Source organism: Dryobates pubescens, chromosome Z, assembly GCF_014839835.1.
Source record: "Dryobates pubescens isolate bDryPub1 chromosome Z, bDryPub1.pri, whole genome shotgun sequence".
NCBI lineage: Eukaryota > Metazoa > Chordata > Aves > Piciformes > Picidae > Dryobates > Dryobates pubescens.
Genome location: NC_071657.1, coordinates 46,897,552 through 47,041,730, shown reverse-complemented (window position 1 = coordinate 47,041,730; position 144,179 = coordinate 46,897,552). Strand labels below are relative to the sequence as shown.

General features: G+C 42.6%; 3 protein-coding genes and 1 non-coding gene across 5 annotated transcripts; all 4 read right to left on the bottom strand.

Moving 5' to 3' along the window:
• Window positions 1–67,968: 67,968 nt before the first annotated feature.
• Window positions 67,969–110,834, bottom strand: SAXO1 (stabilizer of axonemal microtubules 1). The gene is made up of 4 exons (XM_054178795.1): window positions 110,758–110,834; window positions 75,506–75,685; window positions 74,333–74,538; window positions 67,969–68,921 (listed from the first exon to the last, which is right to left on the bottom strand). The coding sequence occupies exons 1-4, from the start codon at window positions 110,832–110,834 to the stop codon at window positions 67,969–67,971; spliced, it is 1,416 nt and encodes a 471-aa protein (XP_054034770.1).
• A 1,309-nt stretch (window positions 110,835–112,143) lies between these two features.
• HAUS6 (HAUS augmin like complex subunit 6) lies at window positions 112,144–130,547 on the bottom strand. The gene is made up of 17 exons (XM_054177771.1): window positions 130,116–130,547; window positions 129,474–129,505; window positions 128,712–128,805; window positions 127,667–127,796; window positions 126,953–127,097; window positions 124,289–124,354; window positions 124,101–124,152; window positions 123,730–123,909; window positions 121,701–121,882; window positions 121,005–121,134; window positions 120,393–120,489; window positions 117,587–117,714; window positions 116,192–116,311; window positions 115,432–115,605; window positions 114,513–114,645; window positions 113,148–114,140; window positions 112,144–112,305 (listed from the first exon to the last, which is right to left on the bottom strand). Exons 1-17 carry the CDS (start codon window positions 130,545–130,547, stop codon window positions 112,253–112,255), a joined length of 3,141 nt encoding a protein of 1,046 aa, XP_054033746.1. The 3' UTR covers window positions 112,144–112,252.
• LOC128899549 (small Cajal body-specific RNA 8) lies at window positions 116,340–116,469 on the bottom strand. Its single transcript, XR_008463141.1, has one exon. It is a non-coding gene; the product is annotated as a small Cajal body-specific RNA 8 (non-coding RNA).
• A 1,066-nt stretch (window positions 130,548–131,613) lies between the features above and the next one.
• Window positions 131,614–143,966, bottom strand: PLIN2 (perilipin 2). Of its 2 annotated transcripts, XM_054178384.1 has the most exons (9): window positions 143,904–143,966; window positions 141,776–141,832; window positions 141,500–141,695; window positions 140,641–140,723; window positions 139,862–140,147; window positions 139,366–139,550; window positions 138,523–138,657; window positions 137,635–137,925; window positions 131,614–131,895 (listed from the first exon to the last, which is right to left on the bottom strand). In XM_054178384.1, exons 2-9 carry the CDS (start codon window positions 141,803–141,805, stop codon window positions 131,761–131,763), a joined length of 1,341 nt encoding a protein of 446 aa, XP_054034359.1. In that variant the 5' UTR covers window positions 141,806–141,832; window positions 143,904–143,966; the 3' UTR covers window positions 131,614–131,760. The 2 variants fall into 2 exon arrangements, with proteins under 2 accessions (XP_054034359.1, XP_054034360.1); XM_054178385.1 differs by lacking the exon at window positions 131,614–131,895 and having other exon boundaries at window positions 137,090–137,925.
• Between the last annotated feature and the right edge of the window lie 213 nt (window positions 143,967–144,179).

Below are 144,179 nucleotides of genomic sequence, written 5' to 3'. Positions count from 1 at the left end.
CAGATGCAGGACCCTGCACTTGGTCTTGTTGAAGCTCATGAGTTTGGCTTGTGCCCACTTCTCCAGCCTGTCAAGGTCCCTCCGGATGGCATCCCTTCCCTCCAGTGTGTCTGCTGCACCACACAGCTTGGTGTCATCAGCAAATAATGATTGTTCTAAACAATCCCATTGGAAGAGATAACAGACTTCAGATAGTAATGTAAATAATTTCTCTTTTCTTCTCACTTCTTTGCTTTGGGAGACACTAACTGGCTTCTGCTTGACCCTGGCTGCATTGTTTTAGCTAAGTCTAACATCTCTCTACTCCTTTCTCTTGTCCTTTTTATGTACAGGGGGGGAGGGAGGGAGAAGCTATTAGCTTCCCCTGGTCTAAGACCAGGGGTTCCTTGTGCTGTTCATTAATTGTAAATACCTGTAAATATTATAGATATTGTATATTTTGTACATATTCATTGCATTTCATTGTAGATTGTAGTATTGCTTATAAATACAGCTTCCATTTACTTCCAGCTGAGCTGGTCTGGCAAATTTAATATTGGGGGGGAATTTTCAGCCCATAACAATGTGTATTTTGCATTATAAGAGTACTGTTGACTGTCAGTTCATAGCCCCACTTCTTAAAAAAGGGAAAATAACACATGTGAAAAAAAAAATTCATTTTGGTCTTGAGAAATAACTAAACAATGTAGAATTAACAGCCAAAGGAATATTCATATGAACACTTCATATGGGTGAATGAGTTTTGAGCATGCAGACCCAGATGCATTTCACTGTTTTCAAGAAGGTGAGAGAACTGCAGTTGCAGATATCTGTGAGTTCCTGAACAGATTTTTAATGATTTGACGCATTCCTTTCATCTACCATTTGGTTTCTGTGGGATATTTGCTTTACTTTTTCAAGTTAATTTCTGAAGATAGGTAATGGTGTGATATGAGAGCCTAGTGAAATCAGTTTGCTTCATGATTGAGGTTCCATAGGTTTTGCCAAGTGAGACACAGTATGATGTAAATTAGACTCAACTGAAAATACATCAGGTATGTGTAAACTGATTACTTATAAAGCAATTTGTCCTGTAAATTATCCCGTTGCAGGTTTATTCTCTAGCTACATGTATAGATGTATAGCTGTATAGGATGTATAGAAGTGCATTTGATGATATGATACTTCTTTCCATCTACTACAATTATATTTATTGTAGGTAATTCTTTCCATCTACTACAACTGTATTTATTGTAGGTATAGATGTTTGTCTTCATTGCAGTCAAGACTCATTGGATGCGATGATATTGAAGCTCTCTTCCAACCTGGTTTATTCTATTCTATTCTATTCTATTCTATTCTGTTCTGTTCTGTTCTGTTCTGTTCTGTTCTGTTCTATTAAGACAGATTATTCTTCAAAATAAATAATCCACTGTAGGTTGTCACTTTCCCAGGAGGTCTGTGTAGCAAAGTGATTGTGCCCCTGTACTTGGCACTGGTGAGGCTGCACCTCAAATACTGTGTTCAGTTTTGGGCCCCTCATTGAGTTGCTGGAGTGTGTCCAGAGAAGGGCAGGACAGCTAGTGAAGGACCCTTCAGAGAGAACAAGTCTTATGAGGAACGACTGAGGAAAGTGGGATTGTTTAGTCGGGACAAGAGGAGGCTGAGGTGTTACCTCATTGTTCTCCACAATGACCTGAAAGGAAGTTGTAGTGAGGTAGGGCCTGGTCTCTTCTCCCCAGAATCAGGTGATGGATGAGAGGAAACAGCCTGAAATTGTAGCAAGAGAACTGTAGATTGCATATTAGGGAAAATTTCTTTACGGAGAGTGGTCAGGCATTGGAACAGATTGCCCAGGGAGGTGGTAGAGTCATTGTCCCTGAAAGTGTTCAAGAAATGTGTGGACATGGCAGCTCAGGACGTGGCTTTAATGACCATGGTGGCATTACATTGATGGCTGGGCTCAATGTTCTTAGAGGTCTTTTCCAACTGAAACAATTCCATGAATCTCTGATTCTGTATACCCTCTTCTTTAAGTTAATTTACTGGTACAGATTTCCATGTCTCTGACTGGTTCAGGAATACTCTATTAAATAAATAAAGAATTTTATAAAAACAAAAATCAATATGTGATTTGAGAAGAAAGGAATTACACTTATACACAATTAAAACGCTGAATTCAATCTGTAGACTACTGTAGAGAGGACTAGATAGATTCTTGGTTGTTTTCCCATTAAAGGATGGGTAATAGAGGCTTGAATTAATTTCCAAGTTCAGCATAAAGCTTCCATGACCTTTGGCTAGGCTGTTTTAAGGACTGTGCTTGTCTTATGGTGATTATACCTCACCTACCTGAGGAGAAAGTGGGTTAGGAGAAGAAACAATTTTGTAAAGCATGTTGAAAATTAAATGTGCTTTCCTTTTAAATTATTTTATTGTTAGAAATCAAACATTTTTGAAGGGTACACTGGCATTTGAAAAATTATGTTATTACAGAAGTATTGGATTGAATAGTGTTGAGGAGGTGAAGAACTGGAGAGACCTGAAAGGATGATGCTGCCAGTCATTTTAACCAAAGCTGCTTTTTTTCAGGTGATGTTCAGTTTCTGGTTCATTATTTCTCCTTTACTGAAAAAGATATAATGAAAAAATGCTTGTGAAGGAAATTACCTGAGAAGGCAGGAATCCCAAACTGTTGATGTAATTTGGGTAGTTTTCCCTCTAATCTGTTGTGAGAGAGCAGTTGCAATTAATCTCTTATTTTATTTCTTAGAAACAAACTTGTCCTGGAGAGGAGAGATTCCTAGTTATCTTAAATTGACATTAAAGAGAACTCCTGGAGAGAGTCCACGGGAGGACCACAAAGATGACTGGACTGGAGAATCTCTCTTACAAGGAGAGGCTGAAACCTAGCACTCTTTAGCCTGCAAAAGAGAAGGTTGAGATATGTAAATGATAGAAGTAATGAAGATGGGGCTGGGCTATTTTCAATAGTGCCCATGATAGGAAGGGAGCAACAAGTATGAACTAGAACACATGAGGTTTCACTTGGACTCACTTTATAGTGAGGGTGATGGAGCACTGGAACAGACTTCCCAGAGAGGTTGTGGAATCTCTTCGGGAGACTTTCAAAACCTGCCTGGATGCATTCCTAAACAATGTGCTGCAGATGTACCTCCATTAGCAGGGATATTGGACTAGATGATCTCCAAACTCTACCATTTTGTGATTCCCTTAATATGCCTGTAATCAATGGATTAGGAGTAATTGATGACCCCTCCAACCTCCCCATACTTAGGATTAGCTAAGAATTTTCTAGCAGCTGTTACAAATGACTTCTCAAATGCAGTTAGCCATGTTAAAGAGCAACACTTCTCACAAACAGAAGCACTAGCTGTCTATTTATGAATCTGTTTAGACTGGAGAAGACTGAGATCAGAGTATTTTATTCATGCTTCTAAATATCTAAAGGGCAAGTGTGTCCATACTCTTTTCAGTGGTGCCCCATGACAGGCCAAGTGGCAACAGGCAGAAACTTGAACACTGGAAGTTCCATCTAAACATGAGGAAAAAATTCATTCTGCTCCCCACCCCTATTTCCCAGCTCAGGGCTGGGTATCCAGTGAACAACTTACTTAACTACTAAACACTGAGGCAAAGAAGTTGTTGAGTACCTCAGTCTTTTCCTTGTCTTTGACTGCTGTTCCCCCTGGAATCCAACAAAGGACAGAGATTCTCCTCAGTCCTTCTTTTGTTGCTAATACATTTGCAGGAGGATTTCCTGTTCTCTTTAACAGCTGAAGCCAAATTAACTTCCAGTCATGCTTTGGCACTTCTAATTTTCACCTTGTATAGTCTAACAATCTTGTAGTCCTCATGAGTGCCCTGCCCCTTCTTCCGGTGACTGTAGACTCTCCTTTTCTCCCTGAGCAGCAACCAAATCACTCTATTCAGCCAGCTTACATGGCTTTTCTTTATATCTGCATTGTGTAAGGAATCGATTGTGAGCACATATCCTTTAAACTCCACCTCAGTCCTCTCTGCATCACTATTGCTACTCCAATCATGATGGACAACTTTTTCCAGGATTACAGCTGCTGATAAATTTGTTTGTGATGCTGGGTAATATCATGGTCTGGAAAGCAATTCTCAAAGTGGAGTTAGGAAGATACTTTCTCTCTTTTAATATTATGCTTTAATGCTTTTGTCAATGCTTTGTAGCATAGTTAAAATACAGGAGACAAAAGATAAATAAATTGCAGTACATCCTTCCCTCTGCAGACATCACCTTCATGAAAAATTTCATGCGCAATTCTGGATATTGGTGTGTCTAGCTAATTGCCTTCATTATACAGTGTCTCAGTCTGGAGAGGGAAGGAGACTCAGTTCTTTTGAATATTCCTGTGTCGTGAAATTAGAGGCACAAACGAGGCCAAAATATCAACAGCTAGACTATTTATTACATAAATAAAATGGAAATAAGAAGGGGAGAGGGAGAGATAGAAGAGAGGGAGAAGAGGAAAGGAATTATATTACCACACCCCTCACCCCGCCCAAGACAGTTTGAGTCTGTGCAGGAAAGGTGCTGCAGGAGATGCTGGGTTTGTAGAGAAACGGTGCTGAAGCTTTGGTTGGAGAAGAGATGTGGTCCCTCTGGGCAGCCTGGGTCTGTAGAGAAAGGGTGCTGAGGCTTTGGGTGGAGAAGAGATGTGGTCCCTCTGGGCCGCTTCTTCAGCTCCAGGAGTGGCAGCAAGTGGGACTCAGGACACGGAGAAAGGGTTCAGTCTGCTTCTCCCAGGCTCCATGGCCTCTTTTCTCCAGAGCAGCATTGTCCTGGGCTTTTCCTTCCTCCTCAGCGGCATGGTCCTTCTTCTGCGTTTTTCTTCTCCTGCGTTTTTCTTCCTCCTGAGCCAGTAGTGGTCAAGTCTTTTATACAGTTTTTAGTCCTTAGGTATGTGTCCAAGCATTGTCCCTCAGGAATTCAGGAGCCAGGAAATCCTCCTTAGGTAAATATCCAGGTATCATTCACCAGGAAATCTTTCTGTGCATTTCTGTGTGTTTAGGCAGGGGTCTAGATGGAGGTGGGGAGGGCCTCCACCTTCCCCTTCTCCATCTAACCTGCCCACACACCCATTACACCCATTGTCTTGCCATCCTCCCTTCCTGGGGTATCTGATAGCTGGAAATGATCTTGTCCTGAAGGCGTGATGGCTGGGTCCTTGGGCCATTGTTGTAGGCCAGCTGCAGTCAGTGTTATCACGATGCAATCGCAAGGTGATTTGCATCCAGGATTTGTCTTTGCACCTTCTTTCTAGTGGCTCTGCCCAACAACATATTGTCTGGGCAAGCAGCAAGTGATTTTATCTTTGTTGAGTCACACAAGGAGTTTAGACTCTCACATACAGAAACCTTATAGTAAGCAAAACCAGTGATGAGGATATTGAACTTGACAGCTGTACTCCATATGGCGATTGGGATATACCTCCCATGTCATAGTAAGGTCTGGTTTCATGTGCTGTTAACCTGAAAGGGTAGATTCTAAAATTGTCAGATTCTGAATGGTTTTGGTTTAGTTTGGTTTGGCTCATGTCTAACAGAAGCTTCTTCACTTTTTTTTTTCAATTTTCAAAGCTGTGAAAATGTTGGCAAGAGGCACCTGAAGAACTCTTTTGATGCTAGAAACTTAACCAGATCTTTTTTTTCAGTGTGTCAGGTGAGCCTTGCCCTTATATTCTCAGTATGACATTTTTGTTGTTGTTTTATTTTCTCAGGCATCACATCATTGAATTGAGATTCTCCCCTGTAGAAATGGGGAGAGAATGAAAGTACTAGAATTAGAGCTGAAAGTCACCTCAGCTGGTTTCATGTCACTGAGGAGTGCAGCAAGTTGCGTGTTCATGTCAATGTTGTGGGTTTTTTAATAAAGGATAGCAAACCATCTATGGAGCCTCAAACAGGAAGTGTTCAGAACTGTTGCTTTCCAGTTTTCTCTGACTCGTTTAGATGAGAATGACACTAATCTTACTGACATAAATAACAGGTAGAAAAACTCCTTTAATTTTCTTGTAGTTGAACTGAAGGAATATGTCTTTCATCTTTTTAACACAATCTGGAAAGTAGGAAATTGATGCAGGTTATGGAAAATTGAGGGCTTACAGTACATTCATTTCAGGTCATTGGATGCACAAATAAAGGTGGTTCAGTTTCAGAAGGCAGAAATATGAATAGTCAGAATTAATTTGAAAGTAATTTTAGTTAATTAAGTGCAATGTAATCAAACAGTATGAAATTTATGATTGTGTTTGTGTTTAGTAGCACTAAGTAGTTTGACTTCTTGAGTTATAATGCTTAACCATACAATTACAGTTTTCAAGTAGTTTGTCAGAAAGAATAGATTTGCCCTTAGAAATCTTGTTTACACAATTCACAGGATTAAATGAGCATAAGATAGTCTATGTTTATGATTCTAAGCTCTATGTAAACTACTTAACAAAACTGAAACAGTGGTGTTCTTTAGGTGTTTGAGCACTGTGAGTACCAAGAAAGCACAGAAAATAAAATAAAAGTGCTCTGTGTCATTTTCTGGTGAGAGTATGTAGATAATACTTTGAAACAATTTCCTTAAATATGCTGTTTTCTTCATATTAGGCCATAATTTTTTTGCCATATCACTACCAATTATAAATGCTTGTAAAACCAGGCATCTAGCAAGTTTATCTTCAGAGTACTTTGGAAAATACTTTGTCATTTCCAACAAAGAGAAAATTCTAAAAATGAGTAAAGAGATGGTTCAAAAGAAGTTATGAAAACAGAACAGAGGATGACCCTGGATTTTCACTTAATAAATTCCTGTAGCAACCTTCACAAGCAGGAACAGGAATCTCATCGGAAATTTTGTTAACAGCTATTCACAATAGTACAAAGCACGTGGAAAAGGATTTAGAGAAAAGTATGGATTGAAACCATTAACTAAGAAGGTAACCAGAACTGTAAAATAACTCCTTCTGTTGTTCTGTAATCTTTTGGGCTAAGTATTTAATATTTTTTTAAAAGCTTTTAACTAAACATCTATTTGTTCTGATGTAGCCTTTACACTTGGACTTCTCTTGGCCTGCAGTTTGTCCATTAAATGAGAGAGTGAAAGAAATGAAAGACAGTAAGAAAGAAAGAGAGAAAGAAAGCAAGAAAAAGAGATAAAGGAAACAAGCAAGCAAGGAAGGAGGGAAGGAGGGGAAGAAGGGAGGTAGGAAGGGACGTAGGAAGGGAGGGAGGAAGGGAGGTAGGAAGGGAGGAAGGAAGAGAGAAAGGAAGGAAGGAGGGGAAGAAGGAAGAAAGGAGGGGAGAAAAGGAGGAAGAAGGGAGGGGAGGAAGGGAGGAAGGAAAGGAGGGAGGAAGGCAGGGAGGAATGAAGGATGGATGGAAAGGAAGGGAGGGTGGAAGAAAGGAAGGGAGGAAGGAATCGTGGAAGAATTATTTACGCACTTTTCTTATACAGATTGTTTATTCCTCCCTCCTCTTCTTCCCCCACCCACCTTCTTCTGAAGATCTGGATGTTGGCCATGGCTGGAAGGATGTTGACCTGCATGTGCAAGTGTTGCTGTTTGCTTGGGAAACTTTCCTGGTGCTTGGTTGTGTCATTTTGCTTACTCTCAAACCACTTGCCAGATTTTTAGGTTAGCATCCCTGTACTTTTCTAAATTTTACTAATTTCTTGTTGTAGGGGTGCCAATGATGCAGTCATTTTTCCCCTTTCTCATAAAGTGCACTGATTTGTGACCTTACATACATTATACAAAAGAGATCGTCTGCGATTTCCAGAGACATTTGGATGTATTTGTGTGGTAAGCAATCTATGGAGATTTCTGAAATGGGCCTCTTATGTGTGTGCTATACCAAATTAGTGACCCGTGTAATTAATTCCAGCCCTGTCCTTATAGCTCTACAGAAAATTACCTCCATGTGGGTCCCCTGGTGTCAGATAATTGTTTTTTGTTAATAATTCATTATCAGCTTTTGCATTATCCATTGTCATGGGCTCTCCAAACTGCCTGTCTTGATTAGTATAGTAATAAAATTTCACATGGTGATTAATCCTGTCAATATTTTTTATTTTATTTGGAATGGTTTGGATAATCAGATCTGTGTTCTTTATAACTCTATTTTGTTCAATATAAGGAAATGCAACAAAAAAGGGGTTAATAAAAATTAATCTTTTTAAAATATTTCGTTAAATTTTTGTCTTCTAATCAAAACAAATTTCTAGCATATGCATTTATATACGAAAAAATATTATTTAGTTTATTCTTCAGGAGCTTTCAGAGTGATTTTTGAGGATGTCAGTGTTTTCTTACTATGTTAGAATCTAGAAAATATAAAATATATAAAGACACCTGTATTAGTAATCATAACCTGGAATAGATGAATTAACATTGAAGAGTTAAGACCTGCAGTTATCCAGTTACAAATTCAGATACTTTTTAATGAAATAATGCATATGTACTGCTGAATTAACAACTCAAACTCTGTAATTCTGACATTATTTTCTCTGCTGACATTTTTTTCCCTTTTATGCTATCCCCACCCTCACCCCAAATCCTGCACAAGAACTGGCACAATTTCACAGAAATGTTTAGAGAAGGTGTTTTGGTTTTTATTATTACAGTGTCCTGCTCTGGAGACCTAAAAAATTAGAAGGTGGCAAACTATCTCTCCTAGTCAGAAGGTGGCCAACTATCTGTCCTTTGACTAGGAGAGAGGAAAAAGAAGCATATTGTGGATCATGGTCACCAGTATGAAAGCAATAGCAAGGGAAACTGAGATAATATGCCTGTGTATGAAAGGAGCAGTGATGAACAGATGTGATTGTACATCAGAGTAGATGCACTAAAATAGCATTTATTGAGCCATAAACAGAACATTTAGAGGGATGGAAACCAAAAGAGGCAAAAAATTGTAAGTAAAATAATACTGTTACTAGTGGGTTTTTTTCTGGTTTTGGGTTGGTGGGGGTTTTTTGTTTGTGGTTTGGGTTTTTTACAAGTCTGAGGCAAAATAAATGAAAATTATATTAATACTAGTCAGAACTTATCATGCTTTTATTGCCAATTTCTACAGCTAAGGAAAGTAGGGCTCTGTAATTAGGAATGAAAATGGGGTTTATTATTATTTTAATCTCACCTTCAGTTTTTATCTACGACACAGAATTTTACCCAAAGATTCTGTAGTTAGAAAATTATTATGTTAAAATTTCAAAGAAAGCTATGCAAGATACCAATATACTGACTCAAAATTATTTATTACTAATCACATAGTATTACACTGTTGCTCAAAACCCAGTACTCTCTACCACTTATGCACAGCACATCACTTTGACATTGTACAAGATATGTCTTTTTTGTGCAGTAAGTTTATTTGAACTGTGAGATAGAGTTAGCAGCCTCATTAACTCAATGTTGTATAGTAAAATCTTATAGCTGTGAGTCACAGAGACATCTCAATGAGCAAAACTCAGAAGCAAGAGAGGGTCTCAAGGACCTTATCCTAGGGCAGTTCTGAGACAAGGACCTTGCTGGATCCTGGGGTTTCTTTGTAGATCCTCCTATTCTTTATATCATTTGAATTATATCATAGTCCCCATGTTAGCAGAGGTCTTCTGCTACTCATGTGAATTAACTGATAACACTCAGCAGCCACATTTGGCTAAAAATGCTGAAGAGCCACATGTGGCTAAAAACCACATGTTGATTGCCCATGCATTAAGTACGTGAGCATATAATGAATTCTGTAGTGCTATTTGTCTGATGGTCTGTATCAGCAGGAGATAAATTTAACCACAAAGGGACAAATTTGCTAGCACTAATGAAGCACACATTCCATAATGTAGACAATTAGACAAAGATACATATTTTGACTCTGTGAGGTATGTGATGCTATTTTACATAGGTGGGAAAGCAAAAATGCAGATTTGCACATGTTACCTCTTGAGAACTGTCTTGTGTTGCATGGGAACACTGTTTAGATCAGGTAGTCTGGGAGATAACAGTCTTTAGTAGATAATCATATACTTCAAGGACATTGAGGATTTTGATTCCAGTGTTGCAGAATTACCATTCTGGCTTCAGTTGATGTTGTTCTGGGTGAAATTGAAAAGCATGGAGTAATTAGAACAGTAGTAGGCTGGATTAGACCAGAAGTGAATATAACCACTATAAGAATTTTTTATTTGCATTTCATAGTTTTTCTTTAATGAACATGACATGCTTAAATTTTTGTTAATTTTTTTCTATTAACAGAACACAGAATTAACCTACCTTCAAGTAGCTGTAAATGGCAATAAGATCTCCTCTGAGCCTCCTCTTCTCCAGGCTAAGCAACCCCAGCTCCCTCAGCCTCTCCTCATAGGGCTTGTGCTCCAAACCCCTCACCAGCTTTGTTGCCCTGCTCTGGACACGTTCCAGCAACTCCACATCTTTTCTAAACTGAGGGGGGCAGAACTGGAATCAGAACTCAAGGTGTGGCCTAACCAGTGCTGAGTCCAGGGACACAATGACCTCCCTGCTCATGCAGTCCACACTATTCCTGATACAGGCCAGGATGCCATTGGCTGCTGCCTCATTTTCAGCCTACTATCGCCCAGTACTCCCAGGTTCTTTTCTGCCTGGCTGCTCTCCAGCCACTCTGACCCCAGCCTGTAGCACTGCATGGGGTTCTTGTGGCCAATACGTAGAACCTGCCACTTAGATGTGTTGAATCTCATGCCGTTGGACACTGCCCATCTGTCCAGCCTGTCAAGGTCCCTCTGCAGGGATGGACTTACTGGTGATGGACTCAATCCCTTCATCCAGATCATCAGTAAAGATACTGAACAGGATGGGGTCCAGCACGGATCCCTGGGGCACACCACTAGTGACTGGCTGCCAGCTGGATGTGGATGTGGCACCATTCACCATCACTCTCTGGGCTTGGCCCTCCAGCCAGTTCCTAACTCAGTGCAGAGTGCTGCTGTCCAAGCCACAGGCTGACAGCTTGGCCAGCCATTTCCTGTGGGGAATGATGTCAAAGGCCTTGCTGAAGTCCAGGTAGACTACATCCACAGCCTTCCCCACATCCACCAGGTGGGTCACCTGATTCTAGAAGGAGATCAGGTTGGTCAGGCAGGACCTGCCCTTCCTAAATCCATGCTGGCTGGGCCTAATCCCTTGGCCATCCCGTAAGTGCTGTGTGATTGCACTCAAGATGACCTCTTCCATAATCTTGCCTGGCACTGAGGTCAGGCTGACAGGCCTGGAATTCCCTGGCTCTTCCTTCCATCCCTTCTTGTGGATGGGCATCACACTGGCCAGCATTCAGTCATCTGGGACCTCTCCAGTGAGCCAGGACTGTTGAAAGATGATGGAGAGCGGCTTGGCCAGCTCATCTGCCAGCTCTCTCAGCACCCTAGGATGGATCCCATCTGATGCCATGGAATTGTGGGGATCCAAGTGGCTGAGCAGGTCTCTAACTGCCTCCTCCTGGATCACAGGGGAACTATATGGCTCACTGACTCCATCTGCCAGTTCAGGAGGCCAGTTGTCTGGATGACAACCTATCTTGCTATTCAAAATTGAGGCAAAGAAGTTGTTAAGTATCTCTGCCTTTTCTTCATCTTTTGTTATAATATTCTCCTCCATGTCTGTCATAGTTTGGGCTGGGTGCCCTCTGCTACAGGGGTGTTTCCTGTGTCCAGAAGTCCAGCCCAGTGGGTGGACACAGGAAATTAGGTATTTCTACCATAATCCCTTGCACCACTATAAATTTTACCGCAGGGTCTGGCACTTCCTCTTTCCTTTCCTCTCCGAGACCTGGTAACTGGGGGAGAGATCTCCCGGCCATGGACCTGATTAGGCCCAAGGCCACGGGGGGATGGGCAGTCTCAGATCTGGCCAGCTGAGACTAGCCTAGCAGTAGCAGGAGGAAGGAGGAGCCCTGGGGGTTTTGGGTGCACCCTCAGGTGGGGTTGGGACCTTTCTGGGTCTATTTTGGTCTCTTTCTTGTCACTATGTTTCTTTTTTCATACACACTCACTGTTCTTTATTTAAACTTTCCACCACTTTTGCAATCTGTTTGTCTGAGTCGTTATTTCTGCTCGTGGTGGGGAGGGGGTCTGCCCCAACCCATTACAATGTCCACTAAGGAGTGGAGGTTGTCCTTGCCCCTCCTTTTGCCATTAATATATTTATAAAAGCATTTTTTGTTGTCCTTCACAGCAGCAGCCAGTCTAAGCTCTAAATGGGCTTTTGCCTCTCTAATTGTTTTCCTACATGACCTAGCAATATCCTTAAACATTTCATAGGTAACCTCTCCTTCCTTCCAAAGATGATACACCCTTTTTCCCCTTAATTCACCCAGAAGTTCATTGCCCTTCCAGGCTGGCCGTCTGCCCCGGTGGCTCATCTTCTGGCACATTGGCACGGCCTGTTCCTGCACCTTCCAGATTTCTTCCTTGAAGTAGGTCCAGCCCGCCTGGACCCCTTTGTTTTTAAGGGCTGTTTCCCAAAGAACCCTCTGAGTTAGTTCCTTAAGTAACCTGAAGTCCACCCTCCAGGAGTCCAGAGTGGAGGTTTTGTTGCTGCCCCTCTTAGCCTGACTGCATATTGAAAACTCAATTATCTCATGGTCACTGGACCTCAGACAGCCTCCAACCACCACATCTCCCACCAGCCCCTCTCTGTTTGTAAAAAGAAGCTCAAGCAAAGCCTTACCCCTGGGAGGCACACACAGCAGCTGTGATAAGAAGCTATCCTCCATACACTCTAAGAACCTTCTAGACTGCCTCTTCTCTGCTGTGTTGAGTTCCCAGTAAATATCTTGTAGGTTAAAATCACTCATAAGAACAAGGTCTGGTGATCCTGTGATAGCCTCTAGCTGCCTATAAAACAATTCAACCACCTTGCTGTCTCGCTCCAGCGTGGCCACAAGGGTGGCATGGACGGCCGACAGCCAGGCAGCCGCCTCCTCCGCCTTGAAGCCTAGCGACACCTGCGCCTCCAGGTCACCAAAAGATGCCCTACTTTACTGGAGAGAAGCCAGCAGCGGAGACCTGACGGCACTGAACCGCTCCGGGCTGCCCTGCCCCATTCCTCCCGGTCCGCCACTGACACCGCCAGCAGCACCAGAAAAGCTCTGTGCCCGCCACCACCAGGCTCTCCCCATTCCTCCAGGGAGCGGCTCCAGACCCCACCTAAGCCCCCAGCAAGCACAGCTCCAGCTCCAGCAGCGCTGCCGTTTCCCACCACAGCAGCAGCATCCAGACCCCCAGCAGGGCCCCCAGCAGCAGCAGCCCTAGCACAGGCAGGGGGCCCTGGGCAGCCTGCCTCATCCTCCCGAGGCCTGCTCTGCACATGTGGAGAGGACACTGCCTTAATCCCACTAAAGCCCTGGACAGGCACCCGCAGCTCCACAAGCGGCAGCACAGCATCTGCACACACACTTGGCACGCTGAACAGCTCAGCCAGCCTCAAAGAAATGAATTCTACATCTGACTGCACCTTGCTCTACTGCTCCAAGACAGCACAACATGGGCTGCAGCTTCTCAGGACCCTGTGTTAACCTGCTCACTTAGCTGCTGGCTCTTAACAGAAACCCAGAGCCACAGCCTCAGGAGCAAGTCCCCACTCCTGAGTGGACACATCAGATGCAGCGTCATCTGGAGCCAGCACAGCAGGAGCTCTTTGCAAACCAGAATTTAACATGAAAACATCCACCATTAGTGCTGTGACTGCCACTGCTTGAATACACACCGGCCAGCCTCAGATGCTACTGGCTTACATGACCGTCTCCATTCTTGAGTCAGCACTCTGTCCTCCCTCCATATACTCAGGGAAGAGAGGCTCAAAACTGGAACAGTAATCCCTTGTCTTCCCCTGTCCAAATGAAGTCACCATCCCCCACTGTTATGAATAACTATTCTTCCACTTACAGCAATTGTTTAAACATTTCACAATACAACTGCTTAAGCTTAACCACCAACTCTATACTTCTAGCCTTGTAGCTCCTTTTTCTCATTTTTTTTTCCTTTGGTTCCTTCCCATCTCAGAGCTTATACCAATCATCTGTTTGGCACAAATTATTATTCCATACATCACCGCCACCAATTCTTCAGATGAGAAGCCAACTGACTATCCCTCCATCCACAATCCACAATATCCCAACAATCCTTGCCTTGGGGCTTGAAGAGACACAATCCCTGCTCCTTCCAACCCCAATTGCCCCTTCTCCTGAGATCAATAGGTTATCTACACCTATACCCCCTCTATTTTCTTCACTGACCCAGACTTCTGGGTTAATCTCTGCCTCATCCTTAATGTTTAACTGTAACATTCTGACCGCCATCTGCCCCTCTTCTGGAACTACCCTTATATCCAACTGAACTATGTCTCCCTCATAAATTACGTCTTGCACTTGGTACTACTAAGATATACCCTAGCCCAATTCTAGCATCAGTCTCCAATTTAACATCCTTAACTACCAGGACTTTAAACCTTTCCCCCTTTGCCCCTAAAACTTGCTCTGCACACCCCCTCCAGGAACTTGGTAACACAAGTAACCCTCCTTCTCCGACCTGAGCCTGGCCACCTCCTGGGCCTGATCCTTCGCCAGTCCCTGGCAGACACAGTTCAGCCACTGCAGCTCCTCCCCACAGCAGCTCCTGCTCCTCCCATATCTGTGTCAGCGCCTCGCCTGCCACACCCTAATCCTGCACCGCCTACCACAGATGCTGGTGCAAACATTGATACTAGCCTTGCAGCTCTGGCTGCTCTGCACGCAGCCCCTGCCTGCCCTCCTTGGCCACCCTGCAAACCCTCTCCACAGCACCGCAACCGTGGCCCAGCTCCAGGCACACCCAGAACCGATTCAGCTCCTGTAGCAACTGCTGGGTGCGGCTGCGGTTGCGGCCACACTCCCGTTCCTCCTCCAGCCGTGCTAGGCTGTGGCTCAGCTCTGCCTTGTCCCAGGCCAGCCCTGCTGCCAGCTGCTGGCCAGGGCATCCCACAGCTGACCCTACCTTCAGCTCCTGGCTCTACTGAACGTTTTAACATTTCTTCTTGAGGACCCACTTTTATAAAGTGGTTTCACTCTCTTTCCTTCCTTATATAAGCTTAATATTATAAACCTTAAGAACTCTCTTCTCCTTGGGCAATCTCGTTTCAAATGCCCAACCTTCCCACAATCTAATTTTCTCTTTAGGCCCTTCCTCCATTATCTTTTTTGGCATATTGTGCCTCCAATACACTAATTGCAACCCCAGAGGAATGTCCAGGTGTATATCCCTGGGTACCCTTGTTACTCCCAGGTTTCCCAGGGCTGGTCTATACCTGACCCTTGCCCCATTTCCCAAGGTCCACGCTTTCCGTCACCAACTGCTTCATCCCTTCACTGGCCAAGTCCCTCACGAGATATTGGAAATGCAGTTAGAAGGACTCCTCACTTGCTTCAGGGATCTGGACTGTCCAGCCCACGTCTCATGCACACACTCACTGACCTCAATTCCCGCCCAACCAGACAATACTTACAGGCCTTTTCTTGCCTGGGACATTGTGCACAAGAATTACAGGCAGCCACAGCAACCGGAAGTTCCTTCCCTATGCCTTTATCTTACAATGTTGGCTGGATTGTCTACCCATGTTCCGAGAGGCTTCCAGGATCCTCCTTCCAGGCCACTGAAATCGGTGGGGGCACCCCCCCTTCTGAAAGGTCCCGAAAGCCGTTGCAGACAGGGTAATCACGTCGGGGTCACCAAATTGTGAGGAATGAGCTCACTGCTAAATTTTAAATATAACCAGTTTATCATAAAATAAAGGCAAAACAGCGCTGGGCGCATAGCAGGTTTGCTAGAGGCACACCATAACAACACACGTTGAACTTATATAGATGTCAAACATACATATTCATACATATTCATACCTTTCCCCGGTATGTTCCCACTCTTCTCCATCAGGGCTGGGACAAAACCTGCACTTTTGGCCTGGCCAGTCTTCAGACATGTTGGCGCCTCACCTTTCTCTCCCAAAACCACACACAATAAAGACCATGACCAACCGATCAGCCCAAAGATAGAACCTCACAGTCCCCAGCAATTCCCCTTGTGAAAGCCAAATAGTAAAAACAATTTCTCACACCAGGAAATCTTCCTGTGTATTCCTTTGTGTTTGGGGTCTGGAGGAAGTGGGGGAGGGGGGCTCTGCCTCCTCCTCCATTTGCCTGCCCACACACCCAATACACATGAGGGGGCAGGTGGTGAATCCATTGTCTGGGCCAGAAGCAAAGGTGGTTTTACCTATGTTGAGTCACATCAGAAGAGACAAGTTTTAGTCTCTCACATTCAGCCACTAGATTAAGCAGATAAATGAGCTGCTCACACATAATGCAGGTGTTATCTCCATTGTCCTCCATTTCAGGTGCCAGGCTCCAGCACACTCTGCAGCCAGTTGCCTGGACACCTGCCTGCTTAAGTTTGGCCTCAGTCTAGGTCCACACAGATCTTTTGAAAACAGCTTTGCGGTGAGCTACCACCATCCCTATCCCTGGCCATGTGATCTAACTGGAGAACAATTCAGGACAAGCACGCATGACTTAGCACCTCCCTCCCTCTGGTGAAAACGTGCCTCAGCACATGCCGCTAGCTGCAATTGAGTAAAAAGACTAGCTCTGTTGCCAAAGTGGTGGTCACATGGCTCAGCTCTCCCGTGTTTAAAGTTGCCGCAGCTGACGTTGCCCTCTCGAGTAGGCATGCAAGAAGACGACCCTGCCAGTCCTTGCTGTCTGCCGAGGTCCTTCCACCCCAAAAAGCCCCAAAAAGAAACCAAAATGGAGTGCCTCTTAACTCGAGCACACTGGTTCTGGTGCCGGTCCCAAGCAGCTCTCTTGCCAAAATAGCCAACCATATCCTGGGCTGCATCAAAAGAAGTGTAGCCAGCAGGTTGAGTTGACTCTACTCCACTCACGTGAGACTCCACCTGGAGTCTGCCATTCAGCTCTGGACCTTATTGTAGCCTTCCAGTATTTAAAAGGGACTTATAAGAAAGACTTTTTAATAGGGCCTGTAGTAGTAGTATTATGGATAACGGTTTTAAACTAAAAGAGGATCGATTCAGACATATATGTAAGAAATTCTTTACACTGAAACTCTGGAGCAGATGAGATGGTAGATGCTCTATCCATGGCAACATTCAAAGCCAGGCTGGACAGGGGTCTGAGCAAGCTGATCTAGTTGAAGATGGCCCTGCTTATTGGAAGAGGATGGAAATTTTTGATCTTTTATGGTCCCTTTCAAACTGAACAATTCTGTGATTTCAGATACAAAATAAAGAGAATTTAGAATTAAACGTTCAATAAAAATATATAGTGGATGTGTTACTGGAGTTGGCAGAATGAGGGAATAATAGTTAAGAACTACCAGACATCAGTTGAAAATCTTTATGCAACTGAACATAAGGAGAAGTGAGAGAGGGCTGGTGATGTCAGTTGACCACATGTAAATTCTTTCTATGTATTTGTGGAGAGCTCAGTGAACCATAGAACAACTTGATGAGCAATGACTTTGGTTTAGATAAAATGGTGAAGAAGACCTGTTTTAATATCTTCACAGTTGTGTTCAAGTCTGTGTCTTGACAAAGATGAATAGAAGGCTTTTTAGTGAGATTTCCTCAATTGCTTCTCCAATGCAGGAAAATGGTAATTCATTTGTAGATTGTCATGAAATATGGTACAGTGGGTTTGTTCAAGGACCAGGTGTGGAAGCAGCACCAAAACCTGACTCTTTCCTTTGACAGATGACTGCAATTGAAAACTTGTCTTGGGCAAACATTACCTTATGACATATTTTGCACTAACAAAACTAGAAAGATTACAAAACAAAGTAGCAACATGCTAAATTATTAAAATAAAAAGTATAGTTTCTTTCATAAAAATACAAAATTTGTTACTTCAGCAAAGGTCTGTCTGGGAGTGCCTCATTTAACTAGTTTGTGTATGGGAACTGGTGATGCTTGGTGGGTAAGGTATGTCTGGACATCTCTAAACATTTGAACAGTTTTTTCTTATGTGGTGATAGGCAGTCTTATACATCATGCTTGAAGAAAGGCTAACAAGGTGTACATGCTATCATTTCGTGTATTAGCTTACCAAGCTGTCACTATCTTCCTGTTTTTTTCAGGCATAATTACCTGTGAACTGTTAGTGAACTAGTACCAAACTACATTTAGGGTAATTTCTCATAAGACAGGGTCCACCAGCTCCAAGTTACACAGCAGTTGAGTCTGTGCAGCAATCTGCTTTCAGTTTTCTCACAAGCATTCCTGATTTGGTGTTGCAGCCTTTGAAAACTTTATGAACCAGTTTTCCTTTTGCTCTCTGAAACAGGTGTCTGCAGAGCTAAGATCCATAAACTCACTGCTTAATAGTGAAAACAAAGTGCTAACTCAGCTGCAGAGAGTTGGAACCAGGTTACTCTCATAACAGATTCACTAGAAATAGCTGTTTTGATAACTGGGAGGGTCATACATGTTTGGGGGGGTTTATTGATACTTTCACATGGGCATCTGGCATAGTGCTTTTAAATCATTGCTTGAATTACATGGGATGTAGAAACTGGTTTTGGGATACTGCAATAGTAACTCTCACTGCAACCATTCACTTGCATGTGTGTTTTCAAATCAGTATTGTCTGGTGTTAATCACTGTGTCCCTCTACTCTGAAATGTGGCAATGTACTCTTCTGGGAACTCTACTGATATAACTATGAACTGGCAGGTACATGCAAAGTGTGAGCGATTTCTGTCATCTATTAATTTCTCCTGATTAGGTTCTGAAGGTGAAATAAAAACCTATTCTTTGCTTTCAGAGAGTTGCATCTCTGAACTAAGTAGGATTGATTCACGCCTTTGAAGATATGTTATATGATGCTATCCATTTACATAATCTCATCAGTGAGAAATACTTGTAGCAAACAAACCCATTTTCATTAGCCTTAACTTTATAAATTTTCCACACTGGGCAGTTATCTAGGTAACATATGGGTTGTACAATAGATGATCCCAATGTGACTATGCTATAAGAGACCTGAAGGATTCTGCTGCTGTAATCAATCACGAGAGCATTTGCTCCAGGGCTGTGTGCATTTATTTATAGTATGTACTGTTTATACTCAATAAAATTCCCTTATCACTCCTTACTTTATAAAATTAATTTACTGAAAGAAAAAACCCAAAAGATTCTTCATTTTTATAATAAAATACATGACTTCACCTGCAAGAAGCAGCCAAAATGAATTTAATGTCTGTTAATCATTTAATTTTCCCCTTTCACTGATGTTAGTGAAAGGGTGTTACCACTCCCAGTCCTCAGTAAAAGGGTATTTCAGTTTACAAGAAAATATACTGCTATTCTCTGCAGTTATATAGGTTGTAATGTACACTATAATTGCTCACCTGTGAAATGTTGAAAGTTTAGCTAGAGCTTGGATAATAGGAAAACTAGAGACTATGAGTGTGTTGCTGGGCAAGAAGGCATGAAGAGGAATTTATTAATCACAGAATTAACCAGGTTGGAAGAGATCTTTGAGATCATCGAGTCTAACCTATCACCCAACACCATCTAATCAACTAAACCATGGCCTCATCCAGTCTTATTTTAAACATTTCCAGGGATGGTGACTCCACCACCTCCCTGAGCAGCCCATTCCAGTGGCAAATCACTCCTTCTCTGAAGAACTTTCTCATGCCATTAGACTCTGCCCATCTGTCCAGTCTGTCAAAGTGCTTCTGCAGAGCTCTCCCACCCTCTAACAGATCAACACCTGCCCCCAGCTTGGTGTCATCTGCAAATTTACTGATGATGGACTCAATGCCCTTGTCCAAATCATCAATAAAGATATTAAAGACCATGGAGCCCAGTACTGATCCCTGAGGGACACAACTAGTGTCTGGCCGCCAGCTGGATGTGGATGTGGCACCATTCACCACCACCCTCTGGGCTCAGCCCTCCAGCCATTTCCTAACCCAGGACAGTGTGCTGCTGTCCAAGCCACGGGCTGAGAGCTTGGCCAGGAGTTTGCTATGGGGGATGGTATCAAAGGCCTTGCTGAAGTCCAGATAGACTACATCCACAGCCTTCCCCACATCCACCAGGCGGGTCACCTGATCTTAGAAGATCAGGTTGATCAGGAAGCTTCTGCCCTTCCTAAATCCATGCTGGCTAGCCTGATCCGTTGGCCATCCTGTAGGTGCTGTGTGATTGCACTCAAAGATGACCTGTTCCATAATGTTGCCTGGCACTGAGGTCTGGCTGACGGGTCTGTAATTCCCTGGCTCCTCCTTCTGGCCCTTCTTGTGGATAAGCATCATGTTGGCCATAATATGGTTCATATCTTACATTTACTCTTCTATTAATTATAAATACATAAAGTAAGGTATCATTTTAATTCACTGTTTTTATCAATACTCTTGGTTACCATTGAAAGATCTTCAAGGTAAGCCCACAGGAATGTGTGCAAGTGTATTTTAGAAAGCAAATCCATTTCAAAATTAATTAAAGAAATTAATTTTTCAAGGTAGTCTTATGCCTCATGGTATATAACTTAAACAGAGATATTGTTTTCCTCATTTCACAGAAAAAAAAAGTCATAGGGCTGTCATTACCATCATGTTCTATGTAAGGTTAGGGTGTAGTTCAGTCTTACTTTTGCTTGTGTGATAAATTTTCTTTGTTCATGTGGATTTTCGACTCAAACTAAAAAGTCAATAACAAGAGCCTAACCTTGATTACAAATGAATTTAATTGCTTTGTTTGTAGGATTTTACCACTTCAACAAAATACATGTCTCTTTACATGTTCTTTAGTCAGAAGTTCCTATCTAACATATTTATAATTGCTGCATAATATTTATTTGTCAAAATGTTAACTAAATGTTTTAACAATTTCAGTTTAGGAAGGATTTTATTCTGAGCATTTTCCACATCCAGGATGGTTTTCTAGTTTCACAGTATGAAAAAAAAATGCACCCATTACACAGTAGCCAGATGCACAGCCAAAGATGCCTGTGCAGTGAGAAGCCTGACTCTCTTTTTCCTGCGCTTCATTTGTAAGCTGTTGCTGATAATTACTATCATAAAGTCTTATGGTATGGTTCTTTGTTGTTGAAGAAGGAAGCTGGGATGGAAAGATCATTCACTCTGCTTAATTCTAAAATGGGTGGAAAAAAATAAGCTCCCTGTTCTGCAAAAGCATGCAGGAAGTTGTGAATTCTTTCCTAGAAGTGTCTGGTTTTCTCTCTTCAATATATGGCAAGGTTAGGAATACTGGCATCCTAATTGAGCACAAATAGGTTAACTTCTGGCATCTTGGTGATTAACTACAGTAAATCTGTGGCCCCGCGACAGCCTGGGAGGCCACAGCCTGATAAAGAGAGGACTGATATACTTTGTAAGTCACAGGAATTTGAATCTGAGTACTCGTTCCCACGTGCTTTGTCTCAACTTGCTATGTTTAAACTTCAAATGATCCTGTTTTGTCATGTTTTTATCCTGATAGGAAAAAAAAAATAAATAAAAAAAGGTTTCCGATAACTATTGGAATAAACTCTAATTATGGGTACAGTTCACCTGCAGAAGTGAAATGTTCTGAACTGTTGTTCCTTTTGATGTCTCAAATCAGATCCAGACATTAAAAAAAACCATAATGATCAATTCTCACTAATGCTTTCAAATGCTTTAAAAATTATTTTCTTTTTTACAATTATATAAAAATTAAATATGGAACTCTTCCTTTTCTTCCTTTACTCCCTCCTTGCCACCCTTTGAGATCATTCTTCAGGCAGAAGAAATCGATTTTGAGATTATCATCAGGAGACTGGCTATTTCAGTGGTCCCTTCATGCAGATGGCTATCTGTGTGAATGTCTATACTCTTTTTTCATCCTCAGGAGGAGAAGACTATTCTTATTTTCTCAAGGTCTTCCTTACATTACAGTTAGCAATAGCTCTCTAACAAGAGAGCATGGCTAGTTATAGCTATATAATTGTATTTTACTCTGATAAATTCTGTGGTCTGAGGTGTTTCAGACATGACTGAGCTTGTGTGTGCTGAGATTACTGACCATAGTAGGAGCTTAATAACACCAGAGGGAAGAAATTCTGGGGACTGTAGCAGTTCATAAAAATGAGATGTGTAGACCATATCTAAGAGATTTGAAACTTGGTAGAAAGCATCAAAAGACAATTGAGAGCCTTTAAATGTGGAAGTATGACACATGTATGAATATATTTTTCTCATCACTAACAAGTCAGCTAACTTTGGCAGGAATTAGAGGACAAGGGAAGCTTGGCAAAGACAGGTTGGAGGCAGCTAAAATAATTGTCAGGCTTTTCCCATGCTTTGCAGGATGCAATAAATTGAAGCACATTCAGCTACAAGTGTCACCAGCTGAAAAAAAAAAAAAAAAACATTTCTTCAGTGAAACACCCAGGAGCCAGTTAACTGTTACGTGATATGAATGAAAGTTCTGTTCCCTGAGTTTTGTTACTGTTTTCTCAAGAGTAGGGTAGGTCTGTTAAGTCTGTTCTCTAAAAAGCCTGGCTATAACCAGGGACTCTGTTTTGGCTTCTTGTGGATAAACAACTTCAAACTAGCGGAACAAATTTCTCTTACAGTGATGAATGTATGGTTCAGTTAAATCAGATACTGAAGTTTCCATATCCTTTGGGATCCATACAGCTATTTTTTAATTACATAGATAACATACGCCATTTTTTAGCAAGGCGCATGATTGCCATATGGTGAGAAAATCCATGTAATGTAACTGTATTGCCTGAAAATGACTTGAAATTAACCTTGGGGGTCTCTCTGAACTATTATTGTGAGTCTTATATAGCAGTGTAACATCTTCTCCATTTGCTTCCCTAACTGGATAAATTATTCTTTCAAGGAGGTGACAAATAACAACAGGAAGCTTAGCATCGTAGAAAAACTGAAGAGAAAAAAGAAGAGAAAGCTCTTGGTTTAATCATTATCACAGGATTAAGATTACATGGTTCACATTATGCCCCAGTACAAAGCATGCCCTGCAACAAGTTTTCTGTGAAATAGTTGTATTCCACTTAGAGAAAATTCTGTATATCAAATAACTGTCTGTGGTGGTTTTAGGCTATGCCTTTAAAATTCAGCTGCAGATTTCATGCAGAAAAGTAGAAAAATATAAATAAATCACTATTGGGTGTCAAAAGGAAAACAAAATATTTTTCTAAAGAAATTCATTGGATAATTGTCTGGGATAAGAGGTGCTGTACCATAACAATTCTTTCCATTCCTTTTCTCTTCTGATCTCCAGCTTCAGTGGTGCCCAGTGACAGGAAAAGGGGCGGTGAGTCCAGATGGAGAGCAGGGACAAGTGATGTCCCTCAGGGGTTTGTACTGGGACCTGAGAACAAGCCCTGTGAGGAGAGGCTGAGGGAGCTGGGATTGTTTAGCCTGGAAAAGAGGAGGCTCAGGGGAGACCTCATTGCTCTCTACAAGTACCTGAAAGGTGGTTGTAGCCAGGAAGGGGTCAGTCTCTTCTCTCTAGCAACCAGCACCAGAACAAGAGGACACAGCCTCAAGCTGTGCCAGGGGAAGTTTAGGCTCGAGGTGAGGAGAAAGTTCTTCACTGAGAGAGTCATTTGTCATTGGAATGGGCTGCCCAGGGAGGTGGTGGAGTCACCGTCCCTGGAGGTGTTCAAGAGGGGATTGGACATGGCACTTGGTGCCATGGTCTAGTCATGAGGTCTGTGGTGACAGGTTGGACTCAATGATCTTTGAGGTCTCTTCCAACCTTGGAGATACTGTGATACTGTGATACTGTGATATTATTATCAATGACATAACAGTGGGATAGAGTGTACCATTAGCAAGTTTGCAGATGACACCCAGCTGAGTGGTGGTGTTGATACACCAGAGGGATGGGATGTCTTCCAGAGAGACCTGGACAAGCTGGAGAGGTGGACCCAGGCGAACCTCATGAGGTTCAACATGACCAAGTGCAGGGTTCTGCACCTGGGTCAGAAGAATCTTCACTGTCATAGTATCATAGTATCATAGTATCAGTCAGGGTTGGAAGGGACCACAAGGATCATCTAGTTCCAACCCCCCTGCCATTGGCAGGGACACCCCACACTAGATCAGGATGGCCACAGCCTCATCCAGCCTGGTCTTAAACACCTCCAGGGATGGCATCCCAACCACCTCCCTGGACAACCCACTCCAGGGCTTCACCACTCTCAAGGTGAAGAACTTCCTCCTCACATCCAGCCTGAACCTCCCCACCTCCAGCTTCATTCCATTCCCCCTAGTCCTATCACTACCTGATATCCTGAGAAGTCCCTCCCCAGCCTTCTTGTAGGCCCCCTTCAGATACTGGGAGGCCACAATTAGGTCTCTTCTCCAGACTCAACAGCCCAAACTCTTTCAGTCTGTCCTCATAGGAGAGGTGCTCCAGCCCTCTGATCATCCTCGTGGCCCTTCTCTGGACACGTTCCAGCACATCCATATCCCTCTTGTAATAGGGGCTCCAGAACTGGACACAGAAGTCCATGTGGGGTCTCACCAGAGGTGAGGAGAGGGGGAGAATCACCTCCCTTGACCTGCTGGCCACACTTCTCTTGATGCAGCCCAGGATCTGATTGGCTTTCCGGGCTGCAAGTACACATTGAGAGCTCATGTTGAGCTTCTCGTGCACCAGCACCCACAAGTCTCTCTCCTCCGGGCTGCTTTCCAGCCAGTCACTGCCCAGCCTGTATTTGTGCCTGGGATTGCCTCAACCCAGGTGCAGGACCCTGCCCTTGGCCTTGTTGAACCTCATTAGGTTGGCTTGTGCCCACCTCTCCAGCCTCTCAAGGTCCCTCTGGATGGCATCCCTGCCCTCCAGCATGTCTGCTGCACTACACAGCTTGGTGTCATCTGCAAACTTGCTGAGGGTGCACTCAATGCCACTGCCCATATCACCAACAAAGATGCTGAACAAGACTGGTCCCAGGACTGATCCCTGAGGGACTCCACTTGTCACTGGCCTCCACTGGGACATGGACCCATTGACAGCCACTCTTTGGGTGTGGCCATCAAGCCAGTTCTTTATCCATCTAGTAGTTCAGCCAGCAAACCCATGTGTCACCAGTTTGGAGACCAGGATATGGTGCGGGACAGTGTCAAAGGCTTTGCTCAGGTCCAGGTAAATGACATCAGTTGCTCACCCCTCATCTATTAATGTTGTCACCTGTTCATAGAAGGCCACCAGGTTGGTCAGGCAGGATTTGCCCTTGGCGAAGCTATGCTGACTGTTCCAAATCACCTCTTCACTATTCTTCTGAGTCAGTAGTGCCTCCAGGAAGATCTGCTCCACGATCTTTCCGGGCACAGAGGTGAGACTGACTGGCCTGTAGTTCCCTGGTTCCTCCTTCTTACCCTTTTTGAAAATGGCAGTAATGTTTCCCCTTTTCCATTCTGTGGGGACTTCCCCAGACTGCCATGACTTTTGGAATATAATAGAGAGGGGTTTAGCAACCTCATCTGCCAGTTCTCTCAGCACCCATGGGTGTATCCCGTCAGGTCCCATGGACTTGAACACTTTCAGGTTCTTCAGGTGATCACGAACCTGATCTTCACTTACGATGGGCAGTTCTTCCTCCCCGTCCCTGACATTGTCTTCCATAACATCAGGAGTGTGGCTGGAGGCCCTTGTAGTGAAGCCTGGGGTAAAGAAGATATTGAGTACCTCAGCCTCTTCCACATCACTTGTGACCATTTCACCAGTTTCCTTTCTGAGGGGGCCCACACCTTCCCTAGTCTTCTTCTTGCCATTAATATACCTGTAGAGGTTCTTAGTGTTCCCTTTAACCTCCCTGGCGAGATTCAATTCAAACTCTGCTTTGGCTTTCCTAACCAGATCTCTTGCTGCTCGGGCAGCTTCCTTATATACCCCCTGTTCTAGCTGTCCTTCCCTCCACTTCCTGTAGAGTTTCTTTTTAAGTAATAGTGTGTCCAATACAGACTGGGGGATGAGGTGGTAGAAAGTAGCCCTGTGGAAAAAGCCCTGGGGATTCTGATGGATGAGAAGCTGGACATGAGCAGACAGTGTGAGCTTGGAGCCCAGGAGGCAAATAGCATTCTGGGCTGCATCAAAAGAAGCATTACCAGCAGATCCAGAGAGGTGATTTTGCCACTTTACTTTGCTCTGGTGAGACCTCTCCTGGAATACTGCATCCAGTTCTAGAAGCCTCAATAAAGGGCGGACATGGACCTGAAGTAGTGGTTCAGAGGAGGGCCAGGAAAGTGATCAGGGAGTTGGAGTACCTCTGCTACAAGCACATTCTGAGGGAGTTGGGGTTGTTCATCCCATAGAAGAGGAGGCTCCAGAGAGATCTATTAGCAGCCTTCCAGTACCTGAAGGGGGCCTACCACAAGGATGGAGAGAGATTATTTACAAGGGCCTGTAGTGATAGAACAAGGGACAATGGTATCAAAGTAGAGAAGAGTACATTTAGATTGGATGTCAGGAACAAGTTGTTTACTATGAGGGTAGTGGAACACTGGAACAGGTTGTCCAAGGAGGTGATTAGGGCTCCATCCCTGGAGATATTCAAAGTGAGGCTTGACAGGCCTCTCGGCAACTTGATCTAGTTGAGGATGCCCCTGCTAACTGCAGAGGGGATTGGAGTAGATGACCTTTGGAGGTCCCTCCAACCTGGACCATTCTATGATCTGTGCCTATAAAATAGACCAACTTCTTGTGTTACCCTTTCATTTTTTAATTTGGTGTCTGAATGAAAGTTCTTACTATATGAAGCACAAATAATACTTATTGTTGATAGCAGAAAAACAATTCATATACCTTAGCTTTCTGTGGTGTATAAGGTGGAGCCACACCAGCACAAGCAGGAGTCAGAAAGTTAAGAACTCAGTGATCTTTTAACACAGAATAATATTAATGCATAACATAGTTTCTTACCTGAGGTAATTAACTGTTTGTTACAATATTTTGATAGAACTTCCATTTGGCCTTTGTTCCCTGCATATATTTTGTTGAAAATTGAAGCAAAAGCTTCCATTGAGCAAAGATGTATCCAGGCTCTGAAGTTTTTTTTCAGAGGTGAAAATTTTTTGCTAAGAATCAGTGAGATCTAGGAGCCCAGGTTTATGTGATCATCTGACAAAACATCTTTCTTGTTATGTTAAGGATTTTAAAGCTAAATGGATAGGACTGTGAATCATTTATATAGTGTGGAAATTTTTTTTCAAGATAATCCCACTTTTTAACATTTGTTTTAGAAATTCATGGTTTTTCCACTGACGCCAAAGTATTTCTCAGTCCATTAGACCGTATAATTATTTCTTAGTTTTTAAAGAATGCAATGTGTACAGATGAACATCTGTATGCAAATTTGAAGAAAGGCCAACCCAGATAAACCTGAAAAAAAGTTTGCATGTACATCTATGGTATTTATGGTGCTTTGTTTTTATGAACAAGTGGGGGAAGAATGTTTGTATCTTAATTTTTTTTTTTCCCAAGAAAACCTCCAGCAGGAAAATTCACAGATGCAGCTGTTGGTCTTAAGATTCTAACAAATTACACTGCCAGTCCCATGTGAACTTTGTAAATTAAAATCTCTGTTGTGCTGAAATGTAAAGGTAGTGCCTGTGTTTTCATTGCTTGTATTGTTTGTCTTTTAAGCAAAAGCTTTTTCTTTTTTATTTTGTATTTAACTTCTTCCTTTCAGTTGAATAGAATAGAATAGAATAGAATAGAATAGAATAGAATAGAATAGAATAGACCAGGTTGGAAGAGACGTTCAAGATTGGATAGGTTGATGGGTTGGACGCGATGATCTTGAAGGTCTCTTCCAACCTGGTTTATTCTATGTATTCTATCTGTACCACAGCTCGACAAGCTCGACAAGATCATCACGTCTAACCCATCATCCAACACCACCTAATCAACTAAATCATGAAACCAAGCAACCCTTTAAGTCTCCTCCTAAACACCTCCAGTGATGGTGACTCCACCACTTCCCCAGGCAGCCCATTCCAATGGGCAATCACTCTCTCTATAAAGAATTTCTTCCTAACATCCAGTCTAAACCTCCCCTGGCACAGCTTGAGACTGCAGTTTGAGGATCACAATTTAAAAAATCTACTCCAAATGTATTTTGTCCATGTCCTGATCTTCTGTAAATCCAAATATAAATAACTGCATTTCTATATTACTATCAAGTATAATTAAATATATCAATAAACTGCCTGAAATTATTTGTCTTGCAAGCTTTACAATACATTAACCTGAAGGAAATAGTAGTCTAAATGCAATAATCCCAATGTTAGCAAAGCTTATGCACTTTTGCCACATAGTAAGAGGGGAAAGGAAGATATCTCACTCCTTTATGGAATAATCTCAGTACTGTCTGAATCTCTTGATATTCTAAATCTCTTTCCTATCCTGCCTGCACATTCTATCACAGCAATCTCCTTTAGTAGCTAAATACTTAGATTATGGTTTTGTCCAGGGGCTGCAGCCCTGCTCATAAAACACTGACATTCGAGCCCACTTACCCTGCACTTTGTGTCGACTATTCATTTGCACATTTATTCACCGCTCTTAAAAAGGATAGCCTGTGTCTGCTGCTGTATCTGGAATCCACAGAGACTGAGCAGAAACACTGATTTCTTTGGGTTGTGCAGGCCTCCAGACTGCTCTGCATACATGAGAGAATGCCTCTACCTTTTTGTCGTAAGTTCCATGATCCCAATGTGGATCCTGAGTTGATGTTAAAGAAATTATTAAAAGTGTAACTGCAAAATATTAATATGGATGTAAACTTTAGAGGAGCACCTAAAGGGGATACTTCAAGTGTGCATAACTGAAGGATAGAGAGATGTGCCACTTGATTTCAGTTGCTCTCTCATCTTTCCTCATAGCTGAAAATAGTTAATATTAGAAGTTCTGGTCTGAATATGGTTTTTTTGTGTGCGTGTGCCTTTGTATAGCAAATTGGTCAAGTACCTCTGTACTTGAGCATACGTGACTGTCATTCGGAGAGGAAGTGTCACTGGCACCAGGACCAGCTTAAGGTCCCACAAAGCAGCACTTTTTTGGGGGACGTTTCTTTGCTTTTCAGGTGTTCAGGAGCTCCTTTGACCAGGTATACCTCAGCAGGGAGGGGCACCAGAGTTGGGTCATCTACATGCCAAGCGGAGAAGTGATGTAGCAAGGGGGTGCCGCAGTAACCGTGCAAGATGCAGTCAGATCCCAGTGCATGACCACCATTCAGAGAAGCAGCTAGCCTTCCAGCTGCAGTGTGTGCGGGGCCTGCTGGCAAATAAAAAATAAATAATTTAAAAAAGAAAACAAAACAAAACAAAATCAACCAACCAATCAAGCCCCAACAAACAAACCCAAAAACCCAACCGCAAACTTACTTTCATTTGCCCAAAGAGATCCAGCTATGGGTACAACTACTAGGGCACCCAGACAGAGCCTGAATGTGTGGTGAAGAGATTATTAATTTATGAATTATGAAATATTAATATTATAAAATTAATAACCAATGAATCACCAACTTATATACATGTTCTAGTGCACATTCGTGAAATAGATTCCATAAATGGCTTAGTATTATGATTAAAGCTTAATTGAACTAATTACAAATTATTTCTGTATTTATATACAAGAAGGGTACAGTTCCGTCGCTTGGCCACTAGATGGCGACTCGGCAGAATGAAGGCGGCTCCTCTCTCCGTGGCAGTGGAGAGGGAATGGAACCTGGGCTTAGCTAACAGGCAAGGTTCTCTTCACAGGACTCGGCAAGTTCTCTCCAGACGATAGGCCGTGGTCCTGGTGTAGATCGGCCTGTGGGGCTGGTAGGGCTGGTCCTGGGACGGGCCAGCCCTCAGTGTCAGCTCCCACGACAGGGTGGGACGACGGTTGCCGGCAGGTGGGCTCAGGGGCTTCTGATTGAGCAAGGGCTGCAGGCGGGGCGGGCCCGACAGGAGTCGGCCCTGCTACAGCAGGTTCCCGGGACTGAGGGATAGAGCCTCGGAGACAGGAATGCAGCTGCGACAAGTGGCGGCTCCTCTCGTTTACTGAGCTTAAAGGGACAGCAGGATATTCGGAGCGGTCCCGGGTTCGGTGCAGTATAAGCATGAACGATGTTTAAGTAGTCCCTGGACTTTAACAGGGCTCAGAGCGGCAAACGTGGCACTCTTCTCTCCCACTACGGTGGGGTTAAGCAACTGCACAGACTACCAGACTTGGTCAAATCCTTTCTCCCCGGCAACTGGGCAGATCTTACCCTTGGGGGTTGGTCCAGTCCATACGATGGCGACGGGGGTCTCTCCCGGTCGATACGACTGGTTATGGCAATGCTGGCTCCTTAGCTCAGCGTGGCGTCCTTCCTCTGTGGAAATGATCTTTCAATCGCTTCTCACATGCAGAGGCTTTAATATGCATGCATGTATATAACAGAAGCTAGACAACAATAAACTCAATTGCAGAGGCTGCGGCTCTCGAGCAAGCACAGAGACAGAGTGGAGGAGGAGGCAACTTGTTTACTAATTGGGGTAATACTTATAGAATCCCTCGAGGCTGGGTTTGACCAATGGGCACTCTCATAAACAACTAGCTTCAGCCTATGGAAAAGCATGAAGCTAGAATTCTCCCATATTTGGTATTAGCATGAGCACAGCATGCATTAGGTGCGTGCTAGCCTGGCTAATGCCTTGGCTTTTGTCTCCCTCCTGAAGGAGGGGGAGCTTGCCCACAGGCTGGGACAAGATTCAGTATCTGGGCATAATGTGCCTTCACCACAGCATGCAAGCATGAAGGTGTCCAGGCTTCTAGCTGCAGAGAGTGCCGGAGACTGGCACTTGAAATGCAGGGTGATGGAGACAACTATAGCCAGATATGGCGACGACGGAGGTTCTTGGAATCAATACGGCTGACCAATATGATCGGGTATTGATCCTTTATTGTTCCAGTATTGCAGGCCTATGGCTCAGGCCTATGGTGAAAGCATGGAAGGAGAGGAGACAGGACAGGCAGGAAAAGAAGGAAGAAGTGCGTAGCAAGGAAACTGCTACAATTTATATAACCTTGGTGTGCCTTGTTGGCATGGACTCATTGGTCCTCTATGAGTGACCACACATCAACATTATTGTAGATTATTGGTCCAACTACGGATGACACGCGAGGTTTGTTGATGCAGGTGCATGTCCTGTTGTCCCGAGATAACTCACTATGTTTCTAGCTACCAGCGTCTTTTTTGAGTTACAGTGCTGCAGGCACAGCACTGTTTTGGCGTACTGGTAGCTGGCTCTGCACTTCTGCTGAGCATGGCCTACCACCATGTCAGGCTCTTAGGCCTGAACTGCCAGATTGCTCACACCACTCATAACTGGTGTTCCCACAAATCCCCCTTTTGTTTTTGTGAGCAATCTGGTCAAGGGAGTTATTCTCATCCCATACAGGACATTACTTGCATACACAAAAGCAAGCAAGGTAAAGCTAAGCGGTAGAGCAAAAGCAAGAGTTCTGCAGTGCAGCATGTCTAACAGACTGATGTAACCTGTACAAGGCACAAAGCTTAAGTTGAGCTAGTTACATCGTTCTAACAGAGCTGGCATAATCCATGGTCAAAGATAACAGACATTGTAAAGAAGAACTTACATCTTGATAGTTCCAATCTTTACATTTCACTCCTCTTGTAGACAGAGAAGACTTGATTATGCCTGAACACATTGCATACAGAGATTGAGGCACAAATGTAATCCTTAGCACTGTCTTTTACAATCTGCCTTAGGGTTATGTTGCATCTTTATTTTCTCTAGGATGGTCAAAAATCATGAATTGTTTAATGGTAGCAAGATTTGTTTGATCTGTAAAGGTACATCTGGCCAGGCTCTAGCTTCACAGACAGAAAACTTGCAGGCAAACAGCAAGAGCAAAAAGAGCTTCATTGCATTGCCTAATACAAAGTTACACAAAGTAATGTGTTTTTGCTCATCCTAGTAATTCTGATCTCTTAATGTTCACACAACAGTGAAGCAGTCACGACACTCGGTTAGAAGTTAGATGCTTTCTGTTGACGTCTTGGATCATCGTGACAGTCATTGAGGTCAGTGCTAAGCAGGTTTGCTGGTTGTCATTTCATGACAGTTGTGCTGTGTGTCTTGTGGTGAGAGGGTTACAGCACTTCTAGGGTTGATGTTTCTAGGGTTACAGCATCTCTAGGGTTATCATGAGCTAATTTTTTCTGCTATGGGGTATTCTCTCTATTCCCCCCCTTTTTTTTTTTTTGGGTTGGTTGGTTGGTTGGTTGGTTGGTTGGTTGGTTGGTTGGTTGGTTGGTTTGGTTTGATTTGATTTTGTTTTGGTTTGGTTTTTGTTTGGAGAAATGTAAAGATGAAACTTTATCCCCTAGGATGTCTGCATTCAGAGGCACACTTAGTTAACAAGAGAGAAGACAAAGTTATCAAACAACCATAATATTCAGTCCTAATTCACATGGTGCCATGGTACATTCTTCTGAGTGATGTTTGTGATCCCAGATGATCAATGTTCAGCTTCATGGGCAATGCTGTTTCCTCATGGTCTTGATTCTTCTGCCATTGTTCATTGTGATGATCGCAAGTAGTAGGAAAGAAGGCTCGAGGTGACCTAATTGTGGCCTTCCAGTATCTGAAGAGAGCCTACAAGAACGCTGGGGAGGGACATCCTAGCATGTCAGGAAATGACAGGACTAGGGAGAATGGAACAAGGCTGGGGATGGGAAGAGTCAGGCTGGATGTGAGGAAGAAATTCTTCACCGTGAGCATGGTGAAGCCCTGGAATGGGTTGTCCAGGGAGGTGGCCGAGGCCCCATGCCTGGAAGTATTCGAGACCAGGCTGGACGAGGCTCTAGCCTGCCTGACCCAGTGTGAGGAGTCCCTGCCCATGGCAGTGTGGTTGGAACTAAATGATCCTTGTGGTCTCTTCCAACCCTGACTCATTCTACGAGTCTACGATTCTACATATTTTGTAGCTAATTATTTGTTTGTTTTTAATGTGAGCTATTGTAAAATTTTTTAATTAATTGTTTTTGGTTTTTTTTATATATTTTTAAATCTATTTTTAATAAACCTGATTAATTTTGTTTTGATTTCATTATGTATAGTATTTTTGTTTTCTAAGTTTAATTTGAATATGTCTTTTCCACTATTTTTACATAGTTTTCATTATTTTGCTCAATTTTCAGCTTCTTTTTATTCCAATTTATTTTTTGTAAATTATTTTTATGTGTTGTCTGTTTAATTCTAATTTGGTTAATTTTATTTTCTATTGTATTTTTAATGTATTTCTTTTATCATGTATTATTTTTTCTTGTTATTTGTCATTTTTAGTTACCATTTTGTTTTTTGCTTTTCATTATTTTTATAGCTAATTTTGTATTTATTTTTTATTATTTGTATAGCTAATTTTGTAATTTTTAAGTTTGTTTTTTATTAATTTTGTATTTTGCTTGTTTTATTATTTTTATACCATTTTGATGTATTTTTGTTTTTTCCATTGTATTTCATTTTTCATCTATACTGTTTAATTATTCTTTGTTAATTTGTGATGTTAATTGTAACCTAATTTTGACATATTCATTTTTTATTCTATTTTTTTTCTAACTCTAATCCAACTTTTATACAGTTTTTCTAATTTTTGTTATTTTATATTTTACTCTAATTGTTGTTGTTGTTGTTGTTATTCTTTAAATATTTATTATTTCTAATTATTTTTTGTTGTTTTGTATTTTAGGCTAAATTTTTGTTGTTCTTTAAATTTTATTTCTTGTTTACTTTATTATTGTTTGTATTTTGTTGTTGTAATTTTAAATCTGTATTCTAATTTGTTATTCTAATCAATTTTTATTTTTAAATTTTTTTAATGTATTTTTTATCTAGTATTTAATCTTTTATTTTGCTTGATCTTATATTCTTTATTGTAATTATTTTTTATTTTGCATGTTTAGTTCATTTAACCTATTTTCTATTTTAATTTGTATTGTTGCCTTTTATTATATTTTGTAACCTTCTGCTTTTCTATTAATACTTTTTATTATTATTGTGCATTTTAACTGCCTTGATGTCTTCTTTGTATAGAGTTTTTGTTTTAATCTAATAGTCTTGCTAATCTTATTTTATTTATTTATTGCTAACAATTCTTATGTTTTTGTTAACAGCTATTTTTGTCAGTAATCCTTATGATTTTTTCATTTGTCATATTTTGTTTTTAATATTTTTTACTTTTATTGTTGCTCTTCTTGTTTATTATTCTGTTATTTAGTACTCTGTTCTTTTTTGGTATTTAGTACTCCATTCTGTTTTCAGTACTCTATTTTTTATATCCAGAGTTTTTGGACTTCTGTTATATTTTGGTTTGTTTAAACTTTTCCTTTGCACTTGTAACCTTTTTGTTTACCATTTTAAAATTTCTTGTTCTTTGCACTTGTTACCTTTTTTGTTCACCCTTTTTTTGTATTTTTTGTATTTTTTATAGCCTATGTCTAAGAAGGAAATCTAAAGACGTTACATTAGCTAAAGAATACCTTAGAAAATGAATACCTATTCACTACAAACCTTAACATTATTACAATATTACATGGAGCTCCTTTGAAATGCCTAGGCACACAACTAAGAAGGTTCAAACCAAAAGAAAATCTTACAAGGTGAACTCATCACTAAGTCCTTACACCTTAGTACAATTACTATATATTAACTACCTTTAAGTACCAAATGCATACCATTCATTATGCTTACCAGGAAAACTTGGTAAAACTCTAAATAACAAATCTCTTGAGGACATTGCAATCAGAAATGAAGAAATGAAGAAATTAGTACTGGAACTTTAAATCAGAGCAGAGCTGTTGTCGACAAGAGTCGTACCAGAAAATTGTCCTTTGTCCAGGGGTGGAGGTAGGGGTGGGGGTGGCTAGCAAGGTGTACCCTAGTTACTATTGTTTTTCTCTATTAGGGTCTTAACGACTTGCAGCCTATTTTGTCTGAGCAAACATTGTCCCACCCAAACTGAATTATCTGTTTTCCATTTTAATTTGCTGACCAGTAGCTGCTCCAGAAAAGGAAGAAAAATAAATTTGTACTCTGATTTAAGTCAGAGGCTGACTTAAGGCATGTCAGCCCATTAGAGCAACTGGAAGGGTTAACACAGATGGTCTTACAGTGACTGATTTGCAGTTGTTAAAGCTAATTGCTCTAGATCTTTGCTAACCCAGGTCGTGTGGATACCTTTTAATCCTATAACTTCAGCATTTGCCATGAGCAATAGCTAGTGACCATTCCATTTATGACAGGACATAATGATAATATTGTTTCCAGTACCCACAATCATTGAAATTTGTATAATTTGTCCACAAGGGTGTCTGACAGATACAATCTGTTCCGGTTTTCCCTTCTGGATTTTTAGGGCCAATGAGACATCAGGCACATCGGTGGAACCCGAGCCTTCTTTGCTCTAGGAATCTTGTTAGAAGTTTAGGCACTCGGGACTCAAATGATATTAGCTGAACAATTTCTGTCCCAGCAAGAGTGCTACCAGGAGAGGTAATGGTATAGAGCATAATTTTCATAGCCCAGTCATAATCAGAATGTATTGAACCGGGAATTGTAAGGATGCCCTGTCTAGAGGTAGACAACCTGCCAGGTAACAGAGCACAGGGTCTGTGACCCAAAGGACCGTATGAATTGAACTTGACAACGCTTTGTGGAATCAAAAGTGGTATGCGGGTGTTGGTAGTTCCGCTAGACGCTGTCAGAGGATAGCTGCGAGGGGGAGGCGCGGTCCAAGCATCCTGGTTTGGGGTCGTCGAGGGGTATCTTCGCGCTGCGGGAGCAATCTCCCTATCTATGACAATCTAGAGTAAAATGATTAGATCTGTGACAGTGGACACTTTCGAAACTGTCCAGCAGTCAGACAATTTTGATTTAAAGTACCTAAGTTTCCAGAAACACGTTGATTTCCACTCAGGTTGTTTCCCTTGTGCAGTGGTCGTGCTGGTGGTTTCAGGGCTGCTTCTATGGCCGTGGTGAGATACATTGCTGTTTGTCGGTGTTTCCTTCGTTGCTGCATCCTTCGTTGTTATCCAGCAATCACGAGACAGTAGCACCTGTTGATACAATGCTGAAAACCTGTTCAGTTTTTTCATTGGCATTGTCAAATGCCGAAATATCCAGCATTTTTGCCTTCAATATCATGAGTCAGATCTGAGTGACTTATGTAAGGTATCAACAAAGGAACCAAATGTCCCTGTTAGACCCTGCTGAGCAGTGAAAAGCACAAGGGTCAGAGTTATTGTCCTGAATTCTTGACCACTCTTTTTGATCGCTAAGTCCTGACTTTATTACAAAGCCTTATCAGGAAGCTGCAGTTGCTGATATGGTCTAACAAAAGGGCTTGCCCCATCGAGGTAGGTAGCAGTGACACCTTGTAAAAGGTCTGCTGGCTGCCGGGGCGTGGCTTCCCAGGCATTTGCAAGTGAATTGCCACTTAATTGAGAAGTTGCAAGGCATAGTGGTGTTTGTGACCCACCTGCATGCTGACATGAGTTGGAAGTCAGAGGGCACTGTCTTAGGATGTAGCTTTTGTGCAATCAGGGTATCATCCATAGACTTACAGGTGAGAAAGTCACAATAAGGCTATATGAATGAGAGCAAAGCCCAAACCAGAGAATTCTGGCATGCCTGGGGCCATGCACTGATACTGGTGGGTGGAGTCTGCCTTAATCGATGACTCAGTAGGCGTAGGCTCTGTCGAGACCTCCGGATGTAAGTGAATTGTAAAGAAAACAATCTTTCAGATGAATAATAATCAGGTCCCAATTCGAGGGGACTGGGAGTTGTGGGGCCAGGTTGCAAGGCACCCATCTCCTCTATGATCGAGTCGATCGGTCTCAGAGCATGTAATAAACACCATTCGCTAACAGAAGTGACAAAAGGGGTTGACAAATGTGTTGAAAACAACTGATTGATTACAGCAGTTGTGTACCCTGACTGTAACCCATAGGGAGCTATGGCTTGTCTAGCTTCCATTAGCATTTGTCAGTTCAGAGATTGTTAGATTCGTTGTTGACCACAGGAAAGGCATATACAGACTGTGACTACGTTTCCCATAATACCTTTCCACCAATGCAATGGGACAGTTCCCGTCCCTCCCCCCTCCCACCCGATGGTCCCATCGGGAGTCGATTGGAACCGCCGTCGAAGTGCGATACTTTGTTGAGAATGCCTGGAATGTAGGAGGCGGGGGGGTGTAGCGCAGCTGAAACCGCTGGGGGGAAGGGACCGCTGGCACAGGCCGTTCCTGCCAGGGCCACCAGAGCAGGCGCTGGTGTCGGTGGGAACCAGTCTGGGTCGCGTCGGTCGGTGCTGCCTTGTTCGGAGGGTCCGGTGGTGGCGGGGGCCGCGGGGGCTTGCAGGAGTCATCGCCAGGAGGACTGCCGGGACGGGGGGAGGGTAGGCCCTGCCGGGCCGGGCCCCGCCGGGCCAGGGGCCGCAAGGCTGGGCGCCGCTGGAATGGGTGCCGCCGGAATGGGCGCCGCCGCTGCTGGTAGGAGCCACCGCAGGGGTGGCCGGGGCGGCCAGGGCGCGGTGGTGAGAACGGTGCAGTCGCGAGCCTGCAAGCGCTGCTTTTTTTTTTTTTTCCTTTTAAGAGGAGTTGTAAACTCAACAGTATCCGGCCTCCCAGTACTGGTCCTCCCATCTTCCAAGCCGTCGGTAGTGGCATCAGAGGAAGATGCTGATGAAGGGGATCGAAAATGCTGAATCACAAGCTTCGCTGCCTTTTCACGGCTTTCTCTGTGCTTGGGGCGGGTGGCAGCGGTGGCGTCTAATAAAGACGGTGTGGTCGCCAAGATGGCGGGCGTGGCGTCTCCTTTCTCTAATTCCTCCTGCGCAGTGACCTCCATTTTGACTTCGCGCGCCTTATCAGCTTGATCAGGATTCGCTTCTGCCGCTATTGACGTGGCAGGAGCAGATTTCTCCGCGCAAAAGAAACGGTAATAGGAGAGCCGCGATTCGTGTAGAGGAAGGAGCGGGCGATTGAAATTGTGCGGATGCTGGCAGACAGTATGCAGGGAGAGAGGAGGGGGCGGAGGGCAGGGGATGCCTTCCGAATCTCCCGTGTCCGTCTCGGTTAGAAATAAATGCCACAGCCGAGTCAAGAGTAAACTGCTCTGCTGTTTTCGATTGCAGTGTACGTGACAGTCCGTCACACGGTGCTAGTGCGAAGAGCTTCTGTTTAAGTATTTAAGCACCTCATCCCACAGCTGGGCTGCAATCTCGTCCCGCGCTTCGGAAGTAAAAGCGCAATTGCCGCGGGGTTGATTCCGGGCGCAGGCTAATAGCCCGTTTAAGATCCCAGAATTGCCAGTAATGTCTCTCACAGAATAAGTTGGAGGGCGTTTTTGCACAGCCTCTTCTGCTTCGCGGCGTGCTTCCCCTCGCCCCCCCCCGGCCGCTCGCCGGATCCAAGGCGAGATTCACTTCCTTTGTGAGCGCGCGCTGCTATGTTTAGCACCGGGGCAGTGCTGTGTGCGGCCGGCTCTCCGTAATCACTCGGACGTACCTCTTTATGCTGAGTCGTGCAGCATCGTCAGGGCCGAGGACCCCAATCCACGTTGGGCGCCAGACATGGCGACGACGGAGGTTCTTGGAATCAATACGGCTGACCAATATGATCGGGTATTGATCCTTTATTGTTCCAGTATTGCAGGCCTATGGCTCAGGCCTATGGTGAAAGCATGGAAGGAGAGGAGACAGGACAAGCAGGAAAAGAAAGAAGAAGTGCGTAGCAAGGAAACTGCTACAATTTATATAACCTTGGTGTGCCTTGTTGGCATGGACTCATTGGTCCTCTATGAGTGACCACACACCAACATTATTGTAGATTATTGGTCCAACTACGGATGACACGCGAGGTTTGTTGATGCAGGTGCATGTCCTGTTGTCCCGAGATAACTCACTATGTTTCTCGGTACCAGCGTCTTGTTTTAGTTACAGTGCTGCAGGCACAGCACTGTTTTGGCATACTGGTAGCTGGCTCTGCACTTCTGCTGAGCATGGCCTACCACCATGTCAGGCTCTTAGGCCTGAACTGCCAGATTGCTCACACCACTCATAACTGGTGTTCCCACAGATAACACCTGTGTTAGGTGTGACCAGGTGAATTGTCTGCTTAACCTGGTGGCCAAGCTGAAGGAAGAAGTGGTAAGACTTAGGATTATAAGGGAATGTGAAAGGGAGTTAGGCATGTGGGAGTAGGCTTTACATACCTCCCTAGTCAAGGGAGGTGACCCAGGAAGCAGGGGAGGTACAGGTCCCTGTTCGAGAGGCATGCAGAATCCATCCCGACCCTCTTTGCCTCGCCTGTTGCCCTTGCACAATAAGTATGTGGCACTGCAAGTTGAGGGCAATGTGAATGAGAAGGCAGAAGAGGTGCCATCTGAGGTGATGCCTAAAGCAAATCAGTCCCCACTTTGCATCAGGGCTAGTAACATTAAAAAAAAAAAAAAGCAGGATAATTGTTATTGGTGACTTTCTCCTGAGGGGAACAGAGGGACCCATATGTCATCCTGACCCATCCCACAGGGAAGTCTGCTGCCTACCTGGGGTCCAGGTATGGGACATCACAAGGAGACTACCCAAGTTAATCCATCCCTCTGACTGTTACCCATTGCTGGAAATCCAAGCTGGCAGTGATGAGATTGATAAGAAGGCCACCAGGACAATCAAAAAGGAATTCAAGGCTCCTGGTCAGCTGATTGATGGGGCAGAAGCATGAGTTTCCTCAGTGGCAGGGGTCTACACTGAAAGGAGCAGGAGAACCCATGTCATTAACAAATGGCTCAAGGGATGGTGCCAGCAGCAGAATTTTGGCTTCTTTGATCAAGGGGCAACTTTTACTGCCCCTGACCTTCTGGACCTCAATGGGGTGAAACTATCTAGAAAGGGTAAGAGGGCTCTAGCGCTAGAGTTGGCAGGGCTCATTGGGAGGGCTTTAAATTAGGTCTGAAGGAGGTGGGTGATGAAACCAGAGAGTCCAGAGAGGCGACAGAGGGATATAAACTAGAGTTAGATGAAAAATCAGCAGCCCAGCTGAAGTGCATGTACACCAACACATGCAGAATGGGTAAGAAACAAGAAGAGCTGGAGGTCTTGGTTCACCAGGAAAAGTATGATGTATTTGCCATTACAGAAACATGGTGGGACAATTCACGCAGTTGGAATACTGCACTGGATGGTTGCAAGCTATTTAGGTAATACAGGCAAGGGAGAATAGAAGGAGGGGTGGCCCTGTATATTAGGGAATCTCTCAATGCCATGGAACTTGAGGTAGAGGATGAAAGGATTGAGTGCCTGTGGGTTAAAATCAGAGGGAAGGCTAACAAAACTGACATCCTGATTGGAGTCTGTTATAGACCAAATTCTCCCACCACAGGCAGAAATAACGACTCAGACAAACGGATTGCAAAAAAATGGTGGAAAGTTTAAATGGAAGAACAAAAAACCACAATGAAAGTGTTACAGAGAACCACAAGCACCATGACAAAGAGAGAGAGATATTTCAAAACATACCCAAGAACATCCCATTCCCACCTGGGGGTACACCCAAAACCCCCCAGGGCTCCTTCCCCCACCCAACCCAGCCTTGGGCCTGGGCAGGCCCAAGGGAGGCAACTCATGCCATTTTACCTAGGCAGCAGCAGGGGCAAAAGAGGAAGTGACGACCCCCCGTGGATGTTTTATAGAGGAGCAGAGGATTGTGGGTGAAATACCTGGTTTGCTGTGACCACGCAGTGGGCTGGACCCTTTTGGGAACTCCCAGGTGTGGTCTGTTCAGTGGCATCCAGGCCAGCACCCTGCCTAAACCACCACACGCCTGCTTTGGTTTTTTGTTTTCAGAAAGAGCGTTAACCCACCACAGTGTATCACCTTTGGAAAGTGGGGGAGGCAACTCAAGATATGTTTAAGGATGTTGTTAGATCATGTAGGAGAAAAATTAGAGAGGCAAAAGTCCAGTTAGAACTTAAGCTGGCCACTTCTGTGAAAGATAATAAAAAGCATTTTTATAAGTATGTAAATAATAATAAGAGAAGCAAGAAGAACCTCCACTCTTCATTGGACTTAGAGTGGAATATTGTAACCAAAGGTGAGAAAGAAGCAGAGGTGCTAAATACCTTCTTTGCCTCCATTTTCAACAGTAAGGCAGGGGGGCTTCATGACAACTTGCCTCCTGAACCGGTAGATGGGGTCAGGGAGCAGTGTAGTGTCCCTGAAATCCAAGAGGAAGTAGTTAGGGACTTGCTGAGCCGCTTGGATCCCCACAAGTCCATGGGACCAGATGGGATCCATCCTAGGGTGCTGAGAGAGCTGGCAGATGAGCTGGCCAAGCCACTCTCCATCATTTATGACCAGTCCTGGCTCACAGGAGAGGTCCCAGATGACTGAAAGCTGGCCAATGTGATGCCCATCCACAAGAAGGGCTGCAAGGAGGAAGCTGAAAACCACAGGCCTGTCAGCCTGACCAACCTAATTTCGTTCTGTGATCAGGTAACCCACCTGGTGGATGTGGGGAAGGCTGTGGATGTAGTCTACCTGGACTTCAGCAAGGCCTTTGATACCGTCCCCCATAGCAAACTCATGTCAAAGCTGGCAGCTTGTGTCTTGGACAGGTGCACTCTCCACTGGGTTAGGAACTGGCTGGGGGGGCTGAGTCCAGAGATTGTGGTGAATGGTGCCACATCCAGCAGGAGGCCAGTCACTAGTGGTGTCCCCCAGGGATCAGCATTGGGCCCCATCCTGTTCAATATATATATTGACGATCTGGACAAGGGGATTGAGTCCATCATCAGCAAGTTTGTAGATGGCCCTAAGTCGGGAGCAGGAGTTGATCTGTTAGAGGACAGGAGGGCTCTGCAGAGGGACCTTGACAGGCTGGACAGATAGGCAGAGTCCAACAGGATGTCATTTAACAAGTCCAAGTGCCGGGTGCTGCACTTTGGCCACAGCAACCCCATGCAGTGCTACAGGCTGGGGACAGAGTGGCTGAAAAGCAGCCAGGCAGAAAGGGACCTGGGGGTACCAGATGGCTGAACATGAGCTAGCAATGTGCCCAGGTGGCCAAGAAGGCCAATAGCGTCCTGGCCTGCATCAAAAATGGTGTGGCCAGCATGACTAGGGAAGTCATTCTTCCCCTATACTCAGTACTGGTTAGGCCACACCTCAAATACTATGTGCAGTTCTGGCCTCCTCAATTTAAGAAGGACATTGAGACACTTGAACATGTCCAGAGAAGTGCAGTGAGGGTGGTGAGAGGCCTCGAGCACAAGCCCTATGAGGAGAGGTTGAGGGAGCTGGGATCTTTTAGCCTGGAGTAGAGGAGGCTCAGGGAAGACCTTACTGCTGTCTACAACTACCTCAAAGGAGGTTGTGGCCATATGGGAGTTGGTCTCTTCTCCCAAGCAATCAGCACCAGAACAGGAGGACACGACTAGTCTCAAGCAGCACCAGGGGAAGCTTAGGCTCAAGGTGAGGAGAAAGTCCTTCACAGAAAGAGTAATTTGCCATTGGAATGCACTGCCCAGGGAGGTGGTGGAGTCATGGTCCCTGGAGGTGGTTAAAAAAAAAAAGATTGGATGGGGCTCTTGGAGCCATGGTTTAGTTGTCAGGTGGTGTTAGGTGTTACGTACTTGATGATCTCTGAGGTCTTTTCCAACATGATTGATTCTGTGATTCTGTGACCTTCAATGGTTAGATGTCTAGCATAAAATGTAAAAAGTGCAGTTTCTTATTACCATCTCTACAAAGTACTGAGTTTCAAAGGTAATCTCAGTCACTATAAACAAAGGTTTTTATGCCTGGTTGTTGCCCTAAATAAAATCTGTGAAATTATGTTTTCTAGCATGTCATTATTTATAATTTAAGGGAAAATTGGCAAACTGTTTTCTTTCAGGATATGCAAGAAGCAGCAGCCTGTTTTCTTTCACCTTTTCAAGGCTAATGGAAGTAAAAAGTAGTAACAAGCATGTGCATGCTAGCTCCTGAGAACTGACAACGTGAGGAGGTAATCGAGTACATGTTGATGTAGTGCTTGACCAGAAAGGAGAAATATCATGCTTCTTTGCTGTAATGTACTTAACTACAGGGTTAATGTCTGATGTGTGGTAGAGAGTATTTTCATAGGAAGCTTTTCAATGGAGGTACTACTGTAGAACTGTTGGGACAAATCCGCAAAGACTATTTGTTTCCACATTTTTTATACCACTGGAGAGGTTGGCAGGATGTCATGTCAGCTCTAAGAACTTCTTTTATCATAAGTTGTATTTGAGTACTGCTTTACAATTAATTTTGTGTTGTAATTTACTCATAAAAAGAGGAAACTCTCTCTGCAATGTGTGCTGCTATCTTCAGTGCGTTTTGACATCCATACTTGTCTGTATATTTGTCTTGCTATTTTTCATATATGTTATGTGCTTTAAAGCCAAAATAAACAAATTTAGGAAAGTGAGTTTTTAAATTTGTTAAATCTTTTATATACCTAAATTGAGATACATTTTATTTTGGAAAATGCATTACATTATTTTAATTAAAACTCTTTTAGTAGCTTGTTTAACACCATAGAGAAAAAAAAAAAAAAAACACTTTGGAATCTGTCCAGCATATGCCCTTATTTAAAAGCTGTTTTTCTGAGAAGCTTGGCTGTCACAAAATACAAACTCCTCTATTACAACATGCCTTTTTCTGTTAGGTGGGTTTTTTGGCTGTTCTAAACCTCATTTGTTGAGTGGGTGCTCTGGATATGAGCCAGGCTCTACTCTAATTTCTGTCCCAGTTCTGAGAGGCAAAACCAAACTTCCCACATAGAGTTCTGTTACAGTATCTCCAGGGTTTTGGCTTTTGCTTTTTTGGAGTTCTTGGTTTGGAGGGTTTGGAAGCTTATAATTTGTTTGTTTCTTGTTGGGGGCTTTTGTTTGTTTATTTGTTTGTTTTATGGGGGGTTTGTTTGGTTCTGTTTGGGGGTTTTGTTGATTTTTTAAAAAAATATATATTTTCATAGGATTTTTTTTGTTTTTTAAAATAAAATGAGATAGGTAGTGTGTACAAGCACCATACTCATGGTCAGTGCCTGGAAAAAAAACTTTTTCTGTTATATTGTCGGCAACTGTAGAAAAAATGACAGTAAGTATGTTGATCTCCATGTTTTTGAGACTGTGATACCAAACTTTGGTTTATCAGAAGCAAAGAGAAATTAGGAGAAAAATGAACTGGCTGGCACATTCTTTTCGGGAGGCAGATGTGTGAATCTTCGTCTCATTGCAGAAAACCTCTCTCATCACAAGCCCTTTGTGAATTTGCTACTTTTAAGAAATTTCAGATGAGGTTTTGAATGATAACTGAGTCTGATGTGTTTAGTGGTGCTGTTAATCTGCCATGTAATATATATATATATATATATATATATATATATGTAAAAAAAAGCATACCGCCTTCTTGGGGACTAATTATTTTGTGATTCTAAAAATCTGTTCTTTGTCCATCTCTGGTGTAAACTTGCTCATGAATGTTCTTACTTGGCAGAAGAAATCAGATAAATTAACTTAGTGATTCCTGATCAATATCAATACAGTAATATTTGTACTGCAAGGACAATTTGCCATATATACCGTTCTTCTATCTGACCTTCATGTCCACATGAGTGGTCATACCACCTTCCTATATTATTTCCTCTACTTTTAGCCCTACTGGCCCTAGCAGTTAGAATAGCCTGTGTGTTTCTTTAGGGAAACTTTCATTAAAGACTCTTGGCCTTTGCTGAAATGATCCTCTGTAAGGTGTAAGGGTTACTACCAGTTGAAAGGGGAATCTTGTGGCTGTGCTGAGCTTACTTTGATTTTCACACCTGGCTTCATAGGTGAATTATAAACAATTTCCACAGCAAGGAAGAAAAAAAAGAAATGTTATTAAATGTACTTTGAGTGGCTACATGCTTCGGTGTTGGAAGGAGGAATGTTTGAAAATAGTGATTTTCAACAGCTGGGAAAGCATCTATATGTAAACCAATTTAACCCCTCAAAGATATGAAACACACAGAGTCATTGAATGGTGGGGTTGGAGGGAACCTCTGAAGATCATTGTGTCCAACCCCCCTCCCAGAGAAGGATCACCTGAAACAGATCTCATAGGAACATGTCCAAGCTGGCCTTGGAAGTCTCCAGAGATGGAAACTACACCACCTCTCTGGGCAGCCTGTTCCAGTGCTCTGCCACCCTCAAAGTAAAGAATTTCCTTCTCATGTTTAGGTTGAGCTTCCTATGTTCGAGGTTTGTGTCCTTTAGCTTTTGTCCTGTTACTGGGGATCACTGAGAATAGTCTGGGCTCATCTTCCTCATACCTACCCCTTAGATATTTGTAAGTGTTAATAAGATCCTTTGTCAGCCTTGTCTTCTGCAAGCTAAACAGACCCAGATCTCTCAGCCTTTCCTCACATGTAAGACCACAGAATCACAGAATGTTAGGGGCTGGAAGGGACATCAAGAGATCATCTCATCCAACCCCCCTGACAGAGCAGGATCACTTACACCAGATCACACAGGAACTCACACAGGTACGTTTCGAGAATCTCCAGAGAGGGAGACTCCACAACCCCCCTGTGCAGCCTGTTCCAGTGTTCCATCACTATCACAGTGAAAAAAATTTTCCTCATGTTTACATGGAACTTCCTATGCCTCAACTTCCACTCATTGCCCCTTGTCCTGTCATTGGGCATCACCAACAAGAGCCTGGCTCCATCCTCTTGACGCTCACCCTTTACATATTTATAAACATTAATGAGGTCTCCTCCAAGCAGAAGAGTCCCAGCTCCCTCAGTCTCTCCTTGTGAGGAAGATGTTCCACTCCCTTAATCATTTGTGTGGCTCTGTGCTGGACTCTTTCAAGCAGTTCCCTGTCCTTCTTGATGCAGTTTCACCAGGACAGAGTAAAGGGAGAAGAAAACCTCTCTTGAACTACTGAGCCCACCCCTTCTAATACACCACAGAATGGCATTGACCTTCTTGGTCAAGTTACGGGCTCATGGTCAACCTTCCATCCACTAGGACCCCCAGATATTTTTCCCCTTTACTTCTCTCCAGCAGGTCAGTCCCCAACCTATACTGATTCCTGGAGTTGTTCTTCCCCAGGTGCAAGATTCTACACTTGCCCTTGTGGAATTTCATTCAATTTCTCCCTGCCCAACCCTCCAGCTTAAGCCTTACTCAATGGCAGCACAACCCTCTGGTGCATCAGCCCCTCCACTCAGTTTTGTGTGATCAACAAACTTGCTGGCAGTGCATTTGTTGCCCTCATCCAGGTCATTGATGAGTATATTGAACAGCACTGGCCCCAGTACTGACCCCTGAGGGACTCCACTAGACACAGGCCTCCAACTAGACTTTGTCCCATTGACCACAACTCTTTGACCTCTTTCCTTCAACAAGTTCACAATCCACCTCACTACCCAGTCATCCAGACCACACTTCCTCAGTTTAGCTGCAAGGATGCTGTGGGAGACAGTGTCAAATGCTCTACTGAAATCAAGATAAATTACATCCACTGCTGTACCATCATGTATCCACCTGGTTATGCCCTCATAAAGTGCTGTCAGGTTGGTCAAACTCGAATTCCCCTTGGTAAAACCATGTTGACTGCTCCCAAATACTCTCTCAGAGGACACAGTCTCTTAGAGGACACAGTCTCAGGCTGCGCCAGGGGAGGTTCAGATGTTAGGAAAAAGTTCTATACAGAAAGAGTGATTGCACATTGGAATGGGCTGCCTGGGGAGGTGGTGGAGTCGCCATCACTGGAGGTTTTCAGGAGGAGACTTGATGGGGTGCTTGGTGCCATGGGTTATTTGTTTGGGTGGTGTTTGATGGGTTGATGGGTTGGACGTGATGATCTTGAAGGTCTCTTCCAACCTGGTTTATTCTATGTATTCTATGTATTCTCAGCCTCCCCTTCTGCAAGCTAAACAGATCCAGCTCTTTCAGCCTTTCCTCATATGATAGGTGTTCCTTTCCCCTAATCATCTTAGTGGCCCTGTGCTGGACTCTCTCTAGAAGTATTTTGTCCTTCTTCAGATGTGCTGCCCAGAACTCAAGGTGATGCATCAGCAGTGCAGAGTAGAGGAGAGGACCTCCCTCAATCTTTAGGCCACAGACCTCTTGATGCATCCCAGTATGCCATTGTCCTTCTTGGCTGTGAGGGCATATGTCTGGCTTGTGGTCATCCTATCACCTAGCAAGTGTTTATCTGTGAACCTGATTTAATCTGAAAGCACCTAAAGCCAGATTCCTTGCTGATTTGAATGTGTATGCAATCATATTCCTGTAGCCAGTGCTTTTGTTTCTGGAGGCCAGCATCCTTTTTACCCTCATTTCAAAGAAAGACAGTTGAAGGAAAGGTTTGCCTTGTCTGCTTGTTGCTAGCTGCTTTAGCCAAGTAAGTCTTTAAAGATGGCAGTCAGAGATGTATTTTCCTCTTCTCTGGTTCTCTAAACAATCTGGAGAGAGAAGCAGCCCCTTCAGTGCTTATTTTGATCTGTGAAATGGGAGCATCAATGGAAGAGGAGTTTGCTGTAGCCAAGTAATTTTTTAGATTGTCAAAATAACACACTTGAGCATAGTAATAGTTCCTCTGTGTTTTTTTATAAGACAGGGGTTTTTTTGTTTGTTTGGTTGTGGTTTTTTTTTTTTAGGGTAAGTACCATTGCAACAACCAAGGATGGGCTAATTTACTGTGACACAGTTTTAGTGTTTTCTGTATCACCAGAATGACAAGGGGGAAGAGTGCCGAAGCACTCCAGAGGCTGGCTGGTGCCACGTTTTGTGTTCAGTGATTCAAGACTGTAAATTTATTCCAGTTAGCTGAAATAACTCTTTATATGCCTTACCATTCTTGGACATAAGTGATGATGTTCAAGTAGCTAAATGCCCATAAGCCCACAGTTTAGGAAAAAAAAAGCTGCATGGATTGCTGAAACTTTGTATTTGTTTGGAACAGCAGGAAGAATGGAGTCTTGCCTTAGTCTATTCTAGTTTCCTAGAATTTTTTGTTCCTTGACTGGTAAGCACATGTAAATCACATGTCTGGGATAAAAAATGAGTTTTAGGTATCCAACACAGATGTGGAGGTAGCACAACTCCCTGTTTATTGTTCATTAAACATTGCCTGCTTTTGTAATAACTTCAAATCTTTCTGCTTTGAAGCTCCTTTTGGAGCTGAAGGTTATGCTCAGCTGAGTAACAATTCTGCTGACACTTGGGAAGGCAGTTTTGCTCTGAACCTGTTTTTCTGTGACATTTATTCATGTTCAGTTCTACTTGAATGCAATTTTTAAAAAAATTTTGGTTGTTTTTTTTTTTTTCATGAGCTCAAATGTTACATTAAAACTATTTCCTAATTTCAATATTGTTGCAGTGGTTGCCACAAAAAAAAAAAAATCATCTTCACTCACAATTAACATTTACTGGTTTTGAAACCGTATTGGCCCGATATATTAGTTCAGTTTCATAAAATAAATGCTCTAATATAAAACCAATACAAAAGGAATTTCATCTGCAAGAAAGGACTTGCATATCTCAGAGAAACAGGAATAGAGAGGTAGATATCAATACTTCTGAGTAAAGCAGAAGTTGTAAGACTGTGGCATAAAAAATAAGAGATTAGGTGATGTTTGGAAGTGTATTATCTAGGACACTATGCTGCAAACAGCTATACTGAATTACCTGTCTAATGATATAAGACACAATAATAGGAAGGGTTCACAAGGGTAAGGAACAAGGATGGATGGGGAAAAATATGTATACAAAACCAGTCCTTTGAAGTCCTTTGAAGAGGCTTGGATGTAGCAGGGAGGAGCACCAGGCCTGCCCACGTGCCAGAGAAGCAGGAAGCCAGCAGCAGTCCTCTCATCCAGGCAAGGCAGAGGCCAAAAGAGACCCAAATGGCTGCAGTGTCTTCCTTTTTATAGGCTTCCTGGACAGGGAGGGGGAGTGGAACAGACTAACTCAGTTCCCCAGGGGGAAAATGCCCTCCAGGGAGAGCAAGTCTCTCACAAGCCCTACCCCACCCCACCCCCCACTTTCAGGATAGGCATAACCCATCTCAATTTTCTATTGTTACAGGGTTTTTATTAGTTACACTGGATTTGTTAAACCCCATTGCAAGAACATCAGCTTCAACTGGCATATGTATGATCTGAGCTCAAGAAGAAAGGTGTCCTTTTTTTCTGGGCTGATTATGCACTGCCCCCATGCCTGAGAAATCTTCAGGCTTTTCTGGATTATCCCAGCAGTCACAGAGCATAATAGAGCAAGCAGACACCAGCAAGACTCACCAGGGTTTTGGCTGTTCTGCCAGTAAAAAGTCCAAGGTCATCTGTGAGCTACTCTAGGGACTTCAGAGATAATCTTCCTTACAGGCTCATCATTGCAGGCATTGTGACTACAGTCTGCAGCTGAGGTCTCCATGGCACAGCCATGCCCAACCCATGTGCCTGGGCTAGAAATATTTTCTGTCTTTAAAGACAGCCTGAAGTGTTAGAAAATTACATCTGAGACTAAAGGGCCTTGAGAAATATATTAATGAAAAATATACACTTTTCTCAGCTTTCACCCTCTCAGCGGATTTCAGTGACTACTATGGGACACTGATGCACTTGGCACCTTCCAGGATCACACCCTAAATTAATCAAGTTATTGTTGCCTTTCTTTGGTCCAACACATAGAGACCCGTCCACACCAGTGGTCCTATGGATGAAGGCACATATCTGCTTCCTGACCCCTTTGCCATTTTCTCACAGATGGATGGTAACATCGTGGTCTTCTTATACACAGAGCTTTGGTGAGGAATCCAGATACAGTGGGTGACATGTCAGTGCCTGACAGCAAAAGGCAGCTTTGTCCCAGTGTCAAATGAGGCTTGTGTGCAGGTATCTAAGCATCCTGTAGACACACAGAACTGTCACAGGCAGCCTTGTGTGGAGTGGGTGGCCTCCTCCTGGGGCCAGGTAAGGAACAAGCCAGGAGTCCAAGGACTGCCACAATGTGGGCTAGAAAAAAAATTGACAGAATGTGGAAAGAATTATTTTTTCACCCTTGTATCTTCAGATTATGGTCTGCTGGCTTTTGAGGAGGCAACTAATTTGCTCAGCACTTTCAGCTCCTTATTTGACAAATTGCATGCTTGGACTTCTGTCAATTCCTGCAAAACCTAGAAATGCTGCTTGTGAACAGGACTTTTACTGCAGACCCCTGTATTGTCCCCAGAGAAAGGTCTGAAGCTCCTTTCTATAGTGTCAGGTGACACTTCTGGGAAAAAGCCTTCTTTTCATTCCTTTTCAGTTTTGGGTGCAGCAGTCAGAACTGATGATTGTGATAAGTTTGGAGCAGGGGATTTGTACAGTAAGCCAATTTTAGCAGTTTGATGATCTTGCCTGAGAACACCAGAAAGCATCCTCAGGCAAGAGGACTTTCCTTGACTTGCTTCATGATGAAAAACAGAATGGAGAGCTAAATGCAGTTTCAGACTACTTCATGCTGCTTTGGAAATGTTCAAATTCTTCATACAATGACCAAATGTTAAAAACCTTAACTCCACAAGTACCAGATGTTACAAGTATTTAGAGTTAAAGCATCTTACTGTGGGAATCTGCAGAAGAGTTTCCTCACTGTCTCTTTGTGAGCTATGAGATTTCCTGAAAAGATACTTCTCATGTAGCCAGTTATAACCTGGGACCAGTCCTTACTGTGAGTCTTCCTCTCTTTTCTCTCCTCTCCATCTTGAAGGTTGACAATTCCAGACTTAGGCTTAGAAACTCATAGCTTTTGGCTCAAAGATCTCCACAGTAGTGATTCATACAGCATTTCAGAAGCTAATTTTGCTAGAGGTTAAAGCCAGATGCTAATAATACTTTAACATCACCTTTGGTGAAATTAATATTTTCAAAGGAAAAAAGGAAGAACAACTTGAAAAAAAACCAAAGTAGTCATACATCTAATCGAAGCTATGAGTCAAGTAAAGATATGGAAGCATTGCTTCTTACCAATCCTAAGAAAATAATTACCCAAAGTAATAACTACCAGTACTGCATCATGTTTTTTCACAATGCTAGTATTTAAAAGTGTCTTTACCTACTAGAACTTGTTCACTACTTAACTCTTGCCTCTGTATTGTGGAAACTTCTCTCATTAAAAGTGATTGAGTTACTGTATTATATTTGTAAGAAAGGCTTGAAATTATTCTTCTATATGAAAGAAGCAAATTTTCACTCCATGTGGAATTCAAGTCCCACATGATTCCATACAACTCAGTCTCCAATCCAGACAACTGTTAGCAGATATTTCTCCAATTAATTTGTTTAGAATTATCTTTTGTTTTCCTTTTTACACCCAATAGTGATTTATTTATATTTTTCTACTTTTCTGCTCAAAATCTGTAATGAAATTTTAAAGGCATGGCCTAAAACCACCACATACAGTTAAGAATCTATCTCTGGCTCAGTGGCTCAATGACTTTCTTGATAGCATCATGAGGCATCAGATCTCTACTGCCCAGGCACAGTGACTTTCCCAGCTCACAGAGAAAATGAATAGATTACCTACATTACTTTCACCTCTAGAAAGAATTAATTTCCTTCATTTAGTATTAGTAGCATTTTGTCTCAACTACATCAATGCAGGGCTTTAAAGCCAGTGACTCAGGCTTGCTGGTGATGAGGACTACTAGCCCCTCCAGATTGTCGGGAAGAGAAATCCATCGGCGAGGAGGGTGAGGGAAAGACTCACAGCAATCAATATGATTGATAAGCAAGCTTCAACTTTATTGTTCCACACTTCCTTATTTATAGTCTTATCTTATACATAGTTAATTCTATTCTAATTTAACACACACTATTGGTTACTTTCTAAAAGGTTACATCATTATTTTCACTACTCTGTGGAATTTCCTAATTGCCCTTTTTCCCAGATCTTCACCTACTTCTTATCTTGTTTGCCTTCCTTCTCAAGGGCAGCTTGACTTCATCATACCAAGCATCAGAACTTTTCCACAACTCCTACTCCATTGCTATATTAATAACAGAAAATCCTTCAAGGCCTAATTTGCACAGATGTTCAAACCATTTCCCAACACCAGATATCACATACTCCCACAAAGTATATTCCATCCACATTGCTCAAAGGAGGGGTTGGCTGGGAGCAACAAGAAACCTGCAGTCACTGTTTCTCACAGCAGCAGGAAGTGAATATTATGTGAAGAATGCATGATAGTGTGAAATAGAGCTGCTAGTAATAGGGCAGTAGAGAGTTCAGTCCATAGCCCTTCCATAGCAAAAATTCCTCCCTCACACTAAGTTCCTCAGTATGAGTGTAATTTCCAGCTACTTAGGAAAATGAACTGTTCCCGAACAGTGGATATAATTTTAAAATAACATGAACACAGGCCTCACACCTATAGCTATTTATGATTTAATCAAAGTAGGGGATTAGAACAGCTAAAAAGTATAAGCTCAAATAGGATAGGATAACCTCAGTATTGGAGCAGGTTTGAAGATATGTTGTATTCATTATGCTTGCTGCTTTTTTATTGTCCTGTAATGCTTTTAAATAATTAAATGGAGTGGAATATATTCTTATTTCAATGCATTCTTGGTTATTAACTATTTGTCCATAAATTTTTGACAGTACAAGCTAGAAAATGCACAGTGAAAGGAATGTACTGAAATTTACTGTATGTATCGAAATTTACTGTATGTATCATAGACTTTTGGCTAATTACACGAGAGCATTTTATTTACACTAGCAGATGTATTTAAGATCAAATTATAGAAGAGGAGGAGAGGTAATGAATCTACGAAGCAGATACAGTAATGCAGTTTTAATGCTGCTGCAGGAGAGTAAGATAAAGCAGAAGATAATAGCACATTCGTCCTTCAAAGCCTGCAAGCTCAAAAGATCAACAGTACCTACACAGCAGTATACACTTTATTTCACTGGCAGTCTTACAAAAAGGAAACATGTCCTGCCTTTTATCTCACTTAAGTGGCTTTTCTGTTTTCACAGTGCAATAGGCCTTGCATTGGACCATGCTGGCTGTACAGCACAGACGCATATTTTGCCAGACCAAAGACGGGGCTTCTGTGTCATCTGGCCAATGCAGTGCCTTACCAAGGTAGCACAGGAATCTCTTAAGTCTGAAACCACTACCCTTTGCAGAGATGTTGTATGGACTGGTAACTTAACTGTTGACTTTTCGGTTTCCACTATGTAACATAGAGCTCATGCTGCAAGCCATACAGTAGCAGTGCAAATTCCACCAGGGTTATGACCAGGCTTTATGATGAGCCTCACATAAAAACTCACTAGTTTGCAAAATTCTCCTAGGCATGCCGAATTCTGACTGAAAGCCTGTGTTGTATCTCCTTAAACTAACAAAAGGTCTAACTGGGGAGGGGGAAAAAAGAGACTGAGTAGCTTGTTTCCCTGCAGATAAGCATCTGTCAACATTGTAAAGACGTGTTTACTTTACAAGAGACTTAGGTATGCAAATCATGTCTGATCATGACTGAAAATCAAAATAATTAGCTCTTTGGCTCCCACTCATGTTTTCCTCATCTGTGACAAATAGGTGGGAACTAAGTGTGCCTGTGCTGTAAAGCCATTAAAAAATCTGCAAAGTGCTGCTGGGTCTTACTGGTCACTGCTTCAGTCATATTGTTTCAGTGGACCCCTAGTCTGACCCTCCATGGAAAGGACAGTTCAGCAAAACTCTCAAATAATTCAAATGATCATTTAGTTCCAGTAGTAATATAACAGTGTACCTCCACTGACAGCCTGGTCCTTGAATGCAGCTACAAACTGCTTTTCAGTACACTGGAGTTACACCTCCTTGTACCCCCTGAAGACCTGCCCTATGCAGTGCTCTGAGTGAATAATGCTTGTGATACATAAATCTTACTGTCCCTAGAACTTGTGTGGGTGCAGACACCCCGAGTAGCATGCACTTTCTCCCTGGGCAATGCAATGAAGCATCACATCTCCTTCTTTCCCTCCAGCCCACAGGCCATTGAGCACCCAGAACTGCTGGACGGACACCTGTGATGTGCATTGGAGGGTCAATCTGTGGACCGTTTGCACAGCTACATGTGGAAACTATGGCTTCCAGTCCCTGCATGTGGATTGCATGCACATTCACATTAACAAGCCTGTGCTGGAGCATCACTGCTCCTGGAGGCCACAGCCGGTGACCTGGCAGCACTGCAACACCACGCCTTGTGAAAACTGTGTCCAGTTTTGGGCCCCTCAATTTAGGAAGGATGTTGACTTGCTGGAGCATGTCCAGAGAAGGGCAACAAGGTTGGTGAGGGGCTTGGAACACAAGCCCTATGAGGAGAGACTGAGGGAGCTGGGGTTGCTTAGCCTGGAGAGGAGGAGACTCAGGGGTGACCTTACTGCTCTCTACAACTACCTGAAGGGGGGTTGTAGTGAGGCAGAGGTTGGTCTCTTCTCCCAGGCAACCAGTACCAGAACAAGAGGACACAGTCTCAGGCTGCGTCAGGGGAGGTTTAGGCTGGAGGTTAGGAGGAAGTTTTACACGGAGAGAGTGATTGCCCACTGGAATGGGCTGCCCAAGGAGGTGGTGGGGTCGCCGTTGCTGGGGGTGTTCAGGGCAAGGCTTGACAGGGTGCTTGGTTGCATGGTTTAGTTGATTAGGTGGTGTTGGATGATAGGTTGGACATGATGATCTCGAAGGTCTCTTCCAACCTGGTTTATTCTATTCTATTCTATTCTATTCTATTCTATTCTAAAACAGTACTTTTCTGAGTGGGGCAGAGGAGGGGTAGGAAAGAAGTCAGAGCCATCTCTCAGAAATGCAGCACTGGAAATCCTGGGGAATGTCCCCTGCAAAACCCTGTGCCGTAGAAGGAAATTATGCCCTTTGTAGTTTGTTAGCAATGATGTTAACATCAGGATTCCCTTGCAGTCTTAATTTTCTGTCAATGGTACAGACAGAAAGAGAAACAGAAATCTCAGCCTGCTGGCTTCAGTTGAAATACAAATGGGTAAGCTGATGATGAGAATTCCTGGAATGGATGGAGCCTGCTTGCTTTCAGTTCAGAAGCAATAAACTTGGCCTGACAAAAGACTGAAAAGTTTACGAATATTTTAAGAAACAAAAATACCCAGATGACAGGCCTCTTTGGAAATTATGCCCCACTGTGGCAATGCCCACTTTTCACTTACCCAGTGTTATGAATAAAGAAGGATAAGGTGGGGAATTAATAAAAACATAAATTATTCATAATTTTGGCTCCACCTCCCACATAACTATATACAAAAGTCAATAAAGGTTATAAAGGTTCTGTATTCTGTTGAGAATATCTTCACAATATAATAATGGTTACAAATAGTTTGAGAAACAGTATTTGGAAAAGAGAAATCCACAAGCATTATGCCCCAGTAACAAAAGGCAGGAATTTCCTGGAGACTCTAGCAATACATCAATTACAGTATCACAGTATCACTCAGGTTGGAAGACACCCCAAGGATCATCAAGTCCAACCTGTCCCAACAGACCTCACAACTAGACCATGGCACCAAGTGCCACGTCCAATCTCCTCTTGAACACCTCCAGGGACGGTGACTCCACCACCTCCCTGGGCAGCCCATTCCAATGATGAATGACTCGCTTAGTGAAGAACTTCCTCCTCACTTCAAGTCTAAACCTCCCCTGGCACAGCTTGAGACTATGTCCCCTTGTTCTGGTGCTGGTTGCCTGGGAGAAGAGACCAACCCCTTCCTGTCTACAACCACCTTTCAGGTAGTTGTAGAGGGCAATGAGGTCACCCCTGAGCCTTCTCTTCTCCAGGCTAAACAATCCCAGCTCCCTCAGCCTCTCCTCATAGGGCTCACAACGCTGCTGGCTAATTATAAGAATTCCTCGAAAATCCTTCTGACACTGCTGCTGCTGGTTATAATGCACGTGTGTCATGGGCAAAAACCCAAAGAGAAGAGTGTCATGCTCTCTGCAGCTCATCTGTTTTATACAGCCCAGTTAATGTTTGTCAAAATTGTCACCAAAGTCTAGAACTGATAACCATCAGCTCTCTGCTTAAACATCACCAAATGTGCCCAGACTTGACCCTGCATGGGGTGTGTGCCTGGCAGGACATCTGGCTTGGGGCAAGGGCCCATGTGAAATCCACCATTCCACAGGCCTGAGAGGGGGAGGTATCTTTCCTCTGGCTCCCTTCATCCCAGCCTCACTGTTTCTAACCCCTATCCCATCTTCGGGGGGGTGGAGGGGGTGGAGGGGTGGGAGGGTGCAGGTTTGGTTGCACTGCCACACCCAGCTCCAGCTTCATGTGCTGATTTTGATGGACAGATCCTACCTTGTATCATGCAAACCAGTTGCTGTGCAATTGTCACAGAATGAGCAGCAGAACCCACCTGCACTTGCTTATGACTGTGCCAGCTCTGATGCTCTCTTTCAATAGAGGTAAAGTGGACTCACAGTATCACACAGTATCACAGTATCACCAAGGTTGGAAGAGACCTCCATAGGTCTAAACCCATAAGCCAGGTCTGGAGTTCCCCAATGGAAGTGAAAGGGCTGAGGGAACCTGCAAGTACCAAGCAAGATTTTGTTGTCACTCTAGCCTTTTCCTGCTATATATAACTGTCTCACGTCTAGACAATGGTGGAAGGTTTTGCCATAGAGATTACTAGAGACAGCTGCACAACTGCCCTGTCATGATCCCCCTTTCCAGCCTTAGCATGGGACGTGGGACTTTCTCAGATAAAAAGTGCCTCACAGGGATGCTGAACAGTTTTTCAATCTGGAGCTGAAAAATCTGAAGGCCATGGGCCTCAGAAACTGTCCAAGAATATCAGGACCTAACTTCTCAGTGAGTTCAAAAAATGTCTTCACCTGGGCTGTATTGTGAAAAACACAACCAATCAGCTGGGGTGACACTCCCACACACCACACTGCCTCCCTAAATTGCTGATAGACAACAAACTGGCAGTGTTGGAGTAGCTTCAGAAGCTTTTTCTCCATGCTGTGGAAAAAAAGGCAGCCCATCATGTTCTTTAAGCCTTTAGCTGCTCACAGTCTCCATTCATTCTTTGCATTAACTCAAGCTTATGCTCATAGTGAGATACCCCAAGACAAAGCTGACTTGATCCCTATCTCAGCCATCCCAGGAAATGTTCTTAGGTAAGAAACCCTATCATGGCCTCATAACCATTTCTCCTTTTTGTTTCCCCATCCATAGTGGAATGCAGAGACACTACAAGGTATTGTGAGAAAGTGAAGCAGCTCAGGCTCTGCCAGCTCACTCAATTTAAGACACACTGCTGTGGGACTTCTGGAAAAGCTTGAAGACAAAAACAGTGAAAATGGAGGAATAAGGGGATCACAGACTTTGCTTCACTGAGGTGCAAGGACTTTTACAGAAAATATAAATGGAACGGAGCTGATTTATTTTCATTTTATTTATTTATTTCCCTTTTTTTAAAGAAAGAAAAGAAAAACAAAAATTAAAACTTTTAACTAAAATTATTATTGTATAATTGTCACTTGACAAATTTTCCCTTCTGTGAATCTGGGAGACAGAATTCAGTAAAATATCATAATGAAGGTAGACCACAAAGAGTCAATGAGACCCACACCACCAGCAATGGGCCTGAGAGGAGTGGATCTGCCCCATAATGACCATATTCATATGCCCAGGGTTATAGCAACAGACACATGGGGAAGCAGATCAGAGCGAATATCTAGCACCATGTTGGACCACCACAATATGAAGCAAATGGCTTGACAGGTCATGGGGTCCCGGAGGGGAAAAAACAAACCACTAAATTAAACATTCCACTATGCAATATACAAGTACTTCGTCTATCTTAGACTACTTTGAGAATATGATTTTTCTTTATAAACCTTTGTTACATCCAAGATTGGAATCTTTCTTTTCTTTCTAAACTTCTCTCTCCTTCTCACACCCGACCTTCAAATTATTTCAGTGGGAGAGCCTTCTGATCTTTGAGGATCTGGTGTCTGGGAAAGTTCAACAATGGTGTGTAATGTCAGCTAGTCTAAAACACACCTGAAAATGTTCCCAGGTTGTGCTCATGAGGAATAGGCGGGTAGCCCCCAGCACAGGTGATGATGTGAATCCATTATCCAGAAGACAGAAAGAACGATCTGCTACTGACAGATTGTAGTAAAAACCTGCAAATGCTGTCCTGTATTGAGCATACACAAGAAAAATAGAAATTGTTTGTGGTTAGAGGAGCTACTTTGTATACTGCATCCTGTTAACATTTGAAAAGGAGAGGAATACCAGTTCCAGAGTTCAGGTGCTTTCAGACCTAGAGTTTTGGAAATGAGCTTAAGGAAATGGCTTTTCCTCTTCTGCTTATGTGAAGCCCCTCTCTCTTCTGGCAGCCAAATCTTTTGCACAAGCAATAGAAAAGAGCTGTATACTGAGTCCTTGTGGTTATTCCTACTCCATAGTAACAGAATGGATTCAGCATCAGACCAAGGGCACTAACACCAATAATTTTTAAGAATCTTGCTCCTCTGCAGTTTCCACAGCAGAACAGCTGCTAAAAAGCAGCATATTTTGAAGCCCCTATATAGCACCCTGAAGATAGTCTATAAAGGGAGGCTCAAACGTCACACCCATAGGATGATTTTGGGTGCTCCCTGTGAGTTAGTAGTTATACAGATAGTGAAGTGTTTCATCTATTTAGTTCCTGGGTACTCTCTACTCTGCTCAGAACAGACCTAAAAATTAGAGGAAATCTGCAAAGTAGGGGATTTGAGCATCGTCAAACTTTAAAGGAGAGCTATCTGGATACAAAGCTTTGGTTGAATACCATGTCTAAATTAAAGGCTTATCTGTGCCTCTCCTGTCACTCCCATGGTGCTCATACCTTGTTGAATGTTCGTGTTACTACTGTTAAAGTACTGCTGCATTAGAGTTTCCATAATACATGGAATCCTCAGCAAAATGGGGAGACCACCTTTGAGGTCAGTGCCAGGCTTGAGACACTAAAATCTCTCAAGCAGGGTCATTTCAAAAGATACCTGCCAGTGAATACTTTTACTACAAATGGATCTTCAAGAAATAGTGTTGCTATACATGTGTAACTTTTTATTTAAAAAAAAAAAGGCTTTCTGTGTATGTAAATTTATATCTTTTCTGTATATTTATTAGGAATTCTTGTGTAAAAAGTGCAATATTATTAATTGTACATTATTTTGTCCAGATACAACTATTTTTTGGGGTTCTTTTTACGTCTCCACAGAATTTTGTTCCTCTAAAATCAGGTGTAGTATTTCTTTTAAGAGCACTTGCATTTAACAGGAGATTACTGCACACAGAGTGCTTTATAAACTACAACATGAGAGAAATTATAGCTATTCATGGGATGAAGGACAATTTCTTAGTAACAATAACAATGATGATGACAATGTCATGGATATTTATAGTACAGTATTTAACAAAAACCAGCACAGAGAAGCATTTTCATTTGTTCAATAGCAAAACATGCTACTACTATTCAATAATCATATACTGAAAAGTAGTCGTGTAACTGTGCAGAGGATAAACACAAAGCATCACATCTGAAGGGGTCACTGGGTGGTTTCTCCACAGCGTGCATTTCACATGTTGGTCCACTGAATTGTGCCTTGCCATCATTTCTGTAAGGACTGATAGATATTTTAAGGAAGGATGATTTCCTTCTGTAGAAAGAAAACAAAACAGCAGACTTGCTATGCTTTTTAGGCACCCACACTGCAGGTGAATAACACCTCACACATACAGACATGCACACACATAGATGCAAGCAAAAGACCAGACCTGAGATTTCTGAGTGACAGAACTGAAGGCAATGGGAATCTGGACATTCATTATGAGTAAAAGAAGTGGAGAAGCTTAGTAAAATGAACAGCAGGGCACCCTAGGTTCTCAGGAGAATTCTTCTCTTTTTTGCATGAGGCTCTAGTTACAAGTCAAGCCAAAAAGCCTTCAAAACCTCCAAAGTAAGCTTCCTGTTTTGTTCTGCCTAATAACTTCCCTCAAGGAAGAAAAAGTTCTGCAACAAACAGAAAAATGCAGTGCTGAAAAGTTCCCCACAAGAGGCCCACTCCCACACCCTGTCATGTGCAAGGCAAGCACAGCTGAAGTACCACAGGCATGTACATCTGCATACATAGTCTTAAAGCCATAGAAGCCACAGGCAGAGTTTTCCAAAGTAATCTCTAACTGGAATCTTTTTTCTTACTATCTGGATGCAGTCACATAGACTGCAACTGAAGCTTTTTTCACAAGTTACAATCCTTTTTGCACGTTATCCTACCAACCAGTGAGTGGTCCATCCCTCAAGTCCACGCTTTTCCAATTTAGTGACCAGGATGTCATGCAGGACAGTGTCAAACACTTTACACAAGTCCAGGCAGATGACATCAGTTGCTCTTCCTTATCCACTGATGCTGTAACTCCATCATAAAATGCCAGCAGATTCATCAGGGGTGATTTGTTCTTTATGAAGCCATGATGGTTCCCACCAATTACCTCTTCTTCATTTTCCATATGCCATAGCAAAGCGTTCAGGGGGATTGTAGTGAAGGATGCTTATGGTCAGGATTGTGCCCCAAACATTTCTGGAACATACTTCTCTGAGATTCCCCCTCCTTTCTGGGGGCAGCAGGGGGCATCCTGGCGCCACGGAGTCCAGGTAAACAGCCGTATTTGGTAGGTGTTAGTCCATTGGTTAATCTTGCGTTAGCAACAGAATGCTCATTGGGCCAGTATTCACTGGGGCAAATGGTAAATAGGGGTCGTTTGGTAAATGAGCCCCCCCCACATAGTGTTGGAGCCTGTGAGTGCATGCCCGTGCTGCCGTGGTCTACCTTGCCCGGGACTCAAGCCAGTGCCCCAAGAGGCCTCACGCTCCTTTGCCACTGTCACCCAGCTGCGTGCGGTGCCGTGGACAGTACCCCATGGGATCGACCACTGCACGATCCATTGCTGCAGGAGGAACGCCAGTAGCCCGTGTGAGCCAGCGTGGCTGACCTGCCACAGCCCCCCTCGAGCAGGAGACCTTTGTGTCCTGGGAGAAGCAGCAGCCACGCTGTGCAGCCACACGGCCAGCGCCATTTCCTGTCTCCGTCTTACGGCACATCCGTGCCACGTTTCTGGACTGTAAATATTATTAAGGGGAGACCTCACAAAGTTCTCAGCTTGTAAGTCAAGCCTTTCTTTATAGAGTTTTCAGTTAGGGTAGCATTTGGATTGCTCCGGGTGGAGGGTTGCCGGTCACTGACCAACCCCTCCCCCCGCCGCTTTCTGAATTAGTTTCGATTCTAAGTTCTGTGAATTGTTTGATTCAATTGCCCACACATAAACATTCTGTAAAGATGGCTTCACTAACCAAATATCAATACCTGTGAAGGGTGACTGTAAATACCCCGTTACAGAGTTTGTGTATATATATATATATATGTATATATAAAATTTAACATATATTTTCATTGATATGTCTGCCGCTCATTTCTGAGGGCATATTCACAACAAGGATCTGCTCCAAGATCTTGCCAGGCACAGAGGTAAGACTGACTGGCCTGTAGTTTCTGGGGTCTTTCTTTTTTCTCTTTTTGAAGGATTGGAGGGTGTGGGGGGTGTGCATTTTACAAGTCAGCAGATTGTTCTGACTTTTCACATGTTAGGGACAGTGGTTTGACAACTTCATCTGCCAGCTGCCTCATGACCCATGAGTGGCTCTTGAATGAGCCTCATGGACACATTTACTTTCAGGTTCTTTAGACAGCCTTGAACCGATATTCACTTGTCGTGTTGTTCTCACTCCCCACCTTTGTTTTCTGGAGCTTGTGGGGTGCAGCTAGAGCCCATGCCAGTGAACAGAGAGGCAAAGCAGTCATTGAACACCTCAGCCTTTTCCATGTCTGTTGTGACCAGGTCTCCATTTTCCTTTTGGAGAGACCCTGCACCTTCCCTAGCCTTCTTTTTGTCACAGATGTATCTGATGTATTTGGTGCCATGGGTTAGTTGTTTGGGTGGTGTTGGACTGGTTGATGGGTTGGACGCGATGATCTTGAAGGTCTCTTCCAACCTGGTTTATTCTATGTATTCTATGAAGAAATTCTTCTTATTCTCCTTTACATCCCTAGCCAAGCTTAATTCTGTGTTTTAGCTTTCTTAACCTGATCCCTGGATATTTGGACAATTTCTTTATAGTCTTTCCACATGGGCCATTCCTCCTTCCACTCCCCATAGACTCTCTTTTTGTTTCCAAGTCCAGAAGCACCTTGTTCATCGATACCATTCTGCTGGCACTCTTGCCCACCTTCTTCCTTCTTAAAATACACTGCTCCTGGGCTTGGAGGAAGTGGTCCTTGAATACCTGACCAGCTTTCTTGAACCCCTCTTCCCTCCAGGTCTTTATCCCTTGACACTTTGCTAAGCTGATCCCCAAAGAGGATGAAGTCTACTCTCTTGAAATCCAGTGTAGCTCTTCAACAGCTCTTCAATAATAATTTCAATCATGTACAAAGCAACATGTCATTTATCCAGAACAATAAGGGGCAAAACCATGTCCTTACATCTTCTCTAAAAACTGCAATACTTATTTCTATCATTCCCTGCCTTTTCACCGAGATACAATACTTACTTCCATTCTCATCTTCACAGGTGAAGGTATAGACACAACAATACATTTTATTCTCTATCTGTCCCTCTGGGAAATATATATGGTGCTCAGCCTCATCTTTCCTTCACTGATCACTGGATGAAGACTAAGTGTAGAAAGTCCATGAAAATGCAGACTCAAGTCCTTCTTTATTGACAGAATTACTATGAAACCTGAACAGCCTCTACTGAGCTATCCAATGCATTTTGGGTGGCTGTGGCAGCAAGGTTAAGTACGTAAGTTCCTTTGCATTAGAGAAGTGTCACAGTAGTGTCCACCTAGAAGACTTTGTTTAAATAGGAAAAAGAAATGGGCAAAACAGAGCACAAAGTAGTTCATGAAATTTATTGAAAACAGGATCATCAACAGTGGCTCCTTACTGATCTGAGCTCCACTCATGCTCATATAAAGACAGAGAGAAATAAGGTTAACACACCAAAAAATGGCTTCTGAGGAGAAGAAAAAAAAAAAAAGGGAAAAAACCCCCACCAACACAATAAATAGAAAAACATAAAATAAGATTAAATAAAACCAGCACTATTGCTAGGGACACTTAGAGCAAACCATATAACCCATCATTGACATGAAAAGTAGATGGCAGCATAAAATAATATGTGAAAGTTGGAACGTTTGCTGCCAATATCACAAGCTACAATTACAGTCAGGTAAAATTCCTTCTCATGAGACTCTTGCCAGGACTTTTTGCTTTGCTTTTGATTCAGGAAGCCCACTAGATGTTCCTTGTCCTTCATAAATACTAGCTTTACACTGATGTCTGCCTCTGGCGCTGTGACTGAAAGGCACACATACTAAGAGACCTGCATGTGCTTATTTGAAGATTGTGTGGAAGTGTCCTTAATGCCTCTCTCTGAGTCTGTATCGCCCTGTACTATGTACATTCACACTGCATCAAGCTTCTCTGAATAGCATGCTGATTGCACATGTTATGATCCAGTCCTCCCCTTACCAACCCTGGTCAGCAGGGGGTGCAGGGGGATAGTTGTGCTATGGTTCAAAGAATTCTCTTGGAGTAAATTAAGGTGAAACGATGCCGAATGACTATGAACTGGGTTTATTGGATTGAAACCAGAGCAGAAGGGAAAGGGGATGGAAAAGGGAAGGGAAAAGCAGTGGGAAAAATACATATCAAGGAGAAGGAATATCACTATTTCCCTGGCTTGAATATCATGGCAATGTCGCAGGCACTGTTCCAAGTTTCTTAGCAGCAGTGGGAGAGCATTGCTATGCCACATGGTGTTCGCTAGACCGTAGGCAGCATGAAGCAGAGCCACACCGTATGGCTTGTCTCCAGGCCACAGGCAGCAGTGGGGGGGAGAACCGGGTGGTGGTACAGACTGCCTGCCACAGAGCTGTCTAGTTACACAGGCAACAGCAGGCAGGCAGGGCCATGCCACATGGCTTGTCTCCATGCCACTTGCTGAGGCACAGGGCTGAGTGGAGCAGTTGGGATGCAGGGCTGTGCCAAGTGGGTGCTGCCACTGTCACCAGCCAAGGCATAGGGCCGAGCAGAGCAGTGGGGACGCAGCCCCTGCAGCTGCCCCTGGCCAAGCCTCTGGGCTTCCTCCAGCCCCCTGCCTCGTGTGCATCACTGACCCTCAATGGCACTTTTTGAGCCAATGAAAACACTCAGACTCTCACAACATGAAGTGTGGCAGGTGGGAAGGAGTAGTCCATGCAGGGGATAAACCCTTCTAACACCTGTACTAGGGGTTAGAACTGGGAAGATTATATAGACAGGTTACATGTTTATGTATAACATTAACAAGGAAAGGTGGGATCATGCAAAGGATTTCTTCAAAATTATTTATATAAAGCCCACCCCAGCCACACATGCTCTGTTTGGTGTGGTAGTGGTCTTCACATGTTCTCTAGTGGTCTGTTGATGAAGGCTCTAAGTCTTCTTGACTAGTGAGCTTTCAACCTCTTGTGAATTCTGCTAAATTATGCATCTCAAGCTGCCAGGACCAAGGAACAGTTTCCATGGTTCAGGCAGTTTGTAAATGCCTTTATCTTCAAAGACATTGTTTCTCCAGGGTCACCCTGCTTTTATGGTTTGACTCCCTTGTTCTCTCCCCTTCCTTGTAAGTGCAGTTATCTGTGCAAAAGAGCTTAGAAGTTAAGCTGTGTTGCATGCCTATAAAAGAGGCCACTATTCGATCATTAATTCATCTATCAAACTATCCAGCCATTAATTCATCTATCAGCTCTAATAATTGGTTTAATTGCTACACAGTCCAATGAAAGACTCCATCCTATCAAGTTGGTTGGGCACTTGCCTTCAAAACAACTGCTTGTGTCAGGAAAAGCAGTAGCTTTTGAGGAAGATGGGTGCCAGGTTTCTAAAGGCCACATTGTGCCGGTGAAATTACTGCAGCATCACGACTAAGCTCACACAACAAAAACAGCCCTCATACCATAAAATTTTCATCTGTGACCAAAGGTATCATACTTGTCTCAGAGGACACCTCCATGCTTGCCCAGACACACAGATTTCCAGGATATTGACTGAAAGATCAGATATTTTACCAAGTCCCTGAGGCTATAGGACAGCTGGCAGCACATGGGCAGGAATTCTCCTATTGAGGCCCCACCTGAACAGAGCCCAGGAGACTCCTTTCTGTAGGCAAAGCAAGGGCTCTGCAGCCAAAGAGGAGCTGGGAGGCACTTCAGCTGCTTGCATGAGGGATAGGGTCTATGAAACTCTGGTAACTAGAGCTTTTTTAAGTCAAAGCAATGAACAGTGTGATGCTTGTTCAGGTTGCCGTGTTCTCTATGTCATGTACTAACATGTTGTTTGCCACATAGGAGAGGGAGTAACAAGAGTGTTGCCTAAGCCCTTTACAAAGAAAAAGCTTTATATTTGTATAGATATTAATAAAAGTATGTAGGTTTATGTGGCTAAAATGAAAGGAGAAACCAGAGGGCTGTACTCTCACTACATATCAATATTGTTTGTTTAAGAAATAGAAAGATAAGAGCAGTTGCATAGTAAGTATCTAGTTATCCACATTATCCATTTTATTACCAAAAAATTAAAATCTCACTGTTAACCTGCTACATACTATCCTGAAGGGATAAAAAGCCTCAAAAATTCTCTGAATCAGACAGTGGGGCAGGAGCTAGGAGGTCTGGTTTTTCAGGAAAATGCCCACATTATCCAGGCTTGTCTGAACATGTTCTGGAGCCCAAGTGGGCCAGATGTGTGTGCCTTTGGCCATATTTGGAGAAAACTCATTCCGCAGGTTGAAGTGTCAGGTTTCTGTCTCTCAATCTTTGTTGTCACTGGCCATCATTGTCTCAGGAAATCTGTAAGTATCAGCCCAAAGAGCCAGAGCCTTTCCTTGCTATTGTCCAAGCTCTGGGAGAAGTCACAAGCCTTGCTTGGAATCCGATGTGTGCTTCAGTTTACCCAGACAAGACCACAAGACCCCTCGCTGTAAGCATTGTAAAGCCCAGGGGCAGGCAGATGCATCTTGCTGGGCTGAGAGACAAACCTCAGGAGGAGCCAAGAGTCCCCGGGACAGTTTTATGTATTGGAACAAGCAGCAGGCACACTGCGAAGATTGCAGCTGAAGAACTTCTGCAAGTAGGCAGAGCTACAAAGCCGACAAGCCCTGCAAGCTTTGGCAGCAACCTCTCTTCGGCAGTCACAAGCCCCAGCTGCTTCTTTTATATAAACCATTTCAAAATTGACAGAATTACAGTCTGATAAATAAAATAAGAAAAATAAGTGAATAAAAAGAGATGGTGAAGAGTAAACATTTTCCTATAGAAACATTAAAGACCTGGAAGTTCAAGAAGGCTGGTAAGATAACAGGAGAAGAAAACAATGTCAAACACTAGGTCAATACCTAACTACAGGTGAGGGAATATTTTAGATTCCTGAATTTCTGAAGCTTGGTGGAGCCACCAATGACTGTATAGTTTGGCCCTTCTGTGTAGTGTAAAGATCTGCCTAGCTGCTCCAGCTGCAAGCACGTGATTTTACACTGAAATAGAGCATGTTTAGAAAATGCCTCTTGGACTGATTTAAGAACATCAAGTGATGCCTCTAGGGTGATTGTTCCAGTGGCTTCCCACCCTCAGGGGTAAACATCCCTATTTTCAGATGGAATGTATTTTGCTTTAGCCTACAAGCACTTATGGAAGACTTCTACTGCAACAGGTTTCAAAGATTTTCAAAAGTTTTAAAATACATTCATAAAAAAAATAGTCTTCCTTTTTAAATGCAGCCATTTTGATGGTGGGACACAAGGCTTTCCTCCAGCACACAACAGCTGTACTTGAGCTAAATACTCAGGAGATAGCCAGAGCTGCCAGCAGTAAGGGAAAGAAGGATTCAGAAAAGTAGAATGTGCTTAAGAAGTACATATCATAGTGCTAATGTAACACACATAAGCCTACAGGAAAGGACCTTGGACACAGAAATGGATAGTTCCAGACAGGAGATTAATGTTGGCCTTACCCAAAACATAATACAGCTCCAGCTGCTGGCTTAACTGTAGCAGCACATCACAATTTCAGTCCTTTGACATTTCTGGTATCCTCACTGCATCAAGCAGCAAAGAACTTTTACTGAAAAGCTTTCCTTCAAGCCTCAGTTGGTACCTTTGGCATGATATCCTCATATCTGATAGCCTAGCTCTGAGCAGCCCAGTGTCACAATTAACAAAGGCACAATTTTCATTAGTATTTATCCAGTAATTGTGCCTTTTGTACACATCTTTGATGTGATTTTCACAGTATGAAATCCATACGAAGAGGCTGTTCTACTGCTGTCATGTATGTGGCTGAAAATCCATTACACTAATGATGACATATATTACTACAAGTCGTCTCTTTTAGTGTCTAAGGATGATAGCTCTCTTGATTAAAGAGCAAGAGTTAGACAAGGAAAACAAACAACAGAGAAAAAAGGATAAATGTGTCACTGGACTTTGTTTTCCATTTGTACAAATGATCCTGAAAAAGCCAAAGTCTGTTAACTAAGTTTATTTGAAGAGCTCCCCAAAAGTAAATCAGTGATTGGTTTAAAAGATGGTCACAATCGCAAGCTGTCATTTGTACCTTGATGAGGCTCTTCTCTTTGAATCCTTTTTCAAGAAGGCTGTATCCACTCCTTTTTCTTCAGTGTTCATCTTCCAGATACTTACTCTTGGAAGAAGGAAGATAGAGTTTGTGACCATCAGCACTAATTCCCTCAAAGGTGTAACCAGGTGGGTCTTTGTAAGTTGCCAAGCACCTAACAATGCCCTTTGGTGTGTAGGTGGTAGCGTAGATGGTTTTAGCATCTAGTGGAGAGTGATGCTTTGTGTCTGAGCAGCTAGGTTTACAGCTCTTTGTAACTGTGAGAGAATGAGGCACATAGTGGGTCTGAAAGGTAGTCGCACAATCCATTGGTTGCGTTGGGCAAGTCAGCTCTGGAGCATGAATAATAGGGTTCAGTCTCTTGCAAAGCAGAGGTTTATAGTCTTCCCTCATTACAGAAGAGTTACTGAATGGCTCAGTACTTTTTGTAGCCTGGGCTGAAGGTTTACATGTCTTGGCCGGTTTACCATTTGAGTGCTTGTAATGTGTCTGAGTAGTGCTGTGAAGGTCCATTTTCTCCAGAGGAGGAAGATATACCTCAGGTTTTTTGGTGAACATGGGAGGCTGTGGCCAGGGTTGGTATTTTTCCTGAAATTCAGTTATAGAGGAAAATGGAAGATCATGGAGAAGCTTTTGTTGTTCTGGTTTTGCAGGCTTGGCTGGCTGACCAGCCAGCCCCTTATAAGACACTTTGTGGGTAGTGAGTCCATCTAATGGGACCTTATTGACCTTGTATTTTTCGTTTTCATGGACATAACGTTTCTCCAGAGGATGTGGCACGTAATTCACCCTATAATTAGTTATATTGTCAAAGGGATCCTTGGTTTTCTGAACCAGCATGCGAGGTTTGCAGCTTTGAGTGACAATTGGTCCCCTGTAGAGATAGTCATGCTGGGCAACAGTTTGGTGGTTAGTTTTTTCTTCTAGTGGGTGCAAATTGTCATTTGGTCTGATCGGCTCAGCCTTCAGTCCATTCTGTAGCACATAGTCATCTGAAACATATGAGGAGTCAAATTTAAGTGCTCAGCTGAAGTTTTCTAGTAAGTTTTGGCATATAGTATATTATGTTTTGATTGATACTTTTTTGATTGCAATAATTTTTTTTATGTTTTCATGATTGACAAATTCCATTAAGAGCTGCTATGTAACACAATGTACACTAGTGTTTTAACCCCTAAAAGTTCTTGGCATCTATACAGAAGATGGAATAAAAATAGTCCTGTACCCATCCATACCTACAATGAAAGACAATGTGGGAAGATTAAATTACATTCATAGTCTTGCAAAAACATTTTCTACAGGTGACTGAGTGAGTGCTGTCCTCATGCTCAGTCAGCCACAAATCCTGGAAGTGAACCTCTTTAATATATTTTCTTGCAGCTATGTTGCTGCTGGCACAGCCAAGAGTACATCTATGTCTGCAGAAGACTTTTCAGTTACTCTTTACTCCCAGAGTAAATCTGAGGCGAGGAGAACCAGGTAACTGCCATTTCACTCTAAAGGCCAAGCTGCAGAGCTGCCCTTTCTCTTGGCACCCTCTTGTTTAGGGATGACCTGATTTCTCAGCTTCACAGATGTGATGCTGCCCACTGCTTGCTGAGTTTTGCAGCGCATGCTGGTGTCAGCAAGCTGTGCCGTGTATCATTTCCTCAGCTCTTGCCCTATGTTCTCTATGGTATTCCTGCTGCCAGTACAAGCAGGCACCAAGAAGGAGCTTGTAGCTCTGCCTCAGATTCTTCTTTACTACAATAACTGCACTGGAATTTACAGACCAAGCCTACACTGGTTTATATTGCAGAGGTGGTCCATATTCCAGAAACCTTGCTATACACATTCATGACTAAGAAAATGTTTTAGGCAGCACTTTAGAGACATTCATACTTTCCTTCCTTGGCAGGACACCAAGGGAAAAACTGAAGCATTAAGACTTAAAATGATTTGCAGTCAGGCACAATAGAAATTTATTGCAAAGCTGCCTAGCTCTCCAAATAGTGCTGCAGCCACAAGATCATATTTTTTCCACCTTCCTAGTAATCTTGTGCAAATTCAGCTTTGCCTAGAAAGCATTATGGTTGCTGGTAGGAAGCTGAAATTAAATAGTCTTGGAGGTAACCCAAGATTTATTTTTTTAAAATTATTATTATTATTTACATTTTCTCTCCTTTCAAACCACATTGAAAGTCTTGAGGCAAATAAGCTTCCAGCTGACTCTGTGCAGGAAGCAAGTCTAGATTTCAAAGTACTAGAGAGTAAATGACACAAATAATTTTCAGGACATGTGAATTCTACAATTTTCTTTTGAATGGCAGTGGCTATTGTACTGCAGAAACAAAATGACACAAAGGATGTGTTCATTACAACATGAAGATGACCCCAAAAAACCCAAACTTTTTGTCATGTTAGGTGTCCCTTTAAAGCCCTTCCCATTCAAGTAAATTTGTGCTGCCCTGGCACAAGAGAGGAAACAGCAGCCATAGCACCATACTGCTCCCAGTGAGCACGCTGGCCCTTGGGTACAGATCTGCACTCATGCTGCTGATTAGTTTAGTCAATGGAGAACATGGGCCTGCCTTTGTAAACCAGCATTGACATTTATTTGCTATTGTTGGCATCACTGAAGCCCAAGCTGTGTGCCCTGATAGCATGAGGAGTGTTTAAATGCTCCAGGTGCTCCTGTTTCCCTGAGGCAGTAGGAGATATCCAGGCACCACCACACTTGTGCTCATATCTAGAGTACATAATTTTCCAGCAGGGTGAATCGTGAGCATTTATGTGTGCTGTTAAAGGGGGTGTATTAATAAAGTGTTAAAACTGAGAAGCTAATGAGATTCAGCACACCTCTAAGCAAGGGCTTGTTCATAGATACATTTCAAATGACAGCCAAAAGTTACCAAGACCTCTTTTTACATTCTCCTGGCAGCCTTGCTGGAAAATAGTCTGCATGTTTTGGACTTAACTATAGCTTTCACAAAATATTAAAAAGACAACAAACAAGTCCATCTGTCTTCAGTTTTTACAATTTACAAGCTCTACACATTTGGAGAGCTCACAGGCACTATGGATTTATTTTACTTAGTGTGAGCTGATCACAGAATCACAGAATCAAGCAGGTTGGAAGAGACCTCCAAGATCACCAAGTCCAAATGATCAGGAGGAGGCATCCAGTTCTTCCCTGAGAAGCAAAACCTGCTGGCCAGCCAGCTCCAGCAGACCAGAGAAAGATGCCTCAGCCTGAGACATCTGTTGATGCCTCAGCCACAACAGCTTAGCTGATTGACTAGAGGGAAATGCAGCACAAGCCAGGTGAGCGTGGCCAGAGCAGTCCTTCCCCAGTACATCACCCCCAGTGAGTCAGGGACTTCCCAAGGTGGAAGGGATGCCCACCCCATCACCAGTGGCCTATCCCTCAGCACCTGGGTCTTCCTGAACCTATATATAACTCTAACCTCCTCAATTTAGTGATGCACAACTTAACAATGTGCCCAAGAGGCCAAAAGACCCTTTTGAATCTCCAGAGCAGACCAGAGCTCATCTGAAGGTGCCAGGGTCACACCAGAGAAGCAGCAGCTTCCAGCTCCAAGTTTTACAATTCACCAACAACCCAGGGTGACAGAGAAGTGGCAGGAAACTTTGCTTCTCCATGGTTCTCCCCATTTGCTTACCCTCCTCTGCCCTCCAGACACACTACAGAGCCCAGGAAAGACCAAGGGGAGGTTTGAACACCAGTGCGGCAGATGTTCTTCAGCTAGTGCTCAAATCTTCTGTAGAAGCCACTGCAATGCAGTGTGCACCAGTTTCAGGGAGAGCCCTGCCTGCTCCCATAGCTGCGTTAATGACTGCAGTTAAAGCAAAACTCAGAAGTGGCAAAGGCACAGAACCTCACAAGACAGCCACAGCAAGAGGGGTGTTGGCAGAGAGGTGTCATGTCCAGGGGCAGCCAGCAGGCGGCAGCAGCGCTCCGTGCTGCACTGTGCAGACAGGTCACAGAATCAGTAAGGTTGGAAAAGACCTTAGAGATCATGAAGTCCAATCCGGCACCCAACACCTCATGACTAACTACACCATGGCACCAAGTGCCACGTCAAATCCCCTCTTGAACACCTCCAGATATGGGGACTCCACCACCTCCCTGGGCAGCACATTCCAGTAGCCAATTACTCTCTCTGGGAAGAACTTTCTCCTCAACTCCAGCCTAAACTTCCCCTCACACAGCTTGAGACTGGTTGCCTGGGAGAAGGGACCAACCCCCACCTGGCTACAACCTCCCCTCAGGTACTTGTAGACAGCAATAAGGTCTCCCCTGAGCCTCCTCCAGGCTAAACAACCCCAGCTCCCTCAGTCTCTCCTCACAGGGCTGTGCTCCAGACCTCTCCCCAGCCTCATTGCCCTTCTCTGGACACTTTCAAGTGTCTCAATGTCCTTCTTAAATTGAATGGCCTAGAACTGGACACTGGACTCAAGGTAGTGCTACCATCCCTTAGTGGGAACAGGGAATATGAACTATATGTTATTGGAGGGTTAGACACATCTCAATATAACTTAAGAAAGACGAAACTGAAATTAGGTTATGTACCTGCAGATGCACAGAAACAGCTACACTTGCATAGCTTAGAGGAGGTGAGAATTTTGAAACTCTAATGTGTTAAGTCAGCTGATACTGATCGTGGTATGCAATAGCATCATTTTAAATCTGCAGTGTTGTTTGGGATACAGTATATTTAGAGCAAAGGAGCATGACAATACAGTAGGGAAGGTAATTTAGTAACAATGCAGTACTGTTTCATATGCTGCTTAAATATTTGAATTATGATAATTAACATGGTTTAAAATTTAATACTTGAGTATTGATCAATACTGCTTATAGAATAACAATATGACAACTTTTGTGTTTTCACAAACCTGGTCTTTTAAAAGGGAATTAACTCAGTATGCAACTTGACCTTTGAGGGAGTTTAAACAAATATTTCCATTTACAGTGTTTTGGAAAACTATTGCAGCATATAATAAAATGTGGCTGTGATACATTTCATTAAAGCTCTGGAGTGACAAAGTGCTCACTGATAAAGGACAAAGATGCACATCTGATTCAGATACAGAGAAGTTAAAGATATATAAACACAGAAGGTAAGATCTTCTGCTTGCACAAAGCAGTCATTTTTCAATGGCTTGGTTGCAGGCATTCCAATGAATATCCTCTGGTGGCACTGCCTACATAAAACAAAGTGTTCGAAGTACAAACATTGGTCATAGTCTTCATGACTCAAGTAATTCTAAATAGACAACATTCCCTGTGTTCTTAATGTGAAAACTCTGTTCTTAATGTAAAAACTCTGTTCTTAATGTAAAAACTCCAGTTTATGCTGTAGCAAACATGCTGCTACAAAAAAAGTCTTCTTTTCGGTCATTTCAGCTGGGTAATATTAACACTGCAGTCATGTGCCTGCGTTTTCCTTACTTCCTTTACCATTTTGAGTTTTTAGGGAAAACATTTGTTTCTCTGTATTGGGGCAAATATCAAAGCCAGCACCAATCATAAGCTTTTATATGCGCACAGCATAATAATAATGACAGAAAAATAAAATAAAACAAACAAACCTAAATTGTCTACATTATTTTAAGAAATACACAAATGCTAACTATCTGCCTGGAAATGTTACCTAGATGGAAGGTGTGCAGGGAGGAGGCAAAATCCTCTGATTTTCTACTTATGACTGACAACCAAAATTAGTGCAGTTGCTGTGCCTCTGTAACATACTTTTCTCCCAGTGCACACAGAAGAGAATTCATGCTGGTGGAGAGGAAGGAACAAAGCCCCCCACCAGAGACAAACCACCTACACCAAGTCACTGTTACTGAGAAACAAGGGCATATTTGGATGTACAGTTCACCTCTTTTATCAGGAGTAAAAGTTTTGACTGCTTTGGACATTTGCATGGAATTTGTCTGTGTCTGTAATTCCCATATACATCTCTTGCACATCCATAGATTAACTCCGCAGTACACACAAAAAGGGTCTTATGGTTCATGATCTAGCAAATTCTGCGTATTTTAGACGCATCTTATCCACTGAATGTGTGGACCACCCCTGCAGTGGGCTCACTATACATTAAAGATGGTGCTCTTGCCCTGACTTTCAGGAGTTTACATGGCCCTACTTCTATCTACAATGCCTGCTGAGCTGTCAGACCTGCAAAGGAGATGATTTCAAAGAGATTCCAATGGGAAGATTCAGAGAGACTCCATTAACATGGGGCTATATTTCCAACACTTGTGTCTGTGTGGTTCCTGCACCCCTTGTTGGCATACACACAGAGAAGGAATATTAACTGTACACTGTTTTGATCCATCTTCTCCAAAAATTATGCTACTGGTGAAGTCCCAAAAGAATCTGCAAGGCACATACTTTCATAAGTGGTTCTCATATCCATTTTGGTGTTGGGAATATGTCTTCTCACACAAGGGAGGCCTGGTGGGAGTACTTGAGAGACAGGATAACAGTTATAATCTTGTTTGTAAGTGGAGGTCAAATCCATGCATTCATCAGTCTTGACATGCTTTTCAGGTGTTTTAGTTTTCTGTGGTAGCACTTCATGAGCTATGTAATCACTCCTGTAAAGAATAATTTCATTGTGGGAAATGAAAAAAAAAATCATTAAGGAAAAAAATTATGTTCCTTTTTTTAGACACAAAAATAAACTAATACTCCCCTTACCTCCACTGCCTAAGAAAGTCTGGATAGGGTACAACTGGTTAATGAAACACACAAGCCTTTCATATTTGGAAACCTGGACTCCAAAAAAGGAACTGAGGCAGTTTTAGACAGACTGAGGCAGGCCCTGTTCTTTCCATCCAGTGTAGCTGACGGTTTTACACAAAGCTCTCTCTGCTTTACCGTGGAGTTACACTAGAAGACATAACTTTTTTTGAAGCCTGATAATTACAGCAGGATATGTAGCATGCATGGAAAACAAATGAGACAGGCAACAATATCTTTCCTAGTCAAGACAGTGTATGACATGTTGTTCATCCCAAGAAAATAAAAAATCATTCTACAGCAAAACAGCAGTTGAGGAGACAAACATCAGCATGATCAGACTGTCAGCTTTGCAGATACTGCTGTAAAAGAGCTATTTTAAGATATTGGAGTAATGTTACTTAATTAAACAAAACCTTACAGAAACAAGTTGGAGGAGAAAAATAACATCACCATCTGACATTCACTAATCTGAACCTATTTCTCTGCACAGATCCTTTGGTGCAGGGCAGAGAGTCTGCTGCCTGTCACGAGTTAAGTCAGGCTCTAAGAGAGTACTTTACCTTTGGGGTGCTACACCATTAGCAGCCAGCTGAGAAAAATGGTCAGTACAGCATCTATATTAATATTACACTTTGAGTTTGGACCGACGCTGGGTGGGAAAGGGCCTCCTTCATAAAACCTTCATGAGTTTTTGTACAACTGCAATATTGTTCTTTTCCAACAACCCTGGTGAAAAAGTAATTTTTTCCCCACTATCAATGTCTCTCACACACACATGCATATATTAAGTACAGTTCTCACTCTCACTATTTTTCATACTTTGTAGTTGAGATGCCTTCCATAGGTATCTGCATGGTCATGTGCGCTCTCTCTGGCTTAAATGGGTCTCTGGGAACAGTGACAGGATAATGGGGGTATCTCTCCATGTACTCTGACACCATGCATGGCTTCTCACTCTTCTCATAGGGCCAGTTGGGCAGACGTAGACAATGGTGACATCTGCAAGGGAAAAAAACAGCACTAACAGGAGTTAGCGAATCACAAATACCTGATTTTTAATACCTCATTGTATAAGCCAGCTGCAGATTGCTGCTACATGATAATGGATAACCAAGAACTGCAATGTCTGATACAGCCTTAATTATTTTAAGTGCAAAAGCATAACCTGCGCAAAGGTTATTTCTGCCTACTGCTATAGCCTGAAGTCAGAAAATTCCGTGGAGCTAACAAAACCAGCCTGTTCAGCAGAAGCCAGTTCACCAGAAAAAAAAAAAATAGGGAAAAAAAAAAAGTTGGGGAGGAAAGTTAAAGTGAGAGACACCCAAGTACATCGTATTGTGCTGGAACAGAAACTTATTTAATGTCCTTTTTGTTCCATTTCTCATAAATTTATTTTCTTATTTTGCCCATTCATAGAACTTACTTGTGTAGACAGGTGAGCAAAAGGGTTTGGAAGTGTATTCACTCAGAGCTGGGCAGCATTCCTCTGCCCATCTCTTTCTGAAAGCAATTCAGTCTGGATATTACAAAACCTCTCTCCACAGCATGCACCAACATGACAACAATGAGGATAGTAGTAGTAGTAATAATAATAATAATAATAATAATAATAATAATAATAATAATAATAATAATAATAATAATAAACCAGGTTGGAAGAGACCTTCAAGATCATTCAACCTATCAACCAATCCAACCCACCTAATCAACTAAGCCATGGCACCAAGCACCCCATCAAGTCTCCTCCTGAACAATCCCAATGATGGTGACTCCACCACCTCCCCAGGCAGCCCATTCCAATGGGCAATCACTCTCTCTGTATAGAACTTCTTCCTAACATCCAACCTAAACCTCCCCTGGTGCAGCCTGAGACTGTGTCCTCTTCTTCTGGTACTGGCTGCCTGGGAGAAGAGACCAACATCCGTCTGTCTACAACCTCCCTTCAGGTAGTTGTAGAGAACAATAAGGTCACCCCTGAGTCTCCTCCTCTCCAGGCTAAGCAACCCCAGCTCCCTCAGCCTCTCCTCATAGGCCTTGTGTTCCAAACCCCTCACCAACTTTGTTGCCCTTCTCTGGACATGCTCCAGCAAGTCAACATCCTTCCTAAACTGAGGGGCCGAGAACTGAACTCAAGGTGCAGCCTAACCAGTGCAGTGTACAGGGGCAGAATGACCTCCCTGTTCCTGCTGGCCACACTGTTCCTGATGCAGGCCAGGATGCCATTGGCCCTCCTGGCTGCCTGGGCACACTGCAGGCTCATGTTCAGCCTACCATCGACCAGCACCCCCTGGTCCCTCTCTGCCTGGCTGCTCTCCAGCCACTCTGACCCCACCCTGTAGCTCTGCATGGGGTTGCTGTGGCCAATGTGCAGAACCCGGCATTTGGATGTGTTCAATCTCATGCCGCTGGATCCTGCCCATCTGTCCGGCCTGTCGAGGTCCCTCTGCAGAGCCTTTCCTACCCTCCAGCAGATCAACTCCTGCCCCCAGCTTGGTGTCATCTGCAAATTTACTGATGATGGACACAATCCACTGTCCAGATCATCAATAAAGATGTTAAAGAGCACGGGGCCCAGCAGTGACAGTTCCTAACCCATCGCAGTGTGCTCCCATCCAAGCCATAGGCTGACATCTTGGCCAGGAGTTTGCTATGGGGGACGGTGTCAAAGGCCTTGATGAGGTCCAGGTAGACTACATCCACAGACCTCCCCACATCCACCAGGCGGGTCACCTGATCACAGAAGGAGATCAGGTTGGTCAGGCAGGACCTGCCCTTCCAGATCCATGCTGGCTAGGCCTGATCCCTTGGCCATCCTGTAAGTGCTGTGTGATTGCACTGAAGGTGACCTGTTCCATAATCTTGCCTGGCCCTGAGGTCAGGCTGACAGGCCTATAATTCCCTGGCTCATCCAACCGGCCCTTCATGTGGATGGGCACCACGCTGTCCAGCTTCCAGTCCTCTAGGACCTCTCCAATGAGCCAGGACTTCTGTCGCAGTTTGGGCTGGGTGCCCTCTGCTGCAGGGGTGTTTCCTGTGTCCAGAAGTCCATCCCAGAGGGTGGACTCAGGAAATTAGGTATTTCTACCATAATCCCTTGCACCACTATAAATTTTGCGGTGGGGTCTGGCACTTCCTCTTTCCTTCCCTCTCCGAGACTTGGTAACTGGGGGAGAGATCTCCCGGCCATGGGCCTGATTGGGCCCAAGGCCACAGGGGGATGGGCAGTCTCAGGCCTGGCCAGCTGAGACTAGCCCAGCAGAGGGAGGGGGAAGAAGGAGCCCTGGGGGTTTTGGATGCACCCTCAGGTGGGGATGGGATCTTTCTTTGTCACTGCGCTTTGGGTTTTCTGTAACATTCACCGCTTTCTATTTAAACTTTCATCACTTTTGCAATCCGTTTGTCTGAGTCGTTATTTCTGCCTGTGGTGGGGAGGGGGTCTGCCCCAACCCATTACAACTTCCTAAAAATGATGGAGAGTGGCTTGGCCAGCTCATCTGCCAGCTCTCTCAGCACCCTAGGATGAATCCCATCTGGTCCCATGGAGTTGTGGGGATCCAAGCTGCTGAGGAGAGCTTCAATCACCTGCTCCTGGAACATAGGGAAACTATGCAGCTCCTTGGCTCCTTCTGCCAGCTCTGCAGGCCAGCTGTCTGGAAGACGTTCTGTCCTACTAGTAAAAATTGAGGCAAAGAAGGTGTTAAGTACCTCTGCCTTTTCCTCATCCTTTGATACAACGTTTCCCTCTGTGTCCACCAAGGAGTGGAGGTTGTCCTTGCCCTTCCTCTTGCTATTGATGTATTTATAGAAGGACTTTTTGTTGTCCTTCACAGCAGAGGCCAGTCTAAGCTGCAAATGTGCTTTTGCCTCCCTAATTTTCTTCCTACATGATCTAGCAACATCCTTCAACATTCCATGCATTGCCTCACCTTTCTTCCAAAGGTGATGCACCCTCTTTTTTTCCCTTAGTTCTTTTAGAAGCTCATCACCCATCCAGGCTGGCCATCTGCCCCGGCGGCTCATCTTCCGGCACATTGGCACAGCCTGTTCGTGCGCCTTCAAGAGTTCTTCCATGAAGCAGGTCCAGCCCTCCTGGACCCCTTTGTTTTTAAGGGCTGTTTCCCAAGGAACCCTCTGAGTTAGTTCCTTAAGCAACCTGAAGTCTGCCCTCTGGAAGTCCAGAGTGGAGGTCTTCTTGCTGCCCCTCTTAGCTTGACCGAATACTGAAAATTCAATTATCTCGTGGTCCCTGGCCCCTAAACAGCCTCCGACCACCACATCACCCACCAGCCCTTCCCTGTTGGTGAAGAGGAGGTCAAGCATAGCCTTACCCCTGGTAGGCTCGCCCAGCACCTGGGATAAGAAGCTGTCCTCCATACATTCTAAGAACCTCCTAGACTGTCTCCTCTCTGCTGTGTTGAGATCCCAGCAGATGTCAGGCAGGTTGGAGTCGCCCATGAGAACAAGGTCTGGCGATCCTGAGGCAGCCCTAAGCTGCCTATAGAATGCTTCATCAACATCTTCCTCCTGGGTGGGTGGTCTATAACAGACTCCAACCAGGATGTCTGCCCTGCTGGTCTTCCCTCTAATTCTTACCCACAAGCACTCAACCCGATCATCCCTAATCTCCATCTCAATGGCATCTAGTGCCTCCCTGATGTACAGGACCACCCCTCTATCCCTTCTGCCTTGCCTGTCTCTCCTGAAGAGCCTGTAGCCATCAATTGCAGCACTCCAGTCATGTGAGTCGTCCCACCATGTCTCTCTGATGGCAACTACATCATAACTCTCCTGATGTAACAAGGCTTCCAGCTCCTCTTGTTTGTTGCCCATGCTTCGTGCATTAGTGTACATGCACTGCAGCTGGGCTGCTGGTTTCACCTCTGACTCTATCTTATCACCCCCAGACTCCTGCCTGAGGGGATTAGTTTCAGCCCCTTCTCCCTTCAAAACTAGTTTACAGCCCTGTCGATAAGAGCTGCCAATTCCCTTCCCAGAATCTTTTTCCCTTTGAGGGATAGGCCATTCTCATATACTGTGACCTTTCTCCTCCTCTGGGACAGATGTACTCCATCTGTTGCCAGCTGGCCTGGTGCAGTAGAAAGTTCTCCAAGATAAAAAAAAAACCAAAATTCTTTTGGTTGCACCAGCCTCTAAGCCACTTGTTGACTATAGCTGCTGACCTGTTCCTTATGGTATTGCTTCCTGCAACTAATGGTATGGATGAAAAAATTATTTGTGCCCCTGTCCCCTCCACCAGGTCTCCCAGGGCCCTGAAGTAATTTTTGACAGCCCTGGGAGTTCTGGTTGCAACATCATCATTCCCTAACTGCGTAACTAGTAAGGGATAGTAGTCAGAGGGCTGCACCAGGCTAGGCAGCCTTCTGGTAACATCTCTAACTTGGGCTCCTGGGAAACAACAGAGTTCCCTATGAGATGGCTCTGGCTGACATATGGAGCCCTCTGTTCCCCTCAGGAGGGAATCACCAATAACAATTACCCTCCTCTTTTTTTTTTCTTTTCTTTTTTTCTTCTGAGGAAGCCCACTCCTAAAACTAAATGCCATGATGGATCAGTCATCATTGGTGACTTCCTTCTTTCCACATTGGGACCAGACAAAAGAAAGACGCTCAAGATTCATCCAGTCAAAAAAAAAGACCTTTGAGATCCCACTCTCAGATGTCTTCCCAGAAACATTACAGGTTATGTCCCTTCTGTTTTGAGTCAAAACTGGTAGAGTCATTCTGAAGGGTACTGATTTAGGATTTCAGGAACCAGGCCACAGGAATTAAAGTGAGAGGACAAAGTCTCTAGTTTTAGGTCTCATATATTATTCCTGTCAAGGTCAGAGTGTTCTCTCCTGGATGCATGTTTTCCAGTGCTACAAGATGAAATATTCATTTGAGAGGGGTTCTATACTTTACAAATTCCCCATTAAATAAAACATCAAGCAGTTTAAGATCAGTAGTTGGCTGATTACCTAAATTTATACAGGTAACCTCTCGTGTATTCAAGAGTACACCTTCATATACTGAATCATTTTTCAGACTAGCACAAGAAGGAAGAAGGGCCAAGAGGGCTCAAATAAAATCTTTTTTGACAAGCCAGCTTCTCACTCATCTTACAAATCCTTCTTTGAAATCATAAATTATTTTTGCCTTAGAGAAGTTGTGAGTATGGACCCAAAGGAAGTCTTTAGAGGAAGTAAAACAGGCTATCCCTGCCAGTTAAAATATTAGACAAAAGACTTTCAGGCTAGGGATTGGAGGGGGAGAAGGGAGAAGAAAGTCATGCCCACTCTCTTAGAAACCTTGTCAAATTCCATCTTTCCTGTAACTGGAGGACAGACAAACAGGAAAATTTTTAAAAATATATTAATATGTGCACTCTTGCTGGTACATGTCACCTTGCTGGAATGGATTTCATCATAAAAACTGTCCAAACACATACTTCATGGACACTTTGTGCCCACACTTGTGGTCTTCCAGAATTCCTAAGAATTATTCTTCATTCTCCAAGAGAAAATCATCAACCTATTCTTTCTGTTTCAAATCTGCTGGCTTCACATCACCCTTGAGTGCCCTTTCATCCCCCTACTCTCATGAAGTCTAGGACACAGCAAGCTAGTCGCTAGCTTAGATTTGGACTGTGTGGATGAGGTCCTTATGTTATCTTTTTATGGTCAAATGGCACTGAGACTGGAGTGTGGAAAACAGCTATACCACCTAGTTCATCATGGTCATGCATACAATGCAGACAGCTGCCCACAGTGGTGTTTTACAAATAAGGAATATCTGATCAGGAGCAGATTAACAGCACTTCATCAGTTAATAACACATTACATCTCATCTGCAAGCACAGAGTTTAGAGAGGGCTTACTTGCAACACCAGTTTCCCCAATGGTCTAGAGTAGAGGCTTTGTGCAGCTCTCTGCTATAGCAGGCAGGCTCTGTGCTGCATCCCACATCCTAATCAATGTTTTTAAGAGGCAGTGTTCTACACCAGTCCAGTAGCACTGTTGGCACTAGGGAAGTTGAGAGGTCCTGTGGATCAGCAGGACAAGGGTGTGTAATGCAGGTACTCCTCTGAAGACCCCAGAGGAGCAGGTAAGGAACAACCACTTTCAGAACCTGCCATTTTTCCTCTTGCATTGATGACCAAGTGAAAGCTGAAGGACTCCTCAGCAGCCTAGGATGCAAAAAAAAAGGTCAGGATCTCCTGCAGATAGCAGCAGTCCCAATTTGCCAAGCTCTTTGCCGTAGGATGATGTTAAGTCTTCAGCATAATCTGTCTTTACACCTCAAGTATTCACCCACTCCTCAAGTGTAAAATTCTGCTTTCTTTGTTGAACTTCAGAGCACACAACAACAACAGAACAAGATAATTCAGAGTTACCTCTTTGCCTCAAACAAACCCATCCTGGACTGAATGTTTTGTCTTCTATTATTTTGCACTAAATTATCATGCATGCTCACATATTTTGCAGTAACATTCACTGTATTACAGGTTATGAGCAAAAATGATCACCATTCAGAACCAGTATATGATTCTATAAAAGCTTTGCTTCTGCATCCAGATATTCCTGGGGTTTTTTGTTGGTTGTTTATTTGGTTGGTTGGTTTTTTGCTAGAGACTGATACAAATAGCAGAGCAGAACTCTTTAACAGCAAGGAATGGAACAATGCTAGATTTTGAGGTTTCTTACACTATGCTACTTCTTCTGACATGATGAATATTTCTAAAACAACTACATGATTCTTCAGTACTGAAGAGTCCTTCCTGTGTGACTGCAGCAAGATGGCACACTAATGTAAAAGCTGAACATTTGAAGTTACTCTATAAACATCTCAATGTTGCAACTATCAAGCTGTACTCTATTTTCTGAAAACTGGTGACACCTAAATTTTGACATTTGTTGCGCTTGTCTGATAGGATTGGGGCGGGGGGGGGGGGGTTGGTTAATTCTGATTTGATTTTCATTTGTGCAAATTGCACTTTACTTGATCGAGGTCTATCAAGTTCACCCAGACAATATTAGTAATAATATACAACAACAAGGAAACACATAAGGTTTTTTGTTACTAAGAATAGTAGACTCTTTGATGGTAAAAAGAATGCAGATCCCTTGCCTTCAAAGTGGTTACTCTGCCCTGGTGAGACCACATCTGGAATATTGTGTCCAGTTCTGGGCCCCTTATTTCAAGAAAGGCAGGGAACTGCTTGGAAGAGTCCAGCTCAGAGCCACAAAAATGATTAAGATAGTAGAATATCTCCCTTCTGAGGAAAGGCTGAGGGAGCTAGGTCTCTTTAGCATGGAGAGAAGGAGATTGAGAAGTAACTTCATTAATGTTTATAAATATGTGAAGGGCAAATGTCAAGAGAACAAAGCCAAGCTCTCCTCGGTGATGTCAAATGACAGGACAAGGGGCAGTGGATTCAAGTTGGAGCATAGGAGTTTCCACATGAACGTAAGGAAAAACTTTGTGAGAATGACAAAACACTGGAACAGGCTGGAGTCCTAGTGGACCCCACCTGGAGTCATTCTTGTGTGACCTGCTCTAGGTGATCCTCCTCTGGATGGGGATTTGGACTAGATGATCTTTTGAGGTCATTTCCAGCCCCTCAAGTTCTGTAATCTAAATAGAAGCTGAGATGAACCCTGTGAACAATTTACCCTCTTACATTATATACTTGTTTAAACAAGAAATGACAATCTGGAGCCACAGTTCAGGACCAGAATTCAGGGTATTTGAATTCGATTTCTGCATTCACTGCAATCTTCCTGACCAACACAGTTCTGTGCCAACTGGAGATAAAACATAGCCTCCTCCAGAGAAGAAAGAGGAGGAATCCTGTAAGATTTATGAATTCCTCAAGATAGGCCTCTCAGACTTAACTGATTATTTTTAATGCTTATGATTAATAACAAAATATTATCACCATGGACTTAAAATGCAGGTGGATTAGTAAGAAAGTTGTGATATTAAAATCCTAATTTAGCACAGTTGTAGCTTACTGATATTAATGCTTGTCCATAGAAGTCATGGATGCCGTGGTGCTACTGCTTGAGAAAAATGATGAAAGGCTGAACTGTGATTTTGGAGAGTTTAGTTTTCCTTGGCAAAAACACTTGTCCTCAGCCCATCACTCATGGGGAAAAAGCAACATCTCAGTCACATGTTCTACTTCTCGTACCATGTCTAAATTCTGTAAATGGTCAGAGCAGGTCAATATCATATAAATCTCTAGTTTGGATGAAATTATGACAATGTCTAAAGAAAGATAGGGCTGTAAAAATGTGCCAACAAACCAGGGCAGGCTCTAATTGCAGGAACTCATTGCCAAGGGTCAGGCTAAAAAGAAAATCACTGAAGATGATCCTTTCCTTGTGCAAATCTTGTCTCTTCCAAGCAATGAAGATGAAATAAGTGGCCCAGCTACCTGACTGAGTTAAAAAAATGAGTGATGACTGAATATATATGTTTGTGAAGGGACAAAGAGCATCCATGTGCAAAGTATCAAAATATATTATATATAAATATTGAATATGGTATTAGTATCAGGAAAAATAAAACACATTGTGAACAGAGGTATATGGAAAGTGCAAGGTTCTGCATTTAGATGGTGAGTAGTTTTGAAACAAAAAGTAAATGCACAATAGAAGCAGGACATCCCTTGAGAGAAGTTTGAAGCCCCTATGATCATAGCAGTATAAAAAGTATTAAACTGAAGCCTTTGTAAAGTTGACTCCATTTGCTAAACAGCTCAGAAGCTTTTTATTTGTTTCATATCAGAGCTCTGAACCCTGGATACCAGACTTCACTCTCTCCCAATAGATAACCACCAAATGCTAGAACAGATGGATATTAAAGTAATCACTTCAAAATAATTAAAAACTACAGTGGGGAAAGAAATGTTTGACACATTTGCATACACATGGTCTTTACAGTGATTTTAGGCCAAATAATAACAAAAAAGAAAAATCTAAATGTAACATGCTCATCACTGCCAAAAGAATGAAATATACAAATGTGCAGCCTTTCAAATTCATCCTCTTCAAAAAGCCACCAGGAGGAATCCAGGGCAGCTGAACAGATGACAGTACCCTGGAAGTCAACAAAGCCTTGGGGTTCACTATTTCAATTCATTGTCAGAGTATGCCTTTCAAAATCTGCAAGGAGTCATCATAGTCATCCTTTTAACAACCAAGCAAACTCTGAGCAAACCTCTGCATTAAATTCACTATGCACTTCATAGCCACTCTTGGCCTTACTCACGACTTTCATCTTGCTGTTCTCATGTGCAACAAAGAAAACAAAGTATTAAATATAATCTTCCTACTAATCTCAGATCAAACACAGAGAGAGTGATTGCCCATTGGAATGGGCAGCCCAAGGAGGTGGTGAGGTCGCCGTCGCTGGGGGGTGTTCAGGGCGAGGCTTGACAGGATGCTTGGATCCATGGTTTACTTGATTAGGTGGTGTTGCATGATAGGTTGGACACGATGATCTTGAAGGTCTCTTCCAACCTGGTTTATTCTATTCTATTCTATTCAGGAAACAAACAAGAACTGCACCGTTTCTTCATACTGTTATCAATGTGATTTTAGATACTAGGAATAAAATTCACAGTATCACAGTATCACAGTATCACCAAGGTTGGAAGAGACCTCAAAGATCATCAAGTCCAACCTGTCACCACAGACCTCATCACTAGACCATGGCACCAAGTGCTACATCCAATCCCCTCTTGAACACCTCCAGGGACGGTGACTCCACCACCTCCCTGGGCAGCCCATTCCAATGGCTAACAACTCTCTCAATTAAGAACTTTCTCCTCACCTCGAGCCTAAACTTCTCCTGGCACAGCTTGAGACTGTGTCCCCTTGTTCTGGTGCTGGTTGCTAGAGAGAAGAGACCAACCCCATCCTGGCTACAACCACCCTTCAGGTAGTTGTAGAGGGCAACGAGGTCACCCCTGAGCCTCCTCTTCTCCAGGCTAAACAATCCCAGCTCCCTCAGCCTCTCCTCATAGGGCTTGTGCTCAAGGCCTCTAACCAGCCTTGTTGCCCTTCTCTGGATACATTCAAGTATCTCGATGTCCTTCTTAAACTGAGGGGCCCAGAACTGGACACAGGACTCAAGGTGTGGCCTAACCAATGCAGAGTCCAGGGGCACAATGACTCCCCGGCTCCTGCTGGCCACACTATTCCTAATGCAGGCCAGGATGCCATTGGCCTTCTTGGCCACCTGGGCACACTGCAGGCTCATGTTTAGGTGGGTGTCAATCAGCACCCCCAGGTCCCTCTCTGTTTGGCAGCTCTCCAGCCACTCTGATCCCAGCCTGTAGCTGTGCATGGGGTTGTTGAGGCCAAAGTGCAGCACCCAGCACCTGGACTTGTTGAATGCCATCCTGTTGGACTCCACCCATCTGTCCAGTCGGTCGAGGTCCCTTTGCAGAGCGCTTCTACCCTCTAACTGACCAACATCTGCTCCCAACATGGTGTCATCTGCAAATTTGCTGATGACTGACTCAACCCCCTCATCCAGATCATCAATGAAGATGTTAAAGAGCATGGGGCCCAGCACTGATCCCTGGGGGACGCCACTGGTGACTGGCAGCCAGCTGGATGTGGCACCATTCACCACCACTCTCTGGGCTTGGCCCTCCAGCCACTTCCTAACCCAGCACAGGGTGTTGGGGTCCAAGCCACGAGCTGACAGCTTAGACAGCAGTTTGCTGTGGGGGACGGTGTCAAAGCCCTTGCTGAAGTCCAGGTAGACCACATCCACAGGCCTCCCCACATTCACCAGACGGGACACCTGATCATAGAAGGAGATCAGGGTGGAGAGGGGACCTGCCCTTCCTAAATCCACATTGGCTGGACCTGAGCCCTTGGCCATCCTTCAGGTGCTCAGTTACTGCCGCCAAGATAATCTGCTCCATAATTTTCCCTGGCACTGAGGTCAGGCTGACTGGCCTGGAGTTTCCAGGTTCCTCCATCTGACCCTTCTTGTGGATGGGGATCACAATGGCCAGCTTCCAGTCATCTGGGACCTCACCAGTGAGCCAGGACTGGAGGAAAATGATGGAGAGTGGCTTGGCCAGCTCATCTGCCAGCTCTCTCAGCACCCTAGGATGGATCCCATCCGGTCCCATGGACTTGTGGGGATCCAAGCGGCTGAGGAGAGCTCCAATCTTCTGCTCCTGGAACACAGGGAAACTATGCAGCTCCCTGGCTCCTTCTGCCAGCTCTGCAGGCCTTTGCCTTTGCCTCTCTAATTTTTCTCTGACATGATCTAACAAGTTCCTTAAACATATCAGGAGAAGCCTTCCCCTCCTTCCAAAAGTGATACAGCCTCTTTTTTTCCCTTAAATCCTCCAGGAGCTGCTTGCTCATCCAGGCCTTCCCCGACGGCTCATCTTTCGGCACATGGGAACTGCCAGTTCCTGTGCCTTCAAGAGCTCCTGTTTGAAGTAGGTCCAACCACCCTGGACCCCTCGGTTCTTGAGGGCTGATACCCAGGGAACTTTGCAAGTAAGTTTCTTAAACAAGAGAGATTTCTTGACTTATCTGCACATTAGTGGTTGCACCACTTTTCATAGATGTCCCAAAACATTAACAGAACAAAAGTCCAAACAGTCCAAGAGTTTTAGTAAATTATTTGTGAAAGGAGTATCCTTTGAAATTAGAATAAGTTTTTAACTGGGCAGATATCCACATCCAGGGATACCATATTTGCATGATAATGGGTTTACCTTTCACAAAACCAAAACAACAATTTATCTGTGCCCTCCAACAAAGAACAAAATTTCATATCCCTCTCAATCCCCAATGAGAGAGCAGCCAAATTGTAATTAGAACTGTCATGAAGTACTAGAATGCCTTACTGCTTCAAGCCCAAGAAGTCTTAGATTTCAGTACATTAACACAATCACTGCAGATAATAATTTACACAAATCTTTGTGATTGATTTTGTGACTTTAAAATGCAAGACTTAGTGACTGCACCTAACCAGAAATGATGGAGAAAATACCAATTTGATTTACATCTTAGCTTCTATAGCGCTATCATGCATTAAGTGAAGGTGCATACTTGATATTTCTCCAAGATGAGACAGAAAGATGGAAAGATATTTCCAGTAATTAAAAACCTAGGACATTTACGTATCAGTATCAAAATCACCAAATCATAATATTGGTTTGGTGGGAAAGACCTCTAAGATCATCAAGTCCAACAATCAACCTAACACCATCATGGCTATTAACTAAGTCCTGAGAAGTGCCATATACACACATTTCTTGTACATTTCCAGGGATAGTGACTCTACCACCTCTCTGGGCAGCTTATTCCAATACCTGACCACTCTTTACATAAATAAATTTTTACTAATATGCACTCTAAGCCTCCCCTGGCACAATTTCAGGCCATTTTCTCTGGTCCTGTCACTTGATACTAGAGAGAAGGGGCCAACCTCCACCTCATTACAATTCCTTTCAGGTAGAGGTAGAGAGAAATTTTTGAGCTGGCAGATGGAGTCAGGGAGCAGTTGCCCTATAATTCAGGAGGAAGAGAGACCTGCTCAGGCACTTGGATCACCACAAGTTGTTTTCTCCAGGAGGATGCTGTGGGAAATTGTATCAAAGGCTTTACTAAAGTACAGATAAAGAACATCCACAGCCTTTCCTTCATCTACTCAGTGGGTCACCTTGTCATAGAAAGAGATCAGGTTTGTCAAGCAGAGCTTGCCATTCATGAAACCATGCTGACTTGTCCTGATCATCTGGTTGTCCTGCACATGCTGCATAATGGTACTCAAGATGATCTGCTTCATGACCTTCCCTGGCACTGAGGTCATATTGACAGTCCTCAGAGGACTCATCTGTAACAGATAAAAATTAACTAGTTTCAGCAGATAATGTTGTTTCTATATGTAAAACAAGTTGTTTGAATCTTATGTTGTCTCCTTGCACAATCACACTATACAGGAACAAACTTCACCCAAATAACTGCATTACAAGCTTGGAGAGATTTCAGAAGAACTTACTGATTTTTCATGTTGCCTAGGTTGCAAAACTGGTGACTAAAAGAAAGCCTTCAATTAAGACTATCAGAGAAGTGAATGAGGTCTTTACAGACAATATGGAGGGTTAGAAAAATCAAGTACACCTACACATGCTGACATAAGGAATGGCAAAAGTTAACATATCTGAGCAAACTCATTCCATTCTGGCTGCCAATAAGAAACAAAGACATCACCTATTCCCCTGTGCTACCACTTCTTTGTTTGTTCAAAAGCCAAGGATACAGCATTGTTATGCCAACAAATGGAAATTGTGCATCCTCATGAAAGAGTTTGTGGGTGACTTCAACCTGCCAGATCTCTGCTGGAAACTTAATTCAGCAGAGAGGAGGCAGTCCAGAAGATTCCTGGAGTGCATGGAGGACAGCTTCCTGATGCAGCTGTTAAGTGAGCCTACAAGCAGTCAGGCTCTGCTTGACCTGCTGTTCTCCAATAGGGAAGGGTTGGTGGGAGATGTGATCATGGGAGGCTGCCTAGGGTGCAGTGACCACGAGATAGTGAAGTTTTCAATATGCAGGGAGATAGGGAGGAGCACCAACAGAACCTTCACCTTGGACTTCCAGAGGGCAAACTTCAGCCTCTTTAAGAAACTTATTTGCAAAGTTCCCTGGGTACCAACCCTCATGAACTGAGGGGTCCAGGAGGGTTGGACCTACTTCAAACAGGAGTTCTTGAAGTCACAGGGACTGGCAGTTCCCATGTGCTGAAAGATGAGCTGTGGGGGAAGGTGACCAGCCTGGATGAGCAAGCAGCTCCTGGAGGAATTAAGGGGAAAAAAGAGGCTGTATCACCTTTGGAAGGAAGGGAAGGCTTCTCGAGGTATGTTCAAGGAAGTGGTTAGATTATGTAGGAATAAAATTAGAGAGGCAAAGGCCCAGTTGGAACTGAAGCTGGCCACCTCTGTCAAAGACAATAAAAAGCATTTTTACAAATATATTAACACTAAGAAGAAGGGCAAGAAGAATCTGCACTCCTATTGGACCTGGAGGGGAACACTGTGTCTGAAGATGAGGAAAAAGCTGAGGTCCTGAACACCTTCTTTGCCTCAATGTTTAACAGCTAGGCAGGAGGATTTCAGGACAAGTGGCCTCCTGAGCTGGGTAATAGGGTCAGGGAGCAGTGTAATGCCCCAGAAATCCATGAGGAATCAGTTCGGGACCTGCTGAGCCACTTGGACACTCACAAGTCCATGGGACCGGATGGGATCCATCCTAGGGTGCTGAGAGAGCTGGCAGATGAGCTGGCCAAGGCGCTCTCCATCATTTTCCTCCAGTCCTGGCTCACTGGTGAGGTCCCAGATGACTGGAAGCTGGCCATTGTGATCCCCATCCACAAGAAGGGTCGGATGGAGGAACCTGGAAACTCCAGGCCAGTCAGCCTGACCTCAGTGCCAGGGAAAGTGATGGAGCAGATTATCCTGGCGGCAATAACTGCGCACCTGAAGGATGGCCAAGGGCTCAGGTCCAGCCAACATGGATTTAGGAAGGGCAGGTCCTGCCTCTCCAACCTGATCTCCTTCTATGATCAAGTGACCCGTCTGGTGGACGTGGGGAGGCCTGTGGATGTGGTCTACCTGGACTTCAGCAAGGGCTTTGACACCGTCCCCCACAGCAAACTGCTGTCTAAGCTGTCAGCTCGTGGCTTGGACCCCAAGACTCTGTGCTGGGTTAGGAAGTGGCTGGAGGGCCGAGCCCAGAGAGTGGTGGTGAATGGTGCCACATCCAGCTGGCTGCCAGTCACCAGTGGCATCCCCCAGGGATCAGTGCTGGGCCCCATGCTCTTTAACATCTTCATTGATGATCTGGATGAGGGGATTGAGTCAGTCATCAGCAAATTTGCAGATGACACCATGTTGGGAGCAGATGTTGGTCAGTTAGAGGGTAGAAGCGCTCTGCAAAGGGACCTCGACCGACTGGACAGATGGGTGGAGTCCAACAGGATGGCATTCAACAAGTCCAGGTGCTGGGTGCTGCACTTTGGCCTCAACAACCCCATGCACAGCTACAGGCTGGGATCAGAGTGGCTGGAGAGCTGCCAAACAGAGAGGGACCTGGGGGTGCTGATCGACACCCACCTAAACATGAGCCTGCAGTGTGCCCAGGTGGCCAAGAAGGCCAATGGCATCCTGGCCTGCATTAGGAATAGTGTGGCCAGCAGGAGCAGGGGAGTCATTGTGCCCCTGGACTCTGCATTGGTTAGGCCACACCTTGAGTCCTGTGTCCAGTTCTGGGCCCCTCAGTTTAAGAAGGACATCGAGACACTTGAACGTGTCCAGAGAAGGGCAACAAGGCTGGTTAGAGGCCTTGAGCACAAGCCCTATGAGGAGAGGCTGAGGGAGCTGGGATTGTTTAGCCTGGAGAAGAGGAGGCTCAGGGGTGACCTCGTTGCCCTCTACAACTACCTGAAGGGTGGTTGTAGCCAGGATGGGGTTGGTCTCTTCTCTCTAGCAACCAGCACCAGAACAAGGGGACACAATCTCAAGCTGTGCCAGGGGAAGTTTAGGCTCGAGGTGAGGAGAAAGTTATTCACCAAGAGAGTCATTGGTCATTGGAATGGGCTGCCCAGGGTGGTGGTGGAGTCACCGTCCCTGGAGGTGTTCAAGTGGGGATTGGATGTGGCACTTGGTGCCATGGTCTAGTGATGAGGTCTGTGGTGACAGGTTGGACTTGATGATCTTTGAGGTCTCTTCCAACCTTGGTGATACTGTGAAGAGTTGATGAATGACAGTTTATTACAGAATCACAGAAACATTCAGGTTGGAAAAGACCCTCAGGATCACTAAGTGTAACTGATAACCCTGCTCTACAAAATTCAGCCCTAAACCATATCCCCAAGCACCACATTGAAATGACCTTTAAACACATCTGGGGTTGGTGACTCAACCACCTCCCTGGGCAGCATATTCCAATGCCTGACCACTCTTTCTGTGAATTTTTTTTCCTAATATCCAGTCTAAAACTACCCAACTGCCGCTTGAGGCCATTCCCTCTTGTTCTATCACTAATTATCTATGAGAAGAGATAAGCACCAACCTCTCTACAACATCCTTTGAGGTAGTTGTAGAGAGCAATGAGGTCTCCCCTCAGCCTCCTCTTTTCCAAAATAAACAGCCACAGATCCTTCAGTCACTCTTCATAAGATTTATTCTCCAGGCCCTTCACCAGCTTCATTGTCCTCCTCTTCACCTGCTCCAGCACCTCAATATCTCTCTTGTATTGAGGTGCCCAAAACTAGACACAATACTCAAGCTGAGGCCTCACCAGAGCTGAGTACAAGGGAAAAATCACTTCCCTACTCCTGCTGGATTTCTGATACAAGCCAGGATGCCATTGGTTTTCTTGGCCACCTGGGCACACTGCTTGCTCATATTCAGTTGCTTGTCAGTTAGCACTCCCAGGTCCCTTTCTGCCAGACAGCTTTCCAGCCACACTTCCCCAAGCCTTGGGGTTGTTGTGACCCAAGTGCAGGACCTGGCATTTGGCCTTGTTGAAGCTCATCCCATCAACATTGGCCTATTGATCCAACCTATCCAAGTCCCTCTGTAGAGCCTCCCTACCCTTGTGCAGATAAACATTCCAACCTATCTTGGTGTCATCTGTGAACTTACTGATGACACACTCTATGTCTTTATCAAGGTCATCAATAAAGATGTTAAACAGAAGTGGTCCCAACACTGAGCCCTGAGGAACACCACTTGTGACCAGTCACCAGCTGGATTTAACTCCATTGACCACCACTCTCTGAGCCTGTCTGTCTAGCCAGTGCTTTATCCAGCAGAGTGTGTGCTCATCCAAGCCACAAGCAGACAGTTTGTCCACTGGAATTCTGTAGGGAACAGTGTCAGAGGCTTTTTGGAAGTCTAGGTAGACAATATCCACAGCCTTTCCTTCATCCAACAGTCAGTCATCTTGTCATAGAAGGAGATCAGGTTGGTCAGGCAGGACCTGCCCTTCCTAAACCTATGCTGACTGGGTCTGATCCTCTGGTTGTTCTCTATATGTCATTATTCTGTCTTACTACTTCATAAATACATGAGATTTTAAATTGAGAGGATGTACTTTTACAAATATAAATCAAAAGAAAATTTGTCAATCCATGCCCCCAAATTTTGAACATCGCTGGACTTTCGCTTTGGATACAGCCTGGCCTCTAAATTAGGAATCTGAAGGAAAATCTTGGCTATCTAAGGTATGACATGTTTAAGAAATTTTTTATTTAATTCAAATGTTGACGACTTCAATTCTATATAGAAAAATCAATTAGATTTTTGTTAATTACAGCTATTCCAGCTAAAAGTTTGATGCATATACTCAGAAGAAAAGTACAGTCCATCTGAGTGATGGAGAGAAAAAAATAAATAATGGACAGAGGTGAAAAGTGTGGAAACTGAAAGGAACCTAAGCTAACAAAGTGCACAAGTTTATCACTAATGGGGCCAAAGTTGCTCTCCTTCACATCATTACAAAGAATTAGCAAGCCCAGAAAGTTTCTATGCTGCTGTCAGATGGCTATCATAAACTAGATATAAATTAATTCAACTCTCATTAAAGAAAACTGTGAAACACATATGTAAGTACTCAGGAAAAGAGATAGAAAAGTGTTTGAGAATACAATTAAGTGCTTAGATAATAAGCTTTTTAATAAGTTCTGAAATTTTAATTAATCAGTTTAAAAAAAAAAAAAAAAACTCCCATGGTTTTGTGCTAAACTAGAAGCGTTTGCTTTTACCTCTACAAGACAGAGCATGCTGGAAAATGAGAAAAGGTATTATTCATAGCCACAGTGGTATGCCTCTCTTTTGATCTCCGGAAGTTCCTGTGTGTCTACTGAACAGGTTCCTCTTGAGGAAAAAATTGCAAATATTGTATTTCTACTCACAGGTTTTCCACCAATGTATCTCACTGTTTGACATTGTCAAAAAAAAACAAGAAAAGAGAGAGAGAGAATTCATATTGTCTTATTTGTATCAGCAGAGGCAAAAACAAGACTAAGTGACTCCACAGAGGCTGTCCAAGCAGGTTGTATCCAATCCATTGGTTGCTGAATTCTGGCTCCATGGGTGTCTGGGTCATGAACCCTGCAGGCTGTGTTTCCTACCCAAGTATCACAGCAGAGGAGCACAGAAATACAGAGGTTTTACCAATAAATTAGTGTAATAAGAAGTACCCAAAAGAAGGAGCCATGCTTGGTTACCATTTGTTCAGTAGACAGAGGACATTGATGTGAATGACAGCAAGTTCATCTTGTTTTAGCCTCTGCTGCCAAACTGACTAAAGAAATGGTGCAGCTCATCATAAAAATGATAAGGCAGTTACTGCTTGAAAGATATACAAGTCTAAACCAGAAATCATGGTGTATAACTGTGATTTAATGGCAGGTATCTCCATCAAAAACTACAGCCAGGACAAAAGCTTCTGCAAAATAAGAGGCAGGATTTTCAGACAGAATTCTCTATGAAAGCTTATGGTGTTGTTCTCTTCTCTGATACCTGTGTTAGAGACTTTCAAGTCTAACATGGGAAACTACTAAGTAGTAGTCACTGCCACACCAAATGGGATATAACAGAACCCACACAGTCATTGAAAACCTTTCATCTGAAGATGTGTGTTAATAGAAACCACCATGAACTTCAGGTTTTGGAATGGAGCTGCTAGAACTAACCTTAGAATCAGTGTAGAAATTTTTTTCTACATACACAACACTTCTATTCTCAATCTAACAAAAAAAAATTATGATCTGGCCTTCTAGATACTGGAGAAAAACCAAGCACCAAAACAGAAGAAAATATTCCAGTTTTCAAGAAGGGTAGAAAGAAAGACTAGAAATTCCAGAGCTGCCAGTCTCACTTCAACACCTGGTAAAACTATGGAGAAAATTATTGTGGGAGTTACTGAAAAACACTTTGGAGACAATGCAGTCATTGATCATAGCCAGCATGGGCTCCTGAAGAAAAAGTTCCTGTTTAACTAACTTGGTTTCCTCTCATGACAAGGACATCCATCTATCTTAGCAAGAGAAGCCAGCAGATATGGATGTTTTGGATTTTAGCAAGGCTTTTGATACTGTGTCTCACAATTTCCTTCTAGACAGCCTGTCCAACATACAACTAGACATGTCAGTAATACAGCAGGTGAAAACTGTTTGACGGGTCAGGCTCAAAGTGTTACAGTAAGTGGATTTACATCAAGCTGCTGAATAGTCATGACTGAAGTTCTTCAGGGCTCAGTTTTATGGCCAGTGCTCTTTAAGATTTTTCTCAAATTATCTGGACACAGAAGTTGAATGTACATTAAATTTGGCAGTGACATTAAATTTAGAAGGAGCTGTGGACTCCCTCAAGGGTGGAACTATTACAGAGATATCTGGGTAGACTAGAGAGCTGGGCAATCACCGACCATACACAATTTGACAAGAGCAAGTGTGGGATTCTCCACCTGGGATAGGGTAATCCCAGTTAAATGCACAAACGAAGGAACACAAACCTGCAAAGCAGCCCTGTGGAAAGATCTGGGGGTTTGGACTGATGGCAAGTTGAAAATGAACCAATAGTGCTCCCAGCAGCCAAAAGGACCAATTGTATCCCCAAGCACAGTGTCACCAGCTAGTGAAGGGAGGCAATTTTCTCACTTTACACTGCACTGGTATGGCCCCACTTCAAGTACTGTGTTCAGTTTTGGGCACCTCAGTATGAGAAGGACATCAAGCTCAATTTTGGATGCAGAGGAAGGTGACCAAGATGATGAAAGGCCTTGAGCACAAGGCCTGAGCACAACTAAGAGCAGCTGAGGTCATGTGGCTTGTTCAGCTTGAAGAAAAGGATGAGAGGTAATCTTATTGAAGTTTACAACTTTCTCAAGGGGAGCAGTGGTGGGGGAGGTGCTGATTTCCTCTCTCCAGTGTCCAGCAGCCGGATACGAGGAAACGGCATGAAACTGTATCAGGGGAAGTTCAGATTGAACGCTAGGATATGATTCTTCACTGATTGCTCACTGGAACCGTCTTCCCAGAGAAATGGTCATGGCATCAAGCTTGTTAGAGTTCAAGAACCTTCTAGATGACACTCTTAGTCATGTGGTTTAGTTTTAGGTAGTACTGCAAGGAGCAGGGACTTCAACTCAATGATCCTCATGCATCTCATCCAACCTGAAATACTCCATTATTCTATGAATCCACAGAGTTCCTCTATTTCATGCCGACAGCCTGAGTCCCTTCCCTATACTCACACATCCCACTCTTTCCTCTCTCACAATGACCTTCTTCTGTAGAAAGGAGAAATTCTCTGCCCAAAAATTTCTAATTACTCCTAGAATCTCATCAATTTTTTAAATTGAATCTTGCATCAAAACCTATAGCCTTTCAGCCAGTGAAATTCCTAAGGCAAGTGTACTAAGATCCAACCCCAGAGTTTATTCTGTTTGCCTATGCCATTGTTTTCCTCCAGAGTTGCTACTGGTTTAGCATGTGTAAGCTTTCCTAATTCACTTGACACAGCACCAAAATGCTGTGCAATCTGTAGACATACAGATCATAGTCCAGTGCCCTCAAATTCAAGTAAGACTTAGAATTTTATTATTTTTTTTAATAACTCCACCAGTTAATTTCTGTATTAAATTTTAAAAATTAAAAACAAATTTTTAAAAAATGAGTTTATTTTGATAGATTTTAGGTCCAAAAAGTAATTTTGTTTAAAGACAGATGAATATTTCAAAAACTGCTGTAGATTCAGAGAACCTCGGGCAGGAAGCCACACCTTCTATAGGTCATTTCATTTCATTTTACACCAGTGAAATGAAGAGATGTGCCTCTACAGTGAGTAGATTTAAACCAGTGTACAACAGGAGTATTTGAGAGGGAAATACGGCCCTGTGTATTTTAACAACACCTGAGCCTGGTGCTGTAGTAAAAGCGAAGGCTTCTCTAACACAATTTCCAAACCATGATTTCACCAAGGAAGCATAAGATGAATTCCCGTAAAACTTTGCCAGAAAGTCTCCAATAGCTGCTTGCTGTGATCTGTGTGATTTCTAAGCCAATCTGCATAAAGTAAGACAAGAAAGGGGAGAGGGAGAAAGAGAATTACAAGCAACTCCCTCACTTCTACATTAAATTTAACTGTCCCCATAGAAAAAGAAGGGCAGTTTTCCACTATTTTACTTTTGTGTCAAATTTACAACCTGAAATGCTATGGGAAGGTCTTGTTAGTAGTGTGCCAATACAGTCTGACAAGACAAACAGCATGAAAAGGTAATAAGCTTCTCTAGGAGTCTATCTAGCTTAGAGATTTGCAAGCAAATTTTGGCTGTTTAAAGAGCTAGTCACTTGCTTTACCAGGATAGAAATTCTTAAGCCATAAAAAAACACCCCCACCTTTTGATGGAAAAGAAGTCAAATGGAATAAACTGTACAACAAGAAAAATTTCCTGTTGATCCACTCCCTTTATAAAAGAATTTCAGTCATGAGGAAGCTGTCAGAAATCCTGAAATTTCTAACAGCTTTCCTCTTCTGGAAATGGAAAAACGGACAATCACACATTTCTCACTGCTGATAGGTGATGGGCTTACATATTTCCAGAGTTATAAAATAAGAACACAATCAGCACTTCTGGGCAGAGATTAATTTCGGAGTCCATCCTTCCCTATAAAAATATCTTTTATATTTTTCTCTCCATTTCATCAGGCTTTCATCAGTTTTAAATTTCCTATATAGTCTGTTTTTCTTGGGCAGCATTGTTTCATCCTAAGCAAATAGTAATTAATCATAACTAACAATAACTATGAATAACTATAATGTCCATACCTCGAATATGTTCCATTAACATATCTGTTCAAGATCACACGTTTCTGGTGAAAACTGAGTAGTCTCACTTCCTGCAAACAGATACACATACTTACCATCAAAGTGGGTCTATTAATAGTGGGTTCATCATAGGCCTCTAAGAATAGCATAGCATAGCATAGCATAGAATAGAATAGCATAGCATAGCATAGCATAGCATAGCATAGCATAGCATAGAATAGAATAGAATAGAATAGAATAGAATAGAATAGACCAGGTAGGAAGAGATCTTCAGGATCATCGTGTCCAACCTATCATCCAACACCACCCAACCAACTAAACCATGCAACCAAGCACCCTGTCAAGTCTCCTCCTGAACACCTCCAGTGATGGTGACTCTACCACCTCCCCGGGCAGCCCATTCCAATGGGCAATCACTCTCTCTGTATAGAACTTCTTCCTAACATCCAACCTAAACCTCCCCTGGCACAGCCTGAGACTGTGTCCTCTTGTTCTGGTACTGGCTGCCTGGGAGAAGAGACCAACATCCGTCTGTCCACAACCTCCCTTCAGGTAGTTGTAGAGAGCAATAAGGTCACCCCTGAGTCTCCTCTTCTCCAGGCTAAGCAATCCCAGCTCACTCAGTCTCTCCTCATAGGGCTTGTGTTCCAAACCCCTCACCAACTTTGTTGCCCTTCTCTGGACTTGTCCCAGCAAGTCAACATCCTTCCTAAACTGAGGGGCCCAGAACTGGACACAGTACTCAAGGTGTGGCCTAACCAGTGCAGTGTACAGGGGGAGAATGACCTCCCTGCTCCTCCTGGCCACACTGTTCCTGATATAGGCCAGGGTGACACTGGCCCTCTTGGCAGCCTGGGCACACTGCAGGCTCATGTTCAGCCTACCATCAACCAGCACCCCCAGCTCCCTCTCTGCCTGGCTGCTCTCCAGCCACTCTGACCCCAGCCTGTAGCTCTGCATGGGGTTGCTGTGGCCAATGTGCAGAACCCGGCACTTGGATGTGTTCAATCTCATGCCGTTGGACTCTGCCCATCTGTCCAGCCTGTCGAGGTCCCTCTGCAGAGCCTCTCTACCCTCCAGCAGATCAACTCCTGCCCCCAGCTTGGTGTTGTCCGCAAATTTACTGATGATGGACTCAATGCCCTCATCCAGATCATCAATAAAGATGTTAAAGAGCATGGGGCCCAGTACTGATCCCTGGGGCACACCACTAGTGACTGGCCGCCATCTGGATGTGGCACCATTCATCACCACTCTCTGGGCTCAGCCCTCCAGCCAGTTCCTAACCCAACACAGAGTGCTGCTGTCCAAGCCATGAGCTGACAGCTTGGTCAGAAGTTTGCTGTGGGAGACAGTGTCAAAGGCCTTGCTGAGGTCCAGGTAGACTACATCCACAGGCCTCCCCACATCCACCAGGCAGGTTACCTGATCACAGGAGGACATCAGGTTGGTCAGGCAACAGCCAAACAACATTGTAGCTTTTGGGTTTTGAATTGACTCGATTATTCCTTTTTTCTTTTTTATTTTTTATTTTTAAAGTATGGGAATGGCATTTATACAATTGCCTTCCATATGGTCATTTCTATGCAGAAAAATGCAAATTATTCTGGTAATTTAAATTCAGGAAGTTTTATATAATCACCAATGTCTTACTGCCCTTTTACTTTCCCTAGGCTGACTCCAGATTATAGAATACTACCTTTTTGTTAATACAATGCTTATATAGCATTGATAAACATTGTAATTGACAAAAGATGTTAATATTTTCTAAGACGTTTCTGGAAATGCTAGGAAACATGAAGGGGCTTTTCTCCAGGATTTTTCTCTTTTGAAGAAGCAGGCTGTGAGCTCATACATCATTTCTAAGCACAGAAAGGACCTCCTTCAGTTTTTTTGATAGCCAGCTAGGATCTCAGTGGCTATACCTTGTTAGTTTACATGGAAAAAAACAGTTCCTGCAGATTTTGTATCAGAAAATTCTCTACAGGAGTCAGCTGTGTGGAGGGGAGAAGCTGCAAGCTGAGAGCAGAATCTCTCAGATGTATATAAAGAGATATGAGAAAAATGCTTGGGGCTGGAAGCAGCAAAAAGGAACACCTGAAACCAGCAAGAGCAAACATGATTAGAGAGAGACTGTGTGGAAACCACACAGGAAGACAATAAAGACACTGTCTGGCCTCAGTCAAGAAGATAGACAGTATAGAGGGAATTATGGAAAGCCCTCAGAGGCAAATGGATACCCAGGGCTTATCTGAGAAGGAAAAAGTTTGGGAGAAGGGAGAAATGACATCAGCATGCTAGGAAGAATGACCATGCATTAGTTGTAGAATAGACTAGCAAAATGCATGCTGTCTCTTTAGCATGATAAAGCCCCTTATATTACTGTAACTTAAGGGTATATGAACTCATGATAGATCTCTAGCCAGAGGTATTCAGTTCCTTGAAAACAAAATATAGCAGATTGAAATAGAATAGAACAGAATAGAATAAACCATGTTGGAAGAGACCTTCAAGATCATCATGCCCAACCCATCATCCAACCCCATCTATTCAACTAAACCAAGGCACCAAACACCCCATCAAGTCTCCTCCTAAACACCTCCAGTGATGGTGACTCCACCACCTCCCCAGGCAGCCCATTCCAGTACATCTGTGCGCAGCCTTTTAATGCTAAGTAGTATGCATGGTAAGATTTCTAATGCATATGTATAAAAATATATGTCAATGTTTTAAATTTGACATTCTTCATTTGGCTTGTGCAAAGCTGGCCACATGACAGACTTTGAAGTTCCACTGGTGATATCTGCTGGGAATGGAAGTGCAAATGTTAATATAATCCACTGTCAGAAATGAGTGAACTTCTACCACCTTGCATATTGAAAAAAACTATTTTGATAGCAAAATTTTGATTACATCTTTATAAATACACCTGGGAAGGCTGATCTCAAATTACAGAACCTAAAGTTTTCTGATGCACTATTCCTCTTAAGCACTACACAATACTCAGATCACACAACAGTTAATGGAACCAAATGTGCAAAACAAAGTGTTCAATACCAGGGAAACACTGGCATTACCATTGCCTGTGGAAGATTAGTTCAGCCCCCATCATCAGTGTAGCATGTGGTATCATTTAACTTACAAAATCAAATCCTAAGTTTTTTGACAGGTAAAGACTCACTTAAGAGTCAGGGTTTCAAAGAATTTGGATCTTTTACTTTTGCTTGTTTATTTTGAAACAACAGCTCCAAAACAGCATGCTGCATGTTTTGCTGTAAACAGGTCATGAAAAGCAGCTGTCGGCATACCACTGTTATGGATGTGGATTAGGAATCAGAATGTGAGACTAAGTGGCAACACCATTTAGACTGTGGCATATTGGACTCAGTTTGTACTTTGTCTCTTAGCTAACAATTGAGTCTGGGCAAGCCCAAGTAACTTTAGGCCAGGTAACATTATGTGTCTGTCCATAGAGTTGAAATACAAATCAGTTACAGTATCACAGTATCACAGTATAACTGAGGTTGGAAGAGACCCCAAGGATCATCAAGTCCAACCTGTCTCGACAGACCCCACGACTAGACCATGGCACCAAGTGCCACGTCCAATCCCCTCTTGAACACCTCCAGGGACGGTGACTCCATCACCTCCCTGGGCAGCCCATTCCAATGATGAACGACTCACTCAGTGAAGAACTTTCTCCTCATCTCGAGTCTAAACCTCCCCTGGCGCAGCTTGAGACTGTGTCCCCTTGTTCTGGTGCTGGTTGCCTGGGAGAAGAGACCAACCCCTTCCTGGCTACAACCACCTTTCAGGTAGTTGTAGAGGGCAATGAGGTCACCCCTGAGCCTTCTCTTCTCCAGGCTAAACAATCCCAGCTCCCTCAGCCTCTCCTCATAGGGCTTGTGCTCAAGGCCTCTCACCAGCCTTGTTGCCCTTCTCTGGACACGTTCAAGTGTCTCGATGTCCTTCTTAAACTGAGGGGCCCAGAACTGGACACAGGACTCAAGGTGTGGCCTAACCAATGCAGAGTCCAGGGGCACAATGACCTCCCTGCTCCTGCTGGCCACACTATTCCTAATGCAGGCCAGGATGCCATTGGCCCTCTTGGCCACCTGGGCACACTGCAGGCTCATGTTTAGGTGGGTGTCAATCAGCACCCCCAGGTCCCTCTCTGTTTGGCAGCTCTCCAGCCACTCTGACCCCAGCCTGTAGCACTGCATGGGGTTGCTGTGGCCAATGTGCAGAACCCGGCACTTGGACTTGTTAAACGCCATGCCATTAGACTCCACCCACTGTGTCCAGTCGGTCGAGGTCCCTCTGCAACACAGTACTGAACACAGTAAAGGAACTCAGCTTCAGGCACACAGGGAACTCTGAAGATAAGGCATTAAGTTTTATCAAGCCGTGGTGCAATATATACTGCCTGGATTTGGTGTTGTACTTCTCATTTTAAAAAAACACCTGCATTTTCAACTCCTTACATTCTTCTGAAGGAGATAATCAGCAATGGTGAAGTTATTCTACAATATTTATATGTATTGAAAGTGGGAAAATTCATAAATTTATTTAATTCTGATGTTTTGTGCTTGTTAAAATGTTAAACATTCACTACATTAAAATTTAATTCATGGCTGCTGGATAAAAAACATCTTTGTTTCTCTGGCTAAGATAGCCTATTTTATATTACAAATAAAACAACACCTGCAAGAGCTGCCGAATCCCACATTTTAAAATCCATGTTTACACAGGGTTTTCACTGTCAACAGGAGTTCTGTCTCCATCATACAATATGGTGAGACACTGGAACAGGTTGCCCAGGGAGGTTGTGGATGCCCCCTCATGGAGGTGTTCCAGGCCAGGATGGATGAGGCCTGGAGCAGTCTGGTCTACTGGAAGGTGTCCCTGCCAGTGGCAGGGCATTGGAACTAGATGATCTTCAGAGTCCCTTCCAACCCAAACCATTCTATGAATCTATGAATATCAGTTCCATTCCTTTCCCTGCTCTTGCTGTGTCTGTCACAGAAAATGTACTTTCACATTTAACTGAAGTAAATTTATGGCCAGGAAAATTAACTATGTGAACAGAATGAAATGTTCTCCTGAACAAATGCAAACTTACTTAAACAATGGGTCCACCTGCTTTGATTTTAATTCCAGAAGAAATGCTCTTTAAAGACTGTAAAAATTGAAGCATACCACTGAGGAATGGCCAGGACTTGCAACGAACTTGCAGTCCAGTAGTCAGCCAGAGTTACAAACCCACAAAACTGCTTGATATGCAATGCTTTGGAATGCTTGGTTTCTCAATGTGACCTATGGTAAACTGTTGGGTTCAAACTTTCACCACAATAATGTAACTGTAAGCTGTAGAAATTATTGTGACTAACTGCTGCCATCTTCTGGCAAAAAGTTAGGACATTAAATAATCACAAATTCAATCCTTGATTGATCTCATCATCTCAGATTTTATCTCACAGTAAGGCAATGTGATATTAATTATGCAGTAATAAGAATATTTTTTCACACATCCCTTTAACTGTCCCTTTACTATATCTGCAATAACCTGGATAGTGACTGTCAAAAGGAACAACGTGGCTTCAGCATTTAGTAGCTGTGTTTTTTACTTGGAAAGATGCATCAATCCAGGAACAATACCATACACTTCACCAGCCATCTCTATAAATATGAGAGACAAAACAAGTAAAGTTTGAAAAGGCAGAATTTGATTCCAAATAGGCAAAACAAGGTGATGTTAACCAAGACAGAAGTGAAAGAGTGTAAAATGTCCCCTTAGTTCTTTTACCAGTTTGTCTTAACTCATGCCTGCTCATTTTAAGTGTGTGCAGCTAGCAAAAATTCCTCACAGAGTGATATGTGCTGGGACATGAGAAGCCAGTACATGATGATTTCAAAGAGAGATACAAGATTCACAAATTTGAGTCACTTGATCCCATATTCAGAATGACAAGCAGCAAATTCTTCAGCAAAAGATATCCAAACCAATGGCAAAGATAAAGAATATAGAGAAGAAAATTATTTTAAGCACACTTAGTATTCATTTCAATGTTTAGAATATCCAGCAGAAAGATGACAACAATTTGCAACCATTTAGCCCATTTAATCCAACTATAACTAGCTCTTGATCAACTGAGGTTGACTCACAGGAAAAACCATTATTGGGAAAGCCATTCTCAAACACAGAGATGAACATACTCACAGTACAATTACTCAGATGGCAGCATTACTATAGTTCAACTGAGTGTGAAACATTGCTAGGGGGACAACATGCAGTCTGCGTATCACTGGCAGATCAAGCAACAAACAGCCATGACATTTGCAGAATATTTTACAAGGCTGAAAAAAGAACACAGTGCTCATGTGCAGTACAGTCATTCTTTTCCTTAAGGAACAGGAAATACAGACCACCTAGTGCAATAAAACAGAAGTTTCACTGTAGTCTGAAATGCAAACATTCTAGGAAGGAAAATGAAAATGAACTGAACATCACAAGTTCCCAGCGAACTTCAGAAACCAAACATCTCTATTAGTATCTATCTTCAAAGCCCTGCCAAATTGTCATTATCTTTGCTGTTATAACACTGACCCAAACTGCAATACTGACATGTTTTCCATCTACTGATGGAAAGAATCCATGAAAATACATAGATTTTTAGGCTACTTAACAAAGCTATTTTTGTCTGATTTTAAAAACATATGTGTTTTCCTTTTACTCTGTCTTAAATTACCCATTTTTGATAGTTCACAGTTTTAATATTTATTTCAGTTCTGGCATTTTATGCTCATACAATGCTATGTTGGCACTTCTGAAAGAAGTTACACCAGAAAACATGATATCACAAAAACTTTCGTCTCGATCCAGTTGCATTGCAATTCATTTTGCACTCTTACCTATGCAACAAGGGAACAAAATACTGACAAAGCATTAAGCAGTAAGTTCTTGATAAAGCTAGGATTTTCTGTTAGCACTCTTCACTATTTGGAGAAAAATGGTTGTATGAAATACATACTGATGACTTATACTGGATTCCAAATCTAAACCTGCTAAGTGCCAGGGAGAGGCCTTAGAGATGAAGCATTGAGTAAAACTTACTCTCCTGATCATCATCATCAGACATTGTTCTTTGTACTGCAGAAAATCTGTCTGAAAAGTAAGACAGTACAGCTGGTCAAGACACAGGAAATTATTCCTGGCTCACACCAATAGTTTGCATCTTTCTTCAAAATCAACAGCTTTGATTTGCAAGAATGAGCTGTTCATTCTCCCTAAGTACTCAATTACATTGAAAAGTGAGGGCATGACCTTTGAATTGTGTATCAGCCCTGATTTTTACTGGTATAACCAGCTTTCAGCAGTCCCAGGTCCTGAGACCAATTGAAAAGACTGGGACAAAGAACATTTCTGCTTAGTGGAGGAAGAGCAGGTTATAAACAGCATACACAAGTCTGTGGACCACCCAGAGTCGCTGAGGGACTTAGCTTGGGTCTCTGAGGCCATGCCCTTTATCACTGAAAGGTTACAGCAGTTGAGAGGAAGCTCCTCAGGGCAAGGGAAAAGTGCATGTCCCTAATGTCTTCAAGGAAGCCAAGAGAGAGGATCTGTGGAACTACAGGCCAGTCAGCCTCAGTCCCTGGAAAATGAGAATAAATAAGCCTGGAAAACCATTTCCAGACACTAGCTGTCTAAAGAGCTGGAGGATATCTTTAGGAGTGGTCAGCAGAGATTTATGAAGTGGAAATTATGCTTAAATGAAGCTGAAAGCTTTCTAAAACAATAGGCTTGGTAGATGGGAGAAATAGGTGTTGCCTGTCTTAAAATAGGTAAGGCTTTTGACATTTTCGCCCATAACATTCTCATTTATAAATTGATGGAAGCATGGGTTAATGCACTGGGTTTGTGTCTGGTGGGGTTTTGATAGTAGAGGAGGGAGCTACTGGTGTGGCCCTTGCAAGAAAACTCCCTTGCAAAAAACTCTCATGGGTCAAAGTCAGACTCACTTCTGGTCAAGGCTGAAGCAATCAGCAGCTCCACAACAACATATTGAGAAAACCTGTTTGGCAGGTTCCTTTGCTGAGGGGAGATTTTTCTGTTTGGAGATAAGTGGGACATTCAAGAGAGAGATAGCCACATGGACACTGAGGTCCTCTTCATTCCCCTTGAGACAGTGATGAGATGGTGGGCTAAGCCCTCACAGACCCTACAGATCAATGACAGAGCAAAATCCATTTCCAGGAATGGAGGACCTCACAATGGAGCAAAGGATTGCTCCCAAAGACCATAACTGGGACCATACTAGAGCAGCCCATCAGTGAGAATATTGCAGCCTTGTTATGGTAAAGTCAAAGGGGCGCAGCACAAACCCACACAGGTCCTGGAATGTCTAGACATCGTACCCCTCTGCCTCCTCCCTCCTGCAGGAGCTGGGGTAACACAGGAAAAGGGTCAAAAGAATAGGCTCCAACATATCTGGGTAAACAAGCCTCCTTCTGGGGTAAGAGCCCATGTATTGGCCACTGCTTCTCCCTGACCAGGCCTATGTTTCTGCCTTTTATGGCCACAGCCTGGCAGAGTTCCTTTTCATTTGGTAACTGCTTGCTGGCTTTGGTTGCCCTATTGGCCCAATTGAATCTCGGGTAAGATTTATATACAGGCTGATTTCTAGTTGCCTGGCCTTGCCTGCTTGGACCTGCCTTGCTTTAATTTGCCTTGCCTTGCCTCGAGTTGCCTGGTCTAAGACCTAGGATAGAAGCCACAAGCCCTACTCACTGCAAACCAGAAGCCACAAGCCTTAGGATCCAAGCCTTGCTTGCCTGTGCAAGTAGAATTTGCCATGCCTCAGTCTACCCAGGAAGATGCAAGAGCCCTTTGCTGAAGGTGCTGTATCACCCACTGTCCTGCTGAAGCCAGACCAGCATCAAAGACCACGTGGCATTCCTTAATTACTTTATGTGAAATATAAATGTTCACTGTGATCAGCAACATCACAGGAATCTAGAAGATACTTCTAAACCTTGTTTTTGATTCCCCACTCACCCCTACAATCTTTTAAACATTACATAAATTAAATATTGGAGTCAACAACATATAGCCAGTGGAAATACATCAACTTATATTAGTACTGTAAAGACTTAATGCGATAACGCTATCTAAGGACCTGACGTCATGATTAGGTCAATCCAAATGCTACCTTTTCCCAAAAGAATGTGTTTTATAAAACCCTCCGTGTTTCCTGTGAATACTACATGGAAAGAGAATGGAACACAAAAAAAGAAGGGTTAAAAAAAATCATCTTGAATAAACAAAGAATCTCTGTTCTTGCAACACTGAAATACTGTAAGGTCTACAATATGGGTTTAATTCTATTGTACTTTACTCGTGTATAGTAACAATGGATTGAACCTGGTAAGTGTTAATTGTAATAGGCAGTAATGTGTGAAAGTAATAGGTAGGAAATTTCCAGTCAATATCAAGAGGAGTGACAGAACTTAAATCAAGGAATTTAGACGCTCCAGCATAAGCTTTGGAATTACAAAATTTGTTATTTTAAATCAATTTTGCTCTTTTGTAGAAATAAATAACATTTTTCTTACTGTTATAGCAACTGTCTTTACAAAAACCCAGTTTGGATTGCTGTCCTAATACACTGAACTCTTACTCTTGTACCTCTGCCCATCATCATCATACATACAAACACCACCCATCAATGAAAACTGGTGTGAATTTGCCCCATAAGGCACATTTCTGGGGGCAGAAGGCCCAAGTCCAAGATGACCATCCCCAAGCACTCCTATGCTTATTAAGCCCATCAATATACCTTGTCTTCCCTACCACATGGCATTCCATCCCCTACCTCCATGGAGGTGGCAGAACAAGGGACCTCACTAGCACACCATCCCATTGGCCAGTTTCCAGTCATCTGGGACCTCTCCAGTGAGCCAGCTCTCTCAGTCCCATGGACTTGTGGGGATCCATGTGGCTAAGCAGGTCTCTAACTACTTCCTCCTGGGTCCCAGGGGAACTATACTGCTGCCTGAGTCCATCTGCCAGCTCAGGAGGCCAGTTGTCTGGAAGACAACCTATCCTGCTATTAAAAATTGAGGCAAATAAGGTGTTAAGTACCTCTGCCTTTTCCTTATCTTTTGTTACAATATTCCCTCCATGTCCACTGAGGAGTGGAGGTTGTCCTTGCCCTTCCTCTTGCCATTAATATATTTGTTGATGGATTTTTTGTTGTCCTTCACAGCAGAGGCCAGTCTAAGCTCTGAATGGGTTTTTGCCTCTCTAGGTTTTTTCCCTGCATGACCTAGCAACATCCTTAAACATTCTATGGGTTACCTCACCTTCCTTCCAAAGATGATACAGCCTATTTGTTTCCCTTAATTAGCTCAGAAGCTCATTGCCAAACCAGACTGGCCATCTGTACTGGCAGCTCATCTTCCAGCACATTGGCACAGCCTGTTTCTGTGCCTTCAAGATTTATTTATTGAAGTTGTCCCACAGGGATCAGTGTTGGGCCCCATCCTGTTCAATATCTTTGTCCATGATCTCGATGTGGGGATTGAGTCCATCATCAGTAAATTTGCAGATGACACCAAGCTGGGAGCAGATGTTGATCTGTTAGAGGGTAGTAGAGCTTTGCAGAGGGACCTCAACAGGCTGGACAGATGGGCAGAGTCCAACAGAGTAAGATTTAACACATCCAAGTGCCGGGTTCTGCACATTGACCACAGCAACCCCATGCAGTGCTACAGGCTGGGGTCAGAGTGGCTGGAGAGCAGCCAAGCAGAAAGGGTCCTGGGGGTGCTGGTTGATAGTAGGCTGAACATGAGTCTCCAGTGTGCCCAGGTGCCCAAGAGGGCCAATGACATCCTGGCCTGTATCAGGAACAACGTGGCCAGCAGGAGCAGGGAGGTCATTCTCCCCTTGGACTCAGCACTGCTCAGGCCACATCTTGAGTACTGTGTCCAGTTATGGGCCCCTCAATTTAGGAAAGATGTTGAGTTGCTGGAACGTGTCCAGAGAAGGGCAACAAAGCTGGTGAGGGGTTTGGAGCACAAGCCCTATGAGGAGAGGCTGAGGGAGCTGGGATTGCTCAGCCTTGAGAAGAGGAGACTCAGAGGAGACCTTATTGCTCTCTACAACTACCTGAAGGGAGGTTGTAGCAAGGTGGGAGCTGGTCTCTTCTCCCAGGCAAGCAGTAGCAGAACAAGAGGACACAATCTCAAACTGCACCAGGGGAGGTTTATGCTGGATGTTAGGAAGAAGTTCTTCACAGAGTGATTGTCCATTGGAATGGGCTTCCCAGGGAGGTGGTGGAGTCACCAGTCACCATCATTGGAGGTGTTTAAGAAGAGACTGGATGGGGTGCTTGGTGCCATGGTTTAGTTGATAAGATGGTGTTGGGTGATGGGCTGGACTTCAGGATCTCAAAGGTCTTTTCCAATCTGGTTAATTCTATTCTAAACACTGATGTGTCACCTCCAGCTTTATCTCCAGTGAGCTGGGGTGGTTTGAAATTTCCCACTTCATTAACTAAAGCACACCTCACTCATTTGGGAAGCAAACAGAAGCAAAAACTACACTCTACAGTGGAATGCAATGAATATTAACACATATACAGTATTTACAGTATCATACAGGTATTTACAATCAGAAAACAGCAGGGAAAGCCCCCTGGTCAAAACAACCAGGGAAAGCTGCCCCACTCCCCCCAAAGACACCTCCTTTCCTTCTATAATTAGAAAAAAAGAAGAGAGACGTCAGAAGGAATTAAGTTTTCATCTGCAAGGTCAGCTAGCAGCAATTAAATCCTCCCCAGCTGAGCAGAAACAGCCAAAGAAGGAATGAAGTGGAATATGATAGACTGCTAGGGTACATCTCGCACATCTGGCCAATGACACTCATTTAGAATAATCTTTTGTTTTCCTTTTTATATCCAGTTATGAATCGTTCATATTTTTCTACTTTTCTGCTCGAAATCTGTAGCTAACTTTTAAAGGCATAGCCTAAAACCGTCACACGAGCCTGGGTTTTATCCCTTTCCAGTTTCAAATCTAACTCAAATCTCTTTTGATAAGCCTTGACAACTTGTGTGCAAAAAGCCTTTTACCCCTTTGGGACACATGTTCTGCTGCCAGCAGGCCTGGTGTGTAAACAGAACCCTGATCAAAAACCCTAAAATGTTGCCAGTGACAACAGGCTTGCAGCTAGCTATTGATCTGATGGGTGTTCCTGTTCCCTCCTTCGTTATTCCCTGCAATGGGAGGGATACAGGACAACACTAATTGTACTCCTTCTCCCTTAACCAATCATCCCAAGGCTTTGAAGACTCTTTTGATTGCCCTTGGCCTTGTTATCACTGCCTACCTAAAAAAAATTAATAATGGATAATAATCTGAGGGCTGTACCAGAGTAGAATTTCTTACATCTTTACCCCAAGCCCCAGAAATATAGCACTTCCCCAAAAAGTGAGTCTGGTTTGCATATTGCTCTTTCTGCTTCCTTCAGAAAGGGAGTCACCTATGACAATTTAGTCATTTTAAGTAGGACATAGGGCTACTTAACTTTGCCAACACTTCTGGGCCAGAGAAACTGTTATCTTCGTTATTGTTAGGTTGCACTTACAGAGGGTGCGAGGGTACCTGCTATGCAAGGGCATCTGGGAAGGTGGGAACTGTTGCTAGGGGATGCACCTGCTGCACTGGGTAGAAACTTGCTGCCATTGTCCCCTCTCTGTCTGGCAACTATCTTTAGTCAGATGGAAACAGAAAAGGGAATCCTGTGTTATATACCTTGTCCAATTGTTGATCTCAGGGAAAGCACAGTATTCCTCCAGTTACCAATATCACTGTCATGTTCCCTGATGCTTCTCAACCTACTCACCTCTTCTAGAGCTCTGCCACTAAGCAGAGCTTCTCTTCATAAGCACACCTGCAATAGTTGGTATCACATTAAAACATCCATTTGAAAGCCATTTTGTGGCTAAAAAGTACAGAGATGTAATCCACCTACATATAAAAAAAACAGAAGCCTCCTTGCTGTTTGTTTACCAAGAACCATCTGGTTGAACAGGCAGAACAGGTACCGCCTCTTTACTGCTGTAAAGGGCAGTATAGCCTACTAACCAAGTTACCGCTACTCCAAGCTCCTTCCCCCAGTCTCTTATACATACCCACAGGAGCACAGCTGACAAACACACTTCTTCAAGGATGGAAGCATATACAAAGGCACAGGTGATACAGGAGACATGTTTGCTGAAGAGGAGCAGTAATGATTCAGGTCTTTCCCAGATGTTCTGCAGCAGGCAGGGTTAGGGGGGGAAGTGTGGAAGGGAAAAAAACAAACAAAAAAACCCCCAAAACCAACCCCACCACCCACCAAACAAGCCCCTTCAGCAACACTGCAGCACTCCCTGGAAACAATTACGTCAGATCTAGAAATCTCCAGGAGAGGCAGAGCACACAACTAGTAAGACTGCACTACATATCCCAGTTGACATAGGGAAGGACTAGGGAAGCATAACCAGGTTTCTCTGAGCTCAGGAGTCCTCTCATGCCTCTTCTGACCAGGGCATGAAAGCCTTGACAGTCACCAGGGGAATTTTTGTGAAGTCATCAGCCCAAAGCTCTAGAATCCAGGTCTGCAAGGAACATGGATGGGCCTGTTCCCATGGTCTGATAGCTAGAATCAGACCTTCCAATTCTCTAGCTGTTTGACTATGATGAGATCAACATGTAAATGTAATATTAAGAAGCGTTTCTGGTTTAGCAGTTCATGAATGAACAGCCATATTATAGCTTCCACAACCAGGCACAGAAATCGCTTTTCAAAGACTGTAAAAGTCTGCTTTATCGGGAAGATGTCAAATGCAGGCAGCTATTCTCCTTAAAACTCTTCAATTTGTTTTGGAAGAAAGGAAGAAAAAGGTATACCAGAATACAAGAACAAGGTTATTGAGCAGTGCCTCTGTAAATACATCAGACTAGGAGTCAGTGCCTCTGCAGTAAGGTTCCCTGGTGGAACTCTTAACGTTTCCAATCCATCACCAGCCGTATTATCAGTTCACAGATCGTAACGTCATAAATGCGCATTAACTCTTTGATAATAAAACATGTAGACTACCAGAAGCCACATTTTTTTAACCACTTTATTGCATAACATTTATTCAGTAATATACCAAAAGAAATAAGCACTTCAGAAAAAGAGAGCAGCCTCTATCAACAGGCAGAACTGATGTCAGTATCAACAGAAGTCTCAGTAAGAAACAAGATTCCAGCCAATGGAAAGCACCAAGTCTGAGTGGTACTGTTTGGTGGGTTTTTTTGCTTTAGGGATTTTTCTGTTTAGTTTTTTGGTTGGTTGGGCTGGGAGTTTTTTGGAGATGGAATTAGGGGCAAGATGGAAACACCAGAGATCTCATTTGAGACTGTGTTCTTTCATTTTTTAGGATTATGCTTAAAAACGATGGGCTGTACATAGAATGGTACTACAGATAACATGAATTTGGAAGCACCAGAGCAGGCAACTGATACTTTTAAACAAGGAGCCTGCAACACAGTCTCTGCAAAAAGAAACTGAAAAGGGTGCAGGCTTCTCCAAATATACAGTGATGGAGAAGATGCTCAGATGAACCCTAACTGTGTTACTATGCTTCTGCTTTGCAAATTCTATTCTGAAGATGGGTCCTTTGTGCCCAGCTGCTCATCCAACTGCTCTTTATCTGTAAGAAAAAGTGTACTAGTTAGCACTCTGTAATGTTCAAATTAATTGACAGAAATAGTGCTCCAAAAGTGTTTGGCATACATTAGAAATAGATCCATGAAACAGTACTTCCAATTTTGACAGCTGTTCTAAGGATAGGTAAAATCATTTGCTATTAGTACAGCAACGATTTTAAACAAAACTGAACTGCAGCAAGCTTTTTTTTCACAAAATAGATTCCTTGAGACTTGCTTGTGTTAAATTCTCAGTACTCCACTAAATACCATCTGTTTGGCAAGTCTTCTATATATTCTATATATATTACTGGCTCATTTCAAAGATTAACCTCACAGGTAACCACAGACGGCTCTACTGGTTACACAAAGCTGACAATCCTGTTGGAAATGGGACTGGATAGGTAGGCTGGAAGGGAAGATATTTCCTAATAAAATGTACAGTAAGTGTTAGAGACTATGAACACCTGATTGCACTTACAAAGTTCCAGCTATCTACAACACATTTCTGAATAGCCCCATTTGTGCAGACACACTATGTCAAAGTAACTGAATTACCAAAATTTAAGTTCAGATTACTCCATTGCTAATGCACCTTAAGGCTCTGTTTTTAGAATAGCTGCAGACTAACTCAGAAAATCAGATTAATGCCTTTCCTCCTACTTGCAAGATATAGATATTAACTAAAGCAAGTATGTTTCTTTTACTCCTGTATCTCATCTAAGCATACAAATAATCCACCTTTCTACACTTCCACAGCACAGTTCAACTATTCAGAGAAGGTTAGAGCACTTTAAGCAGTGTCGGAACTGACAAAATTGTGTTGCCAAAGTACATAGACACTTACCCTTCAACTTATGTATTTCATCTTTTGGGAGTCCGTGTCCAACTGATGCCATTTCTGTCACACCTTCACAGGCTACTTGTGGAGATGCCAGGGAATATTTTCTGTTTTCAAGAGACCTTGGTGATGGTGTTGTGGTGAACTCCTTATGCAAAAAGACTTCTTCATAACTGCTAAATTCATCCTCTTCCCTTCTTTCTGGCGCAAGACTTTGGCCTGATCCGCAACTTCCAGTTTCACCTTCGTTACTTGTTTGATGCACCTCCTCTTCACTTGCAGCTGCAGGTTTTTTCAGTGCTTCATATCTGTTGAGCAGGAACTGTGGATTTAGAGTTGATTTTTCAGTATTTCCCTTATCTTCTGAACTGCTTGTTGCACAATTACTGTTTACCTCATCAACATCACATTGCAAGCTTATAGATTGACTGAGATCTATGCTATCTTCTGGAAGTGTCTCCTCCAATATCCCCAAGCAGCCAGTCTCAGGACAGAGAAGATTTAGGAATGAACATGACTTCCAGGGCAGTGTCCTATCCAGTAAGAAATCCTGAGAGGGATCTGAACATAGAACATTTGTTCTAGCGTTGTGTTCTGAAAGAATAGCTGGAGGATCCATGGTCTTCTTTACATATTGAAGTGCCTGCTTTTCTGTATCGTCTAGAGAACTTTCCTTCAAAACAGTGCATGTTACTTCCTGTGCTTCATTTTTGTCACTCTTCTGCTCTCCAGATGTTTCCAAAACTGGAGATTCAACTGTACTATTTATCCTCATCTGCTCTTGAGGTCTAAATGAACTCAATTGCAAAGTTTCTCCCAACAAGTCAGGTACACCAGACACAAATACTGGGCCTGTGAATCCATGATCTGCTGCCTTCGTCATTACAGCAGTATTATCCATAGGAGCTTCTTCTGTCATTATCTCAGCTGGGGCCAGCTCTATCTCTGATAATCCCTCAGTTTGAAGAGCTTTTCTCCATGAGCTCCTCATTTCAGTAACTAAACAGAATGAACCAAGGTAAAATTTTAGTTATCACACTCCAAACTGACCTGTCTCCTCTCCCTTCAGTAACATAAACAATCCAAGACAGAAGACATTTAGTCATTTTACATTGTTTATGCTTAGTTTTCTCTCTTAACACAAAGGGGATTCTAGACAGGAAAATACATACATTTGTGTTAAACCAAATTCACAGTACTCACACATCTTATTAGGCCTACTATGCTGTGTCAGAGGGAGCCATTAGGGTAACTTGCAGCTTCACTGAAATAATTATCTTTTTTGTCTTGTGTGACATGTACAGCATCAATCAGCACAGCACCAATTTCTAATTGATGAGTACTATAAAAACCCCAGAATTTTAGACTTACACAAAGCCGGAGTTTGAGGAACCTGTTTCCTTGTTAAAAATGGGTCAGAAGACAGACAGTTAATGAGATCACCAAATGACATCCCTTTTCCTTCATCACGCTGAGGTGAGTCAGACATCACTGTTCTTGCAACCTGCAGGAAGTAAAATCATAACCTCCTTATTTAGAAATAAGGCTAAAAATAAATTCCATTCTCTAAAATATACGAAGAGTCTGGAACCTCCTGACTTTTCTTCTGCGTAAGAATCAGAATGCAGTATTAAGTTCCCTCATCGCTTCTGAACCCCTCTTTAAAATAAGTAAATGTGCTCAGAAAGAATATACGTAAGAGACTAGTAAAGAACTGCAATAGCATGAAGACTAGAGCTGTATCTCCATTAACTAAAACATTTTAGCAGATGAGAAATAACTGTAACATGCCAGATAAAGATGAAATTTACTTCCCAAATTAAGCTGTGGCACATTTTAGAATATCTCATGTGAAGGAATTCCTCAGTTAATTCTTCAATGAAGTATCTAAAAAGAGGAAATACTTAAATACCTGCTTAAAATGCCCATGCCCATGTTAAACACTTAACCTCCACAACTTCAGAACTAAAGAGCACTGCTGAATATATATTATTTCATAGATTAAAGCATGAGAGGATACAAAAATCAAATCATGACTCTACCGAAAGTGCTATTCACTTCAGTATGATGTTACCATTATTATAACTGCAGAAGCTCCATGTTTTCAGGGTATCCCTCATTAGGCAATCAGTTGTAAAACTTGGAGATACTGACTACTGTTTAGCACCAAAAAAGTAACTTTTCATACATGCAGATTACAAGACATTTTATGATATAATTAATAACCTGTTCTTTGAACTAAATTAGAATTTAAGCAAACAAACAAAACTTAAAATTAACTTTTCCTGACCTCCTCTGCCAGTTCATCTCTGACTTTCTCAAGAAGGTCTTTTTTGACAGGAGACTCTGTCTGGATAACATGATCACCTCCATCCTCCTGTGCTTCTGAAGTGGAAGACTCTTCCTTTACAGTCTTTGGAAGCACAGGCATTTTCTGCCCCTTACAAGTTCCAATATGCGAGTTCTAGAGGAATTGTTAATTAAAAGTTTTATACTCAAGTGTCAGAAAATTAGTGTGAAGAAACTGCCATACAAATTATGAGCAGCAATGGCCTTAAGTGTTCAGACAAAAACATTTCAGTCTTAAAATTTAATTAAACAGAAAACATTTTTACAATCATATCTAAAGCACAATGTATGCAAAAGCTAAGATAGAGTGCTGCACAGAACAAAGATGATTCATTTGCAACTATCTTGAACACTCCATAGTGAACAACTGGAAAACCGTACTTCCACGTCACTTTTAGGCCGCAACAAAACCCCTAAGTTCACACATAACTTGCAAAAACATCCAAGTGTGACCACAGCTCACACCAAAAGGCCTGCTTCAGCCAGCAGGGAATCAGAGACACCTTGTATGCTGCACTTGATGAAGCTCCTGACAGGTAACTTTTATAGCCTTACAGAACTAACTTAGATGTTAAAAAAATAAATACAAAACCAAAAAAATCACAATAGCCCTTCTCCCCACATACTGTCAAGGCTTAAAATAAGGTAAAGAGGAAGCATCATATTTTTAACACTCCGACAGAAAATTACTGAATAACTACCTTTTCAATTAATATTCCTCTGTTTTCAGACACTTCTGACCACTCCAAAGGCACTGAAGAGAGCCTAGAGGGAGAGATGGAGATGGGGGGGAAGAGAAAAAAACAAATTAAACAAGTGGCCTAACACTGTTAGTAGAAGGCCATTGCATACTGTCTGACCCGTATCTGTCCGTTACGATTTCTCTCAATTCGTCCCGGTCATCAGAAGGCAATTTTGCTGTAGGGAGAACATGTGACAATTAGAGCAGAATTAGCCCTAGTTGTGTATCAGTCTCCCAGAATCAGTAATTTACAGAACTTTTACCTTGATTACCAAACAGAAAAAGAAGGAATTTTAATACATTTTGTAATCAAATCTTCTGTTTTGTCCCATCAAAGGTAACTGCAAAGTCCTCTGCAGACTTTATAATGTTCTTTTATCCAGATATTCCTCCTCTGAATTGCCTCTAGCATCCACAGATCTGTTCAGCATCATCACAGATCTGAACAGAAATTATTGATATTTAACAATTGCCTGGCTATCAAAAACTTCAGTCTTATAATTTCTGATGAGCACAGTGTTAATTGCACAGGTCTCTGCAAGATAAGGTACAGTCCCCACTTTTCAGGAAGCACAGATGTCACAGTATTTTAACACTTGCTGGTACCTGTATTTAGAATGGGAGGCAGACAAAAATCTGTGCTGTATGAAGACACTGAGGGAAATCTAGGCTTTAAAACATTAGCTACTTGGACAACCTCTGAGATTTATATACACCTACATCTGCAGAAGTCTAAGTGGAGGACAGCCTTCTTTTGCTAACTCCCTTTCTCATCTAGTAGTACCCTCTGAAGTATCTGTAGGAATGACATTATTGAATAGAATATTATTCAGAAGGTCATGAAGCCTTCCTGTACCAAGTACAATTAGAAACAGGCCACAAGCACGAGAATTCACAGAATAAAGTGGCTTTAGAAGATTCATAAGAAAAGGCTTGTTGAAGAAGGTTTAGCACAGTAATTCTGTTTGGGAGGCAAGAATTTTTTGGTTCAGTGTCTGTTTTGTTTGTTTGTTTTGGCTCCTTTTTTTTTAAGTGCTTCTGTTAATGTTATTTTGTTTTCAGCCTATACTGAATACATACATCCATCTCAACCCAGCCTAGGGAATTTTATGTTTTCTCCGCCTGTCTCTTAAAGTTTGGAAGAAAGTAGTTAAGAAATGAAAAAAAATTCCTTGCAACTTGGCTGCTGCACATGCTATTCAGCAACAACCAGGGAATCAGTCACCAGATGGAGAAAGTGGCAGTTACTTTAGTACTATCCTGGATGCAACATGGAAGAAGACTACTGAAGTATCCCAGCCAGACTGAAGAGATGCACTATGTTTAATTCCAACAAGTAAGTTTCTGTTTTTACCACTGCTTTTTTTATCGATTTCTTGTTAACATCATACCATCGTGGTGGTAGTGCTGACTTATTCATCAGAGTTTCCAATGCCACATCATCTTTCTCATAACGCACTTCATGAGTGGAGTCATAAATATCTAGAAAAGCAAGACAAAAGTTTCATTATTGCTTCAATTTTTTTGATGAGGCTTCCCAAGTGATACAAGTGACTGCAGATTATTTACAGGAAGGAGACTTCATGAACATTTCAAGAAAAGTAAATTAATACATAAGCAGGACAATGGAATAAATGCTTTTGCTTGGACACCATCTGCAACTACAGATCCCACTAGCACCGAACCTATTTGTGTTGCTCCTGAATGCGTAAGAGGCACGATTCTATTTGCTGGCCTGCACATACTAATCACACATCCTAGCTTCCTCCAAGCTGTAATCATAGCCACATACACATCAATGGTGTGGCACATTGTCCTAGGTTAACACAACCCCCTCTCAAATGCCCCCCTCACCCAAAAAGATAGGTTGAGAGAAGAAATTTACTGAGATCATGCACTATAAAATTACCTTAGCAAAAGCAGCAGCAGAAGTCAGAGATAAAATGTCTCCCCCTACCCAAGCAAACAGCAGTGAGCACAGCAGAAAAGACCAACATCCCAAACCGAGAAATAGCAACCCAAAACAGGAAGCCTCTCACGTTACAATCTGGAATTCCAGCCCCATGATACTTCACTCAAGACAGCATTTTCATTTTGAAACTGGCATGATGTCAGCATGGTATTGAATATCCATCAGATTCAACTCAACATATTGCACACATCAATTCCACAAAGCAAAATTCAACCAACATTTTCCCCCACTGTCTTCACCTGCAATTAGCAGTACCTCAGTGGACACACAAATCCCTCCCCACTGCCTCCTCCCCGAGCAAGTCAAGGCAAAGGAAACATTCTGTACATTCTCAGAAGTATGCATACCTCAGCTGTGGACTTTCTAGAATAATAAAGATCCATTTTGGCACTCATTTAAATAAACAGTCAAAGTTTAACCTCAGTAATTGTACTGGGATGTAACTGGCTAACTGGCTGAGCTGGAGTTAGCTCTCCCCATAGCATCTTTCATAATGCTGTTTTGTAGTGGTAGCTAGAAGAGCGGTGGTAACACACCAGTGTTTTGGCTACTGCTGAGAGCTGCTTGCATAGCACCAAGGCTGTGCTTTTCCAACATTTGCCCCCACTGCCCAATACTAGGATGAGGAAGAACTTGGGATGGAACACAGCAAGGCCAGATGACCCAAACTGACCAACGCGATATTCCACTCCATGTGACATCAACTCAGATATAAAACCTAAAGGAAAGAAAGAAGTAGGGGGGCATTTGTTGATGGTGTCTGTCCTCTGGAGCAACTGCTACACATACTGAAGCCCTGCCTTCTAGGGAGTGACCAAACACACTCTGCTGATGGGAAGTGGGTAATAACATCTTTGTTTGCTCTTGCTTCCACTTTTCATCCTGTTAAATTGCTTGTACATTGACTCATGGGCCTCTTGGTATGTTTTCCTGCTCCCCTGTCCATCTAAGAAGGAGAGTGATAATGCAGCTTTGCTAGGCATCTGGCCCCGCATCAGGGACAAACCACCACAGTAGTTCTCTTAACTATAATTTCAACTTTTGCTAATATGAAAGGCATTTCACTTTGTAATCATCTCAACACCCAAAATCCAAGCTCATTTCAAAACGTGCAGTGAGATTAACTTTTCTTAAAGCTTGCCATGTAATAGGCAGAAAATTAGATTTCTCAGTGGCTGGATTCTCAGCCAAAGAGTGGAAAGAATGCCACATATACAAGTTTGTCTCAAGTTTTTTGATGTTACTGCAAGTTCACAGAACTATTGCACAATGCTTTCATATTTGAAATTTAAGCAAATGACCTTCCACTTGCAGTTCTATAGCCTTTTTGTTGCAGCTTCTAGCCTTACATCTACATAGTGACTGCTGAAGAAGTGGTTTCACCTTTGTAACAAGAAGTTATCTCCTCCTTTTTGCTTTGCACCTTGAAATTCCAATACACATCTGCTAGACTAATTTTCCTAAAAAAGAGACTGCAAAAGACATGAAATCAAGCTGCCTTCCTCCCTCCTTTTCCACCCTTGCTTCATAGATTTTATAGATAGTTTACAATTCTATACTAGGTCCATAGCACTACCCAGTAAAATAGAATCAGCTCATCTACTGATTAGTGACATGCATGTCAGAACAAAGTGAGCTCTGAAGAACATTGTTAACCTACCAACCCAAAAAAACCAATAGAGAGATCCATTAAGGTCCTGATCAAATAGCACAGTTACTGTGGAATGACTATTTCAGAATGTGCCTGGGAAAGATGCTTTCCTGGAAGGCCACCTTCATTTTTCCCTCCCAGCTGGCCAGTAGGAAAAGTTGTATCTTATTTTTCTTTTATTACTGTTCCAACCTTAAGCGACTTTCATTGTTAAGAGTGAATGTATCCTCTAGAACCCATGAACGAGACTTTGCACATGGAAATCTGTATCAAAATGCTTTGTGTAAGAACAATACAATACCAAACAACTGCAGTATTGGTGTTTTTTGCCATATCAAAAGCTTCAGAGAATCTCTGAGACACACCAAGATTGAAAAACCGCAAGGTAATTGTGGCAAGGAGTCATTGAATACTTGATTATCAGAGATAATCAAAATTACAAGACGAGCAGGGTGTCTTTTAGACTCCAAGTTACTTTTAACAATTGTGGCAGAAGGGGCAGGCACAAAGTAAAAGAAGCATCTCCTGTTCACCCACCTGAAGCTGATGCTAGATGCTGTCTAAGTATACTATGCTGCTCTTCTTCTGCAAGACCAAAAGGACGAGGTGGTGGAGGTCTTAACAAACCAAGTTGCTTTTTAAGGAAAAACAAACACATTACACAACCATACTGGGAAAAAAGTGCATATCAACAGCTATCAACAATGATTTACAATAGCTTCAGCTGTCAGACTCAGCATGACTCCTTTCCTCTCTTTGCTGGGTACCTACGCAAAGGTATCACTTCAGATCCCAGTGTCAGAATGGAAATTGCTTGAAGAATGAACAATAGAATACTTAAGAGGGAAAACCAGAACTCAACATACATTCAGAAATACAGCACATGACAGCTCAGTTTCCACAGTGGGTGGATATGGACAAACCAAAACCAGTCAGCTCACTCTCATAATAGTAAAATGCTTCCACCATTATGTCAGAGGGATCTTGTTTAAGAAAGAATAATAAATAAAGCATTTTTTGTTGTGCTGATTTCCTAGCCTTACATATAGTGCTTAAGCACTGCAATAGAAGACACAAGCTTAGATGTACCTGGTCTCTAACCTTCACCCTTTCTCATCCCCAGAATCAGATAAATTGAGCACTACTCACTGGATCCTGATCTGCGAATTGATTGTGTGGATTCAAACCAAGAAAGCTTTTCCAGTTCACTTCCCAGTCTTCCTGATTTCTAGAAATAAATGTGCTTGCTGACACAGAATACTGTTGCTGTATTTCTAGCCTGTAACATATGAACACAGAAAATTAACCTAATGTGCCAGTTGGAGGAGAAAACAATTCTGCGTAAAGATGGAGTATTATGTACTATCCTGCAAAACTTATGCATTCACTAAGCTAACTGAAATTCACAACCTAAAAACAGCTGCTAGGTAGGTCTTCATACTTCTTACAGGAGAATTGAAAGAGCTGCACTAAGAGATACACATGATGAGACACACACTTAAAACTCTGCCTAAGCCAATTTCAGATGAAGTTTTTAAATCCCAGGAAAAAATCAATACAATAAAGAAAATTTAATTATTAAAAAAATACAAAACAGATCAGCTAGCAAGTGAAGTCAGAAACAAAGACTAAAATAGTAACAAAGCAAATGCAAAAGAACTGAAGTTATCTAGAAAACAATCTGTTGAGTTACAGATAATCAATAAAAATGTAAATTTCCTAAAGGGAAAAAACTTGAACCAACACATTCTCACTATGAATGATATTATTTTAGAAAAGACTACAAGATGGGAAGCTATGATCCTTAGACTCAAAAGCAAGGAACCAGAGAAAATTTCCAACTACCTCTTTGCAATCAAAATTCCGTGTGCTTTTCTGCAGAAGGTAACCATTTTGTTAATGGCCTGAAGTTGCATGAGTTCAGATTGACAATGTTCATCTCTCAGTGCTCTCAGGGCTTCATTTAATAACTGAACGACTGTCAAGAAGTTCAGTGATTTGCCTTCATATACATTTCTCGAACAATGCTTGAAGTACAGCAAGCAAGAAAAAAAGATTTAGTGAACAGCATTAATTTCAGAAAGGTATGTCTTCTGTAGACACAGCAGGGACACAAAGTTCCACTTAATATTTTAATTCATAGAATCACAGAATGGTTTGCATTGAAGTGACCACAAAGAACATCTAGTACCAAAGCCCCTGCCATGGGCAGGGACACCTCCAACTAGATGTGTTGCTCAAGGCCCCATCCAGCCTGACTCTGAACACTTCCAGGCTCAAAGCCTCCACAACTTCTCCAGGTATCTTGTCCCAGTGCCTCACCACTCTCACAGCAAAGAACTTTCTCCTAATATGTAATCCAAATCTAGCTTCCTCCTGCTTGAAGCCATTAGCTCTTGTCCTGCCTCTACACATTTTTCTAAGAAGTTCCTTTCCAGCTGTCTTTTATGCCCCCTTCAAATACTGGAAGGCTGCAATGTCTCCCCAGAGCTTCCTCTTCTGTAGGCTGAACAATCCTAAAGGTCTCAGCCTGTCTTCACGGCAGAGGCCTTTGTGGCCTTCCTCTGGACCCACTTCAACAGTTCCATTTTCTTCCTGTATTGAGGGTTCTAGACCTATGCATAGTATTTCAAGTGGGGACCTCACAACAGTGAAACAGAAGGGGAGATCCATGTCCCTCAACCTTCTAGCCACACTTAATTTGATGCAACCCTGGAATACAGTCGGCTTTCTGAGCTACAAGTGCACATCATTGGCTCATACTGAGCTTCTCATCAACCAGCATCCCTCAACTCCTTCTCCTCAGGACTGCTCTCTATCCATTCCCCACTCAGCCTGCATTTGTGCTTGGGACTGAACTGCTCCATGTGCAGGACCCTGCACTTAGCTGAGGTTGGCACTGGCCCACCTTTCAAGCCTGTTCCTCTGGTAGGTGCTACCTTCCCTCCAGCACTGTCCATGTCACCATGTTACTGTCCAGCACTGTCCCAATCCCACTGTCCATGTCACCAAAAAGATGTTAAACACCAGTCCCAGTACCAAGCACTGAGGAAAAAACAGTCTCCTCATTAGTCAATACTCTCCACTTAAACATTGGGCCACTAACCACCACCCTTCAAATGCAGTCATGAAGCCAGTTCCTTAGCTACACGTTGCCCATCCATCACAGACAAAAGTCAGGATGTCATGACAGACAGTATCAAATGTTTGCACAAGCCCAGGCAGACAATAGCAGTTGATGATTTTATTTCCAAAAAAAATGCACTCTAGGTCAAAGTCTCAGGTTTGTTTTTTACAATCAGCTCCTTGATAGTAGCCTACACAACAATACAAACTCATAAAACTTTAGCTAATGAGGTACTGTGATACTCTGTTTAACCACAATCACAAAAGATGTGGCAAGCCTACGCAGCACCATATACTACACACTGGAAACAAATGCCTATTAGTATCAAGAGTTTAAAAGGTCAACCTAGCTATGATGTCTAAACCAAAGAAACCAAGCACTACTCAGACTTACTAATGCAGTTGCTGAATTTATAAAGGTAGTGATTGAAACATCATTATAGCAAGCTTTTACGTACTAATTAGACATATATTCTCCATCCTTGAGCAAACATCTCTTATCATTTGTGAAGTAGTGTCCCTTTTTAAAGGTACCTAATTACATCACTGTCAACCAAAAAAAAAAAAAAACACACCAAAAAAACCCCCATCAACAAAACAACCCAAACAAAAAACAAACCCCACAAAAAAAAACAAACAACCACACAAAACCCAAAAAACCCAACCAAAACAAAAAAAACCCAACCCACCAAAAACCCCAATGAAACAAAACCAAACCAACCCCTCAAGAAGCACAAAAACTACTCACTTGTTGTACATCCCCTTCAACTCTGAGAATCAACAACTCTGGAATTCTAAAAGCAATACTTCCATCAAAAATGCATTGACCAAGATGATGTTCAAGTGTATGAAGTACTGAAGCCACAAGTTCTTTTTCCCTTGCCACAGATGTGAACATTTCCATTATAGATGTCCACATGCTGCGAACCTAAATGGGCAACGACAAAAAGCTGTTTACATGTCTGCCATAATACCTAACTGAGCATCAAACGAGCATAAAGCCAGATGAAAAAGCTAGCATAATCACAGGTAAGTATGTGGAAATAACAGCATTTGAGACTAAGTGTTACAGAAATTTTAAGAAATTCAGTGTGGTGCCACAACAGAAAAAATGCTCACCTGTTGAATTCTCTCAGTTTCATAACTTTTGTTTTCGTCGTTTTGTTTCATGCTGTATGAACATGCAAAAAAGTTCAGACCACAATGAAATTTACTATCTGCATTTCATCAAATAGGGTAAGAAATCTGTTTTATATAGTCTAATTTAGTTACCATAAAAAAAAACAAACCACAAACCACACACTTACTTGCAAGACCGTATCTGCAGGGCTTCATATTCAGACTTTATCTGTTCTATTTCTTCAGTCAAAAGCCTAGGAAAAAGGCTAGCGGTTACCAAAGATTTCTGAAACCACTTATTCTTTGCAAATTTGCACATTGAGGCCGATTTGGAACAACGGATAAAACCTTAAACTTCACTTCCTCACCATGACTTTGTGCAAAAAGAGGGCAAGGTAACCACTGAGAATAAGCTGTAATTTTTTCTGTCTCCATGAAACATTTTTTATTACAATCAAGAACACTAATGAAGTTACTAGAAACCTAAGTTATCAATATCAACTTCCAAAGATATTCAGGAATTGTACAGTATCAAATCCCTCAGTTTTGAAAAGCTGGACTACCTGCTTTTGTGCTGATGCTTTTATTAAATGTTTATGGATGTAAAAATACAGTGGCCTGATTTTCAGAAACACTGGATACCTGAACTATGTTGCCCTGACAGAGAATTAAAAACACTACAGAATCAAGTTTTTGAAGGATATCACTCAACAAGAGCATCAAGAGTTTTCAAGCAGGCTGAGAGATGCAGAATTACAAAAGTCAGCAAAGGTTAACAGACTTTGCCCTCTAAGAACTACGTTTTTAAGCCTTCTATTAAAAGAAGCACCTTCCGTTGTGTTACTCATGGTCCTGTCAAGTCTTGAATGTTTCCAGCAAGGATTCTATTCTTTCCTGGGCATCACATTAGTGTTCAATTTTCTTACATGAGATTTGTTTCTTTTTTCTCTTTTTTTACCCAACAGAGACTTCCATTAAGCACATTCAGCCTGCTGCCTCTTCTCTCACCACACATATATTCTTGTGAAGGAAACACCTCAATCTTCTCCTGAATGACTTCTTAGGTATTGGAAGACTGATTAAACTCCTTGAGCTTTGTCTTCCCCAGGCTAAACCCAGTTTCAACAGCTTTCACTCACATGCATCAACTTCTCCAACTCTCTAATCATTGTACTCCTCTGTCACAATCCTATCTTTCGATCTCAACTGGGGGACTGAACCAGAACACAGTATTCCAGGTGTTGCCTTAGAATTGCAAGGCAGCAAAAAATACACCTCTTGATCTGCTAGTTGTGTTCCTTTTCATACAACATAGTACGCCGTCAGTCTTCTTGACTACTAGGGCACACTGCTGACTTGCACTCAGTTTGTGACCCAACACTACTCTCAGCTCTGGTCCTCCTTAACAGAGCAGCTTCTCAGCCAATAACCCACAAGCCTATGCTGTTGTTCAGGATTACTCCATCCCACATGCAAGACTTCAAACTGATCTTGGTCAAATGTTACCTAAGTCTGGTTGGGCAAGTCTTGAAACCCAGAAAGGTCTCTGTGTAATAGCTCTTCATACCAGAATATCTACTTTCCTCACAGTTTGGCATCATCTCCAAGTTTGGTGGGCTTGTAATCAGTCTGGTTATTCATACCCTTTATGAAGGCAAGGAATAGTGTAAGATTCAGTATCAACCCCAAGGGAATTCTGCTCACGATCAGCTGCAAGTTATGACTTTGAAGTACTATCACCCTTTGGGCTCACCTCTTTAGCTGTCTTTCTATCCTTCCAAAGACAATAGAGCAGTTCTGAAATCATGTCAAGTTATCTCTATACCCTTGAATAGGAGCAAAACAACACAGTAACCATGAGGTCTTCCTTGATGCTAAATCCTCTGATCTTGATCCACAGACATGAAACAGAGCAAGTCCTCTTGTACGGTTATGCTACAGACACTGAAACTTCTTTGACCTACAGTGGAACTCCTCCTTTTCTGCCACTGTCATGACAGTGCTGCAGTCAGGTAAACCATCCCACTCATACTCTGTAAATTTCACTGACAGATAATACTGTGCCTGCACATAAAGTTCCAGTTATTCCCTGTTTCTCAGATTGGGAATGTGTGTTATACAAAACAGCATAACTTTGCTTCTGGGTTTAGGGTTCTTGGGTGTTGGCTCCTTTCTGCAGGGACTGCAGAGAGACGTGTGGGAGTGCCGTAGCACTGGGTTCAGTTTTCTGTTTTATGCTGTGGGCTTTTTTTCCCCATATATCACTGTGCTGCTTCTGCAAACAGACCAAGTTAAGGTAATTGTGCATTATTAATTAGATTGTTAGCTAAGGTAATTATGTGCTGTGACTATGATATGTTATATTAAACTCTATCTCAACCCTAAGTTTTGTGTGTTACTTTTCTCCTCACTTATGTGTTGGGGGGGCAGGAAGGTTAGCCCTTGTGCTAAACCATTACAGGTTTATGTAAATAAAATGTGTCCCATGGTAATTAATCAAACACCAAATGTTTCATCTAGACAGTTACATTCTAAAATATGACCATTCTAATGTTGAGAAACCACAACAGCACATATGCAGAACTCTTTGATCATTTTTAATGCCCAAGTACTGTATCTTTCAAAATACCACATCTTCTAAATGAAGAAATCATTTTGGACTACTATACTTCAGGTAAGACCCTACAAATAGTAGAACTGTCACAAAGGCAAAGGAGGCAAAGGAGGAGAAAATGGGGAGAGGCTCAACAGAACTCATGAGGTAAAGCAGATTCAGTCTCCTCAAATCTTTATGAACACACACAAAAAGTCAGCTTTAAGGAAAACTCAGTTTCTTTAAAAGCATTACTTACTGTGCTTTTTTCTCATATTCTTGCCTAACAAACTCTTCCTTTTGAAAAATTTGCCGAAGTTTATTGTATGCAACTCTACATCTTGCGATTGCCATGTGTACATCAGGCCTTGACGCTGCAGCTTCAGCAAAAGGTATATCGATGCCTAAACAAAAGGTTGGGTTACATCATTCACTTTCAGTAAATACACACCTTGCCAATTCACCTAGTTTGAATTGAAAGAATCACAAATCAAGATACTCATTTTACCAGGACTGAAACAACAGTATGCAGTGGGTTTTTTTGGTTGGTTTCCCCCCCCTGCCCCCTAGTTTTTTTCTGTTGTATACATTTTCATTCATTCTCACTCTTTCCTTACTCTTCACACAAGATGTCTACAACAGTTCTGGTTCAAAATACCTCAAGCTGTGCAAAACAGTACAGTGCTAGCAGTCCAGTACTTTAGGATCAAACAATTACTTCTATGGGTAAATGATGTTCAACATTGCACATACACAGCCCAAACTTGGAGCAAGAGCCAATAAGCAATAGAAAGCAGAGCAATCTACATTATTCGATCAGCAGTAGCTCTATGCAAGTGCACAGAACACTGTGAAAGATTGTGAACTGAGTAGCCAAATCAGAACTACTTAAGAGATCCATATATTAAGATTTGAGAGATTCACTAGTAAACATGACAAACAAAACTGTTTTATTTTTTCCATTACAGCTTACCTACAGAGTTTGCTTCCAGGTCCTTACGCATTACATGTCTTGCAAACTGATAAAGTAAGACAGTAAATCTGGGACCACCAGGAGCAACAAGTGAAGAAGGTGTAATTAGTGGAAAATTTCTTTCTTGTGCCTTAAAAAAAAAAATAACAAAAATCTAAGAGATAAAGCCTCAACAGCAGATATCAAACATATTGCTGAGTACCAAATCACTGCAGCTTACTTGCTAGCAAGTCTGACACAAAGCTTAAACTACTCTGCCACCACAGCTGACATCTAGTCAGCAGAAAAGGCTAAAACTTTTTGAATGTTGTTCCCTCCACCATCCCTAGTTCTGTACAAAAAAGAAAGTTTCAATGCAAAGACTGACATCAGTGTTGGGTAAATGACAAATCTGTGACCTCTTGATCTCTGACTCATAATCCCTACCTTTGAAAAAATGCTCAGATTTCTATTCTTATTTTCTACTGATGTCATTAATCACTGTACTCAGCTCTGCTTTTATCTTATTCAAAATCAGCCCATTGCTTTCACATTGAGTATCATTACTAAAAATGCGTTCCTGTACATACAGACTTGTATTCTAGAACTATCATTAAAACAAAAGCAGCATGAGACGGTACTAAAGCAAACAATTTTGGTTTGTCTCTTTTCTTTTAGAAAGCTCACCTTAAATTTCACTCTCTCTCCATGAGGAAAGACTAACCTTAAAAAAGTTTTTCAGGCATGTGAAACCATCTTCGTAATAAACATTCCTTGGCAACTTAAGCAATTCTGTCAACTTGAAAGCAAGTATTCTCAGTTGGAACTCAGATTTAATCAAATCCCACCATCCAGGAGCAAGCCACAGTAGTTTTGACCCAAGATTAAGTCTTTATTGTCTAAATTACACCACATCACAATTTTTTTCCTCAAACAAGTCTAAGATAAACTATGTGAAATAAGATACACAGTAAAACCGAATTCTTTGGTAAGACAACCTTCTTTAAAATGCCTATCTAAAATCACTACCCTCAAAAATGAATGAGAACACAGAAATTCCACTCACTGCAATATCTTTTAGCCATTTACAGCTCTTCTTCCTAAAGTCATTCACAGCTCTTCTTCCTAAAATCAAGCCACCTTTTGGAAGGGAAGAGACTCTTTCATTTACAAAAGGATGAGAAAAAAGAAGAAAAAGAAGGGAAAATAAAATTGAAAATATGTTCACATATTCAGTCACCTAATTCACTATTGTAAGAACAAAAGACAAATATTTTGTAGCGATGCCTCCTGGAGAAACCAGAAAATTAAGGGATATAGCCTAGATCAAGACTAGCTAAGTTCATAAAATGACGAGTCGTCTTGCCATAATTACAGGCTATTTCAGAGACATGTTAGCCTCTGAAAACAGAAGTGGTAGGTGGAGGGGAGGAAAGGAAGTCAGAAAGTTGACAGTTATCATATCCCTGGTCTTGCTTCCACAATTTCTTTCATGTATAAGCTAAAATAGCTCAGTCACCTGAGGAAAACCTCTACAGAAGATGGGGTTTTTGCCATATTCAATATCCTATCGGCAACTCTTAACCAGGAAATGTTACTTGCTGTTTGACCAGGGAAATAAATAGGAAAAGTAGATTACTTAGCAACTACAGAAGTTTCTAATAAGCTTCCCAAGTTACTGATGATATCAAACAACTTAATTAACATTTCTGATACATTACAGAGTTGTGATCAGAAGGAAACTTATATTTTTCTTATGCTTTCTCCCGCTTCAGCAACTGTCTTTATTACACATACTGCCATAACCTCATATGAACCAAGTACATACCTGAAGTATGCTTCTGCACGGGAGTGGTCCAGCTTAGTAAACAGGAAGCAGGAAAGGCTATTGTATGCCTCAGAGTTTGGTTTATCGAACGTGTTCCTAATACACAGATACATCAGAAGTTGTGAGGATGCTGAATTAACACTGCAGTTTTAATGGCCGCTTATTCAAAATATTAGAGTGAAATAGTGAAAGTCATACATTGAATGCTTTACTTTCTGCGTAATTAAAATTACACATTCTCCAACCTAATTAACAAACTTGAAGTAATTTCGGTTAGCAAGTTTTATCTCCATTAAGTTTTCAAACGAGGAGGTATAGAGCCAACCAGCATTTCATCCACGGGAGAGCAACAAAACAGGAATTATTGCTATCTCCTGAGTTTCCTCAGGCATAAACAAGGGAAAATACCACAGCAATTTAGGCATTTCCAATCCCACGCACTGCCAAAAGCACTAGGCTCCTCGATGGCCAAGGTAGGACTTCCCCCTTCCCTCCAAGGGGAAATCTGAGGCCTTGCTCGGGCGCCGGCGGCTACGAAATGGCTACCCCTCCTCCTTCCCCAGCTCCCACCACCGTACTTACATTCCCCGTTTAAACTCTTCGCGGTAAGTCTGCGGGTCGAAACCCAGGCCCAGGACGTACAGCCAAAGATGACTCCTCTTCCAGTGGGGGGCCATGGTGCTCAGCAACTTCACCAACGTAGCCAAGCAGACCACAGACCCACAACGGCCGCGCCGCCGTCCCCAGCCCGCTAAAACCTCCCGCGCGCAGGCCCGCCAAAGTGCCGCGAGACTTCATAACCGCCCACTTCAGCCGCGCAGGGCCTAAGGGATCCTGGAGCCGCGACGGCGCGCTGGCCGCCGGGAGCTGTAGTGTCCCTGGCCCTGCGCCTGCGCGGCGCTGATGGGGCGGAGGCCGCGAGAGGGCGGTGCGGAGGGTGTGACTGCTGCGGCCAAGCTGAGGAGGCCCTAAGTGGCGGGCAGCACCGGCGGAGCTGAACCAGCGCTCGAAACTCGCCCGGAAGAAGCGCCGAAACGGCCTGAAGTGCAGTGGATGGCGTTGTGTTTCGGGCATAGGTCGAACTAGACAGCCTTGAGAGGGCCCTCCCACTTTAAATAATTTTTAATAAAAGAATTTAACGCGAAAATAATGGGGAAGCTCACACCAACAGCACGCCACACAGGTTCAGACTTTTTATTTCAAGGCATTTCAGTGACTAGACTTCAACGTTTTCACAACAACCAAGAGTTACATGGTGAGAGAGCAGAGGTGCAAACCTCACAGCTATACCACACACCGAGCAAAGTTTCTGCGGCTGACACAAGAGTAGCACCGTTCAGTATCTCCAGACTTGCTGCAGCCACCCCGGCGACGTGGAGATCTCTGTGGGAGTTCAGCCTGATCCTTGGAAATAACAACCTGCTTCTAGTTCAATTTCCATTCACCCCAACTCCTGCAGAAGTCACTGTGTGCAAGTAGACGCAACATTCTTTAATATGAGTATAATTTATTTAAACATAAAAAGATCATCACTGGCAGCCAGAGGATCCCTCTATTCAACTAGTCTGTCTTTTTTTTTTCCTGTCCCACATGTTTGTATCGTCAGTCTCCCTTTTCGTTCTCACCATCTCTTCTGCTTTATTTTGTGTCTTCCTTATTCCTGGAAAACTTTGATTTTTAAGCATTTACCCTCTTCTGATCTCAGGCCCAAGAACTGATAGCATTAGGATGGCCAAAATTTTTGCACACAGAAGGCATGTAGAGAGAAAGGGAGTCGTTTTGTTCATAAAGCACTCTTGCCAAAGGGAAGCTATAGGCTTCTAAGCTCTGCAGGTCAAAACCCAACAAAAAGAACCTGAGAGAATCTGAGACAAACTCTATTACTCCTTTCAGCAGCAAAGAGGTAGATGGAAGAGTGCTTTTTACGTTGACTGAAAGGGGAAATTTTGTGGACAAATCCTCATCAACTCCTTTTGTTGACAGCCCTTTAGGCAAAGCACTGGAGTGTTTTCATGGCTGCTGCTGAGATCAGTTGGATACACTGGTTAGGCTATACCTGGCCTGTAGAATGTTAATGAGTTAAATGTAGCATGCATTCCTTCAGTAGAGAGAAAAGAAAAACAAACAAACAAAAAAAAACAAAACACTTTGATGCAGCTAAGTGGAACAGTACTGATTTTAAAAAATATCCCCAAAAAGCCCTAAGCTAGGCAGGTTCGTCTTTAAAAAGAATCTAAGTTACACATGGCAAAAGTACATTGTATCAAAGAGATGTTTATGGTTCTCTTTATTCAGCTCTTTGCCCTGTAGTATAAGGGCCATTTGTGCGTGAAAAGTCTTGTTGGTCATCTTCACCCAAATCCAAAATATCTGGGATGTCATCTGACTCTGAAGACAGGTCTGTAATAGTGAAATCTGGAACCTGCATAGGAATGAAATGTCAATCAATTCAAAAGTAAAACTAAATAAATTTGTGCAGTACTTAGAGAAGTCAGGAGACAACGGTGCTCAGCATCTCTGGAAATCAGATCCAAAATACTGAAAACAGAGTGAACTATGCTCAGTAACATATGTAACACATGGCATTAAGACATACCAAATACTATGCAAGATGTAGATCAGTTGCTTGGAAAATAGCATGCTTGCATGTTTACTGTAGACATAGAACTAATCTGAACTGAGTATAGTGTATTTAGTGAAACTAGTGACTGGGAAATTGAAAAAAGAACATTTTAAAACTTGTTTTGCCTTTTTGCTTTCCTTGGGAGCAACAGCCTATACAAAGGAACCTGCCATGAAGAGCTTGATACAGATGGCTCTACACTGCTCGGCCCACCTACCACATCAAGCCTTTTCTTAGGAAACAAGCACCTGTAACTGCAATGCCATGCTGGCCTCTGTTTTAACTGCATTATAGTATTTTATGCTGTTAAGGACCATCAGATTTCAGAAATTACCAGAGACAGTAGTAGATGCATGGATGTTACACACTTCTAAAAATGTTGGCTAAGACACTTAGGAGCTTAAATCCCAACCCTTAAGTCCCCTTAGTAGGACTTAGGTTATTTAGGCACTTATGAAAAATGGGATATAATTAAGCAATTTACTCATAACCAAATGGGGGGTTTTGCCTCAAATGAAAAATACTTTTATCTGACTAATTTGATTCCAGTTAGCTCTAATGTTAGTGATGTGACATTCTCAGAGCCAGGCACAGCAGCAGCACATAGTGATTGCTGCATGCTCGCAGGACTTTATTTACAACTTGAAGAGGCTTCTAAGCATTTCTGTAACCTAAGCTCAGTGCTGACTAGAGAAGTGGTTACTGCAAAACACCTCACTTACAACTTAATTTTATGAAAGCATGCAAGAGAAATCTGTGCTTTGCCTGCTGTTAAGATAGGTTGGAAGAACAGAGAACACATCAAAGGATAAAGGGATTACTGTTTCAGCTACCAGGCTGCAGATAGCACTAAACACTCAATTCTTTAGATGGTAGGTATCTGTTAAGACAACAGCACCTTAGTAATAAAGATATTAATTAAAACCAAGATTAGGAAGAATTTCATCACCATGCCAGCAATCAGGTGGTAGTGTGAATACAATGAAATATGGGGACCACTTTGAGAATCTAGGCTTGATCAAAATGAGATCGATAACCTTTTTCTCCTAAAATAAATAAAACAGCAATAGGAATGGGGGGAAACATATCTGTTTAACAGGAAGAATTATGTGGCATATTTCTCCTTATAGCAGCTTACCTGAAACTGTAGTTACTGCAATTACAAAAATCAACAAGTTTTCCCATTATCAGCATATGATGCTGTATTTGATACTGCAATTCAAATGGGGATATTTAACAAAACAAGGGCCAAGTAGCCCACTCGTACACTTATTTTAAAATGTGTCCAAACAGATGGCTTAAACAAATTGTTTTATTCTGTATTTCCACTGAGAAGGGCACATGATCATCTTCAGTAACTGTCTGACCACTGACAATTTTCACTGTACCCTAGGTTTAAGATGCCCATCTTTCTTACATCTGTGCTGCTCTTAGTGACAACAGGGTAATAGTTTGAATTTAAGTTTATGCTTTCTTCACCTCTTTAATGCATGCTTTATAAGCAGCTGACTCCTTTAACATACTAGTAAAACATTCAGACAAAAGAATTTTCTGTCAGCATCAGAGTAAAACAGGGCTGATACCACGATTGTTTCTCTCAGTTTTGCATATTCTAAATAGCATTAGTATAGCATATTCTGACATCTGCCACAGGCTAAAACAATGTAAAGCCATTAGTGTCATAAGCTTCCTTCAGTAAAGGAAGCTCACTTCCATATTAGTTTTAACGGTTTATAGGAAGTTAAAGCAGTAAGTCAATTCTTGCAACAATTAATAATGCCAGATACGACTCTGGCACTTCTCTATAAGATGCAGTTAAACAGTTTACACAGAATAATGCAAAACCTGCAAAATCCTTGCATGGAATAGTGTAAAACATACTTCAGAATTTTGCTGGTTTTCATGAACAAATGTTAAATGTCAATAGTAACAACTTCCAATCTGGCAAGATGCATATTTTCAGAACTGAGCCACTAGCAATTTGAAAGAGTTCTTATTCTATGCACTTTCAGAACAAGCACTCATTTTTAGTCAGACCGTATTATCCAAAATAAACAGAAGTTCTTAGTATGAAAAGAAACACATTTAACAAAGCATTGTGCACAATACCTCCAGCAAACTGTTATATATAGGACTTCCTGCTCATGCAAATGACCAACAGATCATGGTCAAAAGACAAGCAAGGTTCCATTTTCTCTTGTTAGTTAGATGGCTTAGCTAATTTTGGGGTGTGTTTGTTGTGGGGTTTTGTTGTTTTGTGTTTTAAATAAAGTAATTTCCAAACCCTTACCCCTATTTTACTAGTTCTTTAGTGTTACTCCAATCTGTTTTGGAAAAGATTATTAAAAAAACCAAAAAAGTCATCTAAAGGAAAGCCACACATTTCAAAAGCTTTCTACTTTTCTATAGTTTGAGGCAAACTAGCTATATCTCTGCAATTCCAGTCACTGCACAAACCTTGTAATTTGATTTTGACCAATATGTACACTGCTAAAGATGTTTACAAAACTTTTATACCACACAGAGATATTTCAGAATGCTTACAACTTTCGTAGCAAAGTATTATCAGCAATGACACAGTAATAGTTCTCTTTTAAATAAGCCTGGAAAAGGGAAGTTTCAGTGAATTATTTTTGAGTGTCTCCTAAAAAGAAATCACCTTCTGAATTCTAAACAAACCCTGAATAAAGTAATTATCACTGGTAAGGTTATTAGTATTCTAACCTTTATGATCCCAGTTTTTTTGTAGAATTCACAACCTTTGACACTGTGTTCCATTTCATGTAGTTTATATTCCCTGCCACAAATTGGATCAGCTGTTTCCTATAATTTTCAACATTATCTGGTCTTAAGTTCCAGATAGACTTCACAGCTTCCTAAGCCAACCTATAGCTGCAGAAGTGGTTTGGGACTAAGAGCAAGCAAGCTTCTGTGCGGTGTAGCTGTAATGTTTGATACATGCAATTATAAAGAAATGGGTGAAATGACAGAAAAAATTTGAGGAGGCTGTACTCTGGTAGTATCTTAGATTTTGTTCCTCCTGAGGGTTTTCAGCAGTTACTAGCATGCACTTCAGCTTTAGTTCACTGTATCAAAAATCCCTAAAGATGACTTTGGGAGGGGTCTCTATCATTCTTACCTCCAGCAAGCATTTTGCTAGTCACCCTCTAACTGTGCCAGCGATAAATACCAAGTTTTGTCTAGGTTCATAATTAGACTAGTCTGGGAATATGCTGTACTACATTACCAACAAGGAGATACTGATGCAAGCTACAGCTACAATTCAGTTTAAACATTCACTGCTATGCTTATTTAGCAATCTAGTAATTTCAATCCAGAGACTATGTAAGACAGGAACATACTGATTTGCTGTTAAGTCTTCTTTTCCTCCAAAGAAAGATTCCTACCTTTGTTGAAGGGGAACGGTGAGAAACTTATATATGTTCAGTGCAGTGGGCAAGTTCCAAAGAGACCACACACCACAGTAACATGATACAGGAAACCGTGCACAGCATTTTGTGTAACATGCTATTACCTAGGTTTATGCTTACCATTAGGTAAGCATTTACCCGACATTCTTCTGTTTGCAGCCACTAGCTGTAGGTCAGCTGCTAGAAGCCAAAGTACATTTACACAGTTACGTGGTGCGGGAAAAATTTGAAGGTCTAACATTTCCACACCAGCCCTGACTTCAGTTAACCAGGCCTTCTCATGTTAAATACTAGACTGCATGATTCCCTTGAGCGCCCTCAATGTACCAGGTGCGGGTGTTGCTCTATGTAGCAACATGTCATTCATTGCTAAGCTTTCTTCCAACACCATTTTTGCTTCTCACTTTGATGACCTCTTTGAAAATGGTAGGTAACACTGCTACACTAAACAGTTGCAACAAAGTTGCAAGGGGGATGCATCCAGAACATTGACACAAACTTACCTGGATCCCCCTAAGACAAGAAACCTTATTTCCTAGTGACAGCAACTCTCTTCCAGGGAAAGGTTTCACAGGATTTACTGAGGAACAATTCCACCCACGTAGCTGAGTTTCAATGCACATTATTTACCCTCTTTGGAACTTGAGTGACTGAAGTTAAACAGATTAAGACTGGTGTTTGCAGATGAGTATATACTGTTTACAGGGAGCCAGCAGCCAAAGCAAGTAGCCAGCCATCTCATGCACACAGAACACCTACTGCGAAGACAGAAGTGAGTTTTTTTTGGTCCCTATCCTTCTCTTCCAAATACTAGGACATCCATCAGCCCACAGCTTAGGTCATCATTAAAGGTAGGTACAAGAGACATCAAAAAAAGCAGCAAAGCCAAGACCGAATGGAGGGACACACAGGAATCCAAAGGGTAGAAGTAAATGCTGCAGCAGTTATCTTGCTTACCTATAAACACACACACACACATTTTCAGTGTAGGTCCTACTTCCTTTGCATTTTAAACTTGCTTTCTGATGGGCCCAATTTGAAGGGGTCACAGAAGAGCAAGTTACTTTTGTTTTAAACATCACTGAAATGGAGGCAGACTTTGGCTACTGAAGCATTTATTACTAACATACAAAAGTTAATTACAAAAGATGGCTACATATAAAGCAGTTCACAACAACTGCTTGAGTACAAACAGCATGAATCTTGTCTTTATACTGCATATTCAAATCATATTGATTACAATTTGCAGATAAGTGGACATGGCTCCCCAAGGAATTAGTCACAGCACCAGGCCTGCCAGAGCGCATGGACAACACACTTAGTCATACAGTTTATTTTTAGGTAGCCCGGCAAGAAGCAGGGAGTTGGACTCAATGATTCCTTCCAATTTGAGATATTCTGTGATCAGGTCATTGTGTTACAAAACAGGTAAATTTGAATAGTTGATATTAACACTGTCACAGCATTGAAGTAACTCCGGCTGACTTCTTCAGAAACCCCACTTTCAGCTTTGGAATTCTGCACAGAACTTGTGTAACAGCAGAATCTGAGACAGTCAAATCCTTCACAATCAAATTGGTGATCTGCAGCAATTAAGGAATTTAAGCATATGTAGCTAGACTGCAGGGCTTTAAAATGCATTGCATGGTAAGTAAGGCTTTTATATTCTGGTACAAATGAAGGAACAAATCAAATGCTTTGTAGCTATGCCAAGGTTTCATTTAGACAAATTATATTAATACCATTAATAAGCATGGTGAGGTTTCTTAACTTGACAAACAAGGCATCTTGACAATTGTAAGCTGCCAATATTTAGGCACTCTAGACAGTTTTTAGAGTGGCTTAACTACACAGGACAATATAACCCATGTGCAAGTGTCTTTTCCCTGTATCACTCCCCTATGTTTCTGGATTTTTCTCCAAGGCTTTCTTGACAGCTACACTTGTTAAGGCCACTTGTTTGGTCAGTCAGCAGAGTACATGCATGCTATGCAGTGTAATCAGTAGTGTGTTCAGGCTGTTTGTCTTTCTGGCTGGAATTTTTTTCCCCCTCACCTTTGCTCTCAGCATGCTGAATGCCAGGCAGTTGGGGGTAAAAGGGACCTACCAGCCAGGTGAGCGGCGTGTTGTTAACAAGATAATCCATCACATCATCCAGAGACTCCTTCATTTTCTTCAGCTGTCCTTTGCTACTGGCAAGAAAGCTGTCTGATAATTCTTGGAAAGAGGAGGCTGAACGAAAGCTCTGGTAGACATCACCTGCAATTGACCCAACACTGTAAACCTGATCCTGAACATTCTGTGGCAGCCCCTGTAGGCTTGAGACCAGTGTGAGGCAGGTGGTTTGAAGCTGCTGAGTGAGGCTCCGTGCAATAGCTAGAGTTCTTGATTCAATGTGCTGGAAACAAAAAGCGTAACAGCACATTAGTGTCTTTTTATGACTAGCAGTTTTACATTGCTCTAGATACATAAAGAAGCATAGTAAAGGGGTTAAGTAAAATAAAGTTGTAGCAGATAGGAAATCGGGTCTTAAGTCTGAAGAGTTGGAGACCTGAAAGTACTTGATATTTGTTTAGTGCTCAAGTACTTTGTGGAACAGAAACATTGGTGGTTTCCACACAGCAACAGATAAACAGGCTCTTGTTTCAACTCCAGATAACAAGTCAGTATATTCCAAACAATGAACCACTGTTTAAAGCTACATGTAAGACTCAGTCTTATGCTGACTTGTTCTTCCTTGTCTGGTGATACCAGGTAAGTCCTAAGTGATCTAGATTGGGATATCCCAACACAGGTTCACGTGATAAATACTCAGCGTTCTCTTGAAAGGTGAATGAACTCCAGAGTGTTTTTTCAAAAGTGGGCATGTAATAGTCACTACTCCTGACCTTCAGCATTTGGATTCCACATAATCTTCTGTGCTGTTAAGATCCCACACATACCTTGACAGTATACCATTCATTTATTTCTAGTTTATATGTTTACATCTATTTACCTCAGTGCTATGCAGTTCATCACCATCATTTTGGCCTGTGTTTTTCTTCCATTCTACCCAGGACTGGTAAATCTTTTCCTGAGCATCAAGAAGTTTCTGATTGGCACTATTCATGTTCTTTCTGGCATACTCAATCTGAAATACAGCCAAATAAGGAAATAAATAGCAGAGTCCAAACAGTCCATTAGGGCTACCCTCCCTTACCTGCTTTATAACCTCCTTTCAAAATGCTTTAGAAATGCAGTATAAAAGATTTTGGAGAACAGGATTGTATTCCTTCTCTTAAAAAAAGAAACAGTTTTGAGATGTTGCAATAGTGTTATCACTTTGCATAACTATTTCCCCCTCCCCAACTAGCATCCTACACAAGGATTTTAAAGTACGTAGAAGGCCATGAACCTTTATGCACAATTTGTCTTGTACATAAAGGTATGTTGTTAGGATAAGGCTACTGAAGTGCCCAGGAATACTGTTACCCACAGAAAGAAGAGCAAGCCCACAAAGAATCTGACATTAATAAAAAGGACTGAAGTGTTTCCAAATCACAAGACACTTGCTTCACTGAATCAAGTGTGTGCCAAATCTAGGAGTACCATTTTAAATGTCACTTCTGTTTCTGTAACATTTAACATGACGAGCAATTGCTTGCTAGTTCACAGTTGGGGCTGATTTAGGACTTGTCCTGAACGATGGTGAAGAGTTCTGAATGGGAAGTGCTTTTTATTTAGAAAAATGCATTTAGTCAGAAATTTCAGTTTTTCTATGCCTCTTTTGTCTGTTTTCTGGACTCCAAAATTATGACACTATTTTCTTTTTATAGCTTGATCCAAAGCTTCAACTTACCAGACTAACAGTGTGGTGGAGCTGAGAGATTGCCTCCTGGCTTTTCTGTTTAGCATCTCTAACTTTGTTTAAGGCTTGTTGGTAGGCACGTGTGCGGACCTTTGAAGACAGGGATCCTAGCCTAACATAGTAGCTTGGCTTCTGAACTCCAACTTCAAAACCTTCAACTTTTGCAGCTTCTTTCTCTAAGTATGCAGAAAGGAAGTAAATTAACTACTGTAAGAAAGCTTAAGACATCTAAGGCAATTTTATTTGCTTAGTAGCAGCTGCATACTCAACTTATTCAGTAGCCATTAACACCGGGGAAGGCCAATAGACCACTGTATATGGAAACAGCTACTTTTATTCTGCTTCCCTGTGAAGATGCTATCGCAACCAGCAAGGCAAAAGGCAGTTTGGGAAGCACATGCCCCCAGCCCACTATGAGCAAGTAATAAATAAACAATTGCTCATTTCTCTCAAATTCCGACAAAATCAAACCCTGAACTGGTCTTACCTAGTTCTGCTTCAGTAAGTGGGAGATACTGGTCTACAAGGGTCTCTGATTTTGTGAGAGCGCTGTCCATTCCACTGCTCACCAGCTGCACCACACGACTTCCCAGGACAGTGTTAATGCTGCCATTGACAACTGACTTGGTCATTTCTACACTGTCTTGCATTGCTTCTTTAGTCTTGCCCACAACTCCAGTGATCGTGTGAGCAACAGTTTCCTTGGCACCAGTAACAGTGGTTGTTACAGCTTCTCTGGCTCCAACAACTACGTCCTTGGCATTGGCAACAACCTGTCATAGGAAACAGGTCAATTCACTTAAAATACTTTCTAGTGAGAGATACATAATCCAGGAAACAAATTTACGCTAAAGAGCATATAAGTATCAGTTATCTAGGAGAAATTCTGCCCTGAAAATGTGTAGAATACTAAATAGAATATGTCTGTCACACAGCCTTCAGCTCAAAACACTTCAGTGAAGGTAACTCAGGAACTATTTGTATTGCACTGAAGAGGAAAGAGACAAGGACTCAGACTTTTTAAAAGATGCCCACCAGAAAACAGCAACTATGGCAGGGTAAAATGGTAGGGAGGTTTAAAAATTAAGAGGCTGAAGCATCTCAAATGCAATAAATTATTCTACAGAGATACCTTTCACTTCCTCACTGCTCCTAACCTGTGCTTCAGGCAAGGCTTATTGAAATCTCTGTGTTTTATAGTGACAATAATAAAGAGGATGGGTGTACAGTTGTTCTTCTTGGCATATGTACATGGAAAGAACTTACCTTGTCAGTGGGTTGATTCAGTATAGGCAGTCTCTCCTCAATTTTGTCCAGACCTATACATGCATAGTTGTTGGCAAGTACAACTATAAAATAATATAATAGTTGGTTTTAACTTGTGGTATTTGTGTTTGGTTGTTTTTTTAATTAGTACAAATAACTCCAACTGAGAATTCCTCTTGAAACAGAGCTCATGCAACATCACTCTTACAGGAGTTTCCTCCCCTCCTCAGATTTGAGGCAGTAAATCCCAAGAACAAGGCAGTTTTACAATGGTAGAAAAAAGCTCACTTGCAGGTAGAAAAAAAATCCATTTGATAGCTCACAAGAACTGTTAGAACAATCTGATTAGTTTGGCCTTTTACCACTTTGTGACACCAGACTCTTGGTTACAACAGCTTGCATGGTTTAGTTGATTAGGTGGGTTGGATGATAGGTTGGACACAATGATCTCGAAGGTCTCTTCCAACCTGGTTTATTCTATTCTATTTTGTGACACAGTTGCAAAATTTAACAAGTTGTGGTGGGAGAAATTACAAAAATAGCACTTGAAACCAGGTGAGAGGTGAGGAATGTGTTAAGCAAGAGACTAGTGTCTCAGATCAAGAGCAGTCAGTCACTTTAGCATTACAAAAGCAAGAAACTGCTTTCGCTCTGGATTTTTTTTGTTGTTGACTCAGACTCATCTATAATCAGTTACTCAACAAGCCTGGCAACAGTCAGTCCACTCACCTACCTGAAATAGCACTCTAGACCAGCAGGACCATGCTAAACTGTAAGTGCATCTAGTTGAATTAAAGCAATTAGTTGATTAAATTGATTAGTTGAATTTACATAATCAACAGCTCAATCTTTTCCTTACTTTGTGGTTCCAGTTTCTGGATGATAGGCATAGCACCTGTCACAGCTACTGAAGTAATCGTCTTCACTCCCTTCTCTGCTATCTCACATACTGACTTGAGATAAGGATGGTTGTCCTTTGTGGTGACATAAGCTGTGGACACCATATCATAGGTGGAGCTCACCAAAGGAAGGTTGACAACCCTTGATACAATGTTCTGTTTAAAAGAGAAGGAGGTTAGTTGATTCCTACTGTGCTGAACTAGACATAAAAACTATAGGGCTAACTCAAACATACCTGCTGTGGATCAGTTGCTGCCAAGGCCATTTTTTCACGTCTTGAGCTCTACACAGACTGTGAAAGAAGCATACAAGTTACAGCATCCTCATATCCACTTCATCTAACCCACAGATTCAGAAACCAACAACCCATTTGTAATCAATCCCATTGACCAAGGGGATTAGGATGTTCACATTCCTGTATACAAGGATTACGTTTTATTGTGACAATTTTTTCTTACTTTGGTTTTGACAACACAAGTAGGGCACATCCAAGTGACTGGCACTGTTTGAAGAATTACCTAAGGGTTATGGACAGGTGGATTAATTTAATTTTTCTAGAAGAAACAGACAGGATTGGTCTTATTTTGAAGCTGGTACAAAGAAATACCAGCCAACAAGTAAGTCACTAAACTACAGTTTAAGATGTCTAAGACAGATAAGAATCTACTAATATTTTTAATCAGATGAGATCTTCTATTAGCATAAGGGAGGCAAGTTTGAAATTTGAGCCATCATTGCCATCCAAATCTTGAAAATGCATGGAAGAATCAAGTGAAGTACTAAGTAACCTCAGCTCAATTCTCACAAGTAAGTCCGCTAAACTCAGAATTCTTTATCTCCAGTGCTCCCCTGCTCAGGTCATTGAAAAGTTAGCACTTCTGTAACACACAGGGCACAGGGCTTTCCCACTGCAGAAAATAACTCTTCTTTATGCTAATTTTGACTTAAATATTACCCATCCAACACCAAACTGTGCTGCAGACACCAGTCATTCAACAAGTCTACTCAATTATTTTCCAACATGTATTCCCGTGAAGAAAATACTAACTTTCCCACACAAACTCTGGTAAAAGGAGAGGAGTATCATATAAGGACAGCACATGGAAGTGCACTATCATCCTTTGTATGCACGCAGGCTGAAAAAAAAACTGCAAGGAGTTTTTGTACCAGTGGTTTCACATGGCACTTAAGTTCCAAATGAGCCTGCATAAATGAAGGTAACAGAAAGACAAGCTAAATCAGCCCTTGAAAGGGCCATCAGCTTTCTCATACATGTGACAATATCGAAAGCAGCACTTCACTATTCTGCCTGAGTCAAGTAAGAATTTTCCCTATTACACAATACGGACAAAAGCATACTGTAAACATTTTACAGGCATACTTGCAAGTATGAACATACATGCCATAAAGTAATGCCTGTAATGAGATCTACCACTGCACATGGACAGACAATCTATCAAGTACTGAAATACCACCAGAAACATATGCTTTTCATATACCACTACCAGCCAGATTCGAGTATATCTGAATTTCACCTGGAACTGCAAAGCATGATGCAGGACAGATGAAGAGGCTAACAGCAGAGAATCTGGCCTCTGAAGGAAGTAGGGCACTCACTTCAAGGATTATTCAATATTTGTAACATGTCTCAAAATATCCAGTCATACATGGATTTTAATTTGAGCCACTAAAATAGTAATTAGTCTTTGAAGTCATTCCTGGTCTTGCATACAGGGAAGACAGCTATACACCGCACACCTTCACAGATCCCTCAGTTTCAGCTGTGTCAAAAGTCAAATCTGCTTCACTGATGCAACTGAGCTGGATGCCTGAATTAAAGCCTGTGATACTAAACGATACTTTGGAGACAGCAAAAGAACCTGAACAGGAAAGTGAATTAACTAAATCACCAACTTAATTTCTACTTTCCCACCGCCTCAAACCCCACCCCTCACCGGGTACGGAAAGCGGCTCCAGAGCAGAAAGCACCACGGAGTGTTCTACGGAAGAGTGCATGCAGGCGCTTGCCCTGGCTAACCGCGAACGCCCCAGTTTCCAGGTTACCACCACAGACCTCTTCAGAGACGGGGCAGCCCAATGTCTCCCCTGAGGCTGGACAAATATCTCGAGATTTTCTGGTCCTGGAAGAGCCTTAAGTAGCCTCCTGCAATACACCGGGGCTTGGGCCGGGGGAACCGCAGTGCCGATGACGGAGGCGGTGGGGGCGGCCCCGTTGCTAGCAGCAGCCAAGACCAGAAGCCGTAACCCGCGCCTACTCCGCCAGCATGGTCCACCATATTGCGAAGTCAGCCCCGAGAGACGAGCAGGACCTCAGAGCTCCTGCCGCGGCTGGCTGTACTCACCCGCAGAACGAAGAAGAAGAAGAAAACGACGAAACGCCACCGCTGGCTGCGGGTGCCCGGCCTCACCCCGCTATTTATGGGGAGAGGCCGCCGCCGGCCGCGCGCCTCCCGCTGTCTCGCGAGAGGAGTGCGCGTCACCGCCGCCGCTCGGCGAAAGCGGCCTGTGCCCGGGGCACAGGTTCCAGCGGGACAGCCGCCTGGGAGCGTGTCCCTCCCGGTGCGGGTCGAGCGTCTGAGCAGGGCAGTTGTACCTCGCGGGGGGGAAGTTGTACCTCG

Excerpts from the sequence above, each read along its gene's own strand:
- SAXO1 (XM_054178795.1), bottom strand. The coding sequence starts at position 110,834 with ATGTCTCCTGTATCACCTGTGCCTTTGTATATGCTTCCATCCTTGAAG. Across the intron at positions 75,686-110,757 it reads TGTCAGCTGTGCTCCTGTGG|ATGTCACCATTGTCTACGTC; the intron begins GTATGTATAAGA and ends TTTCCCTTGCAG. Across the intron at positions 68,922-74,332 it reads TATGAGAACCACTTATGAAA|ATGACTATGTGCTACAGAAT; the intron begins GTATGTGCCTTG and ends CATATGTTTCAG.
- HAUS6 (XM_054177771.1), bottom strand. The coding sequence starts at position 130,547 with ATGCCCGAAACACAACGCCATCCACTGCACTTCAGGCCGTTTCGGCGC. Across the intron at positions 127,797-128,711 it reads AATGGCTAAAAGATATTGCA|GCACAAGAAAGAAATTTTCC; the intron begins GTGAGTGGAATT and ends TTTTTTTTTAAG. Across the intron at positions 117,715-120,392 it reads GCATCTAGCATCAGCTTCAG|ATATTTATGACTCCACTCAT; the intron begins GTGGGTGAACAG and ends TTGCTTTTCTAG.
- PLIN2 (XM_054178384.1), bottom strand. The coding sequence starts at position 141,805 with ATGGCCTTGGCAGCAACTGATCCACAGCAG. Across the intron at positions 141,696-141,775 it reads CAGCAACTGATCCACAGCAG|AACATTGTATCAAGGGTTGT; the intron begins GTATGTTTGAGT and ends TCTTTTAAACAG. Across the intron at positions 140,724-141,499 it reads CCAGAAACTGGAACCACAAA|TTGTACTTGCCAACAACTAT; the intron begins GTAAGGAAAAGA and ends ATTATTTTATAG.